Below are 144,179 nucleotides of genomic sequence, written 5' to 3'. Positions count from 1 at the left end.
CAGTTCCCTTTGAGGATGAGCAATCCCTACTACCCCATATTATTTAAATTATTCAAATTATTTATACTGCATACAATTGTTGTAGTATATTCTCAGGACAATGTGCAATATAAATGCAAACTACAATATTTTTCTTAGCAACAGGAGTTTATCGTGTGTATATCATGTGCTTTTTTATTTTGTTTCTTCTGACCCCCTTTTCATTGCTGACTCGAAGAGCTCTGCACAACATGTTCCTGTGTACCTGTACTGTCTGTGCCTGTGCAAATGGCAAATAAAACTCTTGACTTTTACTGTTGTCTTTGGTTAACTTTGGAAGGCTTGTGGTACCTGACCCATCTGAGATTGTATTTGTACTGTTTTTTTTTTATGTATTGTTGAGTTTCATGTATTTCAAGGCCTCCTGCATACTCTACAACATGTCCTATACAAATAAACATTAAATAAAAATCTTTTTACAAATGTCACTTGAATGGACTTGCATTTCTATAGTGCTTTCTCCAGTCTGTTTACTGCTCAAAATGCTTTACAACACTTTTCACATTGACCCATTCACACAATTATAGCAGAGGCTGCCATGCAAACTGCTCATCAGGAGTAAATTGAGTTCAGTATGAGGGGATCTGGGGAATCGTACCAGCAACCATCTGACTATTAGACAACCTGCTCTACCTCCTGAACTACAGCCACAATTCATTTAATGAGCACAATGTTAGTACTTATGATAGGAATGATAGCCCAAACTAAGTTGTAATAAACCAGAATTGTCAGGCTACACTTCAGCAGGTGCTCTAGGGTCAGGACATAACCTCCACGTATCTTATAGAAAACTGTCCCTATGCAGCGGCAATTCAGGCTGGATCAGATATAAGAAAGGTCAAATGTTGATTGTGATACGAGCCAAGGTGGCTAGAAATTTTCTTGAGTATATTCAGAACATAAGACATCAGTCATCAGTTACGTATATAGATACTGTACTGTTTCCATTAAATAGCAATTCCTTACAATTGTGACCCTGACACAAATCAATTACACAGTGAATAGACTTGTAAGTGCAAAAAGTGACAAGTGAATCAATAATTAAGTAGATTTAATTAGATCAAGTGCATGTAAGGATTCATATTAAACTTCATCATGTTACATTATGGTCTGTCAGTCATATCATCGAGCACACTGGCTGCTCTCAGAGGCCACAGAGGATAAAAGTGTTGCTGAAGCACATGAACATCCTCCAATTGACGGCGAAATGAAGTGAGCTCTCAGTGTGACTACCAAACACCCTTCCTGTCTGCAGGGCCGACAGGTCAGTTAGCTCCAGTTAGCCATTGTGTGTGTCTGTGTGTGTGTATGTATGTGTGAGAGAGAGAGAGAGAGAGAGAGAAAGAGAGAGAGAGAGAGAGAGAAGAGAGAGAGAGAGAGAGAGAGGGACACAGCATTAGAGGAGTGCGAAAAGAGAGAGAACAAGGGGTTCTTGCATGCTGTGACTTGTCCTGCTCAGATTCAGACAGCAGTCAGGGACCCTGTGGCCTCCCAGTAGTGCAGCGTGACACAGCTACTAACTCTACACACACACACACACACACACACACACACACACACACAGACACACACACTGACGCGCATGCACACTCATGCACACTTGTCCCCATCCAGCATAGTGCCTTCTAGCCGGAAGTAGGACAGATGAAAGAGAGCGAGAAGGAGAGAAAAGTGAAGAAGAGAGAGGCAGAAACAGGAGATGACAGATGAGAGAGTGAGATAATAAAAGAGTGAAGGAAACAAAAATGCAAATTAACAAAAGCAGACACACACACAGATTTGATCGAGGCAGTACATTGCGTGATCTGTTCTCCAGTGCTCGTGGTGCCGGTGGACTTGTCGAGTGTTTTTTGGAAACTAGGTCATTGTTCCTCCCACTCAGCCTGTCTGATCCGGCACATAGCCCAGCTTTTTTTTTTCCAGTTTTTTTTTTTTATACCAACTAAGCACCTGTCCCGTCTCGTCTTTTTCGGGTGGGGGAAAGCAGAGGAGAGGGATTGTTAAAAATCAAGCACTTTTTAAATGTGGCTGCACACATATACAAACATGTAGACACGCACACATATCTCTCAAACAAATACTGTCATAGTGACTGAAAACGCTCTAACACACTCACACACAGATGGCCATAGCGGCTGACTACATTTGGAGGAGAGTTCTCCTGAGGTGTGTCCAATATGTCCAGCAGTGCTCTCCTCTCCTCCTCCTCTGCTAATGGCTCCGCACTGACAGATGAGCTTAGAGGCTTTTAAATATTCAGCCTCTGCATATTGACCGGGCTCAGATTGAATTATACAGTCATTTATTCATCACTCATTTCACACGAGAAGGCGTGACGCACTGCCCTCGTACCAATCTGTGAGACATGCATGTACACATGGCCACACACACAGAGCGGCAGAGCAGACAGGAAGGGCAGAGAGGCTGAGGCTCTGCTATCCAGGATGAGTAATCATTGCTAACTGTGCCAGCAGAGAAGCAGCATGAGGAGAGAGGAGATGGGAGGAGGCTGGAGGGGGAGAAAGGAGTGGAAGAGGGAGAAAGAGCAAGAGAGAATGTCAAGAGTGGCAGAGGAGAGGAGAGAAAAAGATGGAGGAGGGAGGATAGAGTAAGACAGAGGGAGGAATCTGAACAGGAGTATAAAGACAAAGACATGAGTGGGGCAAGTTGTGTGACTCACATTATAGAGTCATTCAGGCTGACGGGGGTCCAGTCTGTCGACTGCCCAGCCAACACCAGTCTGCACTCTGTATTAAAAGGTTGAGTCAATGTGCGTAGAAGCCAACAACTCAGAGGGCTGAATTGTTTACCCCAGACGCCTCCCAGCAGCTTTTACCCACACTGACAGAACCAGCTCAACCCTGTCTGAGCACACAAAACCATCAGAGACGTCCAGCTCTGTCTCATTAAGCCAGGTTATGTGTCCTGCCTCACAGCTTTAAGGCTCAGTCACAACATTTATTTAATGAGTTAATTTCAAGTGAATTACACCAATCAGTGCATTCACTCGCATAGATGAAGTAAATCTGTATGTCACTTTTCCATAGAGTTTGACTAGGTGAACTTTGGCATGTATTTGACAGTGACCATTTCCAAAACGTCTTGACTGTGCTGACCTTTCATGAAGCTGTGAGATCCAGATAGAACAAAATACAAGCACTTTTGTCTAACCCTGGAAATGAAAAGTAATACCTTTTTCCTTGTTGTATACATTTTTCCATGAACAAAACAATCAATGGTAGCCACTGCACAACTAACCAGTGGTCAATATGTCACCACCTTTTTGCCAGGATTTTTGATCTGCCACTTTATGATGTGAGTTGGTATGATGTGATATGATGTGCCACCTTATGATAGAATTTGTCATTGCTGCATGGTTCCCTTCCACTTCATTTTGATACATTGTGTTGTGATGCAGCCTAGTTGCCAGGATATAATGTTAACAGTTAATATTTCTGCAAACCACAGATAGGTCCAAGTTTGACATGGCAAAGGCTATGTACCATATTGATGTTTGTACAAAATGTGCCATATCACATTCACATTACAGCCATGTTTGTTGCAACTGAAGCCAGATATTTTTTGATGGGAAGTCGGGCCATCTCTACCTGTGTTTGTGGCAACAAAACCAGATATTTTTCAGGGGGAGTAGAGCCATCTCCAGCCCTGTTTATGGCAACAGAGGTGGTTGTTTCGAAGGAGAACTTGAGCCATTTTCAGCTGTGCTTCTGGTGACTAAAGAGTATCTTTTCCTAACTCTAACCAGGTGGTTTTTGTGTCTAAACCTGATCAGAGCATAGGCACAGCGTTGTGACAAAAGGGAAATGAAAAATTTTACCTAAACAAACGTAAAGTTGCAACATAAAAAAACACACAACTTATCTGTGGTTTCGCAGAAACATACTTAGCTAACAATTTTCCTGCAGATTTGGTTGTGTGATGATGGCGTTGTGTAACCTTTTATCCAATTATCAGAAGACAGCTGGAGCCCGAGGTGGGAATAACAGTAAAGAGGACAAGGATAAACACAAGGATACATTTGCAACTATGCATGTATTAAACACATTTATTTAAGTTGTTCAGTGCACAAATTACCAATGAAAATAACAAACTAAAGTGTGCACATGAAATAAACCCCCCTTCAAAGAGTCCAGTCTGTGTGTGTGTGTGTGTGTTTGTGTGTGTGTGTGTGTGTGTGTGTGTGTGTGTGTGTGTGTGTGTGTGTGTGTGTGTGTGTGTGTGTGTGTGTTGAGTCAGCGGATCGATTGTTGGGGCCTGATCCAGGTGTGTGTGTTTCTTTTTATCTGTCCTACTGCATCATGAAGTAGCGAAGGAAGTCCATCTTTAGATGAAACAGTCTTTGTTATCCCTCTCGAGATCCTCTAGGTTGGCTCGCCATCCAGTTAACTGGAATCTCCGTTCCCTTCAGTGGATTTTCTTCTGGATGCCGGATTAGTCCAGAAATCCGCCATTTACCAAAACCTGACCTACAGACAGGTCACACATCCATATACAGTTACACCCACACATAAGTATCAATTCAAGCTATACCTCACATCTAGCACTTAGCATGAAACATCACCAAGCATTAGTATAACCTCCGACTGAATTCACATTTTCAATTGGCTCTGTTGTACAACGAAATTATAATTTCTCAAACTCAAATACATTGCAAAGTTAATCAAAATACCCATGTCTGAACAGTATTAACACTATTCACAACAAAAATTACCTTGTTTTAAGGTAAAAGATTATATTCATGAATTCACTGTTAATATTCCCTCATATAAGGCTCATTATGACATTTTACTTTAATGACTATACTTTGAACCACTTAAGCTCTGTGTGGGAGAGCTTAACTCTACAGCAAGAGAGTACATTTAAGAAAATGGAGTAAACTTATTAAATCCTAAATCCATCCAGCAATACTCACTGTGGCCTTAACAAACTCACATTTATCCTTCAAAGTGTCACATTTACACTCACTATTGACAAAATCATGGGTTGATTACCGCGTATTTCCCACACCCAACGCGGCTAATGCTAGTAGCAAAGGACTACAGCATTTTACATTGCATCTGCTACCATTGCGCCTAGCTTAGCAGCTAGTGAACTTTGAGTACTCATTCCCTATTGGGAATTGGATTGGTGGTGTCCTCTCAACAGTTTTACAGAGTTTTACAGCTTGTTTTATAACTGAGGTCTTGTTGGAAATACTCTTTGGGCTGTCGTGGACGTTTTAGTTGTGGTACCTCAGTTAACCAGTAGGACGAATTTGCTGCAAGGTTGAGCTCAACCAAAGAGCCTCTATAAGAAACGATGACATAAAACATGCTGTCTTTTAATATTTGTGGTAACTAATGTCAGCTATTCAGATGAAAATGCCTTAAAAAGAGAGAAAGAGGGCGAGAGAGAGTTTATTTGATCCCAACCTGGCTACATCTTTTGTTTGTTTGGATTGAGAGACCCCATAGTGGCAGGAACTGAATACAGCATTGAAGTCAACCACATTTGATACTTTTACCAAATAAATTTACCTGGCTGATATGTGATCATGACATACTGACGCCAACCGTAAAGGAACCACAGGAGTTCTGTGGTGATACTGCTTTATGATTTCCCAAACTTATCACAGTTTACTTTATGGCTTTTAAATATATCAAACTTAGAATTGGTATTGAAATCAGACCTGTGATATCATGACCAGAGGAATTTGATTTTAAGTTTTTATTCTGAAATAAAAAATTATTTAATCAGACTTCTTCACTTTAATTTCAGTGTAGTAACCAGTAACCTCTAATTGAAAACAAATAACCTTGTCTGCTTGTTTTAGAATATGATTTGAATATTTCTTAGTGTTAATATCAGGCCATATCGTTCCAGTTCTCCATTTTAATGATTTTTTTCAAGTTTTTATATCTAAATGAAAAATATTAATGTGTCTAGTTAATTGCAGAGTGAGACAAATATTGTACATTTTTAAACATGAGTGAGCATGCTTGTTCACAGAGTTCCCATGTTTAGTTCTGTTTGTTAGAAAACACCCAGAAGTACACACAGCAGCCTTTGATCCGTCCCACATCGTGTCCCAGTCTGCTGTGTGCCAGCTCACATTACAGGCTGATGAAGTGCCTGTATGGTGGTCCCTCCATACTAACCTGGACCTGCACCGACTGATCTCCATCCCACTCTGTCCTGCCCCCACTGAGCTGGGTGATAAAAGAGCTCCATGTCACTGTGCTCCAGAGGGGGGGAGAGATTCATTACCTGACCTGTGCTGCTGACTGGGACACCATTGACTCTGACGGCTCTGTAATGCTCCAACACAGAGAAGTAGATAGATGACTGAGTGAAGACAGAGGCGGGCGGAGGATAAAAGAGGAAAGAAAGGAAAGGGGTGCAAGAGAGGGATAGAAAAGTGAAGAAAGAGGGGAAAGGGATGAAAAGGTGGGCAGATAGATGAGAGGAAAACAGAGAGAAAGCGGGGGACAGAATAGAGGTGAAACAGGGGGGACTAATAGAAAGCAAAAGAGTAATCAGATATGTTTTTATCTGACTGTCAAGCTAATTTTACGGAAACCTTTGAAATGACACAAAAAAATGCGAGTTAGGTGTTTCCATCAACAAGTCTGAAATGGTACTAACAGTATTCCTTAATGTGACAGTCAGGGGCAATTTGTTATTGTCCTTTAGCTTGAGCTAATGCTGGCAATATTTCATGCTTTCGGAGCCTCATAAGCAGGAGTTAAAAGGGGTTCAACAGTTCTGCGAGGATGTGATGGTCAGACATTCCCAGAAACACCTTTAAACTTTTGAACCGTTTGTTGCACCATTAATGGCAAAGTGACATCATTATTTGTTGCACAAATTTGTTTTTTTTTTATTAATATTTATTACAGAATCACATGCTCCAGGGCTCTATTCTTTAATGTAAGAACTAATTTGGTTCTTCAGATGGAAACCTGAATTGACTTGTATCTAACAACAGTGCAGTTTTTTCCATCTATAGGCGACATGAGTGAAAAGGTGAAACTATGATTGCGTCAACACTGGTTCTGTGGTTTGACTCATGATTAGCTAGCGTTGAACCGTGACTATAGATGGTACATTTTTACTTTAGACGTACAACGCAGGACCAAAGTTGATTATTGAGTCTCATCCCCAGGTCGACAAATACTGATTCTTTGGGTTTGCAAACCACAAACAAAAAGCTTTGGTATCTGACGACCTTGGAATGAGACTTAACAACCCGCCACCTTTCTCTAGAGTTGTTGACGTCCATAAACATCCAAAACACTGCAAAATACTAAGAAAATACGAAAAGTAATTGTGATTCATAATATTATGCTGATCAAAATAAGCTTACAACTCTTAAAATGGCACAAAAACACCGAAATCTGAAAAGTCAGTCTTTATTTGTATAGCACCAATTCACAACAAGTAATCTCATGACACTCTCCAAACTGAGCAGGTCTAAACCATACTCCGTGATGAATTAATTTACAGAGACCCAACATTTCCCCCATGAGCAAGCACTTAGCAACAGTGGCGAGAGAAAACTGTCCTTTAACAGGCAGAAACCTCGGAGCAGAGGCGGCCATCTGCCTCGACCGGTTGGGTTGAAAGAGAGACAGAGAGGATGATGGTCAAAGATGTCAGCTAATGTAATGTACAGAGACAGACGTCCACTGGGGGGGCTTGTTGATGAGACCAGCTGCAGGTGAGAATAAAGGGCAGGGTGGTAATTCATCACTGGGGGTGGCTGGACTAGATTTCTGCTCCTAAAAAGACAAAGGTTCAGACACATTGTTTTTATTAGAACATGTTAGGACTGTGTGTATTATAGAGTGTGAACAGTGATGTGATCAGGCTCAGATATACACCGTGTGAACACTGTAGTGTTTGGAAGCATATGATTAGTAGGATGATCAATTCTCATATTACAGACAGGATTTATTCATTATTTCTCTCAGATGATGTCGGCACTCATAATACAAACATCACAGTGCCATCTGCCCTCTTTTACGGAGAAAGTAAGGAACGGTTGTGTACAAAACTAGCGATTTTATATTGTCACATAGCGTAAACACATTGGCTGCAGAGAAAAAGTGTTTCAGCAGACAGCCACATGGTTTCCACAGGACACACAGTTTACAAAGTATGAATAAGTGAGATCTTCAGCTGCTTTAGACTTAGACTGTCCAACGCTTGATAAAGCTTCATTTCTTTATGGGGATAGGAGCTTCTTGTTCATAAATGTTACAAGAATTTCATGATTTACTAACTGTACACAGTATCGGTCTGTGTATTATATATTTTTTCCAAAATCAGAAAATGAAAAAAAAGAATTATTATTGTTATTTCATTATTTGTTCATGAATGTGATGAAAAAACAAATAACGATTAGTTTTTTTGCACTTTTGATTTTGTGCTCAGATCAAAAATAGGGAATGAAAAAATTAGGCCATGGGCTGAATTCGATTTTGATATTTTTATTTTTTTTTCCAATTTGTGCGACCTGGAAGTTATTCATTATAGCTGTACTCACTCACTCAGTAGGTCTGGCTCATAAGCTGCTCTGTTTATGGCGTTTTTTATGAGCTGTAGCTTTGCGGTTAAACATGTTGTTATTATGTTCTAACTGTACGTTCAGTGGTCGTGGTGTTAATAGGTTGTGCTTGTGTTTTCCTCGTGGTGGGTTTGTAAAAACAGCCAGCAGGCGGCAGAGCAGCGGATTCTGAGCCAGTTGCTCAGCCATCGCAGCAGACAGGCCGGGTGGTGGCGGTGGGCTGCCCTGCTGCTGCACCACCATCCACCCTGTCTGCTCTACCTAACGAGCCCAGAGACACTGCAGTGGCAATGAAGAGCGGCTCTGGAGAATGAATGACCCCAAGAAGAGCAGCATGAGTCCGGGAGAAGGGCCCAAGAGATCTGTGTGTTTATCCGCAAAGCTATAGCTCATAAACTGCCATAAACAGAGCAGCTTATGAGCCAGACCTACTGTGTGAGTCAGTAAAGCTATAATATATAACTTCAATAACTTCCGGGTCACACAGAGAAATTAGAGTATAAAATCAAAAGTGTGAAATACAACGCGTTATTTATTTAATTTTTTTTTATCACATTCATAAACAAATAATGATATATCAAAAAAAAAAAAGTTCTGATTTTGTTTTCTCAATTGAATATCAAAAGAACAAATGATACATGGACCGATATCTAACAGTGTCATTGCTACACACTTACCCTTGTCATGTCACACTAACTGTTACAGTCTGTGTTGTCATTAAATACACTAAATATATGTCTTCGGTGAACAGATGTTACTTTGTGAGTTCAGCTTTTTACTTGCCACCAGCTGCCTCCAGTGTCGGAAAGCTCAGGCATTACGTTCTCTTGTTTAGCTTCTTTTTACATCGCTTGTTTTCTCTGCCGCAGACGTGGTTTCTTTCCGGGAGATTTGCGATGATGATGAGACTTATTTTTCTGGAGCTTCTGCATTTACCAAATAATTAACGGAGCTGTAATTAGCTGTAAACTTCTATGTGATAGCTATTCCCTCCAGCCGCCTCAACTTCTTCATCCTCCTCTGCGACAGGCTAGAGGCTGCAGGGACTCACTTTCGCCTCTCATGGTAGACATGGTATTACAAGAAGGGACAGCACGTCCCTGGCTGCTTAGCAGTGGACGTATATGCAATGCAGTGCATAGGCATCGTGGACATAATGCCAGAACTGTCACTTCCTCACACTCTGTTGAAAGGGTTAGTTCATTTTTTGTATGTTTCATGTCCAGATCTGACAAAGTGAACCTTTAACACAAGCTTAACTTTCATGTTTTATTCTATGACATAAAACACATCAGTTAATACTCAATGTTTGAATTCAAAAGCATTTACGTGTCTTAAAAACCGCTGAGACTACGGAAGTTGCCGCAGACATTACACGTTATCACACCGAACGTGGAGACTCTTCTACTTATTAGTCCATCTTTAGACTTTAGACCAACTTGTAGATTGATCAATTTATAGTAAAACATGTATAGTAGGCCTGCTGTATAGTGCAGTGAGATGCTTAGCAGTGGTGATGCAGAAATCATGTGACTGTGAAGCGGTTCGTTATAGCCGAACCTTTTTGACTCTGCCGATTGCATTTACGCTTCAAAACTCATAAAAGTGGTGGCTGTGAAGGCTGTGAACCTTTTGTCACAGAGTTTATTTTCTGCAATCCAATTTGAAAATCCCTTTTGTTGAGGGTACCAGGGCGATGCTATCTTCCGGGTTAGCCTTCACGTCATCCCTGCAGCGTTGTATATTCCTATGAAAATAAGTTTTAGAAATGCAGGGTGCCTGAGGGAAGTTAGCTTACGTTACACACACAAACAGCTCAATCTTCTCTGCTCATGTGTTGAATTATTTTGGTTGATTCACCCATCAGTCCACGTTTAGCTAGGAGGTCCATTTCAACTGTTCATGAACACTGATGCTCCTGGCGCTCTGCGGCTGAAAGAGCGCGGTGCTCTGAAGAACTAAAAATAATTCCAACAGCGCTCCACATTCATGGACCGGACCATTTGTGTACTTTGGCACTCTGATTGAGTTCCAAATGCACCCATTGTTTTGTCAGACTCCGCGTTTATTAATTCATTTCTCCAAGAGACCTGGCAAGTGCGTGTGCATGTGTGTACAAGTGCATAGCCCACAAATTTATTTCAAGGAATCGTTGTTCTGAAACATGGTAGACAGACCCTGAACAGTCAACTCAAACCCACTATACTATCCAGTCATGCAGAAAATCATCTGTTATGTAGTGGTGAAATCATCCAGATTCAACTGTTCAGTACCTCACCATTGGGAAAAATGAATCAATGTATACTGCAGCAGTGAAAGGGTGAGAATGTCGGAATATCAGAGATAGAAAGAAGTACAGAGAGAGACGTACAAGATATTTGTCTACACACTGTGGATTACTGGAAGAGGACAAAAAACGAGGAGAAAATGGAGGAAAGCAGTTCTCCGTAGATGTCACACTCACCTACATAAACACACGCACACACACACGCTAATCTGTCAAAGCAACAAAGGGAGGCAAACCAGGGCCGCATTTGCATGACAAACTGGCCCCGCTAGGTTGATTGAAGAGAAAACAATTTTAGGAGACAGGCTGACTGTGTGGTACGGTGCCTACCACCTCTGGGTGGGCCTCAGGACCCATAATCAGAGTGTGTGTGTGTATGTGTGTGGGGTATGAGGTGGTAGTTAGGGGATGTGGGATTTAGTTAGATGGCAGGAAAACAGAGAAACAGAATTCATCAGGTTATTGTGTGTTGCTGCAGCTGTGTGTGTGTGTGTGTGTGTGTGTGTGTGTGTGTGTGTGTGTATTAGTGCGTTGAAGAGTACTCATGTGTGTTCCTTTGTGTGTGCATGCCCATGCCTGTATGTAATGCCTGGATATGCAGGAGTGTGTGTGTGGTTGTGAAAGAGTGAACCGTGCTGTGTGTCTTGTTTATGTACACAACTTAGTGAAAAAATCAAGTGTGTGTGTGTGTGTGTGTGTGTGTGTGTGTGTGTGTGTGCATGTGTATGTGTCTCTGTTCTACCTTAATCCTCAGATTGCCAGAGTTGAGGATTCAGACATACGCTGGCCTTGTTGCTACTGTCAGCCTAATCTAATCCTATCATCACTCTAAAACCGTGTCTGGGTGAAAACACACTCACACACACACACACTTGCTTTCTCGTGCATATACAGTAGATGCCCATACACTCACCCACAGACTCAAACAAACAAACACACACAAGCAGATGAACAGCCACACAGATGCCTGACACAGCTCGCAGTAGCTCTCTGTACACACAGGGCTTTGGAGTGTGACAGATGTAGGCGGACTGTGATTTCTCTGACTTTCTGTATAGTGTGTAGGTGCTTACAGTGTCACCCACAGTGTGTGTATGACATCACTTCTTTCTCATTGTGCAGACAGTTGCAGCTGAGGCGCATTGCAGACCCCAAGTCGAAGCAGCAAGTGTCGTAGACTCCTATTTGAAATTCCAGAGCAGTCCCCGTCCATGTTTAGGTGCTTTGACTTGAATTGCAACTCGAGGCTGAACACACATTTACCATAAACTTTCAACATTAGCATTATTGGCTCCATTAGTCAATTATGAGGTTTTTTTTTCATAGGTCTTGCAAGAGATTAATGTAGTGACACCAAGATGTGCTCCATTGTCAGCGCTTGGCTCATTTTGTCGATACCTCCTCCAAAGAGATTGTGTTTTCACCTGTGTAAGTGTGTTTGTTTGTTTTTTGGTTGATTGGTTTGGATTACACAAAAACTACTGAACGTATTTCCACAAAACTTAGATGGAGGATGGGTCTTGGCCCAGAATAGACCCCATTAACTTTTGGTGCAGAACCGGATAAAGAGACGGATCTAGGAATTTTTCTGTCTCCATGATGTCGATAGTCATGGCCGGAGGAATTATGTTTTCAGGTTATCCGTCTGTCCCATTCTTGTGAACGCAATATCTCAGAATTGAGGGAATTTCTTCAAATTTGGCTGAAAGTCCACTTAGAGTCAAGGATGAACTGATTTGATGTTGGTGGTCAAAGGTCTGTGACCTCACAAAACACATTTTTTACCATGGATGTGTGTAAAATGTTTCCAAAGACAAACCTGACATCAGTGACACATGGTTTGACAATAATCTTTGTCAGTTTTTGCTGTAACTACCCAGGAAATCTCAATGCTGCCATACAATGGATCTTAATATCATGGAAGGACAATACAGCTCGTCTCACTTGTGTGCCATTCAGATGGCAACAACACTACATGAGCGTGTCTAACCTAGCTAACCAGGCTAAGCTGACTTGCATGCTATAGCTGATGGACAACAACTGGTTCAATGCCAAAACTTTGTGGCTAAAGCTTGAGCTCTAGAATTCCACAAACGTGAGTGGTAGACATGAATAGACTATTTTGGCAGTACTTGTTTATGTCACAGTGATACTGAATATCCTATACTGAACAGTTTAGGACGAATACCGTTACACCCCTATCAAACACTATTAACTAGCATAAATGCTAAACAAAAGTTAGTGCCAGGGTCAACTGTGACATGTGGAGTAATCTTAACACATAAATCAAAATGAATAAATCAACAGAAACTGTGTTTTCAAGTAAATCATGATGATTTTACCCACATTGTTGTTGCAGGTGTGACGCTCATTCATTTAGCATTTTGCATACAATAGGGTAGCCAAGTTTTTAACTGATACCTTTATCTAGAGTGACTAGTGGTCACAGAATAACAGAATAATGAGCGAATCATTGACCTCACAACCTTTTTGTGGTGACAGAATCACCACCCCCTGCCAGAGCAGAGTACTGGGCAAATAAGTCGGTCCTGTTTTTCAGTTTTCAAATTGGCAGTTTGTAACAGGCCTGAAACAATCTTCTGTGCAGCTCGGTTAAATCTCAAAGATTAGGACTGTTAGGATGGACTGGAGATTGTCTGACATTGTAGCATCACACCAGCTTCCAGATCAGCTGCAAGAGGCAAACCCCCATGTCCTGACTTCCACTCCGTGTGTGTGTGTGTGTGCGTGTGTTTGTGTGCGTTGTGGTTGTGGTTGTGTGTCTCATTAGCTCTAGGTTCAGGCAGGGAGTCCTGGCGGTGACAGGTTTATTAAATATCTCAGGGCCCACAGTGGACATGGCAGGGAGGGAAACCCCCACTGCTCATGTAATTAATGTGGTCACTCAATGCTCATGTTTGGAGCCTCTTTGTGTGTGAGATAGTGTGCATGTGTGTAAGCCTGTGTGCTTTTCACTTTGCCAGTATGGGTTCATTTCTTAATGACTGTGTGTTTGGCTGGCAGTGTTGGGTAATGTTACTTTTAAAAGGAACTCATTACGTTACAAGATTACTGCCACTTACTTAAAAAGTAAATTGTGACGTCGGATTATCTACTGAGTAAAGTAGCACAAGAGAGTACTTTGTGTTGATGAAGGTTCTCAGTCATCTAGGTCATGGTAATTCTGAGTGCTGTATCGTAGGCAACTGGACTTCAGTTTCTTGAAACAAGTCCTTTTCAAGAAACTGAAACACGTCCAGTTGCCTACGATACAGCACTCAGAGATTGAGTAAAGTACTCTCTACAACATATCTAGTTACCAAAAATTTGGGTAAAACCCCTTTGCGACTCGTGGCGCATGCTGGTTATATTGTCCAGGCAGCGTGTAGCCAACTGTACATCGTCACCTTCCTAAAATAATGGCCTATGTCATTTTTGACAAAAAATGTTTTTTTTGCCCAAGTCAGCTCTTCGTGATGCTGGCCACCTCTGGTAAAATCACCTACATCCTCAGTTGAACAGATCATGCGATCCTACCCCTGTAAATAGTCATCTATTGTCATAACCTTTTTGTGTGAAATGATTAATAAATATCAGGTAGGTATAGGTATGACAGACGCAATCTAACATTTACAGCTCTTTATCTAGATACATATCTGACAGCAAACTGGGCAGAGGCATACAGTATTAGGCACAGCTGTTTCAATGAAAACAATACACAGGCTCATATAGACTAATAGAGTGCTTACATAGAAACAATAAAAGCACAAATACAATGAAAGTAAAGGGCTTTTTTTCTTCTTCTTTTCTTCTTCTTATAGCTTTCCTGCTGAGACAGAGAAAGAAACAGAGAGATAAATGAGAGATGAAGATGATGATGGAGAGTGAGGAGGAGGATCTGAGATGAAATGTACTTGGAAGACTCAAACACAAACCTCTCGTGACTGATTACTGAAATGGTTTTTCATGACTGACCAGATTGTTTTTTTCACACTGATGGTGAAGTCTGCCTCGCAAACAAACCAGACGACAACTGAGAGAGAAAGAGAGAACATCAAAAAGATTGACAGCTTTCACAGCAAGAGCCCAGGAACCTTTGTGGGAGCTCAGGAACCTCACGTTGACTGTAGGAACCAAGATGTAAATCTTCGCAGTCACATTTATTGATATTAAATCATATGTAGTTCAGGTTCCAGAATATTATGAAAAAAATGAGTTTAAGGAAGAGGTTCGTTATTAGGTCACTACTTTGGAGACACTCTGGAGTGTTCCTGTCTCTTTTGTACCTTGACCTATTTGGTCGAAAAGGGGTAAAGACTCGCGAGACTTCTAAGTAAGGCCTTAATTAAGATATATTTAATTGCTATTTCATTGCAAACATGCATTGTGAGACATTCTGTGGTTGCTAATGCTTCCTGGGTGGTACTGTATCACTCCTGATTGAATATTGGCCTTGCTTTATTTGTGCAAATTAGACTGCTGCTGTTACAAACAACCCATGAATGTGACAAATGGTACACCTGCTGCAGCTAAGGCCAGCTGACAGAGCGAGTGACTGACAGAGAGATAGAGCAGGCTATCAGGAAAACAAAACTTAACAGAGACTAAAACATAACTTTGGTCCTTATATCTTTGTGGTTACTTACCGAAGAATAAACAGCAATACGCAAAATGCTGTCTGGAGTGACATGCTTAACAGCTGCATCTTCCACAGCTCTATAACTGGTAAGGTTCAATCATAAGCCCCTTTCACACATGCACTGTAGTTTACCCGGAACAGCTGTATGTGTGAACACAAATGTCATTATTTGCTCTGGACTTTTTACCCAGCCAGAATCCTAATCCTAAATCTGGGTGAGTTAGGACAGTTGTCAGCTGTAACACATACTCAAATGTATTCCAGGACATGTGAAAATGCCGTTTAAACTGCTCACCGTCCAAGTTCTGCAAAACATCTATTTCCCCGCTCTGTCTCTCTCGTCCGTTCCAGCACTGCTGGATAAAAAATGCTTCAGCTTTCTTTTTACGGTGGGATCTTCGTACACGTTAGTGAGCGTAGCTGCTTCCTACCCTTCTCTGCTTTCTTTCTACTCTTTCATTGATATCTCAGATACATCCAAATACATGTAGTATTGCTATCCACGCAAAAGCAGTCATCACTACAGAGCAGTCTATAGCCTCCTACCCAGGCACCGCCCCTCGCCCAAACCATACAGAGTATTTCCAACATGTGTGAATATGTGTGACAAGGGAAATCTCCAGTTGTGTTCATGTGTGAACAAGCAAATGTGGACAATATCCTGATCTGATTCTCTGGATATTGTCCAGAGTTCATATATGAAAGGGGCTGTGTTCATGCAGGGCACCATCACGGACATTATACCCTGACACAGATGTGAAAATTGTGTAAACTGTGAAACATGTGTTTGTGTAACTTCTGCCACTGGGGGTCTCAAAATCAGAATCAAAACAAAACAAATGATGCTAGCTTACCTTCAGGAGGAAAAACACCCGGAGCCACATCAGATTCTGCACTGATCCAGAGCCATTTACCAACAGGAGCAGAGATCAGAGATTACTTTTAAACTTATGGGATTAAGAGTGTATTTATCTTCACTCCCGTTTATCAACCTGACTGCTGCAGTGATCCACAGAAGTAACCACCATTGTGGGGTCTTTATGTGCTGTAATGTTGACTGCAGCTGAGAGGGGTGTGTACTTTACTTCATGAATGTAATGTTACAGAGAGGAGAGGGAGAAAGAAGTGAAAGAACTGGAGTCTCTGGTGAGTGCTGAGTTAAGTGAGAGGATGACCTCAATTCAAACACACACACACACACACCCTCAGTGTGTACCATTGTACCTCAAGGTTAACGTACAATAATCTGGCTGTTTAGGGTGAATAAAGGCTTGTGCAATTAATGCAAATAAACAGATATGATCCAACTGTCAAACTTGTGAGAGTCTCACTTGTCTAACGATTAAACCATTAAACAACTACCACCGCTGATGAAAATGGATCAACCTGACTTAAATCTTGCTCACGCGTTGACTCTCCCCTAAATATAGTTATAGTTATAGCGACTGGCAGCCAAATGAAACGCACCGTGTGTGTTTGCCTTCTACCTTGAGTAAACTTGTGGATTTCTCTGGGTTTGAACATTTTTGGAAACGTTTGGGATCATTTATGTACAGAACTCAACAAAACATATGACAAAGATCATTTTGAGACATTTTAATGCAGAAATCTGACATCTTATATCTTTAAAGCGAGACTATGTTAGTTAGCTGAACAGTGGCTCACTCTCACTGTAGTGTTTAGTTGGACACAAAGTTGGAATTGTTTGAACTGGAGCACTTTCAGAGTAGGGTAGGACAGAATGAACTGTCAGACAGCATTGGACAGCTGGGTGCTAGAGGTCATCACAGCAGTGCCAGTATCAGTTTAAAACTCCTGCTTGTTATTGCTTCATTAAAAAAGGATTTGTGTTTTTTTCAACACCACATGTCATGATCAATAGACAGTCGGGTTAGGATTACAGTATGCAAAGATTACACTGTGTCCTGAGCCACTTTGGCAACTTTTACATATTACCCATTGCCCTTACTTCTTATGTAAGCACCTATTTATAAGATGTAAGAACATTTATTAGTTGTGTTCAGTGTGGCATGGAGTGAATCTGACTTTTGGTTGTAAATTGTCAATCAATTTGGACACATCTTGTGTTTCATCAAACACATCAAGTGTTTTAAATGGACTTTTCTAAAACCTGAATATGCAAAGTTGAAAGCAGGTTAAACTAAAACAAGAGACATGGATCTGAATGAAAACAAGTAAAACATGAAACCTGGAGGTGACAGAGAGGAGAGCCTGATTAGCTACTTGGAAAATAGTGAATGACAGGAATTGGATGGTAGTGAAAGCAGACAGAAAACTAAATGATGTCATGGGCAGCCCTCCCACCTGCACAGACAGGCTGTCTCGCCAGCAAACCAATCACTCTCTGAGGAAGCAGCCTCTCACTGGGTGTCACTGGGCAGACAACAAGCACACAAGCACACACACACTTACATACAGAGAAATTTGTCGAAATCAGCACTCAAATAATTTTCCACAGCATCGACAAATATCTCCAGCTCTGTGTTACTGACCATCTGAATTGTGTCACTCTTTTATTTTTGCTCAGAGATCAGCTGTGTTTTACACATTCAATATCTGCAGCAGAAACACAGCAGTCAGACGTGATTTCAGCGTGTGCAGCCAACAGGAACAGGGACTGAAATTCTCCAGGGCAGAAAACCAGAGGAAAAACAGAAATTGTGGTATTGACTACATGCTTGATGATTTTGATCCTTAGGCAGGAATTTAGGCTGAAAATAGCACTGGGATGAACAAATGCAAAAGCTGTGTTGGAGTAGGTGTGTTGCCACAGGTGCTGCTGAGGAGATGAGGTACCTTCCCCAAAGCCACATTTGATAACACATCCATGAGTTTAAATTAAACCCTAAGGACAGCACCTGGCTGTAGGGCAGTTTTGGTGTAGTGGCCCCAGTAGGATTTGCAGTCCATGTGATTTTTCCTCAAACACAATCATTTCAAAAGAAAGAAAGGAATAAGAGTGTCACACTCCGAGTACTCACAATTTTAGCCATTGGCTCCAACAAAAATTCATAAATCTTGAGTTGCCTTCTTTAATGAGTAAGTCATGCCATTCATAACTGTGACTCTGGTGTTCACATCTCGAGTCCCCCGAGTGTGGTTAGGGTTAGACCAAGTGTAAACCCACCATGCGTCACCTATTTTATTGTGGACTTCTTTTTTGAAGCTTCAAGCTTGGCAGTAGAGCCATCTTGGTTTTTGAAGTCACACAACACAGAGAGCATGTCACAGATGGAGGCAGAGCCGTGCGTACATCACAGGTATTGATGTAACTAGCCATTGAGACCATAAACCAGGAAAACTGTTCACTGATGTAATAAATCAAGTGGAAAGGAGGATCTTTTTCTCCTAAGCTTACATATGGTCAGACCTAATTTTCAGTGCTGGCCATTAGAAAGGATGCAGGTTTAAGGCACTTTCACATTCACTTAAATGTGAAAGCTTCACTTTTCAGACCAGGAAGCTCCATCCATATTTTATAGTCAGTGGGTGAGACAACAAAAACACTTAACATTGGTTCAGGTAAGTGAAAGATTTAGGGTTCAGTTAGACATGATGTGTCTCATGGTTCAATTCACTGCAGACTTTTTCTACATTTAACCAAAACCACCGTCTTCCCATAACCTCAACCAAGTGCCCAAACATAACCATACAGTGTGTTAGTCATGCTTTAGCTGGTACAAGGGGATGTTGTAGATACTCAAAAGATCAAATAGTTTGGCTTGAAATGAATGAAACATGAACACAACCTGATATGGACAGCTGTATGTTTCCTTCAAAATTAATTTTCTGTTGCAAATCAACTGCATATAAATGCAATTTCTAGAGGACAGGATTGTTGTAATAGTATGTAGAGCACAGTGGACACACATACAGCAGAAGAAGTAGCTAATGTGATAAATGTGCCTCTTTTCTCGAGAGTTGATGCACATTGATGCTGTAAGGTGGACATCCAGATGTCAACCTCCAGTGACATGTCTCACGCCAGTATGTGGTCTAACAGGGAAAACAATGTGTTAGGGTGCTTTGGCGTAATGTCACACAGCCGGTGTGTGTTCCCCTTAAGAAGTGTAGAGCAAGAACATTCTTGGCACCAGAGATTTAAATATTCATATTTTGCTTATTTCTCTCATGACCAATCACTAATAAAGGGTTTAAGCAAATATATATATAAATATGGCAAAGTCATAAAATATTCAGGATATCTGCATATTTTATGCTGTGAATCAGACGGTACAGAATCTTCAGGTTACGGCCCGGCATGGCAGCATCTGTCAGTAATCTTCACATATGGAGATATGGATCAAATGATCACCATTTTTGCTGCTAATTTCACCCTGTCAGACATCCACCACGACTAATACCACTGTTGACTGATGCAGTGTTAATGTTGTTGTGTAGCCCTGTCTTTGGTTTTAGCACCTCAGCAGTGAACACTGCAGTTACAAGCTGTTGTGGGGTGATCCGTTGACTCCCTGTAGTCCTGCTTACTACTACTGTAAAAGGAAGCTGGGGGGGTTCCGCTAGCAATGCAAGCTGTGAGCAGGGACACTCGCTGGCCTGGTACAAGCTGTTATCTCCCCGGTCCTGCTACAGAGCTATAGGGTGGCAGTGAGGCAGACTGTGAGGAATGCTGGCTGGGCTGGTACAAGCTGTCACGGGCCGGGCTGTTTACGAGCTGTATGGTGGGAGTGAGTCAACCTGGGAGCAAACAAAGCTATGCGATGTGATAACGTATAAGTACGTCAAATCCAAGCATTGCAGGCAGGGGTCCACTGGAAGCAGCTGTGTTAGTGTAGGCAGCATTAGCTCGCTGGTCGTGCTAACCTGCATATCACTGAGTTCTGCCAGGGTGGTAGCAGGTCTGGGGTGCTGCAACATGTTCCCACCACCATCCATCTGTCAGCCCCTGCTCCGAGCGCAGCATCTCTCACCTAAAGTAATGTTTTCATTATATTCCTCAATATGGGAGCTACAGCATTTTGTGTGGCGTGGCCAGGCAGGCGGAGAGGAGGAGTGCTTGGAGTGTTTGGATTGCTGCAACTTGTTCATATGAGTGTCCATCTGTTCCAAACATGCTGTCCTCACAGTCAGTAGCTTATGTTTGACATTCTCAAATGTATGTAAGAGATGATATATGAAACTGATGATACCTCAGCCGAGACAGCTGCTCAAGTTGTTTTTCTAGAGATTTCTCAACATTAAAATGATGAACTACCAGAGCATAGATTAAACTTGAAAATATATTTGGTGGATCTTAAACTCAGTTAATAGTGGGAGACTTTGGCTACAAACTACTCCAAAACAAAAGAAAAAAAAAACAGAAACAGGACCAACAATCCTAATTAGTCCTTTCAATCAAAGTTAAATTAGTCTTTTGATCAGGCTGTGTTTCAACAGATATAATGGCATGAAATCTAAAGCCTCCACACAGATAATTCTTTGGTTTTTGGGTGTCACTGTGTTTGGTTTGCTGGAAAACAAAGAGTAATGCATCGCCTACAAAACAAGAGTGTTTTATAGAAAAGCTGGAAATAATTAGCTTTTTTTTTATTAGAGAAATGTGAGAAAAGAGTGGAACTGGAAATCTTAACTAAATACCATTGGTAATGGAGGCACAGGGGTAAAGGGGAAGGGGAAGGGGATCACAGACTGATTAACATGTGACTGATGATTGACATGTAGACAGACAGCGGCATATTGATAGTGATTACTGGTTGTGTAAGCAGTGACGGTGTGACAGTCAGGTGACATGGTTGTTGGCTATGGTTGATAGCAATATGTTCAGTTTGATCTAAGATGGTGAACTGGTGGAAAGTGATCTGGGTCGCAGTGCTAAGTTGAACTTTGACAAGGGTTTTTTATCAAGTCTGGGCCATCAGGATTGCCAATGGTAGCAGATGATTATTATCTAGTGCACAAAAATCTTGAAGAATGGTTGCAGTGTATAATATGCTGGGACTGATCTCACATGTTTTAATAAACCAGTACCATATTTGGAAGAGAAAACAAAAGTGAATGGTAAAATTATTACCCAATCTGTCTGCTGTAAACATCCATCACAGTTTACAGATTCCTGTCGAAAAGGGGTTATTAAAAGGGCTGTCAAGCAATTAAAAAAAACAATCCAATTAATTACAAGCTTCATGATTAGTTAATCGAAATTAATCCCACATACCAATATTTGCCGTAAGCATTTAAAAATATTTCAATGCAAATGTATTTTGGTGGATTAGTGAATTAATGAATAAATGGACATTCAAATAGTATAAAAAATTCTTGCTGCACGAATTGCAGAAATGGTGGTGTCAACAGTTCAACCTGGGCATTTTTTGAAGCCCTACTCCAGTGTGTCTTGGAATTTATATGATCTTTCGAGACAATGTTTTATAATTTTTGACAAATAACAAAATTTTGTTCTTAAAGTTAGAAACATTTAAGCTGTCACTAAAATGGAATGGGCTACAGATGAATCTGGGACTTTTATGTGATCCACCAAGCTTTGCTTCTAGTGTTATAATAAAGGCTGATTTATGGTTGCACATAGGCTCTACACAGAGCCGATGCTGTAATCTGCGCAAGTGGCCTATGCCGTAGTGAGCATTTATACATGTGTGCTGGCATGTCTGTGTTGCTGGTGGTGGTGAGCGGATTGCCAGCTGACAGTTCACAGCTGTGTCTCTGAGCTAGAGAGAGCGGACAGGCAGAGTGTCTGCAGGGAGGACCGCAGCTCCATGTAAACCCAGGCTGCTCGCTGAGGAACAGCCCACCCTTTTGACATTCAGCCTGTCTGCTCTCTCTCGCCAAAGACACTCCAGCAGCGAAGAGAGGCTCTGGAGGAGGAGTATAATCACAATACGAGCAAAGATCACAATCCCCCTTATTAGCACTGCCACTAAGCACTGGAGGAGAAACTGGAAAATGCAAATCCAAGCAAACCAATCACATTCCTTGCAGTCTGCGTCGCTGCAAAGTGCAGTTACATGTCTGCGGAGGTGCTCGTCATGCTATGACGTAGGGCAAGCACTTACGCAGAGGCTATGCCGTAGGTACGCCGTTGATTCAACAACTAACCACATCCCATTCTTGGTTCAAGAATGTTAACAGTTGGACAATGGGACTTTTCCATTCAGTAGGCCTATTCTCAGCAGCGTTTAGTCATCTGCCTCCATCATGTTTACAAAGCTGCTGGTCAAAGGGCATCATAGAGCGCAGTTAATCTGCGTTATTTCTTGAATGCGTTATTTTTTCTGTAATTAATTGATCAATCAATCAAAATTAACAAGTTATATTAACAGCCCTAATTATTACTGACATTTCAGATGCAGCCATTTCATTTTACTTTCAAGTAAATGGTTTTGATGGTCTGAACAAACTGTTGGCTTGTTTATAACCTGTCTGATCATCTGAATGCTCTGAGGATGGTGGGAATGTCAGTTTTACATGTACTTAATAAACCAAAGTAATGGGCAATCATAGTGACATTTTTAAACATCCTTGGGAAGCCATGGATGTCTTAACCAAATGTATTAAAGGCCCTGACATTGTTGGTTGCCTGCTCCTTTAACATGTATGTTCTTTAGGAGCTGACGTATGTAAATCTTTGGTGTGCTGCCTAGTGTGTGGGAGAGTTGGGAGTGCTGCAGTCCTGCGTGGACCACATTACAGTATAGCTTCTTTACCTGTTGACATCCTTATCCTCCTGTGTGATCCAGTGTGTGAGGTTTACAGTATTGAGTTAATGACTGAATGTAAGTGCCTCTTACTCTGATGTTAACTGTTAATAAGGCCGGACGACGTATGCTAATGAGTTCATCGTGACGAGAGCTAATCCCAATTCAGCTCCGTTGCTAACGATGTAACTTACTCATGAAAGTTTAAGCTAACTGGTGTGCTTATTGTTATCCTTTATATGCTCGAGTTGAAGTGGTTTTGTTTACAATGCTGTAACGTGAGAAGAGCTAATAATGGCTCCCTTTTGGGAGGGGATGTCTGTGACATGTGAACGTCATTATGTGATTCTCACATCTAGCCACAAGGGGCGCCACTGTTTTTTGTAACCTGGTTAATAGGTAAAGTCAACTTATTTAGCTCATGATCATGACTATATTTAATTTGAATGTGACTTTAAGTTACTATTTTGGTTAAAATTATTATCGCATTGTAAATGTATTCCTGTCTAAATTGCCTTTGGTGGGTTTGTTATAGTGATACATATCCAAGCATTTTATTTATGTCTGACAGTAGTTGTATGGTGTAACTGTGTAAATTGTGGTGCCTAATGGTGATTTAGTTGTTATTGTTATAGACTGCTGACAATACTGCATGGAAATAAATCTGTCTCGACCACACTCCAGTTCAAAGAAGAAAGTACATCTCTTCATCTCTATTCCTGTGTCCTGACCGATACACCACCCCGTTTACTGTTAAACCCTATATGAGCTATCCCTGATTTATAACGTCACAAACATTGGTCCTTCGAGCCGGATAACAGTACTCGGGATGGATGCGGATGAAGAGATGTACCCTGATGTGAGGCCTAAGTGGCAAACATGTCGACCTGCAAGACTTTAGGACTATGAAGTGGACTATATGGGATATTGCCAAGTTGGCGTGTCGAAGTGGAGCCTACCATCTCCTAACTCGGAGGGGAAAGTGTTTCATCCATGAGGGCCCTGTCCAGATGACCCCCTTCCGAGCATCCCAGACCCACTATGTTAGCACCTAAGAGAATGCTGCTCATCATGATTACTCAGCTAGCCTCAGGCCACATCCAGAGGAGAGAGTGGGATCATAATGTCCTACCTGAACACACCCTCATACCAGAGAGGCCCATACATGGATTCCCACTTCCAGAAGGAACTTAGAGCTATTCAAGTGGATAATGCTAAGCTGCGACAATCACAATGGGTCTTCCAGTCAGGCTTAAAGGAGCTTAATGAGGCCCGATGCAAGATTAAAGAGCTACTTGAGGTAGCTCACTCACTGAAACACGTGGATCAATCTACTCACCCAACTTCAACTTATAGCCCCCACCACCACAAGCTGGAGCTGCAGCCTCTAGGAGTTACCCCTCTCTATATAACAATACCTAAAGAAGAAGAAGAGGAGGCCTGGCCTGATCCTCCACCATGGCCTGAACCTGAGGAGGACCTGCCTAGCAATATGTACAGTCTCAGGCTTGATGCACCAGAGTTCAGCAGCCAAGTCTATTATGCCCCTCACCACACTGCATATCCGCCCGCCATGCCTCCAACACCAACACAACTGCACCCTCATCCTTAAGTCCCTCCTCTTGATAAAGTGATCTCATCCTTCACTCCTGCACGACCCTCTCCACCACTCTCATGCCCTTCTTCAGCTAATACATGTGTAGAGCACCCTGTGCCTGTTAAAGCCTACCCTCCCCTAGCAGCTACTGGGGCAGCGCCTGGCATGCTACCTCCTAACCACAGCGTGCATCCTCCTGTAGCTGAACAAATGTATAGAGGCCCCCAAAACATTTCCGAAGTTCATTCACCCAGTCCCTAGTGAGTTGGTGAGGCTTTGCATCGCTTTAGAGATCCTACTCCCATCCAATGCTATAGAACTGTTCAAGTATCAAATACGTGTGGATCATCTAAAGCTGGAGGAAGCTAAGCTTATAGCTGATGCCTACTTAAACTCATCAACCACTTATACTGACACCATGGCAGCCCTCCAAGATAAATTTGGCCAACCCCACCAACTCGCTTTAAGGGAAATGGCGAATGTCCTAGATGCCCCTTAAGTCCAACATGGAGATACCATGCCGTTCCAGAAGTTCTCCCTCCAGATACAGTTATTAGTGGGCCTGTTGCAGACCTTGGGCCCTGAGGGGGAAATCGGACTTAACTGTGGTCCACATGTGGCTCGACTGCTGAGTAAGCTCCCTGCAGAACAGCGAGCCGACTTCCGCCACAACCAGTTCAAGCAGCCTGGAGCTACCCACACCCTATATGACTTATCAGAATGGCTCTACTATGAGTCATGGTGTCAGGGCTTCGACAAGCAACTGGAAGGCTCAGTATGGAAAGGCAGAGTGCAAAGAGCAATGGTCGCCCTGGCAAACAAACAGTGCAGACTTACATGGTGCCAAAGAGTCTTCTGAAACTTCCACCCTGCCACACAAAGAGAGTTCATTGAAGAAGAAAGTCCTGAGCAAGTGCTACTGCCCCTATTGTGGAAGCACTGAGAATTACCTCAGTCAGTGCAGTGATGTTGCTAAACTTTCTAGGGACCAGCTGAAAGAGTCGATCTAGGTGAATAAACGGTGCTGGTGTTGTGCACGAAATCATCAAGCAGCCCAGTATACATTGAAGAAGCCCTGCAATCTCTGTCAGGGAAAACACCTCTTGGCTCTCCACAAGAGATAAACACAAGATCATAGAAGGGATATAGAGATGTTAACATCAGCAGCTGAGCTTCTGGGTGTGAAGGGCACTCCTGTAGATCTCCCTCTCTATACGGTCTGTCAGGATATCCAGGTACTCCACGGCCACACAGTGTCTTTCCATGTCTCCCCAGCTGCCAGCCCTCAGACCAGCTATAGGACCAACGGTGCCTTTACAGCTAGTCGCGTCAGCCTGGCTCACCATACCTACCCTGTTGACCACCTTCAGAAGAAGTCCAACCACCTAAGTAGCATTCCCATACCTGCTTTAAGCGAAGCCAAGCCCTCCCTCCTTATTGGCTCTGACCTGCCCCATCTCATAACACCTGTTGAGCCAGTCAGACTTGGTCCACCTGGTGGTAGGCCCATAGCCCCAGCCCCAAGTGGATACCATGCCTTACCGGCACGAGAGAGAGGGGATGCAGTCAAAGCAGGATCAGCAGGCTGTAGTATTATTGGATGCACAGACAGTCTGTATAGAGGTAGATGGAATCCTCAGTGCTACACTACTGCAGGCGGCAAAAGAGTCAGTCATGCCTCTGCTGCATAGCACCGAGAGATGTCTCCTTAAGGACCCAAAGCAAGCCGACGGCTACAAAACAGAGATGCAGAAGCTCATTAGAGCAGGTGTGGTGCGGGAAGTCAGTGTGGAGACCCCCTTAAGGAAAGCTGGTACATCCCCCATCACCTCGTCAGCCACAATGGGATAAATCACCTTGTCTTTAACTGCTCTCACCAATACCTTGGGCAGACTCTTAACCAGTAGCTGATACCTACCTACGTCAGTGGGAGTGCAATGATACCAGCATCCTGAGCCACTTGTCTCAAAAAGCTAGATCAGAAATCCTGGACCTGTGGCTAGCACAAGATAAGTCCAGTGTTCTCCAATTGAACCCGGCCTCAGCTGGAATTGGACAGACAAGGAGACAGACTCCTTGGACTACAAACACAGGCAAGTGCAGTTATGACACAACAACCCATAGGAACATTTATTGAGTCCTAGCCTCTCAATATGACCCATTGGGTTACCTGTTACCATTCACCACACAATCGAAGTTCACTATCTGGCAGTTGTGGGATAAGCAGGGAAGTTGGGACGACTCCAACCCACCCAGAGACTCAGAACTCCTGCAAGCCTGGTCCAACTGGGAGGCTGAACTTGAAACCCTACCTCTCCTTACCTTCTCATGCACCTATCTGCCTGTGGATGCCAGCCTAAAGGGTGCTACATGTGAATTGTACATCTTCACAGATGCTTCGGAGCAAGCTTATGGAGCCATGGCCTACCTGAGGACTGAAGATAGTGAAGGCCGAACACACATGTCCTTCATTCTTGCTCATTCCCGAGTGGCTCCAAGATGTGGGCATCTTCTGTGGGTTAACTGTGACCTCACCTGTATCTAGAGGACATGGTGTATAACACCTGGCAGGAGCTCATGGATGCCATTGCTAATTAGCTCCATGGACAGACCCCATTGAGCGCTCCACCCACTACTGAGGATTATCAACAAGCAGAGACAATCGTCGTTCAGCGAGCCCAACAACAGTCATTTCCAGAGTACTACAGGCTCCTTTCAGAAGGGAAATCTTTCTCATCTGGGAGTAGCTTACTTACTTTATCTACTGAAATGGACAACTCCATAAACCTCAGAGTTGGTGACTGGCTCCACTGCTTAGAAGGTCAAGACAACTCAACTTTGCACCCTGTTGTCTTGGATGCCTCACACCCAGTGACCTGCTATCCTGGTCCCGAACCAGTCTTCGCAGAGTTGCTGTGGTAATACTAGATAATCTGTGGGCGGGAGACAGTTCACAGACATCAGTGTGCTTGTGTCGAATGTCAGGGCTGGAGAGCTCAGCCTTCCATCCCCACAATGGCTGATCTCCCCACTGCCCGCCTCCAGTTACACAAACCGGCCCATGCTAGTGAAGGTGGGCAGATGCCAAGAGAAATGCTGGGGGATCAAATTTAAGTGTTTAATGACCAGGGCCGTGCACTTAGATCTCCTCCGAAGTATGAATGCTGAAAATACTGTGTGGAAATAATCTGGCTGAACCATACTCCAGTTCAAAGAAGAAAGTAGAATCTCCTCATCTCTATTCTTGTGTCCTGACCGATACACCACCCTGTTTACTGTTAAACCCTATATGAGTTAGCCACAATTAATTACCTCACAAACAGTTAAGTTAGTTAAATCAAGGTATTTAACTCAGAAGTACATACATCAACTTCATAGTGGCACTAATAAAAAAGGCAGGGGATTACTAACATGAGTAGGAATCATCCTTTGGGGACCATGAATGTCTGTTCATAGCAATTCACACAGTTGAGCTCTTTCAGTCTGGGCCAAAATGGTGGAAAAATACAAGCCATTTTAAACCAGTAAAAAGTAGCTGGCCATAACTGGCATACTGTAGTTGGATTATAATGAATGCATTTCATCACTGTCCAGTCAGTCGCTACTTGTAATTCTGTAGGCTCTGAACACTGACTTTTAAAGAGTGCTAAAGGGGATGCACAGCTTCTTATCTCTTCCTCTCTGTGATTTACTTGCATCTTCGTATTAGATGCAGATTGAATTCAACACAGTTGTGTTGTGAGGCCATGGTTTACACAATGTGTGTAGAGAGCATTGTCTGAGCAGCAAACCTGGGGATAAGAGAGCAATGTATAATGCTTGCTGTGAAACGCCTGCAGTGGGAACAGCCGTCACATTGAGCCAAAGCACTTTTATTGTTGTAACAGTAATGTGTCTGAGCATTTTGAAGAAAAAGAGAGTGAATAAGGCAAATTGCTGAAACACTGTGTTCCAATATATTTACTTTCTGAGTAAGTTAACTCTCTGTGCATTTACATATGAACTTGTGACAGCATATAACACAGTGTGTCATACTTTTTTAAGGTGTGCGGTGTTTAAAGACTAGTAAAGAATGCATGTATGTGTGTATGACATAGGTATGTATATATGTGTGCTTAAGTAATCTGGTATATACAGTATGTAAACACCCTTTGATTTCATGTTTGAGTAATAGCTGTGTTTCACTGTGTCTGTGTGTGTGTGTGTCTCTAACTATACTGTATGTATGGACACTTTACGGCAGGACGCTGTACTGCACCATCCACACACTCTGTTGTCACTGCTGTTTATGACTGCATTAAAAAACACACACTCTTTCTCTCCATTCAATCTCCCCTTCCCTCACTTTTACACACACAACACACACATTTATAGCTGCTGTCCATCTCACTGGCTGTGTGATTGCTGTCTGGTTTGGGGCTCTTATCAGTGTTGTGACGGAAGCGTCCAACGGGACACACGCCCACACGTACAAACACACCTTCGCCCTCACCGACTCTCTCTCTCTCAATGGTCTTTCTCTTTTCCTCGTCTTTCTTTTCCTCCCTCCGCCATGCCCTTTCCTTTCTCTAGCGGCGGTAGAGCGGCAGTGTTGCGGCGTTGTGTCTGTGCTCGCCCCGCCGAGCCGTGTGCCAGTTCAGGAGATTGGCATTAAAGCCAGACATGAGCTCATCGGCCCAGCTGGGCAGACAGCCCATTACAATGCTCAGCAGGGCCCTACCGCAGGGGTGAAAAGAGCTCAATACCTGCTGATTATCTACTCTTTCTCTGTCTGTGTCTCTGGGTCCCTCTCTCTCCCTGACTCATTGGCTTTTGCTTTCGCTCCATTTCTTCTTCTCTTCTCTTCTCTTCTCTTCTCTCTTCTTCTCTTCTCTCTTCTCTCTTCTTCTTCTCTTCTCTCTTCTTCTCTTCTCTTCTCTTCTCTCTCTTCTTCTTCTCTTCTCTCTTCTTCTCTTCTCTTCTCTCTTCTCTCTTCTCTTCTCTTCTCTTCTCTCTTCTCTTCTCTTCTCTCTTCTCTTCTCTTCTCTTCTCTTCTCTTCTTCTCCTCTTCTCTTCTCTTCTCTTCTCTTCTCTTCTCTTCTCTTCTCTTCTCTTCTTCTATTCTCTTCTCCTCTTCTCTCTTCTCTTCTCTTCTCTCTCTTCTCTTCTTCTCTTCTCCTCTTCTCTCTTCTCTCTTCTCTTCTCTCTTCTCTTCTCTTCTCTCTCTCTCTCTTCTCTCTTCTCTTCTCTTCTCCTCTCTCTTCTCTTCTCTCTCTTCTCCTCTCTCTCTTCTCTTCTCTTCTCCTCTTCTCTTCTCTCTCTTCTCCTTCTCTCTCTTCTCTTCTCTTCTCTTCTCTCTTCTCTTCTCCTCTCTTCTCTCTCTCTTCTCTTCTCTTCTAGTCATTTATTCATTCGCTCAGTCAAGTATCCTCCACCTCAGGCTTCGTCCATCTCTTTCCTGATCTGTCGTATCCAATTTGTCTTTCTCTCATTCAAACCCAAATTTAGACACACACACTGCCTATATGTCTGTCTGCCATCCTCCTTTCTCTCCCTCTTTTTCTGTTCGTCTGTTTCCGGCACACACACAACTTTTCGTGAGCGTCATGGTGTCATTGCAGTGGTGCCTGCGGCAGAAAGAGAGGTAGGGAGGGGTGGTTTTTGAAATGACAGGGGTGGAAGCGAGGTGTGTGTCTGTGTGTATAGAAATGACAGGGGTGGGAAACCAGACAGATGGTGCACCTGTGCGGACAGGATATGACACGGCACTGAAGCCAGACAAGGGCAGGAAGCAGCAAATATGATGTGGCATGCCAGACGCTTTTATTGAATGCAACTCTCTACTCTGCAATCCGACTGTCTGGAGTGGCCTTTCTGTTACTTAGCGCTCCGCTGAAGACGCCGAGCTACAGTCGATGCCTAAGCAAACACACACTTTTGCTCGCTCCCTTTCTCTTCTCCTTCTCTCTCTTCCACTCTCCAGCTTTGTCAGCTGGTGAGATGCATTGCGGTTAATTCATGAATCCCATTCAGCCTTGGTATTAAGGCTGAGTCATATCCATCTTTTGTTCTGACATTTGGAATAGCATTCAGTAATACTGACTCCACACAGAAGTCATGGGGTGTTTCGAGTTATTAGTCTGACTGAAAATGTTATGCCAGAGTCAAAATGGATCATCGTCATGCGCAAGTACTTTCATCACACAAGTCCCATGATAGAGGCTGCACCCACAGGAGGATTTTTTTTGGATAAACAGGCATTAGTGATGCAGGATAGAAACTGTTTCACTGGACTTCATACACTGGCTTAAAGTGCATCACTGTAGATTTACAGTCTTGCAGGTTCTTTCTTGTGCTTGGTGTGCATGAAACATCTGTAATCTGTCAGTTTTAGCTAATCTTATCTCCCTTTGTCTTGACCAAAGACATGTGGACACCCAGGCTTTAAAACCATGTGTGGTTCTTGAGCATTTCACTCCTCTGGAAAGCCTGGCTTCAGGGATTTGCTCACATTTAATGGAATATTTTAATCACTAACATGAACAGCGGAAGTTCCCCAACAACATATTATTTTTGGGATATTTTTGTCAAACAGAAGGACATAGGACAAGAACGAAACATAAAAACGGGCTTTCCTACACTGTCAATTGTTTCACCCATTCCACTTTTGGAAGAGGCCTTTCCATCAGCCAAGTTAGCTGAATTCGACAAATATGCAGTAACCAAGCAGACTATGAGAAAAAAAGCAGACACCATGAGAAATAGAATTAACATTATCTGCTCAAACAAATCACTTTGTGGAATCAGTTTGCAGGTGTCTTTTCATCGATGCTGATTTCCAGTTGCACTGCTTCTCTGCTCACTTCTCTGTGATGAGCTTTTAAAGATATAATATGTAATGTTTCTGCATAAAAACAAAAAAAAACGACTTGAACTTTGTTATATATATATAACAACATATTTTATATATTTTTGCTTAGTTGTGTACTTACATTATCCTGAATTTTATTCAAGGGAACAGTGCATTTCATTTGGTCATGTGTCACTATAACTTCCAGTAGAGAGTCAGACAGTGAAGAAGGGAGTCTAAAGCCCCATTCACACTGCCCTTTCAGTGTGGGAATCGTGCCGATATTTCGCCTCGCTGTCTGTGTGAAAGTTTTCAGATGCGGAGAGTTCGGACAGTTTCGCTGCGGCTCTGATCCGCCTCTGGAGGTAGTATCAGAGCCGCAGCAGAAGAAAGACTGCGTCTGTGTGAATGGAAAAGCCAGAGGTGCGGAGCAGGTGTGTATCGGTCTTATGGTGTTCACAGTCTGACAACTAAACAGATCCTTCACTCATCAAATAAAAGAAAAACTTCAACCCACCGAGCAATGTTACAGGACCAAACAACAGTAATGTGGTAGTACGTAGTGTCTTTGGCAACAAAGAAAAATACCGTATTTCATATTTCTGCCGGAAATACAGTGTCTGTCCCCGGCAGCAGAGCCAGGCAGCTCCCACAGATGAATGGCAATGACTACATGACGCGATTCAGAGCAAAAAACTTTGCAAAATGTCTTTGTCACCTTCCGTTATTGTGTTGTTGAAGTTACTGTCTCCGACAACTTGTATTGGAAAAATTACGGCGACTGTGAGCCCTCCCGACTTCGACTTGAATGAACTTTCCCCCAGAAAACAGCATCCCTCCCCAAGAGTGAGAGCCAGACAGTGTCTGTTGTTTACTGATGGTGATTATATAATTATGTTATTTAGAGCAAAAAACATAACGTTGACACTGTCCATGATGCATGGTGGGTCAGGATCTCATCACAACACTTTATAACAGCATCCATGATTATAAACAGTCGGCCAATACATGTTTAGATTAACAGATAGAAACTGAAGGGAACACGTAGAGAAAAACCACACAAATCTCAACGTCATGATGTGTACCATCACGCCTCTTTTGGTTACAAAGAACCGGCATGCTGTATAAATGGACACACTGGAGCGCCTTTACGCCGGCGCTGCTTGGTTCAGTGGGAACAAACAAAGGCGGAATAAAGGCGAGCCGTCCTAGCGGCGATAATGCAGAATCACTGTGTGAAAAGGGTTTAAGTTTGACTTAGAGACCCCCATGGCAGAAATTACATACTGTGCTTTCAACTATGCTACAACAACTGTTTTCATTTTGAGCCTGAGCGATATATTGATTTGCCAATATAACTGGCTGATATTGGCCCAGATATAACAGAGATACTGATATTGGCCCAGATATAACAGAGATATATGGGTATCGATATATATGTGTTCCAATGCGCCAATACGAAAACTTTTTTTTTTACAGAACATAAAGCAAAAACAAGATGCTTTGGGTAATTTATATTTAATATTATCGCAGTTAGGTTTACTGTTCCAGTGCACTGATGCCATTGGACAATTAACTTTATTGTTAAACTGCAATATATTCTGTATTGGTTTGGTTTTAGTCTCATTTGCTCCCATTTTGCCACAAGAGCATTAGTGAGGGGTGCATTGATGTGGGGTGACAAGTCCTAGATTGCAGTTGGTGTCCAGGTCATCCCAGAGGTGTTGGATGGGTTTGAGAGGTTGAGGTCAGGGCTCTGTGCAGGCCAGTCAAGTTCCTCCACACCAAACTAGAAAAATATATTTTTTCATGTGGCCCCCCTTACTCCCATAGTTCGAATCATTTGATCCAAACCAAAAGGAAAAAAAACAATTTACATTTTTGCGTTCACACTGACTTATTACAAATAAATCAGGAGGCGAAAACATGATGTTTTAAGGACTTATTCATTGGACAATTCTGATGATGCCATCCTGAGTCATCGTCAATGCTACACGGTCCCACATGGGGAAATCAGATTCCTGAGTGACAGCAGGGTCAAGCAGCACTTCACTTCTTCTTGTGTGTTCCTCTTTTTATTATAACAAGGGAAGGTCACCAATAAATAACTGATTAGGAACATTATTAGTGGACCTTATATGTAATAAATAATGACTGACAAGAAGAAACAATACATAGGAAACACCAAGCTCAACATACCACTGGTTGAACTTTTCACCTTTGCTAATGTTCATTCATGTTACCATTGTTACTAAATGATCTTGCACAATTTCAATTATTACAATTGCAATTGTGCAAGATTACAGATTACTTCCAGTTTCCATGATCAACAGTAGTTTGATCATGTAGTTTAATTTAGTTAGTTACTGGACCCAGACAGAGACCCTCCTTTTTAGGTGGTCTCAGTCCAGTTGTTTGGTCTTCACCAAACCTGACAGCTTCTATTAATCAGTTGATTGATTGATTGATTGATTGATTGATTGATTGATTGATTGATTGGTTGATTGGTTGGTTGGTTGGTTGATTGATTGATTGATTGATTGATTGATTGATTGATTGATTGATTGATTGATTGATTGATTGATTGATTGGTGGGTGGGTGGGTGGATTGATTGATTGATTGATTGATTGATTGATTGATTGATTGATTGATTGATTGATTGATTGATTGATTGATTGAGTGGTGGGTGGGTGGGTGGGTGGGTGGGTGGATGGACTGACTGACTGACTGACTGACTGGTTGGTTGGTTGGTTGGTTGGTTGGTTGGTTGGTTGGTTGGTTGGTTGGTTGATTTCATCAATCAATCAATCTGCACCAAACAGGCGTAAATGCAACCTTTATGGACGGCTCCTCAGGTTACTGAAAAGATTTAATTTTGCACTTCCATAAGGTTGGGGCACTCACAAAGGACAGATTAATAAAAGATTGGTCAAAACTGAGGCAGTAGAGGCAGAGATATCCTGACTTTAGGTTCAGTATCTGTCAATCTCCAAAACCCCAACATCAGGGGTGCCCAAACTTAAACCTAATAGGTAAAAAAAAACAAACACCTATTGTATTGTGTTTATTGTATTCTATTGTATTGTTAAGATGCAAAATTGTACTTGACTTCCTATGTTAAAGGGATAGTTCGGATTTTTTGACATGAAGTTGTATGACATCCTCACCATCAGTGTCGTGCATCAGCAGTGACTTTTCCCCCACTGCGTCCTGTGAGCCGAGGTCTGTCCCGCTGTTGTTGCTGAAGAAAGTAGTTACGGCTAGTTTGCGGAGTCACGAAGATAAAGCGTTTTGCTTCAAAAAACAATATCCGTTCAAAAGAGTAAAACATTTGCATCACAAAATCGTTTACGACAAAAAAGTCAGACCTCACGATCACCTGGCACTATTTCCCCTCCCTTCGTATCACTGCGCGCTTCCGCCTGTTGACACACGGCACCGCTCCGTCAGCTGTTTCACGGAGTTTACATGCTCGGATGTGCGAGAGAGCTAACGTGAGAGCTAATGTGAGTACTAGCGAGATTATTAGACAAGAGGATATATAAAAATGGTGCGGATTTGCGATTATCCGGGTTGCAACAACAAAGATCACACCAAGTCGCCGTATATATTTCACCGCTTTCCTGTCACGGACATTGCTATTAGGCAACTTTGGCTTCTTGCCATAGGCTTGAACATTGAAGCGAGACTGCCAAGGGTGAAAAAGCTTCGTGTGTGTAGTGCACACTTCAGCAAGGACGATTATGTTCCTACACGCCCAGGAAAGAGGAAGAAACATGTTTTGAAGAGCGCTGCTGTGCCACGACCCCAGGTAAGAACAACTAACTACAAGCTAAAGATGGTGCCTTTTTATATGATGGCTGTTATTATTATTGTCAGCAACTATGTACTGTCTGTACAGGTCCAACTTCAGCTTGGACCGCTTCTCTGTCTCTCTCCTCTCTCTCTGCCCGTTCTAACTCCATTTGACAAAGCTCGGTGTCTGTGTATTCGGGTTCATAAAGACATCCCTTTGGCTCTGTGGTAAAAGGAATGTCTTCATCACTCGTTTCGTAGTCAGACATATTTACGTTTACCATCCGAGCATGTAAACACCGTGAAACAGCTGACGGAGCGGTGCCGTGTGTCAACAGGCGGAAGCGCGCAGTGATACGAAGGGAGGGGAAGTAGTGCCAGTTGATCGTGAGGTCTGACTTTTTTGTCGTAAACGATTTTGTGATGCAAATGTTTTACTCCTTTGAACGGATATTGTTTTTTGAAGCAAAACGCTTTATCTTCGTGACCCCGCAAACTAGCCGTAACTACTTTCTTCAGCAACAACAGCGGGACAGACCTCGGCTCACAGGACGCAGTGGGGGAAAAGTTACTGCTGATGCACGACACTGATGGTGAGGATGTCATACAACTTCATGTCAAAAAATCCGAACTATCCCTTTAAGTGTCACTCTGACCCCTTGGTCAGATTATGAAAAATAAATTAATAATAATGGATCCTACATATTAAAAGAGCATTTTTACTTCACAAAAAACAACTGTATAAACATTTTAATAAAATAAATATATATTTTTTTAAAAAAGGTAAACGTTTTAACGCAGGCCAACTTTTGCCCGCAGGCCCCACTTTGGGCAGCCCTGCTCTGGATCCTACATTTCCCTTAATGCAACTCAATAGCACCTGTCATTAATCTCTCCTTTCTAAATACTAACATCTCTCGAAGCTCACACTTAACAGTTTGTAATGTAGTTTCTGTAAAAACTTTATTTGCAGCCTCCAGCCTAAGCCTTGATAACCCTGATATCATCATCAGGGTTCATTTTTTCAAACTTTGTAAAGCTGCTGTTTAATGCCCCTTTAAAACAAGTAAGGGCCTTTCTCCTAAATGTTTCCACATAGTTGGAGGGACACTATTGTCTAACATATGATTGGATGCTGTAGCATTAAGATCTCCTGACTACACCCAAAACATTAAACCAACCAAAAACACTCAAAAGTATGTGGACAGACTTTTTTGATGTCATTTCTATACAGAAAACAGAAAACATTTATGTGAGTGTTTTTCTTTTCAGACTGCACACTGTGATCCACATCAAACTTGTGATCAGTGTGAATCTAGAATACTCTTACAGCCTTGCAATCTGTGGGCAAGAACAGAGCATGTCTCTTTAAATAAGGCGTAGGATGGGACTTTCATTTTCCGTGTCCTCCTCCTTGCTCCCTTGTGGTTTCTGATGAAGGTGAGTCCTAATAGATTCAAAGCTTAAACCTGTGCCTGGGAGACAGCTTTGGTCTCAGGAGTAATGGAGCTACTGAGAAGAGGCTTGAGGAGTACTGAAGCAGACACCAGAGAAGTGGAACAGTTTTTCCAGTCCATGTTTGGGATGATGCATGAAACAGACCTTTTCTCAGCTGAGCCACAAGATGGCGCTTATGAGGTGGTGTCTGTCGGCACCATAGAAGCTCAGATGGAGAAGTTGCTCTGTATATCATGTTTTTTTGACATGACTACTGTGCTGATTTACCAGATACCAGTCTGATCACATTCCTGATGTGTTGATGGTCTCGCCACAAACATCTCATCTAAACTTCCGAGCATCTGTGGCTGATAAGAGAACACTTGTGAAACTGTCTTTTTTTTAATCTTCTCTGTCATCTATCTGCTGCATATGGTGAAAATGCAGGCATGAAACCCCCTTTTGAAGTTTATCGTCAAATATACTACACACACATGCACAACAAGCTTCAGATGAAGCTGGAGTGGTAATGTCATCAGCAGTGTTGGTTGTATGCAGACACATGGTGGTGGTGTTTCCTTTCCTTCCTGCATTCGCTATAAAAGAAACCGTTTTTTAATATCTTTTAGGCACAACATAAACATGTCATGCTTTGATTCAAACAGTCACAAAACAGAAGCAGCACACAGTTAGCTCCTGAATAAGCATGAAACCCCTGTGTAAGCAGGAAAGCCCCATGCAAAGTTCCTAAAATAGACACATGCACACGTGCCGGGCGTGATAAACCTATCAACCCTAAAGTTAGTATTCCTCAAATATGGGATGAGACAGAGGCTTCCCAGGAGAGACACAGAGAGCCTATGCGTGCAGTGTGTGTGTGTGTGTGTGTGTGTGTGCGTGCGTGTGTGTGTGTGTGCAGACTGCAGTCAGGGGGGATGGGAGGGAAGCTGGTAGACTTGAGTGCATTTGGTATTCAGCAGTGCCTAGTATTTATCTGTCTGCTGGCTGTCTAGTCTGGTCTGGCCTGTTAGTGGTGTCACCCTGCGTGCTCCCCGGGGGACTAAATTGACGCTCCAGACAGACTGCGCGTGTGTGTGTGTGTGTATGTCTGAGTTTGTGTGTTGTTAGGTGGTGGGCTGTTTGTGAGTGTGCTAGAGGTGGGTTGCAGGGGAGAGGATCGATGTGTGTCTGAGTCTGTCTGTATATGAGAGCTTGTCTGGGTTGTGAATGTACGTCTGGAGTGTGTGTTTTTACGTGTGTGTGTGTGTGTGTGTGTGTGTGTGTGTGTGTGTGTGTGTGTGTGTGTGTGTGCTTGTGTGTAAAATGACCTCACATCAAGGCAGAGAAGAACTCTCCTCAGTGTCTCGATTGATATTGAGGCTTGGGCTGACAAGACAGCAGCGCCTCGATTTGTTGCTTCAATAAAATTCTGACAGCTGCCAGGCGTTTGTAAATTGCGTCAGGGTCACGCGTCTATTTTTTCTCCCCTTCCAAAAGTGTCACTTCGCTCATGGAGGAGTGTGGAATTCATTGGAAGCCGTTAAGGAAAATATTTTTGCATACTTGGATATAGAACTTGGCTAGTGATGTGGCACTTAATGCACAACATCTGTTGGAGGTCTTTGCTTTTCCCATTTACTTATTTTCCTTCACAGAGGGCCATAGCCTATTATTGTCATTGGTTTCTGGTGTTTGCAGAATTTAAATGATAAGCTCTTCCAGAGCAGGCATTTCCCAAATAGTTTTCAGTCTATATCTGATGGATCGGGAAAAAAAATAACTTTTAAGATTTGCTGCAGAAGGGGGCTGCAAGAAGCTCTGATCAGAAGAGTATTATTTTGTCTTTGTCCTGAGCACATATGAAGTAAAAATCATACTGTACCTGCTTTGTTGGAGGGCCTCCTAAAAACTCTTTAATGATCTTCTATTGTTCCCTAGACCACAGTTTGGGAACCTGCTGGTCTAGAGCGGCATTCAGAGCTTCTCTCAGATTTGAACAGCCTAGTTTATTTATAGACTGCAGACGGTCCTGTGCTAGTGTGTGTGTGTGTGTGTGTGTGTGTGTGTGTGTGTGTGCTGGGTGGGTGGGTGGGAGGGTTGCACGGTTAGATTCAGAGGGGATGTGTTGGGGTGGATGGGGAGGTGGGGGAAATGCTTCTCTGGTGCACATGTACCACAAGACTGGCGTGGGGGGGTCACCTCAAGGTTGTCCCCTTCAAGGAGCCATCTCCATTGGCTGTGGCCCACTGTAACAAGGGAGTGAAACTCGAAGCGCTCTCCCCACCCTCCCCAAATAACACACCAGACCGACCAGTCCCGGCCCTGCCTCCCTCTCCTCCTCCCCCCTGCCCTGCTCCCCCACAGCCATTGTCAACCACGACCCGGCCGTCTGCTAGCTTTCTGAGTCAGGTCAGCCCCCCCCCATCAACCCAACCATGCGCACCCACCCCACTGTAACCCAGACACACACACAGCCACACACACACAAATACATAAGCCCTGTCCCATCCCTTCTCCATTGCTACCTTCAAGTGGTCCTCATACAGCGCTAAATCCTAGATATGAATATGTATGTCAGTGAACATTCAGGTGCTTTTGGTGATTAATAATGTGGACCATGCAATAACAGTAGTTTTATTTTGAAATGAAGTGCTATAATTTGTTCTGCAGGATACAAATAATAAATCAAGGATATAGCTGATGTGCTGATTCTAACCTGTGGTGTGTTCAGTATTCATTTAAGCATATTTGTTGCTTAAAGTGGGGGCTTCGGACTGAACTAAACAGGCGCAGCACTCTCAGCTGTAAAAATTGCAACATTTATGAAGTCAGGCAGCTCGATAGCCAATTAATGCATTATGTGGCAAATCTATGCAAGGATCTTCATGAATATTAGCTGCTGACACCAGACAGCACCATACCAACGATGACTGAAACAGGGCCCCATAAACAAAATGTATCCTACTTTATTTTACTCCTTTAAAGACAGTAACTTACAGAGACTTTAAACAAGTTTGTTACACTTCATATGACATGGGTCATATGAGCAAATATAAAAAAAAGTGTCATATCTGTCGGATTTGTTTCTTTCATTCTTTTCTTGCTCAAGTTAGCAAGAAAAGAATGAAAGAAACAAATCCGACAGATATGACACTTTTTTTTTAATATTTGCTCGACCCATGTCTGTTTTCATTATTTCATTTTCAGCAGCAACAAATGTGGTTGATTTCTTCCTCGGAGAACTTAAACTTGGCCTGACTCATGTGTTACAGTAAATCCAGACCTTCGCAGTCTGTGTTTTACCGGATGGAGTTAGACTATATGGCGTTTAATTATGTTTTTGGTAAAAGGCAGAATTATTATTATTTCTGTCGGCTCCTGAAGGCAGCACCTCTCTTTCCCTCTGTTTGTCCTTCCTCTAGAGCCCTGTGATTGGCCGCAGCGGCAGTCTGTCAGTTTCTGGGCGGGGCTTGAGCCCGCTGTGGCTGCTCTAGTCCAGTGGAGGAAGGACAGCTGCTCTCAGCGGCGAAGCAAGGAAGGGAAAAAATATACAATGCGTTAGCTCCGGTCACTCGTTTCCCAAATCTCTAATTCACTGACCGAGCCTCCCCGAGACAAACATGGCGTGAGAAGAACCGTGGAAAATAAGTGCGAAACTGTCGGGAGTTACTCGTAGCGGCGGACTCAGCTGCCGCTGCCTGGAAGTTTTTGGTTGTTTACCCGTCGTGGGGCCCCGACGGTGGCGGCGGCGGCTCTCTCCCCGGAGCGGTGTCCCGGTCTGCCCAGCCCCATGCAAAACCTAACGGTCCCTGGCGGCCCCGGCAACTCCAATGTCACCTGCTCCTGCAACTGCACCGCTTCCCAGCCACAGGGAATGGAGATATGTGAGTAACATTAGTTGCGTTTCTCCTGACCTTAAAAATCCTACCAAGAGACTTTAGTGCCTAATCCGTTCTGTGTGCAGTCTCCAGTGTAGCGACAGAAGGACAACACATCAGACTAAGTGTTCATCCAAAGACGGTCCGACACTTCTGCTCTGAACTCGCTGTCGGCTGTTTCCTCCCGCACAGACACTCTTTACAGTTGGCTAGGCTATTCCTTTAATACTTCTATCAGGCTCTTATTGTATGTCTGCGCTGTCTTAAAGAACATTTATGGCGACGTTAAGTTACTGGTATTTATAATTACTGGTATTTATAATCTCTTTTGTTGTCTTTATTTGTCCTAAAGTGTGTCTGTAGCAAGCAATGTTGAGTTAATAGCGGTTTTTTCACACTTAATGTAATGTTTGAGATCTTACAGCAGCCATTAACATTACATAGACATACTGTAAGTTAGCACTCAATAGTTAGCTTACAGTGAAAAATCATAGTCATATAGCATTAGCATTGTAGTGATTTATAGTGTAGCTTTTGAAATGTGTCACCGATTTATTATAGTTCTTTCTTACAAGAACTCCTCTTTTCTGAGTTTTCTTCTCACTTTAACTTTCCTGCTTGACTTTTTAAATTTATTTTTTGGACGTTTTTATCCATAGAGGTTTGGTTTTATATTTAAACTTGGACATGTAGCTTTACAGAGCTGTGCATATGCACGAGAGATCACCACAGAGGGTTAAATAGTTTGCCTGTCAGCACCGACAGGAAATGCTGGAATGGTATGTTATGTCTGTCTGCCTTCTGAGCAGCCCAGAGAGAAACTATCATCATCAGCTCTGCCCTAATGCTGCTGCCTGCTAGATCCACTGCAGATGTTCCTCTTTATGACTAAAGCAGAGACAGACACACAGTGGAGCAGACACATGCAGGCAGGCAGGCAGGCAGGCAGGCAGGCAGACAGGTAGAAATGCAGAGGACAGCCAGACAGTGTATGTATCCAGTCTGACACATCTGCAGAGAGACAGACAGACAGAGACAAATAAACAGGAGACAGGCACATAGCAGACATTCAGACAGCCGGGTAAATTCATAAGCAGGCAGCCAGACAAGTACCGACACAGATATAGACAGACACATCCACGGCTAGACATGCAGACATATTGAGAGACAGACACACAGACAAGCTACAGACAAACGGACAGAGTTACAGTGATGTGTAATTTCCATTTGGGGCCGAGGCCAGGCCTGGGCAACGTGAGGTGAACGCAGGATATTAGATTCAGATTTGGCAGCAGAGTGTGGTTGCGCTGACGCCACATTGTAACCAAGAAGTGTGTGTGTGTGTGTGTGTGTGTGTGTGTGTGTGTGTATGTGTGTTTGTCTGGCAGATGGACTGGTGTTCCACCATTCGTTTTCTGTGGCATCATGGTACTGCTCGCCAGGAAAGACACACATAGTCAGGCATGAACATCCACAGACACACTGATACAGCAGAGAGAGCCTAATTAGATAATCCAGTAGAAGTGGCTCAGACTTCTAAAGTGAGCAGAGCTGCCAGAAAAGTCAAGTAATTGTGTTGATAGTCACTTGCAGTGCATTCGATGTATTTATAGTTATCCATGTGTCTGAGTTTGTGTATTGAATAAATGGCTGGTATTTTCAATGCATTTCTCCTCATTTTAACGTCTCACTAGTTGGAGGGAGCTCCATTCACAAGTGGTTTGAAATAGCTCTGTCCTACTGTAGTGGCCGTCTGGTTTGAAAAGAGCTCTTGTTTGTCGGCTGTGTTGTCATGCAGACTCGACAAGGCTGAATAATGTAGCTCATGCTTTGATGATTCCTCTGGCTGAAGAAAAGAGCTACAGTCTGCCTTTTTTTCCTCCCTTTTTCTTATTTTTTTAAGCGGAGCGGGCGGTCTCGCTGGTGTGTTTCCTCCTTATTCAGACAAGGAGGAAAATTGAAAGGCACTCGGAACATAGAAGGGATCACAGCGCAGACAGTGTGTCACGGCCAGGACTCAAACTTCTGCCTACACACTGGGCTTCACATGTAGGATTTGAAAGGCAGAGACCTTTAACAAGCATTAGTCTCTGGCTGTTGCTGCGCTTGGATTCATTGTGTGGTGCAGTTATCTTGTATTGTAGGTGTGGTATTATAAAGTCCCGAGGTCAAACACCACAGCTGCTTCCTGCTATGTATGTGTGTGTATTCTTTACAGTCTTTTTTTCCACTGACAGTTTGAACCCACAGTGATAAGGGCTATTACCCACACAAATCTCATTTTAGAGAAAGTCTGATTTCTCTGTGAAGGTATAGTCCCTGCAGTGTGACACTTTAGGAAGGTCCTCTGCAAACATTTTTCCACCCTTAAGTCATTTAATCTTGTATTGACTCTTTCTCCTATCAGTCCTGTCTCTCTTCAACAAGTTGGGAAGTACTATGTGCCGACTGCATGAAGTCGTTTAGCTTGTACCCTATGCAAATACTCGTTATTTTTTCAATCAGGATACGTCATCTTGATAACGGTGCAGTGGTTTGTTTTGTAGTATGGATTCCAGAAGAGTCTTGAACAAAGCTAAAGTGCACTGACAGTCAGGGAAATTACCTGGAAAACGAGGATTTAAATTTCAAAGATAGATTAAATGACTTTAGAATGTTTTTTGAGTGTATGGTATTAACGTGAAGTGGTAGACAAACGCAAGCTATGGACAAAGGACGCATTTTTTGTTGTGCTGCATTTTTGCCTGTTTAAATAATGAATAGGGTTAGGTGTCAAACCTCAGTACATTTTTGGTAAGACCAAAATGTGTTCACTTGCAACATAGAAAGTACCCCTGACATTTAAAGACTGGTCCTAGTCCTGTTTACTGATTCTCTGATCAGATAATTGAAGTTTAAAGCATACCTTTACCTATTTCTGACTATTTCTTTCCTTCTCATATGGTTTCTTGTGTTTAGACATCTAACATTTAAAAACATTGGCATTTTTGGAAAAAGAAGTTTGAGTCAAAACATTTACAGTTCTCAGTCCTCATAAAGGTATCTGAAAAAAATATTGTCTTGGTTTTGGTACCAAACTCAAGCATCGTATAGTAGGGGTGGGACAAAATATTGATATGGAAATATATCGCTGTCCTTCCTTACGCTATACGAGTATCGATACACTGGCGCCAAATATCGATATTTTGATTTCAAAAATAAGGAGCTCTAAACAGATTTTGCTGCCAATTTGACTCCCCAGCTTTGCTACTTCGTGGCTCCTCATTGTTGTGCTTATCACATGAATGAGGGAAACTTGAACGGAAGTTAACTGGCCAAAGAAGAAGAAGAAGTTTACAGCAGGATTATGTTGGTTACGTTAAGAGATGCCCCAGCCACGTTTGATGGGACAAACAGAATCGATAAAGTCTACGTGATCTGCAAGAACTGGCAACACCTACCACAAACATAAAAAGCTACTTGCAACACCACCACCCTGATCTCCTTGTTGAGAAAGCGGCTAATGCTCACATTGTGAGTCAACCTGCAGCGGTGAATGCAGTGTTAAAAGTAAAGCTTCCCTTCTCGTCCCTGAGGGCTGCTAGTATTACAAAGTCCATCATTGGGTGTAGTTGCAAAGACCTCCGGCCGTACAGCATGGCCGAAAATGTTTTTTGCCAAATGCTACAAACGCTGGAAAGACTGGAAATACCGAGCAGAAAATATTTAACTGAAAAAGCTATTCCAGCTCTTAATGATGAGACGAGAGGAAAGTTGGAGGATGCACTTCAGGCTACAGAGAGAATTGCGCTCACCTGCGATCGATGGACTTAACGGGCCACGGAGTCCTACGTGACAATCACTTTCCATTTTATTGATGAACAAGTGGGAAATGCACTCCTATGTGCTACGAACAATGGGGATGCACGAGACTCATACTGGTGCTAATCAGAAGTGCACTCACCTGAGCATGCTGATCAGTTGCTGTTCCTCAAGAAGAACATGCATAATTGAGGATAAATTGAAATGTTCTCAGGTTTACATAGTACAAGTTACTTTAAAGCACAGACATGTTCTCAGGTTTATGTAAAGCAAGCAGGTAAATGCTGAAATGTTCCAGGTTAATATAAAACAAGTTGATAAGCACTAACATGCGTACAGGTTTACATACACAAGTTGGTTATGCTTGCAAAGCACTAAAATTGTTATTTTTGCATGTGCCTTTTATAAAGAAATGTGTATATCTTTTACACTTATTTGTTTTAATAGATGTTCTATAGTTACTAAAGAACAACTCGAAAACTGCTGCAGAACTGTGCTGTTTTCTAACAGTTTGGACTTTTGCCAGTTTATGTGATGACATATGTGGACATTGACAAGTTACAGTGTGTTTGTAAAAGAGGCACTATGCTAACACTTAATGCACTTTTTGTTCAGTGTTTCATCTCAGTTTGTGTCAAATTCTGTGAAATGGACTCCAAATTGCAGTGAATAAAAAGAAAAATCCTGCACTTCACCTTTTTACCTTTTTCTTTAGATGCACATATAGCAGTATACATACATTTGCCTCTTGGGAAAGGCCTAGGTCCATGTGTCAGAGACTTTAGTGGCTGTCTGAGTCTCTGTGTATGTAACAGTTAGCCTGCAGCAGGGGCCAGCCAGCCAGACGGATGTAAACGGCCTGATCTGTAATCCTGTGTATGAGCTGTGTTATTGTGTAGGTGGCAGCAGGGTCATCTGTCAACTACCTCAGGCCAAACACGCACAAGGCAACTTGTTGACTCTGCCTCAGACACATACACAGAGATATACACATAGGCACATGCACACACATTTACACCTAGATATATGCACACACGTAGACACACACAGACAGGCACTCTCAGGCTCAGCCAATATTTACCCTGCAGTCTCCCGCCAGACAGCCAATCCAATCTCTCACTAAGCTCTTTGTTGTTTGTTTGGGGTTTGTTTTTTGCCTCTTTTTTGTTTGGTTTGTTTGTGGAGGTGTTGTTTATTTGGAGTTAGTTTGGTTTTTATTTAGTTTTATTATTAATGCATTTTAGTAATGAGCCCTGAAAAGAAAGACTTGAAACTCTGAGTCTGGATAGAAATTTTGAGACCTTGGGGAGGGGAGTGGCAAAGAAAAACCGACAACAGTATTTATGAAAAAAAAAAAAAGAAAGAAAGAAGAAGAAGAAATCTTTCTTTTTCCCTCCCAGACAGATTTCTTTTGCGATCACTGCTCCTGTAATTAATTTCATAGGGAATTTCTGCACTTGGTTAGTGTCTCTCAGCGGAGCCTTATTTAGTCTGCCACCTCTCCTGAGCTGACGGGTTATAGCAGTGAACAGTGGTGCTCAACTTGCAGTCGTTTAGAAAGAGCTCCTTGTTTTATGTAAGTCAGAGGACTCCCCAGACCCTGTTTTTACACAGTGGAGTTGACCTGCAGACGCACTCTGCTGGCCCAGGTAATTTTAGCACACATATCCATGTTGTAAAGTTATTTGGAGAGAATATTGGTCTTTTTTAAGTACATCAATATGTCAGCCTACTACTATTACTCGATGAAATATTTCTCTTAACTCGCCATTTAGTCTATAGCTTTGGGTGTTTTTAACCAGTCCAGTTTTTCTTCTATTCTCTATTCTTTCTGACAGCATCACATACACAGTATATTTGAGCTGCAATAATGAATTGAATGGTTGTCAAACAAAAGAGCAATTCATTTTCACTTGGAAGAACATGGTATCATTGAAGTTTTGCCACTTTTTCTTCAAAAATTACTTAAATGGTTAATCAATGATCAATTTTTAGTAAATTTTCTATCAATTGACTGATTAATCAACAATTTTTTCTGCATTATGTCATATAAAAAAAAGTTTTCATAGTAGCGCATGTTGGGTAACATATAGCGACACACAAGTGACAGACCAATATTGGTCGATAATATCGATCCACCGATATGTTGGTTGGGCTTTACTTTCACAATTAATTGATTAGTTGTTTAGTCTATAAAATGTCAGAAAATGGTGAAATATGTTGGTCAGTGTTTCCCAAGGGCCAAGATGACGTCCTCAGATGTCTTATTCTGTCCACAACCCAAAGATATTCAGTTTACTGTCACAGAGGAGTAAAGAAACCAGAAAATATTCAAATTTAAGACCTTGGAATCAGAGAATTTTCGATAAATTGTTGCAAATCGAACCTCTGCAAGATTTTTATATAAAATGTTGTCATGATACTAGTAGCATCATTCTTTTTGTATTGGAAGAAGGCGGAAGAACTCCAATCTTCTGTCCTTGACTGATTTGAAGTATTTAATGAGAAAGAAAACTTCGCTGGCAGTGTAGGCTAGTCCTGCTGTGGTTTTTAGATGTGTCCACTTTTTGTATTATGATCATATGCATTCATCATGTATGTTAGGTTTGTTGAATACACACTGTATTTTGGTGAGCAACACTGCATGTAAAAATCACAGTTTTTTATTTACAAGAAGAGTCCACAGGGCACCTTTTTAAAAATATTGTTTTTGTACTGCAGAACAGCAGTGTGAAGAGAAGCTGTGTGGTTGATGTATGACGTCCTTGTTTGTCTGGGCTGAATATGTCTTTGTCTCAGTGTTACTGAGCCTCACGCTAGTATCCGGGATGTTTAATGTATATATTTTGTCATGTTAGCACGACAGGGCGGGGAATTGTCATGGATGGTTTGGTATGTTTTCATCTCACCGTTTTATTTTTGCCTTAAATTCAGTGTTTTTTCCTCAGCGTTGTTATCTTGCTGTCCTATAACCCTGTGTTTTGGGAATGAAACTGACAAAGAAGCAACAGTGTGTAAAGTGCAGCTCAGAGAAACTGAGCAGGTCAAGTTCAGGCAGAGACTGCCAAAGTCCAAAGCGGTGAAAAGGTCAATCCTCATGTCCTTCCGCTTGTCCCAGCAGCACCTTTTACTGCTCAGTGTTTCAGCCCCAGCAGCACTCACAACCTCATCACTGGCTGCTGGGACTCCCTTTGTGTCTAGATTCTGCACCCCCAACCTCACGCACACACACCCCAGACCTCCTCCCTTAGTTCCCAATATGCCCTTGGGACCAGGGCAGATTTGTAGTCCTAGTGTGTCTGAAGACAGGCCATCCGTCAAGTGTGTGTGTGTGTGTGTGTGTTTGACAGTGATGCTGGGGGGTGGTTAGTAGTCTGCTGTCTCGGTTAACATCTATTTACACACAGTTGGACTGTCTGAGACGCTAAAGAGTGAATGAATCAGCCCGACTGTCTGCTGCGTGCGTCTCATGACTCCAGCTCTGTGGACATGGTTGGGACATATTACAGTCAATCAAGGCACTGCGCTCCAGCTTTTACCAGGTAGCAGATTTGTTTTTCCCAGCTATCAGACAAATAAAACGGCTGGCATGTTTATGACCCTTTGTGAACCCAGTCTCACTGGATGTCTTGTCTCTTTCCTCACATGAAACAAAGCAGCGATTACTGCTTTGAAATTACAAATGCTTTTGCTCATGAAACAGAACAGGAAAAAAAAAGAATCTTGTAGAAATCCTGTGCTGCTCGCTGTTTGTCAGATTTTGGGTAATCCGTTTGTTTATGTGCACAGGAACACCCAGACAGTGGAATAATGACATGTCTCTTCAAGTGGTTTGCCGGATTTTCCTTGGATTTTCAAGAGGCTTACGTGGTAAAGTTTCCAACGTGGTCTCTCTGGTGCGCGGGTGGTTTTGAGGGCTGTGCAAGATCACTTCGGTCAGGACTTAAAATTCGGTCGGCCTAGGTACTATTTAGATGCCCAACTGCAAGAAAATTACACACGGTCAATAATTTCCATTCCATATACAAATGAAATCTTTTGCATGTCATTCAAATTTAAATTATAATCTGCAAAAGCAGAAGAAAAGATTTTTGACATTACAGCTTGCAGTTACATAAATTGTATACTTCATATTGACAAATAATCAAGCTGAGAACTGTGACAATGGGATTGTTTTTCAGTTTACAATTAAAGTTGTTGCAACACATTATTTATTCTGTCACCTGTGATAATGCACTTGAAGGAAATGATTCAGTAAGCAGCAGTTTACTTGCAATCCCCTATTGTGAGAAGTGAACATATCACCAGGGACTCCTACAGCATGAATCAACAGCAAGTTGGACTTTGATAGAATAGGGTTACATTGTGACGTCGTGAAAGTAAATGTAAGACATGAAGTTGAATATCTTAAACCGATATGGGATATTTTTGTCCATGCATAGGCACCTCCTCATTAAAGGGGAGCTCCACCAATTATTTACACATCAAAGTCTGTTTCCAGGTGTTGGGGAGTACTACAGTCTATGTGATAGAGATTGTCTGAAGCTTTTAGTCTCTCCAGATGGAGCTGTTTAAAGTCCAATAAATGTCCTCAAGTGAAGTCACTTGAGTCAGCAAGGGTTGGGGCTGAAGACTAAATTTTGAAAACTGAAAGTGAGCTGATCAGACCTTTGTAGCTGCTCCTCAATCTCTGCTGCAGGCTAGAGACTTAGGGCTACTTTTGCCATTTCTTTCAAATCTCTGACTGAGACTTGCATTATGGGAAATATAGGTGCTACGTTTTGACAAGGAAGAAGATTGCATGGGCTAAAGGAACCCTCTCTAGTTTAATGCATAATTTTGATCATTTTTTTAAAAACCATCATGAGTGTGACTTCATAGTAATAAGATGTATGCTTGGTGATTAGACTGTAGGTTTATATGGGTAACTGTTTAATCACCAACCATATTTGAAGTTTGCCAGAGCTAAAATGGACGTCATGAGGCTGAAAAAATCTAATGTATAATGTCTCCAGACCACATATAGACATTGCATACAAGTGGATATTACTTGCAGACATCAGGCAAGTCACATAGAAACATACTCACAAAATGATAGCCGTAACATTTGTACATTTGTTCCTTGTTTGTACTTGGGGCTCTATCTGATTGTCTGGGTTTTAAAGTAATATGGACAAATAATAACTACAAACAGATCCTTCATTCGTCTTACTGTTTAAACTAGTCTTTTGGACAAAGTGTATTATGTTCTCATACACCCGAGAGTTGTTCTCTCCATCTGCAAGAAGACCCTGATCGTGTGTGAATGCGTGAACGAACTCCTGTGACACTATGTACTTCTTGTTGCTGTTTTTAATTGCCTGAATATGACTGCTGTTATGTGTTGTGATTGACAAGCAATTGAATGTTGCCTAGCACCAACAAGACGCCTCTCACCACAAAAAAACACCTCTGTTTGACTGGAATCTGAGCTGCAAAAATGAAGAGAGCATTCTCGTCTCAGGTTTTAATATAAAGCATAGTTGTGTTTTATAGTAAGTAGCCACAGAGAGGCTGTTCCTGCAGACCAGTATGCATTCATGTGGACTGTTATCACTCTGCTGGTTGGTGTCAGGGTGTTAATCCACTATTCTGCTGCATTTTTAGATCATTTAATAAGAATAAAATGGCCAATAATTGTAAATGTTTATGTAGCCTTCTGTTGGTTTTTAAGATAGAAAAACTCTCAAGTCAGCAGTTGTCAACTAGTGTGTTGACACATGTCTAAACTGTCATGAAGCATATTATCTAAACTCAACTGTCTAAACTTAACACAAAAACTGGCACTTTTTTGCATAGCTGAGCAAAGCTAACACTTGTACCTTTCCTGTGCCATCTTAGCTCAGTCAGTACTGTACCCCCTGTACCCCAGCACTACCTTGTCAAAAGGGGGATTAATCAACAGCCCGTGCCACTGCCAGCTGGGCCACTAGCCTTGCTCAGGATCTGACCCTATCACAGGAAATTACAAGGATTACAACAGAGGCAGAGAAAAAGAGAAGGAGATAGAGATAAACCTAGAAAGGGATAGAGAGAAGTAGCCTTTGTGTTTTTAAATGAAAACCAACATAAGAACCCTGGATTATTCTCCTTACTTGCATTATTACAGCCATGCACCAGTAGGATTAAATGTAGCTTTCCTTCAGTATGTATATTTTGGAAAAGCTAATGCATGCAACCCTGATGGTAGTTGACATATCCATAGGGAAGACAGCACTCCGCCAAACCTTCCACAGCTGTAGATCCCTGTAAGTGAACACTGTGTAGTGAGCGAGTGATGTCTGTGGGGTATTTTATTATTTTTTTTTTTTTTTACATTTTAACCCAGTTTAACCTCCCAGCCTGGAGTCAAGTAGTAAAGGATGTGCGTGGGAGTCAAAAAAAAAAAGCCTGTGGTTGCCCAGATCTATCCCCTTGTCCTCCTCTCCTCTCCTCCCTCTCTACTCCTTGTTCTGCAGTAGTGACTCAGACGGCTGTCTGATTTTTGGTCCCTCTCCTTTCCCATCCAGACACACAAGTCAGACAGCGGTGTCTGATACCTACCACCCCCAGTTCTCCCCCTATTCCTCCTCCTGCTACTCTACCCCTGGTAGCCACCAGCTGACCCCAATCAGGCACAGGGCCTGCTCTATTGTCTGTCTGGGGAGAGGGGACAACCAACCACACACACACACACACACACACACACGCACACACACAGACATACACTCAGACAGGGGGAGGTGGAGGCTGTCTGGTCTGGCCTGCCTTTTTGACTCCCCACCCCCAACCATAATACAACTCCTCTCCTCTCCTCTCCTCTCCTCTCCTCTCCTCTCCTCTCCTCTCCTCTCCTCTCCTCTCCTCTCCTCTCCTCTCCTCTCCTCTCCTCTTCCTCTTCCTCTTCTCCTCCTCTCCATCTTTCATACAGACTCATTGGAAGTCCCACATGTATTATGACAGTTATTATGCAAAGTGTTTTGGATTGGCATTGTCTTGCTAACTAAGTTACAAAGTGTCATCATCTAAATTAATTGGTCTTCTTATCTGCACAGTCAACTTTCCAAAAATGCATCCCATATGGATGCATTTTTGATTCTGTCCAGAAAGGAGCATCTTTCAACATGAAACAGGAAGATGAACTGGTCTTTAGGGCTGCAACTATTTATTATATTATTATATAACATTGTTACTTTCTTGATTAATTGATTAGTTGTTTGGTCCGTAAAAGAAGAATGCGAATAAAAGGCAAAGAGAATTTGGACTTGTTTTGCTTAATAATTACTCAAACCGTTTAATCAATGATCAAAAATAATTGCTGATTAATTTATTACTTGAGAACTAATTGATTTGTCATTGTTGCTCTACTGGTGTTGAGATATTGGAAAGTGGAGTACTTACTTGGTTTAGCACAAAAGTTGAAAGTAGTCCCCAACAAATACATGATTTACCTTTTATTCGAGTGAAACTACGTTTCCCAGATGTTTCAGGAAATTACTGACTACTCATTTTAAAGATTTATGTCTTTTTATGATTGAGTGCCATAGACAGAATAGGGTCAGGTAAGGGTTGGAAAGTCTAGCAAACATTAACGCAAGCTCTGTCCTCTAATGTGATATGATTTTTTTCATGATGAAGATCTCCACAGACATGATCACAAGATGTTGACTAGTTAACTATGCAGGAATATACATCTATGTTGTTAAATTTGGTCGTTCCATAAGCTTCTAATTCTCCCTCATGGATATCAAAGAAAACTGACATTGTTTAGTGTTATTCACTGATATTAAAGATTGCTCCTCTTGAGGTTTTAAATAATATGGTAAATATGTTGTTGGTGTTCATAGATTGGTTGTCATAATAGATTAAGGTAGAGTAAGAGAAAGCATGTTTCAAAATTGAAAGCATTTGACTCTGCTTTTAAGTGGCCATTTGTGTTAAACTTTTTGAAGTTTGCACACTGACCACACACACAGTCTCTATCATTATATTAAAGGAGTTTTTTATAGTTTTAATTTAGACACATGGAAAATACAGAGGGAGACATACTTTATATCATCTCTGTCTTATCTTCATGCTTGGCTTTTTGCTGGTAGCTAACGTGGCTCCTGGCTAGCGCTGCTAATGATGATTAGGGCTCCTGCTCGTACAGCATGGAGATCCTGTGTTTGAATTATTAATATAGGTCATAGTCACAGCATCCGGCTTGGCCCAGCCCAGTGCCGTCCCAGCACTATCGCAATACACGGCCCCCGCTTACCCACAGCCTGCCCCATCTGTCGGCCAGATTAACCCAGCGGATCACCCACACCGAGGTCTGCACCAGGTTAGGCTTCAAAACAGGGCCCCACGAAGAATCATCCACATCCATGCCATCATATGAAAGATGCTTTCATACATAAATTACAAATCCATGAAATTTACACTCACTAATGTCTTAAATTGTCAAAAAGTCAGTACATTTGCTAATGTAATAATGATTTTTTTCATAAACACTTAGGCCCCTACCAGTTATGCAGCACCCTGGGCTGCTCATTTACAGCAATTATATTTTCATGAGACAGGAATGTTAATGGGAAGAGTTTATGGTTCCACATAAGAAACTTGCTTCCCATGATGAATTGCTTCTGTATATGTGTGTGAGACATTCCCATTTCAAGAGCCAAATTGCTTTCCCTCAGTTAATATGTGACTGTTGCTGCATTGAATGTGTAGTCGTCTGGCTGAATGTCTAGGAGCCAGAGTACAGAGCGTATGTGTGTTTGTGCTTGTGCGTCGGCCCTAAACAGAGACAGACATGCCCTCTCAGCTGGTTTTTGTCAGAGAGAGAGAGATACAGAGACAGAGACAGAGAGAGAGACTGTAGCTCCACACAGTGTTGAATGCAGTGGATCAGCCCCAATCTAATATTGTCTAATTCTGCTTTGAAAAATCCCAATTTGTACCCAGAGTAGACTAATTGTAATAACATCTCTCCAAAACTGTCCAATTAATTGGGCTAGTAGAAAGTCACCGTGAACTCAACCTGACATCTGCCCGCTGAAAAAAAAAAAGAGAGAGCCACTACCATCAGCTCGAGAAGTAATGAAAAGATTGCTAAAAAGATATAAAAGTGTGTGTCTGTGCGTGGGTGTTGCTAAGTTGTTGCTATCTCTGGTTACACTGTCTTTGTGTCACCCAAAAGAGTTTTACCTCATAGAGTCAGGAGCTTCTTTTCATTCGTCGACATTCGCCGTGAGCTGAACTCCCCAAGTGTTGCTTCTACAGAGAGAGGAAAGAAGGTAGGAAGAGGGCGGTGTGGGTGGGAAGAGTGAGAGAGAGAAGGCATGAAAGATATGACAAGATGGAAGAAGAAAAGAGACAGAGGGAAAGAGAGAAGGAAGGAGATGTCACATCTGTGTTGTTCGACTGCTCTCTGTGTCGACTCTTGAAAGTGAATTTCATAAAGATTTTATAAAACACAGAGAAATGCTTCATTTAATATCATCCAGCCACACACACACTAGAACACAGTTAGATTTAGACAGTTGTTTTTTTTAATGGAAAACCCAACAAAATGGTCAGTTCACCCAAAGTGCAAAGATGTGAAAGAAATATTTTATTTATACACCTCTAGAGCCATGCAGAAAGTTTTGGTTTAATGTGCCGAGGGTGGGATTTTAATAACCTTTTATTGAATCAAAATTCATATTCAAGCTGCTTATCAAATCTTTTGTATTGTCTTGCCAAATCTAATTCAGTTTCATTTTTAAAAAATTGCAAATAACTTAACTGGTAAATGACCTGTACAATCTCAAGCTATCATTTAAGTCATCAAATAAAAAAGAACACTGCTTCATTACCCGGCCACTAGCCGTGTTCCATGGGCTAACACTACCAGTCTGCACTGATGCCACCAAAGAGGGGTAATTCAACACTGAAATATGTCAAAATGTGAGACAGCCAATGCTCAAATCAGCAATAACAAGGTAACATTAACTAGCTAGCTTATTAGCTACCAAGACATCAGCAAAATATTAGCTGTAGTTTTATGCTGATTATAAAGTAAAAACCATAATACATTGAAATTACAGAGTTCTCAAGACCCTTGGTTGAAGTGTGCCTCTACAAAACCTCCATTTGGAGGGCCACGTAGCCCAAACACTTGCCCGACCCCTCTAACCCAACAAGAATCATCCTTGTCCTACCTCTAGGGGTGAACGTGCAAAATCTAGGGGTAGGGGCAAGGGGTGTATAGATGAGAGCAGCCAATCCAGGTACTTTGCCCTTGCGTCACATCCCCGCCTTCTTTTGCGTGAAAACAATCCTTCTAATTTGAATGGCAGTCAAGACAAATTCTGAGGCTAATTTAACAGCATAAAATAAGAAAACTGTATATCTTCTTGTTAGGATCCTAAATACTAGGGCCAGTCGGGCAAGCAATAATATTATGTCGTTGCCAATCAACGATCAGCGTCGTTACATAGAAAAAAATGAAAGAATTAGTGGATGATGAGTGTCCTTTCAGTCTTCTGTCATCTATCATCTTTTCTGTCATTAACACAATTTATTTTGCTGTTTTATAATCTGTCCAATGTGACTTTATTGTAAACTAATCACATCGCTGTGATGAAGTGGAGCCGCTGTCTCTGTTTTGACAGCCTTTTGTGCTTAATTCCACGACCGTTTACTCCGAGCTGAGAGGAGGTGAAAACAGCTTGGTTTAGCTCCACTTCCAACAGTACTATGTGCTGTTTACATTTTCATTATTAGAAGGCAGGCCAGCTCAATTTATGTGTATTAACATTGAAAACCCCTCTGCTCCTGATGGTCCATTGAGTGGACAGACTGGTAAATCAAACTCCATTCTAAAAGCAGGTGTTTCATGGTCAGGCCTTATTTGTTCACAGTAAAAACTGTAGTTACAACTTGACAATGGCTCTTTTTTTGATTTGCTTCGATCTACAGACACAGTTGGTACACATGTCATGTACTTAGTAACATCATTAACTAACCTGTGATGAGGTGTTTGACACAGACGGACACGTATTGACTGGCCACCATTTTCATCCTCTCTGACGATGACATAAAGCCACAGCTCTCTTCACTTACCGTCCTTCGTTCTTTGGGGAAGTAAATAAAATCAAACAATTTGGGATTTTTATTGTTTGATGTGAAAAATGCAACACAGTCACTACTAGCTGTTTTCAGTCTGGCGGCAGCACTTTAACAGCGTTTGTTTTCATCCAAAAGGGGTGGGGGGGTCGTTGTGGCAACAGGATTGTGACGTGTGTCTGCTCTCATCTGTTGGGATTGGGCCTTAACTACACAACAGCAACATCTCTTGATTGAATCCACAGAACACTGTAAACAGTTTCCACAGGGATCTTTTCTTTGGTAGAAAGTAGTTCCACTCAAAAAAATGTCCACTTTGAGGTTTACAGGGATGCTGATGTTAGAGAAGGACATCTTGAAACCAGAGCACATAAAACCAAAACTATCTCCATAGCTACATAGCACTGGAGCAGTGGGAGGCAAATCCATCGGCCCTCCAACAATCAAGTTTTATAATTCTGTTTTATTCTTAAAAGAATATAAATTCCTCAAAAAATACTCTTAAGGTGCGTTCACACCGGACCTTTTATTTTTGTCACTGGCGACAAGTTTACATATTAAGTGAGCGATTAATTGCTCAGTCGAAAAATCGCTGGGGCTCCGAGCTACAGCGACTGAGCGACGGAGCTCTCCAAACAAATACAAACGGGAAGAAATGAGCACCTCCGAGCGACATGAAATTCACTGGAATCGCTTGAATGACGTCATCAGAGCGATCTGTTGAATTGTGCCAAACTGACGAGCGCCTGCAGCTGAGCGACAGAGCGATTTTTTTGGAGCGACACGAGCGACAGCGACAAAAATAAAAAGTCCGGTGTGAACGCACCTTTAGAAGAACAATTGACAACATGTAGGGCGGCATCTTCACCATACCTGTGAAACTATGTCGGACCCTTATTGGGCCCACCCTTTAAATTCTTGACTGTACTGCAATGCCACTTGAAGGAAGCAGTCAGTTGTGGGGGTATGGAAGTACTGTAGTACTGCAGCGTCTGGTCTTTTGCCCAGTGGACTTGAATTTTACTTCTTTTTGGTAAGACACGAGCAGCTCTCCACACTTAACTATCCTCCCCTCTGTTTGAACCTCTTCAATCCCCCTCTACCCCCGCCGCCCCTGGTCTATTTATACCTCAGTCCCTCCCTCAGCAAGCCTAAAACATCCTAGACATCTCCAAACCACCACCACTATTACTTAGAGACACACACACACAGACGCACACACACACAGACACGCACACACACACACACACACACACACACACACACACACACCTCGCCTGCCTGCCTGCTTGCTTCTTCTTCTTCTTCTCCTTCTTCGTCTTCAGCAACATCTTTTTTTTGTACTTTCCTCTGTTGTCGGCAGCTGTTGCTCAGCACTGCAACGAAGTTCAGCCTGCGGTCACGGCCAAGTGTTCCAGTGAGGAAAAAAAAAGTTTTTTGATAGGACTTTTTCTTTTTTTTCCTCCACCACACTCACTTCCCTTTATCTTGCATTTTTCTCCTCGTATACACACACATGCACACGCACACACGCACGCACACTTTCACCCCCCCCTTAGCACTGACGTTGCTTCCCTCTCAGTCTCTCACTTCTCTTTATCCCCGTCTCACTTTCACTGTCTTTATCTTTCTTTTTGGTCTCTCTCTCCCTTCCTCTCTTTTCTGTCTCTGTCTCTTCTCTCCTGACTAATCCTGCCTGCCAGGCATTGCTTCATGGTTGTTAAGCATCTCAACCTGAAGGGGGAAAAAGAGCAAAGATGGGGAGGAGGGAGGAGGCGCTAGTCATCTGGTGAAGCCTATTGAGGAACTTAAGCGTGGTTGTTTTGCTCCGTTGGCTCGGCACAATGAGACTGCATGTGGAAGACATGTTTACACCCCTTCATCTGAGAGTCGGAGGGAGTGGGAGAGGAGGAAAAAGTGGGAGGGAAGGTAGGAGACGGAGAGAAGGTGGGATAAGAGAGAGGGAGGCAGAAATGATGACAAAAGTGTATATATAGTTAGGTAGAATACAGAGAGCAGGCTGTAAAAGAGAGGGAAGAGGAGGAGAGCTGTAAAGGATGACAACAAAGGATAGATGGATTAAGAATGAGACAAACAGATGGATAAATACAGACTGAAGGAGAGTGAGAGGAGTGTGACAAAAAGAGTAGAACAGACAGACATGAGAGTGAAAGAAGAGAAACACTGACTAAAATAGAGAGACAGAGACATCTTAGGGGAAAGACAGTGAGTCATAGCAGAATAAAATGCCACGCAAGCATATGCTGCTGTTGAGGAGCCATCTTTTTCCAAAATGGAAACCAGTTATGATTTACAGGCAGAGATGAAAAAACAAAAAGCTGAACAGATTAAAGTGAGTTATTACAAACAGACGGGGTGTAATTACACACTAGAGGAGGAGGCCATTTGTCTTGTGTGCTTTTTGTTTTTTGACACAGACACAGAGCTGTTTCCTCATTATGTGTTTTAGCTGTTTTTGTGCAAAATACGTTTTTTTTTAGTTTACCTCAAAATGTGTGTCTTTTTGAGGTGTGAAACAGGGCTGCAGCTCCTGTTGCTAATTGTCACTTATCAGTGTTTCTGATGAATTGCTCAGTCTTAAAAAGTGAAAAATGGCCAGCACACATTAGATTACAAAATACTGGTTTAATAGATGATTTATAGTAATAGCTTATAATTTCCTGTTCATTCATTTCATGTTGATTGACTAACAGATTAATGAATGTGTATGCGAAAATATTTGAAACAGAAAACATCAGGCACTAAAACTTGAAGCTCATGTAAATCCAATGATTGACCATACAGAACGTGACCAAAACTACACACCTGTATATATGCATGTGTGTATATATGTATGTATATATGTATATATATATATATATATATATATATATATACCAACAGTCCAAAACCAGAAGACTTGAAAAATCACTAAAACCATTAATTGATTATCAAATGAACATTAATCATCAAATCTTTGCAGTTCTACTGTCATAGCAGCAAATTAATATCTCTGGTTTTGGAATGAAATGATCACTAATCATCAGTTGGGGTAATGATCAGATGTCCACACACTTTTGGCCATATAGTGTTTAACTAAAGAGTTTCTTGGAGCCAAACTCTAATAAAACACACACAAACACGCGATCATACTGGAGGTGGGTGAAACAGACATATTCAGTATGAGCCTAGTATGTCTGTGTAACCCCAACAGACCAGGCAGCTCTAGTTTGGATGTGTCCCACGTCTCCCTGAGCTTCCCGTCTTCCACCCACAGTATCCCCTGCTGCCTCTGTTTGGCTGATCAACAGCCACAGATGTCGTTTTTCCACCAGCACTTTCGGCCGCGCTGAGTCAAACCACGCGGCGGCGATTTGCTTTTCCATCACCAGTATTGCTGCGCTGAGTTGAGCCGCGCTGCGCTGGCACTGAACCTGCTCTGGAGTCGGGCCAAGCTGGGCCCGCCCCTCCTCCAAGATAGTCCCGGTGACGACTCACAACTGCGGCCAACCCGTAACAACCACCCATCTCCCCCTCAAATCAATACTCAACTCACGTCTGTACAGGAAACCTGAGAGAAGGATGTTTTTAAAAGTCTGCGTGTTCAGCTCTCAGAACTAACTGAGCTTCTAACTGAATCTCTTTAGTTTCTCTTGTCCTGTTTGTACTTTCAAACATCTGCTGTGTTTTACTATTTCATCATGTTCGCTTTCAGCTGTTTCAGGAGTCATGTTTAGTTGCTGCTGGTGAAAACGCAACATTTCCTGTAATGCTGCTTCATCATAAAAGCTTTTAAATGACTTTAAAGCTTCAAATAACGGGGCCTTTCGTTGTGAAGAAGTTGAGGAAATGAAAGGCGTAACTTAATTAGCAAAGCCCCTTTGTTAGCGGTGATTTTTCATTAGTACTGCGAGGAAGCACGTCATTGGTCAAAGACACACCTTCAAGCAGGTAGCCCAGTTGAGGTGGAAATGCAAATCCGGGCACGCTGGGCTGCTGTGCCGAGTCACACCGAGTAGAGCCGTGCTGGCAGATGTGATAGAAAAACGTCAAGAGAGTTTGCAGCACATACACCATGTAGCCTATGTCTGAGGGGTGTCTGTTACGCCTACTGATGTTGAAAACCCACTGCAGAGTTGCATTGTAAAATCACCTCTCTTGTGGGGGTGAGGTTTGTGGTGGTTGGAGGTAGGGCGGGGGTCGCCTGTTCTATCAAATGAACATGTGCCAGGAAGCATGCACACAGACAGAGAGACAGACAGGCAAAAGCCCACTCTCTTTTTCCTCCTCCCTCTCTCATGTCTTCTGTTTTGTTCTTTTTTACGCCACTCCGCTGTTTTGTTGTTCAGTCTCTGAGATGAGACACAAGACGCCACGCTTTGTTTGTCAGCCTTTAACATCTGTCTGCCCTTACCACAGTCTCCCCACACCTCTATCTCTTCCTCTGCTGACTTTTTCCCCTCGTCTGTCCTTATCTTTGTTCCTGTCTCCTCTGTGTCCATTCTCTGTGTTTCATCAACCTGAGCTGTATTCTCTTTACTTCTTTGTTCTCATCTCTATGCTACTTCTTTCTTTATCTTTTTCTTTTCTTCCCTGTTTTTCTCTCTTGTTCGTTTCGCACTGAACGCAGCATGAGTTTGCCTTTTTCTGCCTTTAGCAGCCAACCTATGATGTTGCCCTGTACAGAAATGAACAATGCAGAATAATTTTTAGAACCTCCCTGCTAAGTTAATAAAGACCTATGTGTCTGGATGGCTGGCTGAGTCGCCTCTGGCAGATAGGAGTCAGCAGGGTAAGAAGGTGTGTGTGCATGTGCAACAAAGGATTATTTTGTTGTTGATTCACATGTTAATTGATTAGTTATCGAAAGGCCGATATAACATTAGTTGGGAGAAGGATATAGCCGATAGCTGATTAAATCTATCTATCTGTCTATCTATCTATCTATCTATGAACTGAACATTAGGGCCCTCTCTCTCTCCCATCCTCTCGTTGATAACTGGATATACTGATATACTGGAAATGTGTGATTTAGTGGATTACATTGTTGGAATCTGTTCTATTTACAGTGGATGATGTGCTGTTCTGTGGCTGAACTGGCCAGGATTATTTCTGTTGCTCATCCTGTTATAAAATGTTAAATGCCGCTCTTACAAACCATTCATGTTTGTGCATATTCCCGGGGTAAGGAGGATCGTAAAGTGTGCGATTTCATGAATGGATGGATAGTTACGTGGCTGGATTATTTGGGAGAGAGAACGCCACATTGGTAAGTGCAGTATTAAGTAACATAACGTTAACAGAATGGTTTCTTTTGTGCCTGCCTGGCTGCCTTCAGTGCCCTGTCCCTATTGTGGACAAGGTGATGATGTTGTGTTATATAGTAGTTCGAGACTAGATAACTTGTGGGGAGAATAAACTGAAAACGGGTCAGATGAGAGAGGTCTGGCTATGTGAGACTACATATGTTCCAACGTTTTTACGTTATGATGGGACCACAAAGATTTAACATTTGCCCATATTTTCTAACCCTATCGCCAAAGTAATGCTTGGAAAGGAATTTCTGTGACGTTAGTCTCTCTTAGTCTACATTGAAATATGTGACATTAATTTTAAAGCCTGTCATGTATGCATATGGTTTTTAATGCTCTTCCAGTCTACAGACTGTGCAAAGCACTTTGCCAAACACATTCACCCATTCACACACGCACATTCATACACTGATGGCAGAGGCTGCCATGCAAGGTGCCACCAGGAGCGGGGATTCGTACCAGCGACCTTCCGATTACTAGACAACCCGCTCCACAGCCGCCCTGCTGCTGCCTGTCTAACTTTAACGTACAGCAGGTTCAGCCGAAAACAATAGTTTGTAAAAGGTCCTGTCGGCCGACCCGATTAAACAGTATATTTTAAATTCTTAAATGGCTCGGCACTGTAGTTTTCTAGCAAACATAACGGAAACAGGAGGAACAAGTGCATTAACTAGGAACTTTTTTCAGTGGCGGATAAATACACACTTATACCACTTTTCCACTGGTCAAAAATCCCACTTAAACCCGCTCAGATCGGACTTTTCCCTTTTTGTGCAATGGGAATGTTTACACTCGGCATTTTCACCCAGGTCAATTGACCCTGCAGTAGACACACGGTTTTATCACCTCGGCTCAGCTCGGCTTCAATCTAAACATAAGACCCAGGTGAACACGCTAAATTCCACTGTCCGAAGTGATGACGAGTTATCAACATCCGGTGGTGGTGCGTAAGTAACTAAGGAATTTGGGATGCGGTCTATTCAAGGACGTTTTTCTTACTGGACACAGTGTTTGAGGCGGAGCCCCGTTCATTCCTATGAAACACAGTTAGCTGGCCAGCTATACTGAGGAAGATAAGCTAAGAAAATGCAAATAGCAACTGCATGATTGAGAGAAATACATTAACAGCAGCCTGATCAAAGAAACATTGACTGCAACAAAGTAATCAAGCGTCTTGTATTAGCCTTACTGGACAGGTTTAATTAGAAATTAATAACATTAGTGCACTGAGCAGCAACAAACTTCCTTTAATATCAATATCAGCTGTATCCATCTGTCTGCCTGTTGGTCATTTTCTGTCATTTTGCCCTTGCGTTGTTTTTGTGCTTGTGTACATCCTGTTTGCTAATTTCCTCTAATAGTGTGACAAAAGCCCAAAGCTGTGTGTCTGTCTCCTCTGACTGTTGTTGACGAGGAGGATGATGATGTTGATGACGTTTATGCGTATGTTAGGGATAATCTAAAGAAGCCTGTCGTTGCCAGACACTGTCAAACTTCTGCTTCCAGGTTGAAACACATCACCAAACACACTGCCCTCGTACCCTCCCGATATGTAGAGGTGTGGACATTTCTCGATTATGAGATGCATCACGTTGCAGACGTGGAAGATTCTGCATCGATGCAGAGATGGTGCATAATCGAGAGTCTGCAGCTTATGCTGATTGTTGATTGTCCGACATCAGCTGGACAATACAGTTATGTCGTGACGTTGCTCCCATGCTTTGAATTGTGGCTGGACATTAGGCCAACGTTACTTATGTAGAAGGTATGTCGGAGGGAGGCAGAGATCATCTGCGAGTGATTAAAAAAAACTTGCAGAGTATTGAGTAGCCATGTGCAGTAATATAGATCACTGAGGATGCCATACACTGAGATGCATCGTGATCCATTGAGAATCGTTTTGTATTAGAATCGTTGACAGCTGAATCATAATCAAATCGAATCGTGAGACCGGTGAAGATTCACACCTCTACTGATATGGTCCAGGTCATTACAGTCTGTCGGACAACACTGTCTGGTGCCCCCAACCTCCCCACCCTGCAGTACCTTTCACTGTCATCGCAGTGTGTCCAATATTGCTTTGCTCCTTTTGCTTGTTGGGATACTTGTAGGGCTTTTTCGGGTCCAGGCTCTATGGCCTATATAGTTGTATGATCAGACTGAAAGCCTTCACTTTCTATCTTTCAGTTATTTGCTACCAGCATGCTTTGAAATAGTTCAGACTGCTCAATGTCCAACATGCTATAGCAGGCTGAGCCCAGTTATACAAAGTGTACCCCTCCCTCCTGCTCCCCGTGCACCCTGACCCTGGATGAACCCGGTCAACGCCGTTCACATGTGTACACACACACACACACACACACACCCTCACTTTAACCCTGACATGAGTCCTACTCTCCAGTCTGGTTCAATCACTCAGAGAGAGTGTAGTCAGTCTGGCTTTATGGTAGGGGGGTTGGGGTTACGGGTGGGGTGTCTAGACGCTATCCTGTCTGCCTGGCTATGATAATGTGCACAAACACCTGAGAGACTGCAGGCTGGCTAGGACTGCAGGGGTGTGTGTGTGTGTGTGTGTGTGTGTGTGTGTGTGTGTGACATGACATGTTGAGCCAGCCGTGCGTCGGCCATCTCACCGACTGAATGAATACTTTAACACTGCTCCCCTCTCTGCTTTACCGCTGTTCATGAATATTACAGCGATGGAATATTGATAATATTAGACTATATTGAAATATTCATTATATGTTTTCACAGAGCCCTGTTTTTTCTATCTTTGTTCATGTTATATTTATGCAGGTGGAGATGATATGGCTACAGTAGTTTTTTTTCAGGAGCCAAACTGGGGATTTATTGCTGTCTCTATGGGGCCAGAACAGTGACAGTGAACAATGGCATTGAAAATAAAATTTGTCACTGAAAACAAAACCTGAACTAACAAAGGAAACATTGACATTGAAATATTTGTATTTGAAAAGTTGTATTGGCACTGAAACTAATATTTGGTATTGAAAAAAATGATATTGAAAATTAAAACACCCACATAAAACATTATTTCATTTTAATTTGACATTTTTTATTTGGATTTTGATGTTTTTTTTAATGACAATGTCTGATGGGAGGGTCGAGGAGAATGTGATTTGCATACATGCATACTAATAAGGAAATGTTACTCATGTGGACTGGATCTTCTCTGACCCTAGCATACAGCAATCGCTTACAGGAGTTTACTTGAAACACCCAAACAGAAATACATTTTTAACTCACGTTATTCTGGTCTGCCAGAGCTCTGCTGGAACAAACTCTGACATTAGCTAATGTCAGCTAGCTATGAGCTATCACAGCTTAAGTTAGCAAACGTCAACTGCAATAGCAAATGTCAGCATTATTATGAATCCCACTCATGTTCTCTCTACCTCTGAGGTCTTCTGCTGCCCCTGTCGGGGTTACTCATCCTCCGGAGCCTCCATTGTGACTGTTGCTGTTGCAGTGTGTCAGGGTTCATTTTGTAGAGTGGACAGGCGGACTGCTGCTGGGCTACCGTGCCACTGCTCCACCACTCGGCCATGTGGCTCTACCTAAAGAGTCCAGAGAAGCTGCAGCTGTGACAGCCACCGTGTCTGTGTGTTTACTGGGGCAACTACATCTCACAGTCCGCAACATCAGCTCCACCGTTGGCTACTTGTTTTAATCAAACACAAGAAAAAAAAACGAAGCACAACCCACTTAGAACTGTGTCTGGTCCGTTACAGCAAAACTCAGCCACTGAAGATCTCCGAAAACTGAAAACTTTGGGTGAAGGAAAAATCTGAACATTGTCACTGGAAAACACATCAAAATCCCCAAAAATATAAAAATAAAATGAAATACTTTTTTACGTCTGTGTTTTATTTTTCATTGTAATTTTTGTCAGTGCCAAATATTCGTTTCAGTGCCAATACAACTTTTCAAATACAACCGCTTCAATGCCAGTGTTTCCTTTTGTTTGTTCAGGTTTTGAATTCAATGACAATTTTTTTTTTTTTCTCCGATGCTGATCCGATCTCCGATTGTTCATTGTCACTGTTCTGGCCCCATACGGCTCAGCATAGGGTCTCATCATTATGGCCTGCCTCAGCAAGAATCAAACTAAGTCTACGGTGAAAGAAAAAGTGGAGAAAACATTTAGCTGTGAAGAAAATGCATGTTGAGTGAATACGAATGTTAAATACATGTGAAAGACGCAACAAGAGAAGGAAACTAGTTGGATACTCGAAAGCAAAAGTGTGTCAGCAACAAGTGTGACTATCACCTTGCCTCTATCAGTCTTTTGTATTATCTTTACATTAAGTCACAGAGCTAAACAATCATTTGGTTATCTCCTTTTAAAAATACAGAAGGTCATACTTCACCATAACAACAGTTTTAAGGCTCTTCTATCCATCTGGATCACGCACACACACACAGCTGCCATTTCATTAGGTACACAGAGTTAAAACTAATACAGTCTAACTAAATCCTTCCTTCATTAAAGGTCTAGTGTTCCGTTTTTGTTGCTTATTTTGTGCCACACAAAAAAACAGGAATGTTTTTAATACTTAAAATATTTTGTGCATGAAAATTTAAAAAATAACATTGCTATAGCATTGCATCTGATATGAAAACTTCACAATTAATTACTGCTTGCCTGTCAACTTTGTTTGAACTTAGAGACTTGAAATAGCGTTTTTGACGATTCTTATAACCCCAGTACCTGCCAGGAATGTATTTTTTATATAAACAGATATGTGGCTCCGTGTCTTGAATGGGATGATAGTAAATGACTGGAACGATCTGGGGATACACTATAACCATGCACTGCTACATGTTTCCCTTCACCTAATATCAGCATTTTCTTTGCTGGCTATGCTGGAATGTAGTAGGGCAGTACTCGATTTATAATTTTCCAAGATGGTCTTTTAGTGAGAAATGATTTTGAGACAAGCCTAGGTTTGTAAAGATTTATAGATTGCAATACTGTTGACCTTGTTGCAGTGTGTACAGTTTCTCAGCAAAAAAAATGAATTCAACTGACAAAATGAAGTTCGACTTTGATGATTAGAATTATCAATATTCAGGCAGCAGGACAATCAAACTTATTTTGGATAGAAAATCAATGCAAATGATAACATTTTTTACAGACTGACTTCCTGCTTCAACTTTGACCTACTGTACTTGCTGTAGCTGTGTACATTTTTCCTGTGTTTATTCACAAAACCTTCTGTTTAACCTGCAAATGAAGTAGTTTAGAAAACTTGGCTAACCTCTTAGCTTGAGAAAAACCAGCCATATCAGACTGAGTCTTACAGTGTTGTCATAACCAATAGAAATGTTGCCATAAGTATTCTAAATAGGACTCAAAATGTAATAAATTATGATTCTAGCTTATTTGCATGTCCTCAAGTTCTCAAGTAGAAACCATTTGTGAATGTAAGCATGGCAGAATATTTCCTGTCCCAGTGCACAACTTAGAAATAGTCATCATGTATGAGTCCTGTCTTTTATTCCCTGTGAGTCTCTATGGAGGAGCATAGACAGGCTGCCTGATTCCCCTGTGCTGTTTGAGCCAGAGAAGAAGGGATAGATACATGGAGAGATAGGGAGAGAGAGAGAGAGAGAGGGAGGGGGGGAGGGAGAGTGGAAAGTGGAGAACAGAGACAGAGCTGTAATTGTTTGTTCTCTGGTTGCCCTCAGTCCCCATAGCATGTCTGGCACCTTTCTCTCTCTGTCTCTCTTTCTGTCTCTCCCTCTCTCTCTCTCTCTCTCTCTCTGCATCTCCCTCCATCTCTGACTCATTACATTTCCTCTTCCCTCTTTCCTCCTTTATCAGTCTCTTCCACTTTCTTCTTTCTTCTTCCTCTCTGCCTCACTGTCTCCATCTCTTTCATGACTCCAAGATACCTGTCTAATGGGCTTTGTATCCTCTGCACACAAGCATGCACATGCACGCACGCAAGCATGCACACACACACACACGCACACACACACACACACCCATAAACAGGCCCCCTCTCCTCAGGGTTAATCAGCACTAAACTAGTTCATTTATTTCCATGGAGAGACTGGCTGACTGTAGTAGAGGAGAGGAGGCTGTAACTAGGCTGATATCTACTACATGCTGTGTCACACACACACACACACTGTAGTTGAAAAGGATGTTGCTGCCAGGCTGATACCAGCCGTCTAGACGTTACAGTGCACGTCTCCCAAGGGAGGTCAAGGGGTGTGTGAGCCTGTGTGTGTTTATGTGCCCACCTCATTTTCTCCCTCCCTCTATCTTTCCTAACTCTTTCTGTCCCTTCATTACTGAACTCTCCTTCCTTCCCTCTAACTGTGCCAGTGTTTTTACGTGTGTGTGTGTGTGTGTGTGTGTGTGTGTGTGTGTGCGTGCATGTGTGTGTGTGTGTGTGCCAGCCAGGTCGCTGCCATGGCACCCCAGCAGCTCCGGGCCTTGTTGATCACGGCACCGTGCCCAAGGGTTACCATAGCAACGGCAGTGGCAGCAGACAGGGCTGTGCGTGTGTGCGTGTGTGCATGTGTGCGTGTGTGTGTGTGTGTGTGCGTGTGTGTATGCGTGTGTGTGTGTGTGTGTGTGTGTGTGTGTGTGTGTGTGTGTGTGTGTGTGTGGGCCCAGTGTGGTGGGCAGCAGGCTGTGAACTCAGCAGGCCTCTAGCTGGGCTGGAGCTCTCTAGGTAGCAAAGAAAGAGTCCTTTATTTTTGGTCTTTCTGTCTCTTTTTTGCTTTATACATGTATTATGATAAAGGTTTATAGTTTATGGATATACATGGTGGTATGAGTCTGTTTATCAATATACACGGGTTCAAAATACTTCTATTTTGCATTTGTTAGGAATGTAATACAATTTTTTTCATTACAAATGATAATATAAGTTCAACAGTGTGAGTGAAAAGTTAAACATTTGAACATGTCTATGACATGTCTATTACTTCTATGTCCCCCTTTTGCTGTAGCAACAGCATGCACTTGAGCTGGCATGGGCTCACACAAGTTTGTGCAAAACCTGATAACTCATGTTATCCCAGCATGATTTGGCAGTTTGATTTGACCTCGAACATACCTAAAAGCTTTGGAGGAACTATTTGAAGACCAAAGAAGACCATAGCTACCTGACTGTCATGGACTTTCCTCCACAGTCACCTGACCTTAACCCCATTGAACATTAATGGGGGCACTTGAAGAAAGCCAAGCATTCTGTGACATCAGAAGAAGCTTTGTGGAACACTGTCAAATCATGCTGGGATAACATGAGTCATCATGTTTTGCACAAACATGCAGAGTCCATGATACGAAAATAGTATTAAATTAGAAACAAATGCAAAATAGAAGTGTTTTGACTAGTGCTCTCAGACTTCATTCTACTGTACATGGTGGTATGACTTAGTTTATGGATATACATGGTGGACTGAGTTCAGCCAGAAAAGTTAAACCCACCGACTGACAGAGTCTGTGGGTTTAACACAGAGTGCTGCATAATTATACAGCACTTGCAGGACTTGCTCTATCAGTCTTTGAGGAAGCTGCATTCACAGTAAAGTGCAGTTTTGATTACCAGGTGTGACTGTGAGACTGGCTGTTTATTCATGACTGAGATGTAGTTCTAGAGTGTAGCAGGAAACAGGAAATAACTGCAGAGGAAAGAAGCCAGCTGGAAGGTTTTTTGCACTCAGCTCAGCTAGGTAAAATTAAAAACACCTCACTTGCTGCTTCCATGTTTTGCCGAGTCGTTTTTAGGGGAATTTGCAATTCCCGATTTTGCTGTCATTCCCGTCTGTTTTCTGCTGTCCTGTCATCTCTTGAGCAGCGCCTCGGCAGGCTGCATTTTTACTGGTGGGTCGCCTGTTGCAATTCCATTAACTGCTGCTTTAGCTCTGGAGCTGTGTGCTGCTTGACTGCAAGATATGATTCATAACAGCTGAAGCTCGGCTGAGAGAGAAGGCATTTTCTTTGCTGGTGGGAGTAGCTCTCCTACTCTGAATTGGCAAGCAGCTAGCGAGCCATTCCCTGCATGCTCAGCCACTGCTGTCAGTATACGTCCACTTTCTGAATCATGGAATACATTCTCGTGCTTTTGTACAAAAGACTGCTCCTTTGTTCAATCTAAACAGAACAGGCCTGGTTTTCTCACGGAAGCGTCTAAGGTCATCTGAGCTTAAATGTTGAGTTTATTGAGCAATAACAATGTTAGAGGCCCCAGATGAGTGTGTGCAGTCTCTATAGATAGCCATTAGCCTGATTTTTATTTCAAGGCCAAACAGGATAAGCCTGTACACCCTCATTAGTCACAGAAGTGAGTTTCCTCCAGCTTTAACTGTTTCTTGTTGCCAGTAGGAATGAATTAGCAACAGATGTACAGTTGAGTGAATTGGTCCAAGTTATAGGGAACAATGCACTGAAACAGACTGTTACTATGCTAACAGGTAATAGTAGGCAGAGGCAGACAGCCCTATGCCTGTCTTAGATGAGAGTGTACTCAATAGTTAACCTGTCATGATCACAGACAGAACAAATTGATTGAGAGAATCGTATTTTACTTATTGTAATATGTGCAGCTTGCATTAATTGATAAATCGTATTTTCATTGTCATTGTGATATGAGCAAATGGGCATAATAAACATATCATAAAGGTGCCTGCATGAAGTGAAACAATAATTTTATTTACATGTCATGCATTCACACTCAGCATGCCAACATTGACCTATCAGATAGAGCCCTGGATACATGGGCCAAGCATGCACACCATTTGGTAAATCAAATGAAGCCCCAGCTAGCAATCGGCTACCCTCAGATTCACTGGGGTCAACTGGGTGGCGACTGTGAGGTTAGCTTGCACAATGGCTTAGGAAAGAGAGAAGAGTTAATATGGGCACTTTAATATTTGTTTGATTATCGCAAGTCATATCATCATCGCAATATTAACCAATGTTGTTACATTTTGCTAACTTGTGTTGCGAAGCTTGTATGTTGTAATGTACCTTAGACTGTGTAGTGTTGACACAGCAGCCAGTATACTGCATGGCCTTGGTCTACTACTTTGAGCTGTCACAAGCCAAGCTGAAAAATAGTAGTAGTTGTTTTGGTTTTGCTTTTCTTTCTCAAGATGTTGCTTAGATTTTCATGTCAGGGACAGTTTAGCTATATTGCAAATGAAACATTTTCTGCTCTTGAGTCATATCTGTTCATGCAGATTTGGTGTTATTTGTTCTGGCTTTAAGAGTTATGCTACCGCCTCAGTAATGGAGGTGCCTGGAATTTAGTTTGTAATGCAAACAAAATTGAAAAACGACATTTAAAAATTATACAATGGCATTTCTTTCCAGCGACTGTGTCCTGGTTAGTGTGGATAATTTACTGTCAGCAGTATTCAGTGGGACTATTTCTTTGTGAGAAGGTAGTTCCAATAAAAAACATCTGCAGCATAATGCCAGAGATAGATATCTCAAGCATACCTGAATGACTGGATACCTGCAGGTGTAAATGACTAAATGTGTTCTTTGTGACCCTTTTAAGGTTCATGTAATAATGATCTATTACAGAATGGTAACATCTCATGTATTTGACATGTGTGAATGTGTCTTCAGACAGTGGTGTGCTCTGACAGCAGCTGCTGTTGTCTGTTTGTTTGCTGTGTGTCTGACAGCTTCTTTTCACTGGCAGGTCAGCTGAACTGTCTGACCTCCAGTCGGCCTCTCTGACTCATACACACATACAAAGGTCAAGGGCTGTCATTGGGTCACTGTGTGTGTGTGTGTGTGTGTGTGTGTGTGTGTGTGTGTGTGTGTGTGTGTGTGTGTGTGTGTGTGTGTGTGTGTGTGTGTGTGTGTGTGTGCGTGTGCTGTGTGTGTGCGCGTGTGTGTGTTGGCACTCTCCATACTGTTAACTCTCTTTTTTAGTGGATACAGGAAAAAGCTGCTGCTGTTGGTCTGACTGCTGTTGAGTGTGATAGGGCTGGGTATCAAACCTCAATATTTGTCAATACTGACCAAAATCTGTCAAAGTGTGAAAACTTTCAGGTAGTAAGAGCTGGTATCATAGAGTCATCCTAAAGTCATCATTTTACAGGGGAAATGGTTATTTTTTGCGTTTAATTTATGACTTAAAAAAAAAAAAATGATGATGATGTGCTCTTTGCTCGGGTCTGTACCAAACAAGCAAGTTCCCTTGCATAGAGAGAATATGATTTGGCAACTCTGTAGCATCCCAATGCATCATTTGTAATGGTTTGCTATGTCGTATTTTACCTAAAAATTGCAGCTCCTGTGATTTAGATATTTCACTTGGCCATAATTTAAATATGGGTTGACCCAGACAGGGTCCGCTTTTTACTGATGGTGATTATGTAATTATGTGATTTCGAGCAAAAAACATAACTCTTACCATGATGCATGGTGGGTCAGGATCTCAGTCACAACACTTTATAACAGTATCCATATGATTATAAATACTCGGCGGATACATGTTTAGATTAACAGGTGGAAGGTGGAGGGAACACACGGATTTCAACGTTATGATGTGTACCATCATGTCTCTTTTGGTTCCACAACACCGGCATGCTGTATGAAATGACACACTGGAGCACCTTTACGTTGGCGTTGCTTGGTTCAGTGTGAACAAGGCGGCGTAAAGGCGAGCCTTCCTTGTGGCGATAATGTAGAATCACTGTGTGAAAAGGGCTGCTGTCTGCATAGATGTTTGCAAGTAATGGTCTTCTGTGGAATGGTCACTTGATTTAAATAAACTCGATGGCCTCTCTCCTCACCGCGGCAGAAAAAAAAGCATTGGACCGGCTGACTTGCAATGCAAATTATTCAGCTTGCTGAAGGAATAAGGGTGCTGCAGATGCCAGGCAGATATTGTTTTGACAAGTGGATTACTGTTGTAATAACATCAGACTAGTGCTGGTAATGCAGACTGCCTGCACACACTGATCTCTGGCCTGTGCGAGGGTCAGTGCTGTACACCATGTTCTGAACTGGGTGGATACTGTGGTTCAGGCAGGATGGGCCTCCCCTCTTCCCAGCCTCTTCGCTCTCTTATTTAATCTCTCCTCCTCCCCATACTTCCTTCCTCCCTTTTCAACTCCTCCTCTGGCTTCCTTTCTCCAGTAAGTGCAGCCGCTTTACTTTTATTTTGCTTCAGCTGTAAAAACATCCCTGCCTGCACTTGAGGAGACAGCTTTGAGTCGGCCATTTGGTTTGTGTGGCTTTAACAACAGCAGAAGGCAGGGTATGTGATGTTTATCCGGCAGGCTTACAGAAGCGCCTGGTTGACTTGGTTTCCCAGAAGGCTGTTCTGTGAATGAAACCCTCCCTCAGTCCCCTCCCTGTGTTCTGTGGTGAGCACACAGGCCCGGGCTGGTAGTGGCTTGAGCTACCAAATGAGACAGTCAGCATAGCAGCATAACATCTTTCCAACGCATTTTGTCTTTTCAAAGAGGGCAGTGGCCACAAAGGGTTGCAACTAGGGATGCAACGATACAGTTACCCCACAGTTCGATGCCTACGGTTTCGGTTCAGTTACAGTACGTATTTTTTGTGTGAGGAGGAAAAAAGCTACAATATTACTAGCCGAAATTCTCTGATTTTTTTTTTTTTTTACATTTTTGATGTATTGTACTGTGTAACTGTGTAAATAAATAAACCTATATAAAATTAAATGTGCCAAAAGTGCCTCCTGGTATAATAAAAAGAAAAAAAATTATCAACTATCTGTGGTGAGTGCAAGGCTCTGTGTTATAGCCAATTTGTCTTCTATGGACCTTTCCATAGAGGTCAGGAATAACTTGGCTGCTGAGAATTGTACGAGAAGGCACAATGTAAAGTGGATCGATTGTTTTCATTAGGGAATGGCATTGTGAGTTAAAGTTTTTGCTCTAAATCACGTCACATAATCACCGCCAGTCATCTGCCGGAGCCACCTGGCTCTTGCTGCCGGGGACAGAAGCTGTTTTTCAGGTGGAAACGTGACAAATAGTCTGTAGGACAGACAGGATGACAGAGGCTTTCCCATGTATAAATTTGGTATTTTTTTCCTCATATAAGTTGCCAAAGACACTACCTGCTACCACATTACTGTTGTTTGGTCTTGTTACGTTGCTTTGTGGGTTGAAGTGTGGGACATTTCTCTTTTATTTGATGAGTGAAGGATCTGTTTAGCTGTCAGACTGTGAACACATCATGTTTGAAGTGTTGCCACTCGTGTAGCGAGTCAAGCAGTGCTTGCAGACCGCAACATTCCCGTCCACTGTTTTTGTGCCTTCAGCATTGCGTTGGACACCAAAACCAAAATGTCCCCTCACCAAAGATTTGAAAGGAGACAGTGCTTCCTTAAACCTCTGGTGCACTCGCCATGCTATCTGCCATGTTCACTGTAATTCTATCCTACTCCAGCGCCACCTCCAGCGTCATTACGTCATTTGCATACTAACAGTGGTAGGCCATTTACTTGTGGGGAGGGGTGTTCTCCTGTTACACACCAACCTGCTCTCACTGCAGGATACACACACACACACACACACACACACACACACACACACACAGCCAATTTGGAGAGAAATGCATGGAAGTAGTAACACAAAATTTAGCTGCAAAACAGAAGATCCACAAGCTGTAAGTGCATATTGAAATGTGGTTGGTGAATCTTACGGTTCTATATCATATCTGGATTCGTGGCACCTCTAGTTGCAATACAAATCACAAAAGTCATGTTTTGATTACCAAAAAAGAAAAGAAAGAAAACTGTGTGTTTTTTGGGCCGTTCTCAAACACTGGACACTGCAGTGGTGTGTGTGTGTGTGTGTGTGTGTGTGTGTGTGTGTGTGTGTGTGTGTGTGTGTGTGTGGACTTGCTGGTGGAGAGAAGAGAGAGCAAGAAAGCGCAGCTGGTATCATTACCAATACTGTGGGAAAAGGGGTAAAGATGAAATACATGTAATATTTTTGCAGCCAGTCCAAGTTTAAACAACAGGAAAATAAGTTGTTAGGAACACCTATAGTGTGTATGGCTAACAGAGATGTTCACAAGTCTTTTTTTGCAAGTCCAAGTCAAGTCTGAAGTCTTTGGTCACGAGTCCAAGTCAAGTCTCAAGTCTTTGTGGGGTGAGACTTGGTCAAGTCTCAAGTCTCTAAAAAATAAAAGTCTTATGTCTCTTCTGGTTGTAATGAGCCTTCTGTCATCTGCTGCTATCCGGTCTACTAAGAATTCTGCACAGCTATATCTAAGAAATTCAAAGCATTTACTGTATTATTATCACTCCTTTATCTATTAGCATATAGTATCAGTACTGATTAGTTGTTTGTTATATGATCACTTTAAACAGGCTATTGCAATGCAATATGAAGAAAACACGCAATGAATGCTTTCCTTTAAAGGAAACTGTATTCTTCCAACATTAACATACAGTTATAGTATATCTTGCCCCCTATTGTGCAGGCTCAGTGGGACCATAATGAGAACAAATATAGATAATGTTACACCTCACCCAGTCAAAGACATTGTAATTAACATCATTCCAATTAGTGCAAAACATCACACTTTAGCTAAATGCAAACAACTTATTATTATTATTATTATACTTATTATTATTATTATTTACATCATATTAGTTTGATTTTATTCATGTTTATCTTATTTATTCTATTTATAAGACCAGTTTAGGAGTAACCAGGAGACATTTCACTGCATGTTACTCTGTGACTTCTGTATGTGACAAATAAAGTAATCTTGTAATCTTGTAAATCTAACATTATTCGTCATGCAATAATAACTAATCATCATCCAGTCTCAGTTATAGTTAGCTACATCTGATGGACACAAAATTAACACCATTCAGATGCTGGTAAATCATGCTAGTGGCTGGTACTGTATGCTGCACTCACCAGCCAAATTAACAATGGTAATCTATTGAGTGGCTGGTAAAATTTCAACATTCACTAGTCTAGCCATTTTGCCAGTGGACAAAAAAGTTAAGTTTGCACTCTGCAACCGTATTGTTTAATTACACTGGGTCTCTAATGACACATTCCTCTATCCTCTCACTCAAACTCAGTGTAATGGTAACCTGGTAAACCTGTAACATTAACGTTACGTGGTCAACAATTAACCTGTAACCTGCCTGTAAGCCCACAGTATAACTATGTATTTTTCTACGGTTAACGTTAGCCAGTGGATGGTGGCAGTGGAACGTAGATGATTAACGTTACCCGACCTTTTTTTTTTTTGCGTCATGTCAACGCCACTCAATGCAAACAAGTGCGACAAGCAAACATTCATTCATCTATTCAAATATTTAGTTACAAAGCTAGTAGCAAGCTAAGTGAACGTTACATAGCTGATGCTGAGCTAACCGTCCATACGAGGCGCGCACCCGATGCGTAATATGGTTACCATGGTTACCATGAAAAAAAGGAAGGAATCACATTAAGCTCGTCAGACGTTTCAGAGTTTCCTCAATATTAATACGCCAAAAAAGAAAACATAATGATTGTTCACAAGTCCCAAAACACGAGTCCGAGTCAAGTCTGAAGTCTTTTGAGCACGAGTCCAAGTCAAGTCTGAAGTCTCTGTAAGTGCGACTCGAGTCCGAGTCGCAAACTCAAGTCCCCATCTCTGATGGCTAATAACACATGTTAGTGAGCTCACACGCTAAACTAAGATGGTGAACATGCTGAACATTATACCTGCTTAGTATCAGCAAGTAAGCATTGTCACTGTGAGAGTGTTAGAGTGCTGATATTTAATTTTGCTTAAAGCACCATTGTCCCTAAGTACAGCCTCGCAAAGCTGCTAACATGGCTGTAGACTCTTAGTCTTCTTCTTAGGAAATATTGGAGAGTTTTACCCTGTCAGGAAAATTAAGCAATGTACTGTTGGAACTTCCTTTTTCAGTTGAACTGCTCACAGCTCATACACATGAGCAATGTCAGACAGGGGTTCCTGTGAGGGGAACCAGTGAGGGGAACCAGTGACAGTGGTTCATCAGACCTGAAGAAACCAGATGTAAGGGTTTATACTGGTTCCTTGAATGTACCTTTACCTCAGACCCCTCTCCCTCGTGGCTTGTTAGGTGAATTTGGCTCTACAAGCACGAGATTTTTCCAGAACACTCCACTTCTTCCCTCTTGTGTGTGGTTGATGACGTTACCAGAGGTTCATTCGGTGCAGAGTTGGTTCTTCATCTTTCAGCTTAGCACTTTGTTCCCTCAGTCCTAGCTGTTCCACATTTGGTGACTCGTATTGTGACAAATGGCTTAAAAACTCTTTCAAATGAGAGGGAAATGTGTCGGGTTCGGCCATCATTCCCACCTCAGATAAAAATGCTGAATTGAATGTGAGTTAAATTGTTGTAACAGGCAGTTTAGTGCGTTGTTTCTGTTTCGGTTACATTATTAATTTCCTTCAAAAGTTGTCGAGCCTGTCTGTTGTCTGGCACTGGGCGCCTCATACCTCGGCTTTTTGGTGGTTGGCGTTGGTTGGTTTTACTGGCTTAGGTTTCATTCCTCTTTTTTTTTCCTCCTTCCATGTGGTTTGTGCTTGTTGGCCGTCTTCCCCCTTCCCCTCCCCTGTGGCTGCTGTGGTGGAGCAGAGGCAGGTTTGGATGGGTTTACGTTTCAGCTCAGGCTCGGCACTAACCCACCCTAATGCAGACAAATAAGCCAGGGCCTGAGGCTGGGAAGACTGGGATAGGTTGGGTTTTACTGGATTGCGCTGGTTCATGTTTTGTGTGTTTCTTGCACATTTTCACACTTTTGATATAAAAACATGTGTCATTTTGTGAATTAAATTATTTCAGCTCTAACAGTTTCTTCTTGTTTTTGCATTTCACATACTGTTTTCTTTTCTTTACTTGATCTCACCAGTATTGTGTCAAAATTGCCCAGGTGGATTGTGGGTAATATACAAAATTGTACAGAGCTTTGTGGAGAAACTGTCCACCATAATCGAGGCATTGTAACTCAAATAGCTGAGTGTACATTGTGTCATTGTTCTTCCAGAGCTGCACGCACACACAAGGACACAAACAGTATAAACACACACAGAAACTACACACATACATAAAGTGAGTGAGTGTCTAGCAGTGAGTAAGAGTGTGAGTCAGAGGTCAGACTGTTTGCCAAGACCAGACAAGGTCAAGACTTCTGCTCAGAACAAACCGACAAGGCACAACAAAAGAGTCTCAGACTGCAGAGAGAGGCAGCGGAGAGGAGGAGAGAGGGAAAGGAGGGATGGACAGAGGAAGAGATGCTGGAAGTACGGGACACGGAAGAATAGAAAGCATAGAGAAAGGTCAATGGTGGGGGAGAGAGGGATGCTAAAAGACATAAAGGAGGAAAAGTTGGGAGAATACAAGAAGAGACTTGTGGGAGAGAAAGAGGACGAGGGAGGGATTGGGTTGGAGGAAAGATGGATGGAGTGATTGGGGGGAGTGGAGACACAGGAAGGGTTCAATGTGACAGAGTGGGAAGAGAAGAAAAAAAGCACGAAACAATGAACAAGAGATGCGAGGCAGATGTGACTGTACGGCAGCGATCATTGTGTCTCCCAGTGGTGCCCTGATCTGGGAGGTCATCCCAGTTCAGCTCTGATGCCGGTGTGTCTGTGTTGGTGTGTGTGTCACTGACTGTTGTTTACTGAGGACAGAGACACTGCAGTTATTCAGCGTCTCCACAAAGAAACCTCTGTACACTGGGACAGACACTCATCGTTTCTGTGATTTGAAGCTTTTCTGCGTCCAATCCTCAGGCTCAGAGTCAAACGTATGAACCATACATACACTATACTCTATGTGAGAGTTATGCATAGAGTTTAACCTGTGCTACCCCCTACTGGTTAATGCACGTTATAACAGTCAGTCAGAACCATGCTCAATCTCTGTGGCTCATTAAAAAGTGTCCACCAAAGATTACTTCTGGAGCTTTTGATCATATGACAAGGTCTTCCACACCTCAGATGCCCAGTTGTCATGGATTTGTAGATGTTCACATTTTAACTTTCTGAACACTTCAAGGACTTCTTGTTGTAAGGATTACTGTGGACTTCATACACTGCATGTCAACGCTCACATGAAGACAGAAAAGAAAAATGACTACGATTTCAATAATGACCTTGTTTTCTCATGATTATTCTGTACCTCGAATGTAATACGATACAGATTGCCTCAGATTAGGCTTTCTGAAGTTGTGTTTTAGGTAAGAAATTAACTTGTCAGTCTTGTTTGAATGAATTTATCTGTTGATTACTTTCTCATTTAAGCGATTTGTATTTTGGTCCATGAAATGAAAATCAGTGTTTCCTGAAGACCGAGATGACCTCCTCAAATATCTTGTATTGTCTAGAACCCAAAGATATTCAGGAGGGGTCGACCAATGTGTCTTCTTCATGGCCGATGCCGATTATTAAAAATCAAAGAGACTGAAAACCTATATTTGGGACCGATACTCATTTGCAGTAAAATTTAAAATCTGTGTGTCAAACCTTTTAACAACCACTGATGGAATGAACCCAAGTACAGTTTGAAAATTGTACTAAAGGACAGTACTTGATAGTTACTTTACTAGAGTAATTTAATTTTCTCCTACTTTGTGCTTCCTTTCCACTACATTTATTTGATACATTTAGGTACTAGTTACTTCGTAGATTGGCCCTGATATATTTCTCGTAAATGTTTGATCCTAACCCCCTTTCTCTCCTTCTGTGTGTTTGTGCAGCTGAACTGGAGTTTGTTCAGATCGTCATCATCATTGTGGTGATGACAGTGATGGTGGTGGTGATCATCTGCCTGCTCAACCACTACAAGCTCTCCACTTGGTCCTTCATAACAAGGCAGAGCCAGGCCCGTGGACACGACCATGCCCTGCAGCAGGTCAGTAACACTGTGTGTGTGTGTGTGTGTGTGTGTGTGTGTGTGTGTGTGTGTGTGTGTGTGTGTGTGTGTTTGTGTTTGAGACAAAAAGATACAGTTTGTATCGGGTTGTGTTTGGTTGCTCTGGCAGTACTGTTCTTTCAGCAACCATGCCAATAACATTTTGATCTAAACTGATAGTGAGTGAAAAGCTGTCTGCCTGTTCATCTGTTCTCACTGAGTGTCCCTGCGTACTCATTGTGAAAGTACATTTCTTTATTTTTGAAGCAGGACAAACATAGCTTACCAGTTTGTTCCCAGTAAAGCTGCGCTGAGCTAAATGAATCCTTTTATCCCAGTCGGAGTCTCTGTCCCAGTTTCACTGAGGTAACAGCTTTGCTCCAGTCTGTTAGGTGAACTTGCAGAATTGGTTTCTTCAGAGCCAGACTCTGTCAGGCCTTGATGTTTAATTCACTACAGCGCCGTCTAGACAGCATCGGCTCTGCCCCCATACTCACATGTCGTCGCTGTGGGATAAACACACACACACACACACACACACACACACACACACACAAATGCAAACTTGCATATACGCATAGTACAAAATTGCATCCACTGACAAATGCTCAGATACTGAATATGATCCATGATGCAGAATTATTGGTCCATTGATATATTCGGCTTCTAGACCAGTATCCAACAAACAGATAAAAGCTTTTATAAGCTCTGTTGTCCCATTACAGATCATTTAAATTCAGCTAATAACCTCTCATCTCATCTTTTTCATCTCTCCTCTCCCTCTCTGCCCCATACCATCGAATCAAAACAGATATTATGCAAACCGGAGCAGACACACGAGCAAAAAAAAACGCCATAAATGCAACATCAGAAAGCAACAAGCCAACAAACCCACGTAGCAGAGAAAGTGCAATCTGAAAGAATAGCCCATGGCATTTGCCCAAAACATACACATAAACAACCAGGATTTATGCATGTTTGTCCCCCTTTTTATGTTTCTTTTTTCTCGCTAAATACTGTTGACTGAGCCATCTTAGGAAAGAACCTCAAGTCAAATAGACGAAGGGAAACTGCAGTTATTTGATAGTTGTGTCTCTTTGTTGTCGCTTTCATCCTGCCTATTTTTTAAGATGGGAGCCGTCTGCCTTTTGTTGTCCTCGCTTCCAAACAGGGCAGGATTTTGGGTTTGAAGCCATCAGGCAATTCTCAGCATTGTTGTTTCATCTTTTGTGTCCTCATTACAGTTGTTACTGTTTGGATGTTTTTTTACTTCTTTTATCCTTTTTTGTCAAGGAAGTTTTTTTTCATCGTCGGCTTAATGGTCTCACTTCAAAAACCATCCCAGACAAAACAAACAACAAAGCATTAATGATTGTTGATTTCCAAAAGCTTTATCAGGCAGATATCTAACATGGATTTAACACATTGTTAAAAACATGTTAACTGTTCAAGAGTTGATCATTTCTTTGTCAACATTATAAACAGATAAAGATACAGTTACTAATACTTGTTAGTAACATGGGAAAATCACACCAAAGCTAAAGCAAACATAAACTTGCTTACAAGCACTTTTAAGAACATCTTTCTTGTTTTTGTTGTGTCTATTCTGATATGTAGGATGGGTGCCTGTGGCCTTCAGACAGCGGCTCTCGACAAGGTGCCTCGGAGGTAAGACCACCACCACACTAATCCCTATTAAACTAAGCCTGTTCACTGAAAGAAGGCAGAGCAAGCAGAGCTATGGCTAGGCTTGATATTTAAAATCATGCAGACGTTGAGGACCCTGAACTGTTAAAAATATGTATCTAGATATATTGAGATATTTACAGCATCTTTTTGTTTTTGGCAAAGGTTGCTGGGTTAGCCTCCAGGGATGCCTTCATCTTCTTGTCAGCGTCCTATAGTCACTCCACCATTCTCAACTTCAGACTCCATAATATCAGGAAAGACGACTTTCTTTCAACCAATTTCTTTACAGCATCTTTAATCCAGGCTGGATAAATTTAGGGAGCCAGAAGTAAACAATACGATTGCAATTTGTTATACATTGTTCTGCAAGGGTTCAGAGAGGAGGGGAAAAGTCTACGACACAACAAATATTATTAGCACTAACACCTAGCCTTTCTTACCCTCAGGCGTGAACAAAATACAGGTTATGGACCTCTTTTCTAAATATAAAAATATGAAATGATCGGTTAATTTATTGGTATCAGCCATGGCAAGCAGGTAATTATTGGTTATCGCATCGGCTGAAATCCATATCATGCATCCCCATTTCTAACTGCAAAGTGTCTGACTGTTGTTGACTACAAAAGCAGGAAAAGTTTAACAATGCTAACTGGAGCTTCTTGCTCAGGCAGGCATCACCACCAATGTGACTCACACTAAAGTCCATCATGTGATTAACAATCTTTAAAAGATCTTGTATTTAACATTAACCACTTTTAATAAATCACTGTTAAATAATTGTGTAGTCTTGGGATAACTAGCATAAACAAATGATAGTATAGGCAAGACTTTTGGTAGTCCATTTTATGCTAATGGTGTTGTTAGCATGACTCTCATTTATCACAACCCCAGTGTTACCATTACCTCATACCAAATCCAATATTTTTCCCTTCATCAGTTCAACTTGTCAGATTTTGCCATTGCAAGAAATCCTGAGGACCATATGTGCCCAAAATGGAACTCCCTGATGTGTTGTCGGGAAGGGATGGTGTAACCGGGCTCCAGTGTTGTCATCATATTACAAAATCCCTCATTCTCCACAACACTCAGAGGGCGCATGTCTTTGCAAATAAAAGAAAGTACTGACTGTGTTATCTTGGTTGCGCGAGTTGAGGTCGCTGGTAGTTTCGAAAAGTTAACTTCTTGAATAGTTCTTTGAGCAGGATCCACTCGTTTCACGTTAGCCTGTAATGCTACGTTGTCATGGTGTCTCGCCACATGTGATCGCAAATTTGTAGTATTGCCCGAGTACTTGACTCTGGCGTTGCAGATTTTACAGACCGCAGGGCTCTTGTCGAAGTTGTAACTGCCTTCCTTTGCTTTGAAACCAAAATATGCCCAAACATCAGCTTTAAAAGCTGCTGGAGCCAGCTGTATCCTCTCGTCCTCAGTCATCGGTGAATTGTGCTAAGTTAGCGGTCAGCATGCAATTTGCCACAGACTGGTGCTCTCGCGGGATCTATGCGCAAGATTTCATTGTTCTTTTGGCGCGGAGGACGTAATGACTGCTGCCAACTAGCGGTCGGAGGTTTAATTGCAACACAAAAATGAACAAACGCCGTGAATATTTGCATGTTAATTGTTAATAAAAATATCGATATAGTGCTGTTGAATATCGATACGTTATCGTGAAAAAAAATATCGCGATATTTCAGTGTATCGATATTTTCTTACACCCCTACTGTTTTGTGCCATAAAACCTGCTGCCTCTGTACTGTAAAAGCGGCCAGCAGAGTTACTACATTTCTATGGCCTTGTTTCTGTGTGGGAAAAAGAAATATTACCATACAAAAGACATATAGATGATAACTTGCTCTAAGTGGAACATTTAACAGTGTTTGAGCCAGTGTAGAGGAAAAGTATAGGCTATAAAAATGGCAACTAAAATGAATTAAAGTGAGAGAAAAAAGGCCTGAACCCACTCATTGATCTCTTTTGTCTAATCTGCTTGCTGTGTTACTCTTTGTGTCTCAGTCAAATTATTTTCCAGGTACTTGCCCTTGTATTATTCTTCTGTGGTTTCAGGAATACCGTCACGGCACAAAGATCCTGACATTTGCATTTCGCTTGCTTGTAAATATTTGATCATTCAGGAATTGTAGCTTGCAAGTCTGGCACTATACTCCAAACAAAATAAAATTTGGCATCTTCTCAAAGACTCATTAAAACAGAGCTGAAAAAAATGCCAGTATATTCACTGTGTCTGGTGATCTGTTTGCTTAATGGTGTCCATGCCAGATGGAGGAGCTTTCAAGTCACGGTGGGAAGAGAAGCATTGGCAAAACTAGAAACAGAGTTCAGAGTACACTCAAAAACACAACCAAGCGCGTAATATAATTAATAACTTGCAGACAATAGTATTTCAAAGTTGTGTGAGAAGTTTAGCTGGTCAGTCTGTGCAAACTTTGGCGATCAAAGCCAAATTTTGCATTTTGTGTTGGCAAAATGGCAAGTTTGCACCAAAACAAACACACCAGATTTGCTTTGATTTGGACCACCCTGCCAGCTAAAAGTCTTGTAGAAATAAAAGTAAAATATAAGTAGATTGAGAAACAGGCATGTAAGGTAGATAGAGTGATAAGCGTAGAAGGCAGTTGAAGGGACTCAGAGAAGAAGAGAGGGTGCTGGAGGATGCAGGGAGGTAAAAACAGTGTCAACGTTACAGCACCCAGAGAGACCCGGAAAAAAAGGGAAAGGCCGTCGGGAGACAAGCACGGAGAAAGACGCAGCCAATGAATGTGGGTGGCTGATAGATGCGGGGAAGGGGTGTGTGTGTGTGTGTGTGTGTGTGTGTGTGTGTGTGTGTGTGTGTATGTGCGTGTGTTTGTTTGTGTGCGTGTGCGTGCGTGTGTGTGTGTGTGTGTGCGTGTGTGTCAGTGTGGGGGGGTTGGTTTTTGGTGCGTCATTAATCAGCAACACCTCCCCTGACACTGTCTAGACAGCCGTCTGAGAGCTTCCCTGCTCTGCTGCGCTCTGCTCTCTCTATCAACTATACACCTTTCTCTCCCTCCCTCCCTCTCTGTCTATCTGTCTATCTGTCTGGTTCTTACTTTTTCTTTTTTTCCCTCTCTTCTGTTTCTTTCTGCCTTTATCGTTTTAGCTCTCCTTTCCTCTCTTTATCTCCATGGCTCTTTCTTCCTCTCTGCTTTCTGTATTCCCTCCTTATCTCAGTAGCCTTTCTTTTTAATCCTTTCTGTTCCACTGTTTCTCTCTCTGTCTCTCCATTTCAATCGCCCTGATCCTCTATCCCCCCCCTGTTTTTTCCCAGTCTCTTGTTCTCTCCATCCAGACTGCCTTGTCAGTGGGGGTTGACCTTTAAAGCCACAGTCACTAATTGAAATGGGTTCCCTCTGATAATGACTCGACACAGTAGAAATGTGTTGAATTGGACAGAAATGTGAGAAATTAAGAAATGGACCATGCAGACACAGCCTGAAGAGCTAATTGAGGTGAAGATGTCTGACAAAAGCTGAAGATGAAGCGACATGTCAGAAGATGGAGAAGGCACTTTGGATCTTTTCTCCACATTACTCCAATTACAATGTTGTGTCTTTAATAACTAATTGGTGATACATTGATGGGTGCTGTTGCTGCAACACGATCATCATTAATTGGATTGTTTATTCCAGTAAGTTAGAACTGAAGACTCTCTTTGATGAGAGGTGAAACGTCTTCAAGAAACTGAAACGTCCATTTGCCTACGATATAGCACTTAGAATTACCATGACCTGGATGACTGAGAACCTTCATCAACATTTATTTAGTATAGTGTTTACATTGAATTCAGGTGTACTTGCAGGGAAATGTATTTTCTAAACAGTTAAAACTAATTCCACTGTAACAAACGTCATGAGGGCTGGTTTTGATATGCAGTTTAATGGGGGGTCAACACCATTGATGTACTGAGCAACTTGAGATACTGTGTTTGAAGATATTGCCCCATTCATCCCAGTGATGGTGGCTTACTGGGCATATATGGTGTAGAAGTTTTTCAGGCTCCTACATATTTGAGCTGTAGAGCATGCCCATACCTCTCTAGTTGAACCTACTGAGGTAGGTGAGTATCAATACTGTGTTACTGATACTTTTTCGATACCATGTGTTCAAAAGTGTATGTTGCATTTGATAGTGTCAAAAGTACCAAAGCTGTATAAAAAACTGATCTACGATCAGATTTCCAACCTAAGGCTGCACAGATAACAACATTATAAATTTATTGCCATGTGTTCAGTGACTTTTTCTGTACCAGCACTGTGTGCAAGTTGTTAATTAAAGACAAATAAATACAAAAATTACTCTACATTCTCTGCCAGGGCCACTGGAAGTAATTTTGAACAGGGGGTGCTGTGAAAAAAAAACCTATGAGCCTATAGGCCTATTTAAAATACATTTTAAAAATAAATAAATAGATTGAGATTCACTACTTTATTGTCATATACACTTCAGTGCACACAGCCAGCCATCATCAGTTCTCAGATGAATATATGCGCTATTAATTAAACTTCACAATAACGCTATAACAGTGCAATAGATTTGGTCAGCTGACATGAACCTGAGTCACTGCACCATCTACGTTTGTGTCACACACGACTCTATTAGCTCCAAAATCCTTTTACGCGCACCACAAGGAAATAATCTCTGACTATTTAAGCACGTTATTGAACAGCTCTCCACATCCATTACGCACAGAACACACGATCAAAATAACACTCTCCATCTCCATCCCCGCCACCTTGCAAAAATACTATAGTGTGACGTTAAACTGCATGAATAGATATGAAAGTGCAGGGCGGCACCATGCTCTTACTTTGAGCTGCAGGCAGGGTGCCCTGGTTACAGGTGTCCAAATGTCGAGGTGCGCTCTGGGGTCGTGGAGATAAAGTCTCTCATGAGGGGACGAATGTCCAGGGAGAATGTCTGTGTGGGCATGCATCAGCGATCATCATAACTCGATCAGTTTTTCTGCCTCTGAAAACATGGCTCTTGTTTGTGGCTGGAGCTTTGTCATACATGACGCTACATCTTGGACTGTGACACACTTAGACCCTCTGTCTTTTGTGACATCGGCAAGCTGCTTGGTGATACTTGGCCCAAGCATTGGGCGAGCGGGAAACCTCTTTACTCGGCGACCACTAGCCTGCCTGATGTTGACAACGTAACTTCCGTGAACCTGTGTTGATAAGGCCTAAAAATAATTAAATTAAACTACAAAATACATGTAACGTGTGTCAAAATCATTTCCCAAAATATTCATAAGGAATTTATAAATTGTGCAAAATATTTTTAATACATTTTTAAAAAATCTCCCTCTCGCCACTAGGGGGTGCTGCAGCACCCCCACTTCCCGCGGCCATGTTCTCTGCCCAGGACCTTTTTTCCGTGGTATCGAAAGAGGTACTGTTTGTTTATACTAGTACTGCATCGAAGTTTAAAATTCTGGTATCGTGACCTGACCCAGGGGGTCACAAGTTAATTTTGAGGGGTCATAATTAAGATAAAAAAAGAAGAAAAACATATCTACTACATAATATGAAGTTTTTTAATATAACACTTGGTTTTCAAATAACAGTTAATTTGACCTCTTCAGGACTCTTTTTAGATCAAACTATCTGAGAAGCAAATACAGTATCACTCTTGCATTGAATTGCTCACAGGCATATACAACCTGGGTCGAGGGTTGCATGTAAAGGCAAGCTAAAAAGGTTGGGAGTGTGACTGCGGGCCAGGGCAAGATTCTGAACTTCACCATTGCTCCTGATGCCAGTGCCATAAGTGTGTGAGTGTTAACGGGTGAATGTTGAATGTGTTGTTGAGTACTCTGAGTGGTCGGTGGATTAACATTTTCATTGATTTGTCACTTGTCACTTCTTCATGTTGTGTTTTCCATTTTACTAAATTCTTCTTTTTTCAAATGTAATACATTACAGTGGGACACAGTGCACTGCATTAAACATTAGCTTGTTTTGTATTTATACATTTACCATATTGTGGTATATATCAGAAAAATATTGCTTAAACTGTGTTGCCTGTCGATGCTAGTTAGCTGTCATAACTGTACTGACATTCTATATTCTTCTTTTTTTTCCTGTCCTTCTTCCCCTACTTCCTACCTTCCTTCATCCTCCTCTTCATTCACTCACTCGTCTTCTTTTCCCTGCCTTCTTCTTCTTCCTCTCCTCCTTCTGTCTCTGTCTTCCTCTCAGGTATTATATGCTCCCCAGGCAAGGGATCGCTTCACCGCTCCCTCCTTCATGCAGCGCGACCGCTTCAGCCGCTTCCAGCCCACCTACCCCTACCTGCAGCATCAGATCGACCTGCCACCCACCATCTCGCTGTCGGACGGTGAGGAGCCCCCGCCATACCAGGGGCCCTGCACCCTGCAGCTCCGCGACCCCGAACAGCAGATGGAGCTCAACCGCGAGTCGGTGAGGGCGCCACCCAACCGGACCATCTACGACAGTGACTTGATTGACATGGGAGGAGGTGGGAGCCTGGGAGGGGTGGGGGTGGTAGGGGGTGGAATGGGAGGAGGCGGCCCGAGGCCGCCGAGCAGTAACTCGGGCATCAGTGCAGCCAACTCCAGCAGCCACGGGCGCATGGAGGGCCCCCCGCCAGCGTACAGCGAGGTGATGGGTCACTACCCCGGCTCAGCATTCTTTCTACACCAGCACAGCAATAACCAGAGGGTGGGGGGGCCGGGGAGCAGGACGATCCAGCAGCAGAGCCAATCAGAAAGCACAATAGTACCTGCCAAGGCCAAGGATGGCCAGCCAGAGGACCTGGTGTGAAGAAAAGGTTAGGGGGGCAGGTGGGGCCACCCACCCCGGACTGAAAACTGTCTCTCCTCTTCAACCCCAATCACCTGTAAGCAGTGGACTCAATCGCTCTCTCTCTCTCTGTCTCTCATGTCCTCTCTCCACACTCCCATGCACAAATAAATATCAACCTTAGCTACAACAAAACAAGGAAAGAGAGGAAGCAAGAGTTGATTTCATTTCAGTTTCTTTGCGATGTTAGAAATTTAAACAGCTAGCACTGCTGGCAGGATGTATGCACTGCGTGGAGAGTTTTTATTTCCTCTTCATGAGGAAGAAACGCACTGCTAGCACAGATTGAAACGATTTGCTTTTTTTGTCCCCTCGGGCGACGGTTCTGTCCCTGGGAACTAAGGATAATGTTTTTCTTTTCTTTTTTTCGGACCAGGATCTGTGCACAAAGAGAGACCTGAGAATCAAAGACTTACAGAGAACACAACAAAACAAGATACTCACAAACCCAAATCTTAGTGCCAAGGTTCACGAGGAAGCAAAGCAAAGGGGGGGAATGACTTGTACTAACATTCACAAAAAACAAACACAAAAAAGAAAAGTTATCTAAAAGTTGCACTATCTTTTTGTTGTAAAAGAAAAGAGGGATTATGCTATGTGATGATAATAATTATGATGATGTGTTTGTTTTTCTTTCTTTTTTTTCTTCCTTTTCATGAATGGACTGACTGACTGAACTTTGGCTCCAAAGTTGTTCTAACAGTTGGGAGCAAAAAAAAAACAAGTATTATAAGCTTATGTCCCTCCTTTTTTTGAGAACCACAAGAAATACTCGTACCCAGCCTACAACATCTGTCTGCTTACACCACAGGCACAGTGAGACTTAGTAAGAGAGTAACCTTGCCTACGTTTGTGTACACTTCAGTGAGGAAGATATCAGCCTCATGACCGGCCGCTGGGTGGACGAAACATGTCTTACTTCCTCTGGTTTGTTTGTTACAAGATTTGAAGATGGCTTTCCCAAACCAGAGCTATTCCTAAACTTGTAGAAAGATGAGAGCTGCTTGGCAAGATCCGACATGCTCCATTCGAACATTTTCTGGGAAATCTGGCCAGCTGGTTGGATATCAAGTTAACCAAGAATAACACAACTCCATTAAAAAAAAAACATATCGAACAGTCCATCCATCAGCCTGGTCACAGCAGATACTTCACTTTTCACCTCTGTCCCGACCTCTGAGTAACTGACACTTCCTCTTTCCTGTTTCCTGCGTGTCCCCCCTCCCTCCTCTTACCGCTCATCTCGACATGCACAGTGCATTCTGCCAACAGCCACACTGAACACGAACCCCCGCCGCCATGACAACGAAAACACAAAACAAAAAAAAGAAGGCTCGGCTCTACATCTTCATGTCTCTAAAGCCACAAAAAAACACAAAAAAAATACAACAAGACAACACAAAGTGAAGATTCCTGTCTGCATCCGCCAGCACAGCGATCAGGTTTTAAATGAGAACTGTCTGTGGTCGAAGTCAAAGGGCTATGGGAGGGTCCTTTTTGTAAAAGAAAACCTTTTTGAAAAATCAAGCCTTTTTCTCTGCTCATCGTTGCCTTCTCCTCTGCTCTTGCGCTTTCTCTGTCTCTCTATCTTGTTTGCATTCAACACCAGTGCCCCCCACCCCGACCCTAACCCAGCTTTTTAACAATGTTTCTGGTAAACACTGTACATCATCCCTCCTTCCATCTGCGTGCAGAAAAAGTGTGTTCAAATGATGCAGAGTCCGCCAAGCCCTTTAAAGTGGAGACTGGAGTGGAGCCCTTGTTTGGCAGTGTGCTAGTGCAGTCCTCTCCTCCCTGCGTGTGTGTGTTTGTGTTGGTTAGACCTTTTAACAACACAGAAAGTACTTAATGCTCCATTGCGTGTGTGTCTGCATGTCTGTGTTTGTCTGAATGATTTATTAACCAACTGCTTTGTCTGAACTTAGAGATTCAAGGACATATTATTTGGCACTGTCTTTATTAGCACATCGTCAATGAAGCTTTCATAAAAGCTAGAGATGCTTATTATCACGATGAAGAAGCTCAAGGAAAGTGCATGCTACAGTCCCGCCCCACAGGTTCCATTAAAGTTGCACAAGGAAAACTCCACCTTTCTTGATAATCGTGATACAGCAGATTCACACACTATGTCCCAGTTTTATACTGCTCACTGATGCTCAGCAGGTTTTGAGTATGTTGTGTGTGCATACTGAAAAAGTGTTGTGAGAGAGGCGAAGTCCCTCCCCTTCTGATGGACCACCATGGGACTGTATTTCAGAAAAAAATCTGTATGGCAGTGAAGAGCGAGAGACGCATACATATACAAAATACATTTTTGGTCCCATTTGAATTGTGAATTACACATATGATGTTTGTTAATTTCAAAGATGAGATGCAGAAAGATGCAGTTTGTCTGAAAACTGTTGAAGTATAAGACTGAATATACATAATTAGAAAGACTATACTCCCAACAGTCACTCACAAAAACCCATGACTGAAACTTTGTAGAGCTGGTCCCATATATCAGCCAACTTACACAACTGACTAACTCTCCTTTTACATAACTGCAGTTTCCAATATGGCCAGATTTATGGTGATTTTCACCTTTTTTAATACTTTCTCTGTGGCGAGGCAACGGCCATGTTGGTGTTACATGTTGATGTATATTAAGCGGACAGTGTAGTTCACCAAGCTATGTTGCATAAAACTAAATGGTATTTATCATCGTTATGACAAACTGTGACTTTTCTGACTTGCAAAATGATCTTTTAACTTGTCAAACATCATGTTCATGGCACAATTTAATCAAGATCAAATGAGATTTTGTCTCTCGCCTCTGACCATAGTACAAGTTTTTTCTGAAATAAGGTCTCATGGGGCACATCAAAAGGGGTGGGACCTCGGCTCTCCATGCCATGCACACAGGAAATAGGGAAGCTGCTCACAGCTGAAAATATAAGCCAAATGGATGGATGGTGGTGAGACAGCTCGAGGTAGAACTGAGCAAATAAAATATAAAGTGCTAAATCTTTGGAAAACAAATTTGCTTTCTGTTTGAGGACTTAAACGTAATTTGTTTTGTCTTTTCTAGTTTTCAATGTCAAGAACTTTCATCTCACAAAATAGTGAGTTTTATTTTTAAGAAGTACTCAAAACATCTCCTCAAACAACTATGAAATTGAGACACGTGTATCTTTTATGCTCTAATTAAATGGTTTGAATCGCTGAAGTCCCTTACACTTAAAAACATTCGGTTATCTACTGATCACTACCAGATGCAGCCAGAGTGTGAAGTGAATTTGAAGGCATCATGTAAGACAAATCCAGCCTTATGCTGAGCTGGATTCCAGTCGAAACGTTAAACTTGGAACCTGGACTTACTCCTGGAGACGAAGGAGGATTTCATTCCCCTCCTTGTGCATGTAGAGCTCACCTTTTGATTTCACAGCGTTCAGATGTCATGAAGGTGGAGGTGAAGCCTTCTGCTTTCTGTTAGCATCAGTGTGTTTGAATGTATGCATGTGTCCCAGTGTGTCCATCTGGCTCTACAGTTGTGTATGTGTGTGTTACTACATCGCTGCTGCTATTGCTGTTGCTGCTGCTGCTACTATTGTTGCTACTGCTGCTTCTCATGCCCCACAAAAAGCCCAGCCCCCCACCCCCAAACTGTCCCCTCAGCTCATGCACAACTAGAAGGAGAGAAATCTGACCCTCTGCAGTCAAAAGCACAAGTGTTGAGACAAAGCGTGGTCTTCTTTCCTGCAAGACTGCATATAAAGACATTTTGTTACGCAGAAACCCAGTGAGTCCATTGTCCCAACACTTCTGCCTGTGGCTGCACAGACCTGCTTCAAAACCCGCTTTTCTTTCCTCCTTTTCTTCCTTCTTTTCGTTTTTCTTTTTTCTTGCCTTGCTCTGTCTGCGCAGTCATAGCTTGTAAATTGAGGATATAAAGATGAATTTTATGTTTTCTACAAGGAGGTTTGCATGTTACTATTATGTGAGTAAATAAGGTGCCTAATGTTCATGTTTGAGCAGACCACACCTCAGTCAAACTGCTGCTTGGAATCCTTACAGGGGCCTTATCTGGGACCCGACCGCCTGTCTGACAGAATGGAACAGAAATATGTGAGAAAAGAAAAGAGAAAAGATCAGTTCTGTCTTTTTGTAAAGTTGGGGACAGATGTTACAGTGGTGACTGAATCTAATCCTAGAGTAGATAAGAAATTGGATTCAAGATCCACGTGAAACTATACATTTGGTGTAGCAAAACACCTGCTGCCTCTCCAAACTGCAGCTCAACCTTGACCGTGTTTTTCGCTCCTGAGGTCCGGTCACGACCGGTGCACGGGCATTGTTTGTGAGCGTTCCGTCTTCCATTCTGCCAGACAGAAGCAGTCTCTCCCGGCGAAGCACCCGTAGCCATCTCAACCAGCAATTTGACCAGCGTGTGGAGCAGACATAGGAACCCACTTGCACTCAAAAAGCTCCCACCTTCGTTGTGCCTCACTTCCAACGGTGCTTTTTTCAGTAGTCTGTCTTTCTTTATGTTTGTTTGTAAGGTGCTGTATATAACTTGAATATATTATGCACATATCCTACCCAATGGGTAGAAACCACAAAAAAATGTTGTGAATAATGTAATATAATGTATAGACAATATAAGAATTTTAAGAAGGCAGCATCAAATTTGTAAATGCCTACAGTTAAAAATGTGCTTTGTCTTTTTTTATGAGAAAACATGGTTTGCAAAGTATGCTTAGAATATGGTTTTGCAACACAAATACAAATTACTACTTATAATATTTTGCTATAAATAATAGTTATGATAAGGATGAGATAACCTCTGGATTAAGGAAAGTGTTGAGAAAGGATATTATTCACTTGTTTATTGGATCATCATAAACCAAGCTTTCACACACTGCTATCATTTGGGTACCGGCTGGTGGTTTTTATTTTCACCACAATCAACAAGCTAATGTAAAGTTCTATTACACAGATTTTTAAAGAAAACATCAGTTTGTGTTAACGCCACGACTTCAGCCGAGCCCCGGCTGAAAATAAACTTGCTCTGTAAATTGTTGGAGAGAAAAAAAAGCCGAAGCTGTCTAGTTTGGGAGACCTGTCACATGACCACTGCACACGAGAGCCGTCAGCACTTCCAAATAAGGAACAATATGTTTCTGTATTCATAGATCTTAATAATATTTTAGTTAATTTCAGCTGTAATTTTGTATATCTGCCAAAGTATAAATCTGTGGAGCACACTCAGCACTGCTGGGGCTCTGGTTAAAGCATTTCAACTCCAGTGCAGGAGGATCATTTGAATATATGATCACATTAACTGTAAAACATTCAAGGAAAAAATGCTCATTCCCTTTTTGTTGGTCAAGATTGGAAAGTTGCACCAGCGTGAAACGAGTGAAAAATGCCGTTAAAACTGTCATTTAACGTTTCTCTCTTTTATTATTATGATTTATTTTTGACATTACAGTGTAACATGTGGCACAGTATATTGCAACAAAAGTCATGTTAAATCTGCAGTCATTTATTTACAGTATGTACTGAAAGATAACTCGTAACACTGTACAATAACCGCAGAGCATGTTCATTCTTATCTATAGACGATGTACATAGCAACACGCCATTTTCTCTTCAAAGCACCAAATAAGTGGCAGTTGTGTAGTTTTAATTTGGAAAAAGTCTCTATTGTAACTTTGACTGGAGCGCCGCTCGGCTCTCCTTCTTAATACACCTTTTTTTTTTTCGTTTCCTGCACTAGCTTGAAGAACTAACTTGGGCTCAGACTGATTTTTATTTGATTTCTGCCCCCTGCAGCGCGCTCCCTCTTTCCAGAAGTCTGTACTCAACTGCTGACAACAAGTAGCTGTTTTTATCGTTCCAGATTTTAATAATAATAATGATGATAATAATAACAATGATAACGTCTCAACAGTTTGGTATTCTCTCTGTCTTGACAGTTACCATAGGACTGCTTCCATCATGGGTTTTGTAACATTGGTTTGCTTTATTTACAAAATGAATCCTTCTCGTTCCCCCCTTCCCCCCTCTGTGCTCAAGTCTTGATATATATATGACTGTAGTCAGTACAGTATACATATATCCAGACACGGAGGTAAAATTGTTGTGTATTTTTGCCTCTTTTTATTTAAGCAATTGTGATGTAATAGGTTTTAGGCCTAAGGTCTGTTATTGCAATACTTTTACAGAAAAGAAGAAAAAAATCAAAAAATGTTGCTCTAAGTGCTGTTGTAGTCAAAGATTTTATGCTTGTACTTATGCTGTAGTCAAACTGCAGCGTAATGAATAAAACTTTAAAAGTGATTACTCTGGTGTTTTCCCTGAGTGTTATAATGAGCTTCTGTAATGTTATTACTGTAGTCAGAGTGAGCAGCTTTTTATCCGTCCTCACTGATGCTGCCAGATAACTTGAGCAGGAGTAAAGACGCATCAGCAGCTCGTCAGCCTGGTTTAAAGCCCGGTTGGTCGGTGATGAAGGTTGAGGCTAGATACACTGACGCACCACAGAATGCTGCTGTGATGTTATTAGGCGAGGCAATATTATTTATAACACATTTCAGCACAGGTAGGTGCATTACAAGTGAGTTCTGCTCCATGTTAGGCATGTTGACACCAGGTTGTATATTATCTGCACATGTTTAGTAGCTGTATCGATGTGTTGCCTGTTTTGTGAGGGGTTATTGATAACTTTGTTGCCTGAGGTAGAAGTCAGTTTCAGCTGGCATCTTGGGCCTCCAGGACATGGGTCACAACAGCAATAATGTCGTCATCACTGTCAAAATGGGAACCACCGAGCTCCGAAATTATCCGAAACAGAAACACCACAAAAGTTATTCACTTTGAACTTTCTGTGCAATCACTCACAGAGTTAAACTGCACCTGCATGAATCTAAATCAGATAATCTAAATGAATCTCCTTCTACCATGAGCCACAAACTTATCAATCACCCCTCTTCTATAAACAACGTGTGACATTTGGCAATTTAGGATATGGCCTGTAGAAAGATGGCCACTTTTACTGCTGTAAGTGCTGAACATGAGGGCGAAATTGGTCCAGACATCTGAGGGTTGGATTACATACAGCAACAGTTACAGCAAACAGAATAATATTATAAAGTGACAAATACAACAAAGTGGAAAAAGACACCAAAACAAAAGAAACGGACAGACCCTGTATCAAGCCCATCAGACACATCTCACAATAACACAGTAACCAGTCAGGCCTGAAAAATACAGAGGTTCAGACAGTTCATTGGCATGTTTCCAGTGAACAGGACCACGAGGTCTCACAGACAGTTCAGGCACCACAGTCCTTTGTGCTAAATGCTAAAATCAGGATGCTAACATCTTCTTAATGACGCCTTGTTATGCATCCCACTAGACCCCTCTAAGACTCGTGGTGGAGTTCATAACAATGCCACAATGACAATGCTGATGTTTAGAATGTATTATCTTTAACGTATTAGGTTAGCCTGTTTAGCACTAAACACAAAGTACAGCTGGAGCTGATTGGAAGTCCATTAGTTTAGCATGTATACGATGTTTTAATCTGGTGACGGAGCTGGAGGAAAAGTCAGAGGATCCTCACAGTGTGCATCCGATCATCGTTGAGGTATCTCAAAGCAGCAGAGATGTCCAGTTAGATATGCTAAGTTACTCTGTGGTCATTATTTTGGAAAGATTCACTTTTTTCTAACTTGAAACTGTTCATGTCACTGAACATCTTAACTGTGTGAGGTTAACAAGCACTGTGCAACCACAATGTAGCACATGAGTCCCATTATCTCTGAGTTTCTACTGGATGACTTGAATGTTGACATGAAGACTATTTAGAAGTTGGGAACTTCTAATAATTACAGACTGTTTTGACCCTGTTTTCAAGGTAGCAGGTTTTTGTGTGTAAAATATGCGGGGTGCACCTCAGTCCAGTTGAACAGTGTTGTTTGAAGAGCTCACTGGCTCCCTCGAAGGACAAAATCAGGTACTAACCAGAAAAATAAGAGCTGACCTGTCCTGTGGGTTCATGCAGAGCACAGATAAAAGGTTGGCTCTGCAAAACATACTTCACTACTTCCTTTCTTTCATGTGTTGGAGGAAGTACAGTCTCTGGTGAGCTTCACGTGAGGTTTTAACCCCCATCATCCAAATCTCCTGAATCTTTCTCACTTCAAAGCAGCACAGTACAGGTCAGATTGAGGTCAGGTTCGTCTCCCTCTTCCTCCGTAGCTGTTTTCTGTTGAAGAGTTGTTGGCAAAGATTCTCTTAAGCCAGGAGCGACTGACTGATTCAGCCCCGCCGTGAAGTGATGAAATGCATAAAACATAAGTTGCTGTATTTTTCAGCGGCGAGGCCGGTTTATTTATAGACAGGCCCCATCTGGTAACTTGTCATAACATTTTGCAGGAGTGAAACAAAGCTAACGTTCAAGGCACTTAGCCTCACTTACAAGTGCAGAGGGAGGGTGCCCCTGCCTCCTGTCCTCTCTGTGACCCTCCTGCTGCAAAACGCTGCGAGGAGCACCGCCGTCCTGACACTGTTCATATCGCCTCCTGACTCACTCTCCTCAGACTAAACTCACACACATCTCCGGAGCTGGCAGACTGGTAAAGGCCGTGCAGAGGAAACCATGCATACATCAGCTGCAGTTTGTTCAGATATGAGACGTGATGCACCTCCAGAGTCTGAACCCCTCGCAGGCATCCGACAGAAACGGAGGAGGAGGAGGAAACTGCTTTCTAGTACCAAGTATTACACTTCTATATTTCATCAAGTAGCAGGACCTAAATGTTCATGCTCTTGTTTGGAAACGTTTGAAATAAATACTAACATAGTGAGCTTAAACTGAAGCGATACTGCTTACATTGAAATCTCTGCAGACACCTCACCAAGTCACAGAGTAAGTGAGCTAATTAAAGATATAATATGCAACATTTGTGATAAAAATGTCTAAAAACAGGCGAAGATGGTGGAGAGAGTAGGAGCGTAGTCAGGGAGCTCTCACAAGTCGGTGTAAATGATATAATGATATAAAAGAGATCAAACAAGAATTGCGACAGGAATTAACCACATTTAAAGACAAACTGAAGAGAGAGCTGAAGGAAGAAATCACCAGCCTCCGACAAGAAATAGACAGTAAGCTCACAGAAAACAACAGAGGTACAGACTCAGGAACAAGAAGGTGATCTACAAAGCCCAGACACAAAGAACAGAACTGGAGGAGTGGCACACAGAGGCCAACGATGCACTGTCACTGATGTGGGAGCAGACAAGTCAAATGCAAAGGAAAATAACTGATCTTGAAGGGAGATCAAGGAGAAATAATATCCGGATATTTGGACATCCAGAGGACACTGAAGGGAGCTCCATGATTAAATATGTGGAGCAACTCCTAAACAGTGAAATGGAGCTGCCGGGAGAAACTAACCTCCAGATCCAACGAGCTCGCAGATCTCTCGCTCAGAAATGAGCTGCTGCCCCAGGATCAATCGTGGTCAGTTTCCTACAGTTTGAGATGAAGGACATGATTTTGAATAAAGCATGTCAGAAGAAATTTTTAAGAAAATATTGGGGCAAACGAACTTTCTTTGACCATGATTATCCCATCAAAATTGTCCAGAAAAGAAAGACTTCTGCGGGCAACACCCTACACGGTGGACATACCTGGTGGAGGGGAGGGTGTGGTGTGGCAGAGAGTGAAGGGGCCAGAAGGGAGACTGAGTGCAGTGCACCACGCGAGGGAAACACTACAAGACCATTGTGGCGATCTTAAAAGAAAGTCCTGCTTAAAGAAGGAGGTAACGCTGTGGTTCAGAAGAAGAAGGGATGAGGAAAAGATTTAAAGGGACTCTTCTGCAAAGAATATTGCTGAATCGGTGAATTAAACTTCATCTACATAACCTTCCATTCAATAATAGATTATTTCTTCATGAATGCAGAGGATAGCCATAAAGTTAAGGAATATATAACTGGAAGTGCAGATGTGCAGATCGGACCATGATCCACTCTACTTTAATATGCCTACAGAGACCCTATGTAGGAATATTGAATAATGAGCAAAGAAAAGAGAAATAAAAACATACTTAGAGGAAAATGAGGATGGAGCAGTAGACCTGACAGTACTATGGGACACCACGGAGGCCGTCATTAGAGGAATATTGATAGCTGAAACTGCACAAAGAGTTAAACTGGAATCATATAGAAAATTCACTGAAAGGTTGAGGGAACTGGAGCGGGGGAGAAGAAATTCAATGGTGTATCAACAAATCAAATATAAATGACGTACTGTTAGATGAAGAACAGGTTCCTCAAACAAAGCTATTATGAAGCAGGCTCGAGGGCCTCTAAACTGCCCCCACACAAATGAGTTAACATATACACCGGTCATTCGGTCATTCCAAAACAAGGAAAGGATAAAGAGCATTGTGGGAACTAAAGACATATCTCAATATTAAATATAGATTACAAGATATATACAACAAGTATTTCTAAAAGACTAATTGACTTTATAACAGCCATTATAGAGGAAGATCAACAGGTTTTATAACAGGACGCCAAACACAATATCAGAAGAAGACACTCTACCAACAACCTGCTGCTAGAGTTAAAATAAATGGACACCTGATAGACAGATTTAATTTACAGAGATCAACTAGGCCAGGGTGTGTTGCCTCAGAGTGCAGCTTTTGTACACCTTAAGGTCAAACAGGTGCGTAGGAGAAGACCGAAGGCCGACAAAATCAGGAAACAGACTCCTGCACACTGTCCACTTCACCTGCAATTAAGTTTAATGACAACAACGTTTCGGTACTTAGACCTTCATCAGGTTATCTTACAGGACAATGGGGGAGGCTGTCTTAAGTAGGGTTGTGGACTCGTGTGGCCCAATCAGACAGACATCCCTCAAAATCCCATCAAAACACAGATACTAACACAGAACATCAAAAGTGATGCAGGAATCATTTAATTTCAGTTGGAACCTAAAGAAAATAAAATATCTCGGGGTTTACATCACTGAGGATTAACTGAACAATACAAAGCAAACTATAACAAGATAACTCAAGAGATACAAAAAGACAGTGACAGATGGGCCTACCTCTAGATATTAACTGAAAACTGAGACAATTAAAATGAATTTGCTGCCGAGGCTTCTTTATTTAGATAAATCTGTATAGCATTTGACAGTAATTTCAAACAGGCCAAGTGTGAGAAGGGATTCAAACAGTGGGTAACTAAGGGGATCACAGCATGGTGCACTTTAGAGAAGAAGGGGGAATAACATCCACATACCTACTTAATTGTAAATGCCATTTACTTCGTTTGTCCTCTACAATTTTGCTTTGTTTTTTTTTGTTTTTTTGTCAAAGCACTTTGTAAAACTCTGTTTTTAAAAAGTGCTATATAAATAAAGTTTATTATTATTTTTATTATTATTATTACTTTAACATGAAAAATGGTTGTATCATTTCCTTGGTGGCTGCCAGGTCTGTGTAAACGGCCATGATGACGAGGTCTTCAGGGTTTGGATGACAGTAGTTTAAATAGAAAGCCTGTGTTAACAAAATCATCAGGATTTTACCTGGCTTAGTTTTGAGGTACAGTCATGGTCAAAAGTTTCCATTCAGTCATATAGAACATGTACATCATGTACATGTATCAGTGTGTTTAGCTTTTTGTGGCTCCAGACGAAGCTGCACGTCTGATAAATTGCCTCCAATGATATTACGGCTAAGTTGCATTGTGGGTAATGTAGACCCCAGGTTTTGAAAAGTAAGAATGAAAAGGTGATGTCTGTGGTTCGGCTTCGTTGATTTTGATCATTTGGTTTTTGTTTTTTTTTAATAATGAGGCTAGACTGCTTTTAAAACCTGGTGCCTACATTACCCACAATGCAACTTAGCCACTACATGACATCACTGGAGGCAGTTTGTCGGATTAGAAGCTTCCTCTGTTCCACAAAAGGCTTTACACTACTTCTTCACACATGTAGCAGTATTCCCCAGGACACTTTAATGTGTAAAACTGTTGGAGTTACCCTTTAAATAAAGATTTTATTTGTTACATCCTTATCATGTTTTGTCCAGAGGAGCTGCCAACATCAACAACAAAAAAGTTACTAAAAAGAAATGTTTCTAACTATTGCAGATTCCAACATCAACCTTGAGATTTATAACAGTGAACTTATCCCACTCAAACGTCCTCATGCACATGCAGTCTGTTACCTACATCTAAACTGACTCCACTGACCTTTGTAAGAAAAGACGCAAAATACGGAAAATCACAGACAGACAGCTTGAACAGTTTTTTGGTTTTCTTCATCCTCCTGACCTGTGATTCACCTCAGGCTTCCCAGAGGCATCTTGACACTTGAGTCATGTTTAGCGACTGACTCACACCTGAGGAACACAGATTGTCTTTACACTTAAATGATTTCAGGCGTCGCAGCGCCGCTCTGTCTCCTGTGTCACACTCCCTGTGGGAGAACAGACAGGTGCTCCTGTGAGGTGCTGTGGACTGCATAAACAGTTGTTCATTAGTTTGGACAGCAGCGGTCATTGTAACTCACACACACTTCCCATCAGCACCGAGCAGCACTGTATTTACATATAGATAAGATTCATAATGAAGGAGGCAGGCTGGAGCACGTCCAGGCTCTGACAGCGTGATGTTTAAATCTGTTTAGCGTTTCTGGACACTGACAGCTAAGAAAACAAAGTGTCACACTGTACGGACTCTTCACTAAGTGGTGTGGACCTTGACCATAACCCACTGAGCTCTGAGCCTGTTGTCTCCCAGTGTGTACATGTGCCTTTATCTCTGGGGAACAAATACCCAGCCCTGTGAAACAGAAGCAGAGGGGGATAAAAGTACATTTACTCAACTACTGTTCCTAAAGCTGCACTAACAAAGTTTTATACTAACAATGATTCAAATCCAGGCTTGGGGAGTAACAGAATATATGTATGTAACATAATTAAGATGCCGAAAAAGGCAACTGTATTCCTGTGTACATTACTTTCATATTGTGATACTTGGATTAGGTAACTGACTGCATTTTTTAACAGGTACTTGAAGCTTACAGGTAAACAAAGTGGAGCACAGATATTTTTCTTAAGTTTGTGACAACCATAACAGAGCTAAAAGGAGAGTTGATGTTGGGCTTATATATTCAACAAGGTTACACACACGTGTAAATAGGTCAAATAAATACAGTAATCAAGTATTTATAAGGCGAGAGATGTCGTGTTGTCTGTACAGTTTGCCAAACTCTCCCTAAGTAGCAAAAATCTAGTTATGCTGCTGTAAAGTACAATTTCAAGGTTTTACAGATTTTAAAATGTGGTTTGTGATTAAGGGGCCATATATAGTTGTAGAACATGTATATCATGGCAGTCTTGAGTTCCAGTGATTTCTACAGCTCTCATGTTTCTGTGATGAATGAGTGGAACACACACTACTTTGTCACAAAAACATTCATGAAGTTTGGTTCAATAATTGATTGATTATAGGTCTTCTGAAAATGTGACCAAATCTGCTGGAAAATTAGTTCACTGTCCGTAAAATTAAGCTTCCTGTTCTTCAACTGCTTCTTTAAAATTAAAATGATTAACTATTAAACTAAATTCTGGCCCTTTATATGCAAACCAGGTAATTGGGGGTGTGTTTAGAGCCATTTATATTTATATTATTGTAGGGATGGTCAGACAGCTCGAGCATGTGTGTAAAATTTCGGATGATTGAAATGTCTGAGGAAAATACATGTGGGAACAGACGTACTAGGGTTTTATAAATCTGACGAAAAGACTGTATGCATGTTTTGTGTGTACACAGATGTCTACACCTGAATACACAGTGTTATACGTTTGGCCCGTGGTGTACAGTGGGTTAATCACAACTTTTTTTCACTAAAAACAGCTAATGCTGGAAATTATACTGATGATGGTGGTCAGAACTAACCAAAAATAACCGGATTGTGAAGCCAATAAGCTGAAAGGTGCTAAAAATGTTGATACTGTACAGCTGACCTGCAGCAGCTGCTGATAACTTCCCTCAGTAAGTACTACACCCCATTTATGTAGCTCATGTAATCATCTGACTAGCATTTTACTGGTGAAGTCTCACACACCCTTTAAATGCACCATACAAATGTTGATAATTAGCATTTCATTTTATTCAGTTGTGGTTTCAATCAGACATCTGTTTGAACTGCTCACAAGAACAATTGTACCCAAGACATTTCAGATGGCACACTATGTATTACACACTATGTATTACACACTGTGTCTACTGTTAATACACTCTGAAGCCTCTGCATGTTTACATGTATAACTCACAACTCATCACATGTAAACTGATAGGATACAGCTTTCAAACAATCATCTCACTTGGTCATTTCAAACACAACTTTCCATCAGTGCATTAAGTGGTACAATATATTAGCTTGGGCTATTGGATAAAAATTCAATAGAAATAATGATTTTCATTCACACACACTAGAAAAGACACAAGGTGATACCAAGCCTTCAGAAAGGCTGTGATTGACTTGCACACACAGGTAACTCAAGAGCTTCAAGTTTTATTTTCCTATCAAGCACAAGGACAACCACTGCTCTCTTTCTCTCTGGATGAGTTTTTATGCAGGCAGATTGATTTTTTGTTTTTTATGTAGTGAAGATAAATGAGAACACAGCTTCTCTTCAAACAGTCAACCAAGAGTTAAAGTCATTTATGCCTGTGTAAATCCAGTCTGAGATGACTGAGCCAGGATGTAGCATTGCCAGGAGTCTGCTAAGCTGCTGTCTAGTCTAAACTTGCAGTGCATCGTAGCAGTTTGGACAATTAGGGACTGAAGTTTGACACTTAAATTGACAACAGTTGATATCTGAGATTTGTGAGGTGAAACTTTAGGACAAGGATAGTACAACGTCTGTCTCTTCTTTCCAAACAGTCTTACAAGTGTCACCTGTTTCTTGCTCCTACCTCACTGATTACTAAATAGGATCATGTATTCAGAGGGCCCGTCTGTGAACGAGATTCTCTAATCATTTTTCCTTTCTGAAAAAAGCTTTTCCCTCGGAGACTCTGTCTTTGGTTTCCTGCAGTTTCTCTGAAAACTTGTCCTTAGTCTCTTCCATTTTCTCAGAGAAACGTTCTTTTGTTTCCTCCATTTTCTCTGAAAATCTCTCCTTTGTCTCCTCCATCTTTTCTGACAGTTTCTCCTTTGTCTCCTCCATTTTGTCCTGAAAGTATTCTTTAACTGGTGGTGGTGTGGACAAGTAGCCGTGCTTGCGGAGATACTGAACAGATAGTGACGTACCGCCAAGAGTCACTGTGTATCTAGCAGGGGTTGCAATCTGTAGGGAGACAAAGACAAACATTCTGACTGGTCAGCAGAGGAAATTAAAACCCGAATCCATTAAGAGTTGGGCAATATATTGATATTACAGGTGCATCTCAAATAATTAGAATATCATGGAAAAGTTTTTTTTTTTTTCCATAATTTAATTTTAAAAAAATGGGTTGGGTGGGATCAGCCTGTGGCACTGCTGAGGTGTTATGGAAGCATATACAGAATGTATGAAAGTTTCACTTTTTTAATTAAATTACAGAAAAAAATTAACTTTTCCATGATATTCAAATTTTTTGAGATGTACCTGTATATTGTTGCATGATATGGCAAAATAAGGCGTTATCATTTTAGGGCCATATCTCCCAACTGGAGCATTACTCATAAATCACTTATTATAAATACTGTATCTGCTTTTCAAATGTACAGTGACTAAGTAAATTACACACACTCTAAGCTAAGTTGTGTAAAGTTGAATATTTTAACAACAGTGTGTTCTGATGCTGATCAGTGAGCAGTAATGTTAAATGTTTTCTTCAATAAAAACCCAGAGATCCTGGATGAAACTACCTTGTACATGGCGTACGCAGTCAGAGCGTAGCCACTCGAGGAATCTCTCAGAAGGCCAACTAGTGACTCTGGAAGACCAATCATCTCCAAGAATGGCACTACATTCACACCTCTGAGGGGAGAAAATCATGAAGAGGGGGAAAATGTTATAGTAGCATCCAAAAACTGTGGAATGACTGTTAATAACATGATTTGTAAACTTTAAGAATCAATAGAAGTAAGAATACCAGAGTAAAGACCATACAGAAGATGTTATAGTTCATCATTCTTCAATTAGACATAAAATAAATAAAACAAATGTCAATCTGACCTATAATGGGGCCATAAACTCAAAACACAACACTCACTTCATAGCAGCGTAATAGAAGGTTCCAAACCAGACAGAGGACGTCACGAGATGTACAGGGATCATCACCTTCCCGTACTGTTTGAACGTCCTCTTAAACCTCTGGACCAGACCAATGGACTTGTCCTGCAGGGGGTCCACCTCTGCAGCATCCAGTCCAGTTTCCACTTTTTCCTCTGTTTGAGACACGGAGCTGGACTTTGGTTCCTCCTGTCCTGGCAGGGGTTTTGGCTGATGTGCTTCCTTGCTGGAGGTGGAGGTGGACAGCCAGCGCTGGCCTGTGGGTGGTGACAGTGACAGGCGGAGGACGCAGCAACAATACGCTGTAGGCGGCTCGGGGACAGGGACGCCAGCCAGCAACGGGTGCACTGCTGCCACCCGCCGCAGTATCCCATGGCTTAGGACGCGCTGCATGATCATCCTCTTCCTCTCCTCCTCTCTGCTGCTGTGACGTTTAACCACAGACTAGGGTAGGACAAACAAAGGACACTGAATAAACTCCAAATATAGGTAGTGAAGTCTTCTGATGATTACGTGATTGTTTAGTGCAATCTCTTGATTAATTGATCATTTTGTGTAGAATGTCATAAATAATATTAAACATTGATTACAAATGTTATGAGTCCAAGGTAATGTCTTTGAGCTGCCTAATATAATTAAATCATCATAGACTTATCATATTATCAATACTGACATGAGAAAACTTTCTTCTTTCCACTTTTGCCTGAAACATGTTACATTACATAGTTGCCAAAGGATTTCTGTTGATAGACTTGATTAACTGACTAAAAGTTTCATTTGTTCATATTGTTCCAGTCTTTCCCTTTAATTACCTATACTGTGGCAGCCCAGTCTAATTTGTCCCGCCAGTTTCATAAAGAACTTAAAATATTTTTTGTACTTCTCATAATAGTATTAAAGATCTCTGAAGTTGTACAAGCTCTCTCACACAGCCCTAGATGGTCTGAGACCACCCACCATAGTCTCACGAATCCCAGTGGCAAACACTGTGTTCCTAACTTAAGTCTAAAACAGACCAAATGGGCAGTGGGGGGATATCTGCATGCCATGATGAGTATGCAGCAAAGACATGATACAGGAAAAATAATGGCTAAATTCTTTACACGAGTAGTTTTTAAGTTTTAATGTTTGGACCAAAATTTCACATAACATTTTATCAGAAGCACCCAAATGTACGATTGAAATAAATGGAACAGGCCTTTACATTGAACAGCTGAAATTCTAACTGAACTGTCCTCCATCAATTGGTAGATTGCAACTGATCAATTTCTCTTCTTACGAGAACATGTATTGTATATCAAATATTCTCAATCATTCTGTAAAAATCAAATAAAAAACCTGTCGTCTATTCTGTTTGTCTACATTCCACTGATTACTGGGTAACACCATAAATGCTGTATGACCTGTGGAGCAGCGATATGCAGGGACGCCAAGTTCAAGTTCAGACATTGACTAATAGTAACCAGGAATCATAAAAAGTGTTATCTATGCCTGCTGTTGACTTTATATTCTTGTAATGTTTACCGAACATACTTCAACCATGCCCCCTTATGCCAATAGTAACATTACTTTGTAGGGTTGGGCTGATGAACAATGTCATTGTCCATCATGATGTTTCACTGTAGACACCGTCATATGGCAATTCGGCAGACATTGCCCAACCCTATTACTTTGTTCAGCTAGAAGCGTGACCTCTGGTTACTCCTAAATCTGGACTGCAGACCAAAGGAAACTGGACCTTCACCAACACAACATATTACTTTTAAAAAAGTATGTTGCATATATTTAAGAAAAACACTAGCTACATACATGTTTTACTTTTATTAAGAAAGGTTTCTGCATTATATAAGATAAATAGCAGTAAAACTACCGAGCCATCTAATCTTTAACTGTTCACTGGGAAAAGCAACCATGGCCTCATTCCTTCCTGCATTAACTACAACATTACCTGCTTTGCATCGACTGATCACACAGGTTATATGGCAGATTAAAAGGTCCGAACATACCTTGTGTTATGACCGCACAATCATCAGCACCTGAAGCAAAACAAACAGTAGGATGAGTGTTACAATGAAAGTTCAAGAATGTTCAAACACATAACATTAACTCAAATTATGCTTAAAAAACATAGCATACACAGGCTATTATTCAAAAGGCTATTACTCAAAACTACGCATATTTGGGTTGTGTTACCAAACTTCTGACAAACCTACTAGCAGCCAGCACCATTGAATATGAGAGTTGTGTCACTCCCACAGACTCCTGTGGGTATCAGAGAATGCAGAGTGAAGCATGTCATGGGGCAGCTGATAGTTCCAGCAGTGAACCCCATTCATGTTCAGTGTTTATGAAGCATGCTGGCTGTTAGGATGATGAAATGACTGCATTTTTTTTTTTTTTTTACAATTTTAACAATTTTAATGGCATTTTACATAGCCACCTTTAATTAAGGTTTGTCGTAAGATAATAGCTAATTATATAATAACTGCAATTAGCTAGTTAGTTAATATCAACAACAGTTCATGAGCTTACTTTACCATACTTAGATGTTAGCTGGACTACATTTACCTGAAATTAATTGCAGTTATTGGTGTCCGGCTGGCATGCAAAGTTTATCTTCCTTTATCAGATTTAAGCTCAGAGTCTGTTTAACAGGCTCCAGATCTCCTTTTCATCATACTGCTGTGGTGGAAGACTGCAATGGCCATTTTAAATCCTTGTATCCCTTTCCTGGCCTGGTCCCTGACATATGTCTCTCCCTGTATGAGTGAGTTTCTTTGAAAAACATATCTTGTCCTAGTCCTAGTCAAGTCCTGAGCACTTTGCACCTTTGCTGCAGCTGGCAAAGGTGGAGCAATTTACTATATATACTGCTCGCTGTCTCGTGAATCATCTGTCAGTCATTGTAATCATATTAAATGTGATTGTGTATATATATTTATATACACACACACACACACACACACACACATATATATAAAGTACATAATTTATTTGATTATATTTCAATCCGAATATGTAATGTAAGTTGTCAAAAATGTATTAACAGTGTGATAAAAAGTACAATAGCCTATATGCCTCTGAAATGTAATGGAAAGGAGCAGAAAATGGACATACCCAAGCAAAGTGTAAGTCCAGACCCTACGTGAATGCGCAGTTACCTTACTGCTGCACAGTGCTAAGCTTCGTGGGAACAGCCCTCCTCAATCCGAAAACAAACAGAACAGTGATCAATGTGACTCTGAAAACTGTTATCTGGGAGGCGAGGCAGCAAGTTTAAGTTATTATGATTCCATCAGATGACTAAAAAACATTCAATCAAACATAAAATCTGCAAATAAATAGTATTAAAACTATGCCCATGTCATCGGGCAACGGCGCTGATGGAACTATTGAGCACTACATGAAGTACGTGACGGCAGATCACAGTGTCGCAACTCTCATGCTCAACGGTGCAGCTAGCAGCTAGCCAAACTGCTACAAGAGCTGGCACGTCACTACATTTAACTTAGAAATAAACGTACTCAAACAGACTCTAGGAAAAACAGACTGTACGAATATGTCCTGGCTCATTTCAGAAGTTGCAGCCTGTATAAGGCTACATAAATACTACCTTTTCACATGCACTATTTTAGGCTAGATGACATTAGTCAATTATGTCTGGAGGACAAGGAGGAAGCAGCTTTTCGTTGTGAGGTTAGACCAGGGCACTGTCCTGCGGCAGGTGAGGTAAACAGGCTTTTATCTTATTACAGTAGACTGTTGTTCTACTTTAAGCACAGACTAGCAGACGGTCTTGTGAAGGCCAGTCTCTGAACTACTGCCAACTTTGGCTTCTGACGCCTGACGTAAGCTAGTTAGCTGCTAGCTAGCTAGCTGCACTGCTGACCCTGACAAGCAGGGAATTAAGATGTCATTATGAAAGTAAAACATGCCAAAGCAGAGGACAGAAAGCAGACAACACTTACGTTGGACGTTATGTTTTGTGGTCAAGACAAAACTGCACCCCTTAATCCTGAGGGCCATACGAAGGTACCTGGGCTATGTGTCGTTCAAGGACCACATTTATCGTTGCGGCAGCACGGAGTGCGTGGAGAGCAGCATGCGAACCCAAGCGCGCAGAGAGCCATGGGAAACGTAGTTCGCATTGGCCCGGCTGTAAAACGCGACGAGACGTGCAAGAAATACATTTCCCACTTTGCCTAGCGCAAAGTGAACTTCTTGGACTGGGACAGGTTTGTTTTTCACTCGGTCTGGTACTACGCCACTGACCTTCAAGTGTATCTGTACACTTAAATCATTGTCTAAGTGTCTGCAGGCCACAGGCACGCACTTATCAATATGTCTGGTTTTAACCGTTAAATATAATTGTCCGTTTCACTCAAAGACATAAAAGACGGCAAACTTCACTATGCCCATACCCTGGCTTTTATTAACACAACTTATAATATCAGTTGTTTTAGTGTTTTTTCAAAAAACATAAACGAGCCTAAAATAATCTTTATGTGCATCAATCATCACACAATTATAAAAACACATACACATGGGTAACATACTATCTATGCCCCCTTCACATGCAGTACATGAGTTCCATCAGCAGAGGGCGATATGCCCACATTCTTGGGGCAAGACTACTTTGTTTATCTGGACCAGAGCCCTTGAGCAGGGCCCGGATCTGGATATGCGCACACAAAGTTGCTAACCACAACAGTGTGTCTCAGCTCTATTTAAAAGAGTTGGCTGGCTGGTAGTGAGGTCAGTGATGTTTGCAGCTGTAACAAGCAGTTGTTTTCAGTAACTCTAAAATCAGGTTAGATCTCCAAGAAATATGTTTTATTTGATATTGGGTTAGGCTTGATTGAATTTAAGGGGACTGTTGGGCCTTAGTGGACGTATGCGCTCTACTGAGTGCCATTCTACTTTAAACTAAATTTGAAATCACCGCAGGACTCTTCTTCCTTTTGACGTTTTGATCCAGCAAACTTTTTATAAAATGCTGAACTCATTTTTTATTTTAAGACTTTGTCTACTCTCTTATCTAACTTTCATATATTTGTGGATATAGGTCATTTTAGATCTTGATTTATGAGATAACATTTATATACATATTATATATAATGTGTGTTTGATGTTTTGACATGTGACTTTGTATTATTGTTCCAGTTTTTCAGACACCAATTAAGTGAGAAAGAATAGCCTCTTGACTTTCTATAGATTTACTCTGATTCCCAGTGTTGTATAAAGTACCCACAAGTTATACTTGTAGAGTAAAGTAAAGATATCGTTTTAAAATATTATTTTGGTCAAAGCAAAGGTCACTCATGCAAATGGTACTTGAGTAAAAGTCTTAAAGTATCTGATATTAAATGAACTTAAGTATCAATTATAGGCTACATATATTTACATGTATGCATATACCATGACTATGGGTAGATCGATTTTCGACCTGGCAAATAATCAGATCCGATATGTACTCATTTGGCTCTAATGCACTATGAAATCTGAAAAGTAAGTTATTAAAGTAATGTAGTGAGTAAAAAGTCCAATGTTCGCCTCCAAAAAGTAGTGGAGTGGAAGTATAAAGTACCAGAAAATGGAAATACTTGAGTAAAATTGTACCTAAGCACAATACTTGAGTAAATGTATGTACTTTACTGATTATCTAATTGTTTTTATGTTTATTACTCAGGACAGTTTGAATTGTTAACCTCCCCTGCCATCATAGAGCTTATCATGTTATCGGTGTGCATGATGTATAAATATGGGTGGGGTTTTCCATTCTTCAAACAGCCTGACCTGATGAAGATCTGATTGGGATTCAAACATTGCTTTCATTTAACTTCTGTGGCATTACTGTGGCAGGTATTAGCCTCTTTTTATTCACACAATTTCCTGATTGCCTTGCACCTACGTGATGTACATATAACCAAAGCAGACAGAGTTAGCGGCTAGCTCAGGAACATAATGGAACATTTAGCAGCTACAAAACCGGACGTTTTTCTAAGTAGTTAGTGGAGATAAAACATTTTTTAAAAAAGTGGAGTGAACATTAGGCTTACATTAATCAAATGGACAGAAAGCATCCACTTAATGTTAAAGTAGCTGCTGGTCTATAGAGTGGTGCAGTAATGAGTCCTAAAACCTGGAAATCAGTTTGCGTGTTTGCACTTTCGGTTCCCTCGTCTCAGAGTCGATGAGTTTTTTGAATGGTTTTTCGGTTAAATGCCTGAAATAAAGTCTGTGGTTACCACAGGCTTTAGCTGTTCATAAGTTTTGTTCTACGACATAAAAGACATCATTAATTGTCCCTTAACTTAATTCTGAAGTGCTTGTGTGTCTTAAAAATGACAGGAAATAACAAGTGGCTAAATGAGACTACAGAAGTTGTCAGGGACATTAAACGTCATCATGCTGAACACTCGTCTTTTTAAACTATTCTAACTGTAGTGGCCACTTTTCAAATAATCTAAATCAAACGTTTAACGTTCCTTTGGTGTTCATGATTTATTTTCCAAGAAACAAGCAAGCGAACAAAGAACAAATGGATCCTGCGTGCCTCTTTTGCTCTGTTAAAAAGACATAGGCCCACCCAGGTGCATCCTGGTCCTACACCTATCCTTCTGCCTATATAATCTTGGGTGCCCACAGTGTTATCTAAATTCCTGATTTAAAAAAACAAACAAAAACAAAATACTAACTAGACAACTAAACATGATAAAGAAAGAAAGAAAGAAAAAAAAACATTTAATACCGTACACCACTTTATTGGATGTGTGAATAAGGAAATGTTTGCTAACAAGTTCACAACATCAGTAATATGTCAGAGCTGTGTTTACTGCTTGCTGTGAAAAAGTGGGAAAAAACAACTACTAATAATAATGACAATAATAATAATAACTTTATTTGTATAGCACTTTTCTAAAAGAATAAGTGATTCACATGCAAAACAAAAGCCACAACAAATCTAGAACAGACCACCAAACAGATCAAATTAAGAACAGATCAAAGCTTTAATATGAGTGTGTGTTGATCAGATTTAAAAAAGGATTTTTTATTTATTTATCATTGCTATCTGTTAATACCAAACTCTGATGTCGTGTTCTTCAGTGAAACAAATCCAAAGTCAGCTTTTCCTCATCTCTGTTATACATTCAGTCTCCCCTGCACAGTAAGCTGACTTATTGAGAGCTGTCAGTTTATGCACAGACAGTTGGGGAAGAGGTGGGTACAGTAGCCAAAAAAAACTGTACTCAAGTACACTGCAAGTAGTGTTACTTTGCAAAAACAAGAAGGCATACTCAAGTAGAAGTAAATGTAGTGATGAAAATAACTGCATAAAGTATATTATGAAAGTATTGAAAGAACGACTTGAGTCATACGTTACTTCAGAAATAAAAAGAAGAAACACCGAGCACACTACTTTCTTTTATTTGATCACCAATGAGCATGACTCATTAAATGCACACGATGGCTTGAATGTTTCGCTACATTACAGCAGCAAGCAGGATTAATAGTATTTATAAAGCATGAACGGTGTAGAATAACAGCCTATTAATGTAATGTGCACCAATTTCTAAAATAATCAGTGCCCACTCAAGACTAGACTAGTATGATATGTTGTTCTGCAGCCGAGACTATACTGTCAGAACTGGATGTTATCCAGGCCCGAGCTCTGAGGATCTGTTTAGGGGCAGTGAGAACGTCACCAGTGTGTGCTCTTCAAGTTGAGGCAGGAGAAATGCCACAGTGGATCTGCAGGAAACAAATTACCAATTACTGGGTTAATCTAAAGGGTCATAAAGAAAGTCACACAGCTAAGAGGGACTTGGAAGAAAGTTGGGAAAGAGGAAAAGCACATAAACCAAGCTCTGGATGGGTAGGAAAGAACAGAGCAGACGAAGATGACAAGATAAACTTCGGACCAACTGTGTTGTGGCCCATGAAACCAGTCTGGACTCCTTAAAAGACAAATGTGGATATGGAAATACTACCGAGCATGCAGGTCAGGAGCAGCAAGCTGCCGTTAGAGCCTCTGCTAGCAGCAAAGAGCTTGTTGTCACCAATACTGCAGCCAACTGCGACGTTAACAATAACCTTGTTCAGGAGATGGCCCGACTGTTGGTCAAAGGATCAAATACGACATTTTCCTCCCAGAACACACTGGTGCCATTTCTGTAAGTATATGAACATCTTATTCATTATAAGTAGCAGTGTTGTTGGTCCTCCCAGAAATGTGTAGTGCTTCCTGAATTTATGCTACCATTAAATATTTAATGAGGTATAAATAATAAGTAATTATTACGTACTGTTTTGTTAGAATCGCCAATTAAGTTAATCATACACAGCAGATGTCTCTTGATTGATTTCATTGCCAACTGCATAGCTAATTTCTCTCATTTTCTTAGCGTCTGACTCCTCTCCTGTCCATGTCTGTCTCTGTTGTGTGTCTCCACAGGAGATACTGATTGCCAGTTTGACAGCAAGAGACAACAACGTGCCTTCTCCGATGGAAGTCGAGTCACCTTGTTCTCATCACCCTCCAGTAGAAGATTCCTCCAGTACCAGACTGATGACTTCATTTCACCTCACACCAAAGCTAGTTTATATAAGTTATACAGCCTGAGGGAAAACTGGACATTGAGCATGGTGATGCATAGGTTCTTCATTTATGTGACACACTAAAAGTACTTTGTTGAATACATTAATGTTGTGAAAATCAGTGTTATCCTCTAGTATCTTTTATTCACTGTAGAAATTCAGAATGTAATATGTAATGATTTGCCAATCGGGCTGCCTGATACACATGCCAACAGGTGAATAAGGGGAGTACTGGCACTTTTTCCACTTAATGCACTGAAAATAATAGAGGAAAAAAAGAAGTGCTGCAAAATGGACACTTTACAGATTGACCAGACCTTTCAACTCTTAAATATATTTATAGAGCGCTGATTTTTTAAATTTGAATTTTATATTTAGCTATAAGAAAATATAGGCCTATTCTTTTAGGGAATAATTACCAAGGTCTGGACCTCATAGCTGGCTGCAGCCATGATAGGCAAAATATAGAAAACTGTTGAAACAGCAATGCATGTACGTATTGCTTCACATAAAAGCCTGTTTATAAAAGAGTTTTTTCAAGTGATTTAAAAGATGAATGCTATTCCAAAGCACTGCGCTCTAACTAAGTAAACACAATCACCTTTGGTCTTGAGCCTCGACTGAAGGACAACCTCGAGGGCCTCGCCTGGCTGCGTTCCAGTGGACAACTTGCAGCAGACAAGTTTGCAGACTGTTTGTGTTCAGACAGGCTTGTATAACAAATGTACTGTATGTTGTCATGAGGTGTACAATTCATACAGTGTGCATTTTTCTGCAAGCTTAAAGTAATAATTGTGTGTTAATTAGAGCAGAAGACAGAGCAGTAGTGCCATATACAACCCCAGAAAGACTGAAGTACCCCAGAGTCAGAACTGTTTTGTGAACTTGTGAATGAACTGGAAAATCTGTAGCAGGCGTGCTGAATGTGAAACAGACAGGCCAGCCCAGACTTAGCTTCTGTGTAATCCAAGGACCTCATGATATAAGGACGATCGCATGTTTGCGTTTAAAGACTGCATACACGTACATTTTATGTATATTGCATTCCAAAAGCATCTTTAAATGAACTATTGTTTTCTAGTATAATCACAAGCAGGAAAAAACCTGGTGCCGCCAGCATGAATCTTCAGACCAACTGGAGAGGAAGCGATAGGTGGGATTAGAGTTGAGGTGCAGAGTTGTCAGTAATAGAACAAGTCTGTGATGAGAGTTCTGTCAACCACTCTAAAGCAATTCAAGCTTTACAGAGGGATTTTTTGATTTCCCAACCAGTCTCTGTATTATAGTTACTTAATCCAGGGAGGCCTTTCTATTGACAGAGAATATATTTTTCTTTCTGAAACAGACAAAGACCCCACCTGCAGGAGACAAGAGGTCACTGGACGGTGTAGGACATTAATATGAGTCATATGTTATGGACTTCACAGTCACCATAGTGACCTCAGAGATCTAGGACCAGTTACACATTACAGGGAAATGCTGTTCTTTGCTCCAGTAGAGTTCCAGTGACTTAGAAAGTCATGTGTATGTGTAGCAGTCAATGAGAAAACTAATGCTGAAATAATTCGTATTGGCCACAGCGTTTATGTATGTTATGTCCCTAAGTAACACTACAGTAAATCACATTAAGCAGGCTTCCAATGGGGGATTGTGCTGAAATTGAAAAACAGAACATTTCTCCAACCCTCAGAATCTTTTATAGAGGAGAAAAATAAATATTTTATTTCTTTTCAAAGTCATTAAATCTTGCAATAACTCATTTATTTTATCACTGTTAAGACAACATTAACATTGTAGTACCCTTTAAACTTGTAAAGGCAAACAGTTGCCTATTCACATACACAGAGCAACATTATCTCTCATTTGGAGTTATGTTACGATTCTGTTCATCTGATGAATGTACGTGACATGTATGTAAATCTCTTTTCAGCTCTATTTGGTCTCCTCTAGCTCTGTCTGGCTATCTGACTACCCACTACTACTGGGCAGTCTTCAGTAGATTTATCAGAGCCTTTTTTTCTGTGAACTGATGCCTGCCACAGCTGGAAACCAGTTGGCTAGAGTGAAAACATAAAACCAAATCAATGAGCTAAAAGAAGCTAAAAAGCTGAAGGGTAACTGAAAAGTTTGGTGATAATTCTCTGTGGGCACCAATTCTCTTTTCTGATACGAACAGGTAATTTAACATAACACATAGTCATTTAATCCAGTGCTAATATAAAAATACTGATAACTGCATATCTGTCAGTATTGTAAAAGCTAATTTGCAAAACAAAAGGGACGAAACAAAGGTGGCTTTCAAGTTATACCACACTCCTCAGTTCACAGTCATCTGAGGCAATTACTGAAACTAGAAAATCCTATTTCAGTCAAGGCAGATAAAGCTGGGGTAAAGTTGAGGTGCAGCAAGCAAATTATTCTAGCTAACTGGTTTATACCTGAATTTAGGAAACATACGTCAAAATAGAGTTTTACGTCCTAGCTTAAAGGGGAACTGCATCAATTTTACATATAAGAGTCAGTTAAGTGGTAATTGTGACTGCTACTCTGTTGGGTAATGTCTTCAGTGACTCAGCAGGAGCTTTGTCAAGTCTGAGGGGGGAAAAAATGACTTCACATTTCTAAGAGAAAGCCTGCATTACAAATTGGGGCCAGAGTTTGAAAGAGCTGGGTATTTTGGAGTGGAGGGTTCAGAAGACAGAGGCTCCAGGGACCGGAAGGACTAAAAGTAAGTGGTGCTGACCATTCGTTTTTAAATCTGCCTCTCGAAACTTGACACTTTGTGAAAATGTAACACTAAATCACTTTAGTGCCCCCTCAGTGTCCGACTACTGTATAGAACAATCTCAAAATGACCATCAAGATATGATTTGGTTGTTTTTTCGTATTGCTCTTAGTAGATGGAGTAGAACCCCTGCTCCATCATGTTGAGTCAGTTTTGGCATCTGATTAGATGATTGAGAAAATGAATGGCTGGATGGATGAACAGAAATTGTGGATTTGTGGAAGGTGCTGTATATTTAGTGTTTGCTTTGGCTTTCTGATCAGTAGCCAGTGAAGCTCAGACTGTTGGCACTTGCTAACAAACTTCTACTAACACTTTGCTTTCCATTATTGCACTTTTTCAGTTCGCACTGATTAAAAAGGAAGGTGTTGCACAAATGATTATTTTCATTTAGTTGTCAGCCGGGCAAGGTGATGGCTGAGGAACTTAATGCACGATCTAAAAAGTAAAAAATGACAGTCAACAGTCTCAGACTACTTGATCACAGAGTTTGAGGCAACCTTTTGTGTGCAGATGTGATATTATTGTCAGGCTTGTTCAGTGAGCAGCACGCAGAGAGCGACGCACAATAGGATCGAAATGAGATTGTGACACTTGTGTCACCTCCTGTAAAACACACTCTGAAACAGGCTTTAGAGTCTGCCTCTCGGGTTAACCATTTGCGAAAAGTGTTTTATTCAGCAGTCGAGATGGATTGTTGCTGATATGAACCTTCAGTGTGTTCACAGCATTTTCTGCAGCACCAAACAGCAGCGTGTGAAGAGGATGGTAACCTTGCTGGTTTGTTCAGTTTGCTGAACATGCAGTGCACATCTTCATGTGCGCCAGACTACTGCCTTCAGCCAGTTCACATTTATTAGTAACCACTATGTCATACCAACAAGATGTTCTGTGGTGCAGTGAGACACAAGCTGCTACTGTGGAAATACGAAAACCTTAGGGGCTGACTCGATGTGTTAATTGAGGTATTTTTGAGGTTTTGGGGGGCAAGTCGAACGAGAAGCTTTAAACACAACACTGACTGAGATATTATAGCAGACGCATGAGAAACATGAAGAGCACATTAATGTATCATAAATAATTAACCAATCATTAAACATATAACATTCTCAAACAATCTCCCCCATTAAACTGATTGGAAAACTGAACAGTCTGGGCTGGAGCACCACTCTTCACACATGGATATTGGATTTCTTCACAAACAGATAGCAGACAGTTCACATTGGCAGTCACCCCTCCTCTACTCGAGTACTTAATTCTGGAGCACCCCAGTGTTCAGCCCCCTCCTGTTCACATTGTACACCCATGACTGCACTCCCAACACCTTTTTAAATCCCAACTCATCAAATGCGTCAGTGGCCTTCCAACTATGACAGTCAACTTGTCCCTCAAGTGTCAGTTTTGCATGTGATGGGCTCCACAATCAAGTCAGGCACAAAAATGATTTTCAATATACAAAACTTGCATATATATTATGAAATATTTTGAGTTTTGGATTGTTATCAGCAAAGTTAGTCAAATGGTTGTGGTTTGGTTAGGTTTAGGCACAAAAACTACTACTAGGTGTAGGGAAACATTTTACTTTGTGCTAGCCAGTCAGTCACATCACTTTAGTAACTTGCGTTATGTAATTTACGAAAGTTAACCTACTTCCGCAACAACACTTTAACTCATGGTTGAAGAGAACAATCTACTGTCAAACGTCAGCAAAACCAAGGAGCTGATTGTGGATTTGAGAAAAGAGGATACATCTACATCAGCTGAGCTGAGGTGGAGCATGTGAACAGTTTTAGGTTCCTGGGAATCAACATCACAAAGAACCTATCATGTCAACTAATACAAAGGAGCAATAGAAAGCATCCTGACTGAAAACACCACAAGCATAGGCTCTACAGCGAGTAATTAAAACTTCCTAGAGCATCAATGGAACCCATTTACAGAGCATCAGTAATATCAGAGTGAAGTGAGATGTCTGTACAGAGCCCAAAGGATACTAAAAGACAGCAGCCACCCAGCCACAGTCTGTTCACCCTGCTGCCATCTGACAAAAGATACAGAAGTACCTGCTGCCGTACCACCAGACCATAGAGCAGCTTTTTAAAGAGCTGCTTTAATTCGATCATTGGATGCAGGCTCATAAGTTTAAAAATAACAGTTATTTGACATATCACTTGTAATGTTAATATCATGCCAAATTACACAGTCAGCAGACACAGAGCAACATTAGCATTATTTGGAGTCATGTTCCTGTCCACCTGATGAATTTTAAGTTCAATATTGACACTGAGACTCAGTGTCCAAGTCTTAACCCTTTAACAGCCCTTTAAAGGCATAAAGCTCAAATTGGTTCTCACAAAGATAGCTTTACAAGTACACACACACATACACAATGTATTACAAGTGTACATAGATCAAGTCTAAAGAAAGCATGCACAAAATGAAAAGCCATATCAGAAGCCTCGTGATATAAGGGTGACCTCTGTTTTTTTCACGCCTTAGAATAGGCTGAGCATCATGGGAGCATAGTTTTCATTTCATGTTTATTAGTTTCTCATGTCAGCTAAAGACGGATGAGGCATTTCCCTGAAGAACATGATGTTCTGTGAATACTACACTCAATGCCTCCTTGTTTCAGATCTGGTCTCTATTTAGTCTCTGAGTGAATAATCATAGTTTTCTCTGCTTCTGATGTAAGTTATGAAATTGGCTCCTTACTCTGTTGTGTTGCAATGTGAAGGTACCATCATTTTCATTCATTCAAACCTTTATTTAAAGCTCAGGGAATCAATTCAGTAAGGCTCTCATTTTCAATAATGCTGAGCAAAAACAGAGACATAAAAGCAAGCAAACAAAAAGCAAACCAGATTAAAATAGAAATACATATATACAAAAAAATAATTTACTTGTCTCTGGTTGTTGGTCTCTGCTTCACCATGAGTTTATTGACAACCCATTAATAACAGTAAGATAGATAGACCAAATTAGTTTATCTTTGAGGTTGTCATGCCTTGCTGGTCAAATTGGCACCAAGCTCTTTCTAAGATGTCTTGCCTGTATTGATTTTCACCCACTGCTTTGTTTTTGCCTTATCTCTTGCTGATAGCTTATTTTGTTGATAGTAGAACTTTTCAATACAATGTGGAATGCAGTTGTAATGTTGAAACACAAATATCATTAAACAAATTATATGTTTATTTCACTGAAAAAAGAGAAACAATGCAGGGTTCAGTAATAGATGGCCAAAGGTGCCATGCCTCAGGTAAGGCACAAACAATGACTCAGGTACACTTTAAAGTTAGGGCAAAACAGTCTGGAACAAATCACATGCACCTTAAAACCCCTCTGCTGTGTCCTCATAGGCTGTGTGTAGGAAATATTAACAGCCCATTAAATTACCGGATGCACCAGTCCACTACATGAAGGATCAGTGTCCCTTTAAGCTAGTCAGTACATGAAACATAACATAAAAAGATTAATGTTGTGTCACGCTAGAGCACGTAAGGTGGACACAAATGCATAAGATGCCAGGTCGTAAGTGCAATGGATGAAGAACAGTAGGATCACGGGAACACAGCAGATGACTCGACAATGACTGAACAAAAGACTGGGCTTAAATACAAACTATATAAACGAGGGGGTGAGGTGCAGGTGGAGTGAGGCGCAGAAACACAGGTGAGGCTAATGAATGGAAAAACACTAGAAACATGGACGGGGCTGATAGGCTGGGGAGGGGGAAGGCTAATGAGGTAGATGGAGTGCAGGTGCAGAGGGAAAGCAGACTGGGGAAGAACTCAGGCCCTGTGTTCCAATACCCATACTACACTGCTCACTTCAATCACACATTAGATCTTGATGAACGAATTATTCAAGCTGAAAATCTTTACTGATGTACATTGTATAATTTGTTGAGAACAAAATTATGTTCAATGGAAACCAAAAATCATCATCTAAAAAAATTGAAATCACAGGCTGATTCAACTTGAATGAATTTTATCACGGCAACTCATAATGTGACTCAGTAGTGTGTATGGCCCTGACAGCACTCCTGACAACGTCTGGGTATGTTCCTGATGAGTCGGCGGATGGTGTCCTGTGGGATCTCCTCCCAGACCTGGATCAGGGCATCAGCGAGCTCCTGGACAGTCTGTGGCAGTACTTGCAGCGTTGGATGCACCAATGCATAACGTCATCCAGGAACTGTCTACACGCTCTCGCCACATTAGGCCGGGCATTGTCCTGCACCAGGCGGAACCCAGGGCCCACTGCACCAGCATAACGTCTGACAGTCGCTCTGAAGATTTCATCCCGGTACCTAACAGCAGTCAGGGTACTATTGACTATGACATGGAGCTCTGTGCGACCCTGTAAGGATATGCCTCCCAGACCATCACTGACCCATCGCCCATGTGTTCAGTATGAACCTGCTCTCATCTGTGAAGAGAGCGGGGTGCCAATGGCAGACCTGCAATCCTGGTGTTCTCTTGGGAATGCCAATCCAGCTGCACGGTGCTGGGCTGTGAGCACAGGTCCCAGTAGAGGATGTCCGGCCCTCATGTCACACTCACGGTCACTTTGGTCAGAAACATGCACACCAGTAGCCTGCTGGAGGTCATTTTGTAGGGCTCTGGCAGTGCTCCTCCTGGTCCTCCTCACACAAAGGAGCAGATACCGGTCCTGCTGCTGGGTTTATGCTGTCCTACGGCCCTGTCCAGCTCTCCTCGAGTAATGACCAGTCTCCTGGTTTCTCCTCCATGTTCTTGAGACTGTGCTGAGAGACACAGCAACCCTTCTTGCAACTGCACGTATGGACGTGCCATCCTGGAGGAGCTGGACTACCTGTGCAATCTGATTGGGCTGCAGGTACTGCCTCATGCTCCCAGTAGTGACAAGGACACTAGCAGAAAACAAAACTAGTGAAGAATCAGTCAGGAAGGACAAGGAGAGAGCAATTGTCTGCAGCCACTACATGCAAAGCCATTCCCTTTTTGGGGTTTGTCTTGCTTTTGCCATTCCATTGCACCTGTTGTCACTTTCATTTGCACCAAAGCAGGTGCAAATGATTCACAATCACTTGCGCTTCCTAAATGGACAGATTGACATCCCTGAAGTTCAACTGACTTGGTGTTCGACTGTGACGATTAAATGTTCCCTTAATATTTTTGAGCAGTGTATTTAGTATGCCAGATTTAGTATGTCCCAATATGAAGTATGTGAAACGCAGTATGCCAAAAATACCAGGATGTCCGACTGCATCTGGTCGCATTTTGCAGTATGCAAGCCAGCATGCTTTTCTGGCTATTCCGACCCACCTCTGCACAGCGGATGATACGTCGCATACGTCACAGTGCTGACAATAAATTAGAATATCGTGGAAAAGCTACTTTATTTCAGTCATTCAATTTAAAAAGTGAAACTCGTATATATATTGTGGATTAATTACACACAAAGTGAAATATTTCAAGCCTTTATTTGTTTAAATCTTAATGATGATGGCTTACAGCTCATGAAAACCAAAATTCAGTATCTCAGAAAATTAGATTACATAAGACCAGTAAAAAAAGGATTTTTAATACAGAAATGTCGGCCTTCTGAAAAGTATTTTCTTGCACATGCACTCAGAACTTGGTCAGGGCTCCTTTTGCATGAATTACTGCATCAATGCGGCGTGGCATGGAGTCGATCAGCCTGTGGCACTGCTGAGGTGTTATGGAAGCCCAGGTTGCTTCGATAGCGGCCTTCAGCTCGTCTGCATTGTTGGGTCTCGTGTCTCTCATCTTCCTCTTGACAATACCCCATACATTTTCTATGGGGTTCAGGTCAGGCGAGTTTGCTGGCCAATCAAGCACAGTAATCCCATGGTCATTAAACCAGGTATTGGTACTTTTGGCAGTGTGGGCAGGTGCCAAGTCCTGCTGGAAAATGAAATCAGCATCTCCATAAAGCTTGTCAGCAGAAGGAAGCATGAAGTGCTCTAAAATTTCCTGGTAGACGGCTGCGTTGACTTTGGACTTTGGACTTTGGATTAAATTACATTAATGATAAAACACAGTGGACCAACACCAGAAGATGACACGGCTCCCCAAATCATCACTGACTGTGGAAACTTCACACTGGACTTCAAGCAACTTGGATTCTGTGCCTCTCCACTCTTCCTCCAGACTCCAGACCTTTTCCTACCACACTTTTTCCTTCCACTCAACTTTCTATGAATATGCTTGGATACAGCACTCTTTGAACAGCCAGCTTCTTTAGCAATGACCTTTTGAGGCTTACCCTCCTTGTGGAGGGTGTCAATGACTGTCAAGTCAGCAGTGTACCCCGTGATTGTGAAGCCTACTGAACCAGACTGAGACCATTTAAAGGCTCAGGAAACCTTTGCAGTTGTTGAGTTAATTAGCTGATTAGAGTGTGACACCTTGAGTCTACAATATTGAACTTTTTCACAATATTCAAATTTTCTGGGATACTGAATTTTGGGTTTTCATGAGCTGTAATCAAAATTAAAACAAATAAAGGCTGAAATATTTCACTGTGTAATGAATCTATATATGAGTTTCACTTTTTAAAATTGAGTTAATGAAATAAATGAACTTTTCCACAATATTTTAATTTATTGAGATGCACCTGTATATGATGTTTTAGAGAAACTTAATTTTATCAGGAATGGAGAGATTTTTCATCTTATTTGATTTTTAAGGTTATTAGGCTATTCTGTTAACAGAAGACATACTGTGTGGCCGATGTGGAGACTAAATAGCCCACATTCATATTATAAACATGCAATAAATTTATATTAACACTGGACTAATTAAAATCGGCCTGTTAAATATTAAACAACACAAAAACTTGTGGGAAGTAGTATGTTAGGATTCAGATGTGAAGCCCTGACCATATAAATATGTGACAGATCAACACTGGAAACTATTGTCTTTGTATTTCTTTCCTTGTGTTTGACTATTAATCCATATGGATCCAATCCACTATTGATCCATGAACAGAAATCATAGATCGCCTGTGCAGAGTTTTAATAGGCTGTGGTGTCATAGCAACAACTGAAGGCTGCCAGAAAATGGTCCAACTTGATTGCAGCTTTTTGGCTCTTCCCCCTGCTGCTGCCACCTGGTCTCGTCCACTTTCCAGTCAAGACGCAGTTCAGTTCATACGGCAGGCAACAGTATGTACTTTGTAAAGGCAGCTGCAGTACGTAGTAAAAAAGTAAAACAATTTGAAACTCAGCCAAGCAACAGGGCAGTGCTAATTAAACAGATACAAGACAGCTGTGGAGGGAAGATTAGGCTGGTGAGGAACACAAGAAACAGGAGGAAAACAGAACACTGGAACACACAAAGAACACAATAATACAACCACACTGATACACATTAGTTCTATTTAGCAAAATATGTATTAAAATTGTTCAGGCATAAGATATTATTTGTTTTAAGATGTTTTGAAATTGAATCATGAATGTGAGCAGGCGACGGAATGAAATCCATGGACGTTTTAAGTTACATTTTTATTATAGAAAACTACTTCTGCATTACATGGACCATCATTATTTGGTGTTCTGTGCTTGCAAAGCCTGTGCTGCCTACTGATCAGTAGCCACTGTGGCCTCAGGTGACAATTACAGGTTAATGGGAAATGGTCAAGCAAACTGCTACCGAAGTAGAAAATAGTCATAAAGATGTCGGTCATGTTGTATAAAAGCAGTATCTGTTAAGGTTTGGCAAACAAAGTGACGACCCAAATGCAGACAACACACAGGAGGCAGAATTAAGAAACTAAGGGCGAGCTTTATTAAACCAAAGCTGATATACAGTACACACAAAAAACAAAAGTCCAGGCAAACCAAAACTCCAGTCCAAAAGACAAAGTAGCAACAAAAAAGGGCTTCAACAAAGTGCAAACAAAAGCAGAGTTCAAATCAATGAAAAACAGAAACATACCACAGGGAGACACTCAGAGACGAGACTGGAAATGACACAGCTGAGAAACACAAAACGAACTGACAAATACATGAGGGAGAACAAAGACTATATACAGACACACTAACAAGGGGATGAGGTACAGGTGGAGTGGGGCAGGAAAAGGACAGGTGAGGGAGAGGAACGGAAAAACACTGGAAGGAGGGAAAAACACACAGAGGGAGGAACTGAAAAGCAAGACGTGACACATGAGGGCACAATTTCACAATAAAACAGGAAATAAGACAACATAAAAAGCTGGGATCATAACAGTATCTAGCTTTCTAAAGTTTGGTAACATAAGCCACCATACTGGCCATACCAGACCAAGTATGGCTGTATAGTGGCAAAAAACCTAATAGTATTAGGTACGTTAAGTACATTTTTTGTGGGGATGTGTTACCACTTCTTCCTGTTTTGATTTAATATGATAGCCTTAAATCAAGTTATATCATCATCAAACAGTCATCAACTGTATGATATACAGGTAGCAGTAAAAAGTTTCCATTCTTCACCAGCATGTGGCCATCTTAATTTATATCAGTAATAATGGATTCCAAGTTTGTAATGTAGGAAATATTTAGCAGAAATGTCCAGCCAAAAAATGGCGGGTGCTCTAATGATGCATCACCCTGCCTGCTCATGAGTAATCTCTGGGCTCTGTGCAGACATCTCACTTCCAGTGATGTTCTGGGCAGTTTTAATCACCCGCTGTAGAGCCTTCCTGTCCTTGGCCGTGATGAACCATGACAGTTTGTGATGTTTCCAGTCAGGATCTTTTCTATTGCTCCTCTGTAAAAATTGCCTAAAACTTAGCTGCGTAATTTAGCCTCCTGATGCTAAATTTTCATACTTTTTTTTTTTTTTTTAACTTTTTCTGGTCTGAAATTGTGTCATTATTAGAATACGCTAACTACCAAAAATCAAACAATAGCTGCTGTTCTCCTTGAAAAGTCAAACTTCAGACATTTCAAAGCCACCTTTCACATTTACTAGGAGTGATGTTTCTGATTGTATTGACACACTGTCACACTGAACTTGTCCAGCAGCTGCTTGTTTAACCACTGAAAGAACCAGATTTATGTAACTCTTCCAAGCCACATTTAAGATAATCAAAACTTACCTACCAGCTGCTGATACAGAAGTATCCGCTGCCCGACCACCAGACTGGGGCCGTGAGACTGGAAATTTCATCTTGTTTTGCATGACAAATAAATTAATCTGAATCTTGAATCTTAAGGCTGCATTCATAAAAACAGAAGGTCAAAACTGAAAAATCCTAATGAGCATCAAGCTCTAAATATCTACATCCCAACAATTGATTTGACAAGGATAACTGAATGACTTCAATGACATCACAAAAGTTATTCATGCATGATCACTCTGAATTGTTTCAGTCAGGCCTGAGGGGCGAAGCATTGCTTTAATTAGTGTGAGAGGTGCTGTCATGTGCAGACACACCAAATTACTTTTCTGTTTCCTACACACTGTCCTCTCCACTCCTCTTTTTGATTAAAGTGCAGAACATAGAGAGGCTACAGTTGTTAGGGCTTTTGATCTTATAATAAAATTCAATGTGAATGCAAAGGTGAACTTTTTCTAGTCTTAAAACAGTGTGGAATACTGATACTGAGCACCAATTGATGTTTCTCATGGTTATTTTGCATACTCAGTGACATGCAATAAATGAAAAATGTATTTAAATGACTAAGAGGATTTTTGCCACTGAATGCCTCTTGGATGTGGACGTGACATGCAACAATCTAGTTGCCACGGCTGAGTCTCCTGCTTCCAGCTGCTTCCTCTGTCCTTCTCTTTCTCACTAGTCTCCTGGTGTTTTGTAGCCTCATAGAGATTGTAACAAGTGATGAGTTCAAGTCATCCATGTTTGATTGCCTGTCTGTCTGGTCCTGACTGCCTGGTTTTCCATTACCTAAGTCATGCTTTGGCTTTCTCAGTGTCTCAGTTCATGTGATGTACTTAGTACTTATCAGTAACTCATGATCACCTGAAGGCAAATAGGCCTATCTGGTAATTACCATGTAGTCATAAGCAAGGACTGCTCAATGCACCATCATGTTACTGACAATCAGTGGATTGTTGGCTGATGAGGGCTGTAAATGATGCGCTGGTTGAAATGTTGACTTTGAAGATTGGAGCCCACAGTTTTTTACTGAACTGATTACCTAAAGTGAACACGTGCTTGGTGTCTTCACCCTCATCCTCCTGAACTTTGACTTTAGTAAATGATGCTCTGGAGCGTTCAAGCCCTGAATACAGTCTTGGAGACACAAAGCACTGTTGCTGACTCCTACTCAGGGACAGACTGGCCATCTGGAGTGGCTATATATTCTGAGCCATAAAATGAAAATATGCACACGGTTGTACATTGGCTCAGTGTGGTCGTGGGTGGCTGCCATCTCCCCAAGATCTATCTCTGTGTCTCTTCCTACAGGCGATCACATTTGGTTACCTAGCTGGGTCCCGTGGCCCACGACTTTACATTTCTATTGAAGCATCTTACAACATCATTTCATCACTTACCCTGCTAGCAGTTGGCTGTTGCAGACTCACTCTACATGAAATTTCAAGGAATGTCGAAGCATCTGAATAGGGCATCTGTCCCCTGGTTTCTCAATTCTCTGTCTGTGCTTGACATGATCATATGCACCTTTTGCAGTGTTAAATATCCCACAGTGTAGCAAGTGTTAGCAGGTCCAGGTGCTATATAAATGCTTAGTCCACAGAGAAATGCACACAGCCCGTATTCAGAAACTGTTCCTTTAATGAGCCATTAGGACTTCTGTAAGGTTGTGATGTCACAACTGTGCAGTCACCAGACTCAGCCACGCCCTCAGCACAGTCATGGTTACTGAAATGGACAGGAGCTAAAACCAACCGTTTAGACAGGGGGTGAATAGAGGTGGTGCAGTATAAGAAAAATAAATATGTTTCATGAACATTAACACATCTAAGCCTATTCTAGTAGACACCCAAAATAAACTCATAGCTGTGTGTGTAAGTGTGTGAGAGAGAGAGGGTGATAAAATGGCCAATAAAAAGTTTGGCCAATGATCTACCAGACATTGATATTAGACTGACACTAAATAGTACTTTGTAGTACTCATTTACTACCAAATACCTACTTAGTACTGACAAAGATGGGGAACATTAATATTCAAAAGGAGTTTTGGGCTTGGACAATGACTGAGGTTCATATGTGCTGAGTGTGCCAGCAAGAGAGAGAGAGAGGGAGGGACAAAATGGCTGACAAAAAGATGGATTAATGACTGCCAGCAATGGATATTACACTGACGCTTAGTACTTATTTACTACAAAATACTTAGTAATAGTAGTAGTCGTTTATAGTAATAGAAGTACTAAAATATGTAGTAGTAACATAAACAGCAGTAGTACTAGTGTCAGCTGTAGAAGTAGTGATAGTAGAATAAAGTATACATAAAGTAAGTATAAATAGAGATAGCTGTGTCTGTCAGTGAGAAAGAGACACACAGATGTCTCAATGAGTTGGCAGCCATGGAAATAAGACAGACACTAAGTAGTTTCTGGCTTGAATAATGACTCAGCAGATAATAATTAAATATTCAATAAATTGTTGGCAAAGTGGTAAAGAAATAAGCAATACAAAATATAGTGTGTGTGTGTGTGTGTGTGTGTGTGTGTGTGCGTGTGTGTGTGTGTGGTGTGTGTGTGTGTGTGTGTGTGTGTCTGTCTGTCTGTCTGTCTGTCTGTCTGTCTGTCTGTCTGTCTTGGCTCATGTGGGTGGATTTCCTATTATTTTGAATGGAAAATGTCTTATGGGAAATGTCTCCTAAACACCTGGTTGCATAACTGCTATTGCCAAGGGTAGGAGAAAGGACACTGTGACGCACGCCTGGATCAAAAGTAGTTTTAGAGTCAAAAATGAGAAAATGACAGTGATTTTGAAAATGGGGACTGTCTGCTTTTGACCAGAAATGTTGGCTCCAAATTAACATTGACCTTATGGCAGCATTGGTGGTTTTCTTGTTGCTTGAAAGCCTGTACAGCCAAAAGTGTAAGTCTGTATGCTTCCATTATTATATGCCTGTGTAGAGCACAACATGTCCTACATTTTGATGTATTTGATGTGTGTGGAGTGAAAATAGTGGGATTTTAATCAACATTGAGAGAAAAGTTGTAGCAACTCTAGCAATGATGTCATCCACTCAAGCTTACATAATACACACCCATTATAACATGTGAAGCAGGCCGAAGATTTTCCGAAATGTAAACTGTGATGACTCCAATACCATTCAAGCTATGAAACTGTGCCTTTACAGAAGTAAAGATAAAACAGGCAAAATCACAGAAAAAGAAGAGAGAGAGAAGAAAAAATAAGTAAATAAATAAATAATTACAAAATTAAATAAATGAAAAAATAGAAATAAATAAAAGAATAAAAACAATAATGGACGATTAGAAGACGACATCACCTCAGAGGAATTAAGAACAGATAAAAAGATTATAAGCAGTAAAAGCAATAAAGGACAATAAATAGATTAAGGACAACAAATAAAAGCAGTAAAGGATGGTAAGAAAAAAGACATCACAGGGGAGGATTAAAAACAGATAAACAGCCTAAGAGCAGTAAAAGGAATGAAAGATGGAAATTCAGTTTAAAAAGGGTGATTTCACAAAAAAGCAAGTCTATAAAAGTAGGTTTTAAGAAGTGATTTAAAAGAAGTTACTGATTCTGCGAATTGGGTATGACAATGTGTAAATATATATAAATAATAAATATATATCATATATGATTATATTATTGTATCATGTAATCCTACATAATTGATAATTATAGTTATACAATACAGTCAGGATATTGTTATAATTATTAAATATAACATTATACAACATTGCAGAGAGGTGGTTTCTATGTCAGATATTGTTCTACAAATTCTAACAGTTCATTTAAAGCAAACACTGACGCTGTGATGCCTGCCCACAGCTTCAGTGTCTGGCAAGATGAACTATCTTTCTCCAGGAAGTTACATTTTAATGCTTTAAGTGATTGCATCTCTTTTTATGAGACAGAGGTTTATCTGAGACAAAAGTCCGGAAGCAATTTCTATTCCCAGTCCACCCCTGCTCCCAGAGGGAGATGGAGACTCATGGGCTCTGCAACCCATCTTCTGATCTTCATCTTCTGACTTTAATTGGCTGACACACATCCCATACATCAACATGGAGAGTGTTTGAAGAACACTATCACAGCATACTTAGCATACAAATCATCATAATTACATGTTCACTTCATTGCTATACTGGCGCATTCATTTTATAGGAATTCATCAGAAAAAGTGAAAGTGTTCAAAGTGTTCGCTTATGCTCCTCTTCTCTCCTCTGCAGTGCTGGTGTTTGCCTCTGGGTCTGCATATTTATAGCAACATTTAGAGTAACATGTTGCTTCTCCCCCGTCTCTTGATTTGCCTGATAATGAAAAACTAAATGTTACAAAGAAGGTTCCTAAAGTGTCGGATAAACAGCACTGTTTACAAGTCAAACCAAGTGTCGCTGCAGATGATATCAAGTGAGTTCCACCATATTTAATTAGACTGCAATGAGGCATACATGGGAAAAGCAGTCCAAGTTATTGAGCTTTGCTGGTTGTGATTATGGCATCTGATTTCTGAAAGTTTTCCATATTTATCAGTGTTTAGAATTGTATTTCTTCTTCTCAAAATAAACGCCATGTCAGTGTGATCATTTACAGCCAAATACCAGAGGAAAAAGTGCCAAAGTAAATCCTGGCGGCAGTAAGATTCACACGGAATCACCTGAAAAGTGAGCGGGCGAGACATGAGACCACTTAAATACCAACCAAGAGAAGGTGAAGTTTGGCCTCAAGTGGACAAGGCTGGCAACTGACAAAGCAGCTCCTGGCTCCATACCATTACTGAGCAGTCCTGTGAAGTGGACTTAGAGAGGGCTTTTGCAGGTCCTCAGGAACATCTGTGTTCATTCACCTGCTGCTCTGGAGAGGCCAGATTTTTAAGCACCACTTGCTGATCCATATTTATGACCGTACAATGGGCACATTGGGCTTGAGGGAGAGATACTGATGAAGAGCTTCCTGTTTTTAACCTTACACTTACACTTCGCCTACCCCTTTGTCCCAACAAAAATCAGGACACCCAAAGAACTATCACGCAAAACAGAGAGTTGGGGCTAAGGGGCAAGGGGTGTATTGGCATTGAGCCTTTATCTCACACTTACTTCTCACTGTCCTCACCAACTAGTGTGGCAGTGTCTATATCTGCCCACTGTCTGTACTTTCTTATTTTTTTCAGCATTCCTGCTGCGTTGGCAACCTTTCTGGGCATCAACCTTTGGGGAGTGGTGTGTAACACCCAGTGTGTGTAGCTCCCAGCCAGTATCAGCTTGCAGAATGGGCGTTCTGATCTGATATCTTCAAAGCCGACATGGCTATCCTGATACAACAATCAACAGAATCCCCGAAGCAGTCGGTTGATTCACCGGGGCAACAGGTGACATCATTTAAGAACTGTTTCACTACCAATGAGGTTTTGGTGGGTTGAAATTTCGAAAAACTCACTGAGATGGAAGGCGTTGTTAAGTAGTCTACAGTCCCAAACCACGGTACTCCTGGAACGGGTGGATTGACCTGGAAAACATGTCCAGGCATTCTAATCTGAGGTTAATCAAAATACTTGAGGGAAGTGAGAAGGACCAGGATCCCACAAAGTTCTGGTCCGATTTGCTGCTGGCGGTGACAGGTCCTGGTGTTTTCAACAACTCTCTGTAGATAAAGCGAGCCCACCGCTCCCTCACTCCGAGATTCCACTGGATACGTGTCCGCTGCGTTACGGCTCCGGTACGATTTTGCTCCGTCGCTGAATTGCTGCGTTGTGCTGCGGCATCCGCCAGAATAGAAGTCCTGCATATCTGCTCCGCAGGGCTGCGGACTGCCGGAGCTGGGACGCAGCAGACACACAGCGCAGCGGAACTGGTGGAAGTTAACACATAGACTAGAGTGAAACCGATCAGCCGTAACGCAGCCGTAACGTATCCGGTGGAATCTGCGGGTCAGTCCCAGCCCGGGAGATGCCGGTGAGGTGAAAACGAGGGCCTTTATCGTTAAAATACTCCGTTTCCATGAGACAGAGAAAGTTTTAAGATGAGCCAGAGAACACAAACTGCATTACCGCAGCTCCGAGTTGAGCGTATACCCAGACATCAGGGCTCTGGCTAAAAAACGAGCTGCGTTCAACGTTGTCAAAAACTCTCTTTACTTGAAAGGAATAAATTTCCGTCTGCGGCATCCGGCCCGCCTCCAGGTTACGGTCCAGAATGACAACCACTACTTCGACTCTTGAAGCTCCCACCTGTTAGCTCATTAGCAATCTGAAAGACAATGGTCCTTGACGTCTCTCCAAGTTTAAAGATTAAATAACCCGGTGTGAAACCATCTTGAGTATGGATATTTTTGACAGTCAGCAGTTGCATTGCAATTTCTTCTTTTTTTGAAGTTACTATTGTATTTTTCTGCTTGGTATTGTTTAAGTATGGTTGCCACAGGTTACATCTTTTGTAAGAAGTTGTTTGTTGCACTACTTATTTTACATTTTAGACATATTTACATACTCAGGAGCCCTGTCAGCTCAGGATTGTTAGGAAGGTTACAGGTTTTATGTCATTCAGAAGTGACACGGTTTAAAGGGTCCTGCTGCTAGTTCTAGTTCTTAGAACAAGCTTAGGAATGTTTAAGTGTGTTTATTTGCTCTCTGTTCTGACAGTATTCGTTTTGCAGGATTGGGTGTTAGGTCCTACAGGTCTGGGGTTTTCTTTTTTTTTTTTCCTTTGTTTTCGTCTAGTCTCCTTTCCTTCTTTCAACAGGGTGTTATGTTACCTCTCCACATACCTTTATGTTTGATTATAGCTAATGTAACAAAAAACTAAGGAGCATGTCAAAGATTTGTCTCTTGGAATGTTAAAGGGATCAGTGAGGTCGAATATTTTCCCACAGAAAACATCTTAAAAGGGAAATTGCCTTCTTACAAGAGACTCATCTGACCACCAAGGATCATCATAGGTTAAAGGCATCATGGGTTGGCTAAACCTTTCATTCCAAATTTAGTAGTAGAGCTATTTTAAGACATAAAAAAATACAGTTTAGCCCAACTAATGTCATAGCTGACCCTCAAGGCCATTTGTAATAGTTTCAGGTTCCCTCCATTATGTCACTGTTGTTCTTGTCAATTTTTTTTGCACCCAACTGGAATGATGAAGCATTCATTGGGAAGGTAATCTGATTACCTGATTACCTGTTAAGTGATGAAAGATTCTGTGAAACAATTTCCAAAGTGATTTCCTTATTACTAATGACTCTGACCTCATATCCCCATCTCTACTTTGGGAGACATTAAAGATGGTAGTCCGAGGAGAGATTATATCTTACTCTGCAAGGCAAAACAAATTGAAAAAAAAGAACAGGAACAGCTTATGGAAAGTAAAATGGTTTTGGAAAGGAAGCTGTCCGTGTCTCCATCCCCTGAATTAGACAAAGAAAGGCAAAATCTCCAGATGAATTACAATTTACTCTCAACGCAAGAGACTGAGAAGTTATTTTTACAATCGTGTGTATTCCTTTATGAGCACGGTGTAAAGGCAGGTCGACTTTTGGAGTATTTCCAGGTCACCAAATAATAATAAAAGAGGAAAACAAAGGGCAGTATTGCCTTTGCATCCTTATAAGCACGTAGAAGAATATTATTAGAGTGGAAGTCACCATTTGCCCCCAAAGCATCTCTGTGCATCAAATACTTCATAATGTTCTTAAATCTAGAGAAAATGTACTTATTTAGTAAGGTATTTACTTGGTGGTTATAATGACCACATTATTGCTTATGAGTGGGTCAAAGTGTGTGTGTGTGTGTGTGTGTGTGTGTGTGTGTGAGCTATATGTTAAAACTGCTTGGCAACAAACTGTCATTTTGACATTATGCTTGTGAATGAATAAAGAAATGAGATACGAGTTGTTAATGAACAAGCTTTAAGAAGTGCTGGTAGGTGCATTTTTGAAGGCTAGCTGTTTTCCCATAATCCCAGTGTGGGAGCTAAATTAAGCCAACTGTCTCCTGGCTTTACCTTCATATCTAAAGCAAATGTTTGATATTTTGGAAATAACTATTTTGTGTTGAGAATTATATGAGAAGATTGATACTACTCTTATATTTGTGCCCTGGCAAAGACAAATTAACATGTTGCAAAAAATGCAAACTGTTGCAAACTACTTGTTTAAAGTCTTATTCTGTCTCATCAATCCACCATAAGGATGAAAGATGCCATTATGAATGTTTGTTAATTGCTTCTTTGCAGATGACTGTGAGCTCTGATTCCAATAGTGATGAATTTTCACAACAGAAAGAGGACATTGTTCATAGTCCTAGCAGCATGAACATAATCTGTGCATATTACAAAATAACCTGACACACAGAACCATCTGTGAAGCCGCCACTAGAAACAGTTTGGAAAAGGGCAGGCTAACTTCAACCAATCAGAACAGTGGGAGAGTGCTACCACCAGCAAGGTCAGTTTTTAAAACAAACTTTTACCGAAGTCGGTCAGGAGAAGAGTGAAAACATCTCTCTGAAGAAACTTCAGTACCATTCTTTGCTTTTTTCAATGAAATATACTCTCCAGTTCTGATATAACTGATGCTATAGTAGTAGCTATGCTCACCTCATGAGGACTCACCATTGTTGTTTTCAAACCAACAGTCACTTCTTTCGCTGGTCATCACACCTAAACCATACCCATAGCTGCAGTCTCTAGCTGCCAGTAGTTCCTCATAGGACGCCGATTGGTTCCACATCTGTGTGTAGAAGCCTAGCATCATGGATTTGCAAGATCGAATGATCACCTCTTGTGAATCCAGCTACCTCGCAAGATATATTACAAACAGCCAACACATGCACTGCTTTCACCTGTGCTTTTTGAGCTGAGAAAGAGCAACATGATGTCAAACAAGCAAAGCAGTTAGAGTTTAAAACATACTGAGCGTGCAAAGTGGATTAAATGAGAAAGATCAATACGGACATTTCTATGAATGTTTGATACAAATTTTCTCCTCCATTGAAGCCTGTCACCATTTCCTACAGTGTTAACGATCAGTTCAAACTCCCACAGCCACCGTTTAAGTTTGTGACTTCATCATAAAGTTTTCTTTTGTGGAGTTACACTTTAATGTACCCTCAAATTATACTCTACATTTTCTATTGCCTGCAATCATGATGAAAGGCTGTCCTGATTTTGTTTTGCCATAGTTAATTAGTAGAAGAGAGGCAAAACAAGGCATTTCAAGGACCAAACGCGAGCAAAGAAGAAAGCTCACGATAAGATTGAGCTATTCATTACTGGTGAACTGCAACATATTGCAGAGATGCTGGCCTTCGCTTTGTTGCTGTGATACAAAATGCAAAGAGAAGATTAGATTTGATGACTCACTAACTGAAAAGCTGGAGAAAATAAAAAAACATGAACATGTCTCCACCATTTTTAGGTAATTAAATTGCTCCAGTGATTCTTTGGAGATTAGTTGTTTAAAAGATAAACATCCGCTCAATGTAATTGCCATTGAGGATGCTCAGACGTGGTTAATGTAGCCTCCCATGAGAGTCCCTTGAATGCATCATTCATTTGCTGCAATGAATTTGGTGGTATTTGAGTAGGGAACACACACATAAACTGGATTATTCACATATCTCTTAAGAAACAGAATTTCTGCTCATTATGTCACCAGAGGATCCTTATTTGAAGCCTAACCCACTGAGGACATTCACTTTACAATAGCACAGTCTTAATGAGCCTGCTAATATAGTTTATAATGTAAATGAATGAGAAAGGAGCGTGTGGGTGCAGCTGCTACTTTACCACAAGATAACAAATAAACCAGTAAACAATGTCTTTACATTAATAACATAAAGTAACATTATAAGAGGGAAAACTGGACCCTTGACTCAACCTTTAAAAAGATTCCTGCTAGATGTGTTAGATACAAATAAACTTGTGCACACAATTGAGCAATTGAGTAAAATGTGAGAGTTCACTTAAATAGAATAGAACATATAAGAACAATGTTTTTACTCAGTAAACATAATGGAATGATTCGGGTATCAGGAGTCTCTACAGACAATGTGAGGGAAGTAATTCTGAAGAAAACACTTAATAGATCACAGTAATTAAGCAACACATGACACACAATGACAGTGACAGTGAATGTCATCCTTTGTCATCCAGAGTCCTAACAATAGACAATGCCAGTAGGAAATTCTGCTCTTGGTATTTTCTGTTGTGACATTTCTGTATCTTCAGCCTCTTTTGTTGGACGATATAAGGCAGTGTACTGAAAGACAACCGCAGGCAGTGATAGCAATGCTTTTTAAAGATGTGTGCGTGCCAGAACTGTATTCAGTATGAACACAGATTGCATTTTCATCTCTCTATAATGTTTGCACTGTGTCAATCCCCTGGGAAATTCACACAGTCTCTTGAGAAACAGTGTGCCATGTAGCAAATATAGCTAGTACAAAGAGCACCAACAAAAATGAAATGAAGAAGGAGGACAAAAGCCATATATGTACTGTATATTAAGGTTCTGGAGGAATCAATCAAGTGTGCTGGATTGATATAGAGCAAACAATAAAACAACACACAAACCAGCAAAGAGACAGAAAACAGTTGTTGTCTCTTATATTTTGCTTATAGTAACAAAGCTATAGAATTGTGCACAATATATGCAGACAAATACACACACAGCATGCTTGTGTACTTTAATCCACATCCTTGTCTCTTTGTGCCTATACTTAAAGCACAAAGAGCCATGTAGAGCAGTGTCATTTGCTGCATGAGGAGATAGAAAATAGGCAGCCTGTTTGGTCGATGTGCAGGGTTCAAACAAAGACAATCAAGTCAGTTGCCTTTGAGACGTCATTTTAAACTGTCAGTGTGTATGTTCATAGTTATTCTTTTACATGTATAAAATATTTTGGGTTTAAGTACTGACTGTGCCAGCAGGTGATGATCCTGTATAATTATTTTGCAAGTGAATGAATCTATTATATCCTGTGCATTACAACTTGTATAGAGTTGGTTCTCATTGGTCCACCATCTAAAAGATGAACATGTCTGGCATATTGTGTAATTACTTGAGGAACATGTGTTATGGAACATAGAGACCACCACCATATTGAAGGTGGAGTGTTCCTGTTGATCAGGAGAGATAGCTGGTTATGTAAAGGCAACCTGTGAAAAAAGCGGCATAATGTAACTGTGGGTGTGAAGTAGCTTGCCATTACTGAGAAAATAAACTGAGTGATGTCAAAGTGATGTAATTATAGTGATCTCTGCTTGGGCACAGCAAATACAAATTTATAAAGGAAAACATGCATTACAAAGTGAGGGTGTGGAGTTAGACAGGGTGGTTACATCAGAGGGAAGGTTGGATGAAAAGATGCTATCATAATGAATTATAACCATTAGGCTAGGATTCTATGGAGTAAAAGTCAGGAGACAGTATCTTGGCTTGATCTTGATCACCCACACTTACTTTTGGCTTTGTCTTGATCTGGGGGTGTGACTCTGTCCAGTTGGTGATTTTAAGCTCATTGTTTTTGTTTGTCAGCTTAGGTCCACCAGGTGTGACCTGTCATGGTCCTGTCATTTCAGTCTCATTGTACTTGTGTTTCACATGTTTTTTGGGTTTTCTGGTGTCTTTTGCTCGGTTTCCCTCCTGCGCTCTCCTGCCTGCTTCCCTCCACACCTGCACTACATCAGCCTCATCAGCCCTCCCCTGTGTTTCTCCCTGCCTATCAGCTTCTTCCCTGCTCTGTCTCCTCCACTCATTCACCTCACCTTTGTTTCTCCGCCTCTTTTCACCTGCGCCTCATCACCTCAGAGAGCAAGCTACTGCTCAACGTCAGCAAAACTAAGAAGCTAATTTTTGATTTTAGAAAAAAGGAGGCAAAGACACACAATCCTGTCTACATCAGTGGAGCTGAGGTGCAGGTGAACAGTTATAGGTTCTTTGTAATTACCATCACTGAGAACCGTTTTTAGTCATCACACATCACTCTGATTAAAAAAAGCACAGAAATACTTCCTATGGAAACTTAGGAAGGTTAAATTCCAGAGCAAGATCCTGGTCAGCTTTTACAGAGGAGCAATAGAAAGCATCCTGACTGGGAACATCACAAACAGCATTTATCTGGTCTGCTCTTCAAGAACAATCTAAGATTTATATCCTGCTGTGGATAATTGGAAGAGCTGAGGTCTCTGTCACCAATTCTTGGAATAATGACGCGTCACTGTGTGCTTTTGCACTGTGGAGCATGTCACCAATAAGAATTTTTTTATTATGTCCTCCTACTTAATTTAATCCAAATGAAATGTAACACTTTGGTCCAAATCTAAAATGAAAAGTTTAAGACTACACTGCTGTTTACAAAATACAGTCAACATGTAATGAACAAAAGTATTGTTGTACTTTTTTCAGCGTAACTTTAACTAATAGCATTATTTGACAAAGATACCTGTAGTAGCTTTCGCCTCATCAAAGCTACTACATAGACTTTCATTTTGATTGATTCTGAACAAAAGATGACGATGGTGAATCAAAGTAAACTTTGTGCTTGTGCCTTACCAACAGACTACAAAGCAGCCTTTGTCCTCAGGCTGTGACACTCCTCAATTCATCCTCAGCACTCCGCCATAAAAAATAGCTTTAATTTGATAAATTATCCAACCCAGATAGTCAGAATCTGACCCAAACTGACAGGGAATGGGATTAACTATAATAGTTTGGCAGAAATAGACAACCTTCTTGCTGATGGTCTTCTCTTATTTAGGTCACATAAAGGAATTATTATAAAACTGAGACTGTTTCATAACAAGTAAAAATCTCCTTGAAGCCCATTTAATCTCTTCAGAATCGGACTTTGATAACAATGCTGCAAAATAATGTGGAGGATCATGATATCTTCAGTCATGTAGCTGCAGTGTTGTTTGTTACTGCAGGGCGTCAGAAGAAGGGAGCTGTGTGTACGCTTTCAAGTCAGCCAGTCCATTAAATGTCTATTTCCAAATGTTTTAGTGTGGAATCACTGAGTTGTGGAGTGTAACCCAACAAAACAACACGACTATAGTCAAAGTATGTGTTCTTCCTCTTGCTATACTGCAGGATAGAATTCTGCATAAGTAAGAGCTAAATTCTTCTGGGAGGAAGCTCCTCATAGATTTAATATTTTAACATGGTGGAATCTCTGCACCTCCTGCTGCTGATTCCGTCAACACACTGCGAGGGAGATGGGCAGAAATTGCTGCCAGTGTAGCTGCATGTCGTGTCCACGCTGTCGTATCTGAAGGGGGAGTTCCTCTCCCTTTTTGTCTCTCTTTCTCTCTCTCTCTCTCTCTCTCCCTTTTTCTCTCTCCCTCCCTTTCTCTCCCTCTCTGTCTTCAGTCTAACGATGTGTGAATCCACTGGTCGGATGTTGCACAGAGGCACCATCCAGTCCGTCTGAGCTGTTCGTGAAGAGGATTTGAGTCACAGCTTTGAGAGGTGAGTCATTCTTTATCTCTGTCTCCCCCACTCATGATGGATTTTTCTCACCACCTCGGGAGACGTCTTTTTGCATTTTTAACTCTCATTTTTTTGTCGAATCTGTCACTTGTAGAATAGTTGGTACACTGGACATCATCATCACACTCATTATTATCATTATTATTGTCCTTTGAGGCGTCACTATGACATTTGTATGGAAACTTCATGTTTGTCTGTGGTACTAAGTGCAGAGTTTGGAGTGATTCACAAGGTTTTAAGAGTTACATGACTGAACAGCTTGTGCAGCTGCATGATTTTTTTTCCTTTTTTGTGATATTTGGATATAATATTTTCTACTTTTTCTTGGGCACATCTGGTTGACAGTAATGTGTCAAGATTAACATCTAATACCTTCATATAAAACTATAACTCGTATTATAATTAAAGGAACTTTGTAATAAACCTATAAATCCCCAAATCATCTGTTATATGGATAAACTTAACCCTTCTGGGCATTCACCTGTATTTTGCTCATCTTGAACTGTACATCCTAACCCACACTGTCCACCACACACAGTGCTTGGCATATAAATCCGTTTTATTAGCTTCTGTGTTTAATGGACTTAAAGCTGTTTAGCATGTGGATTCGAAGCGGAAAACTGATGGAGATTTATTTATATTTATTTATATTGTCATTGAAGCAACTTTCTCAACAGCACACTGTTGAGAAGTAAGTACACCCTGGTAATATGGTTTGATTCTATTTGCTTTGGCTCTAATTTGTGATGAAATGTGTGGGATTGATTTCACTGCTGGGATAGCACCTCAGTCAGATGAACCTCTCTCTGAGCTGCCCTGCTACTTCCTCTGGAAAAACAAACAGAAAGGTTCATGCTGCACAGTCTCACGGCATCTTGCCAGATGCCAATTGCTTTAGCTGAAGCAACTGCAGCCTTGTATTAATCAGAATGACACATCACTTATATATGGCGGAGAAATACTGTTAGTTATCTGTCTGTTAGCGGCGCGGTGACAGCATATTTTGTGTCAGCCAAGTGTCACACTGTGAGGCAAAACAACAGAGCAAATGAGGAACACTAAGTGAGAGCTGAGAGACTGCTGTTTCATTAGCATTAAGAAAACTTAATATATGCCACCCCCATGTGCAGGAAAGCTATGCCTTTGCAATCTAATTGATACTGTAATAATTGTCTGGAGAAAATATGCTTTTCTCACAAAAATGAGTCACCACAGCAGCAAAGCAGCAGCGGTGAGCATCAATCAGTGTGAGACAAGAAGCTTTATACCGACTGACCTGAATCTGGTGCCTGGTAAACACATCTCCTGCTGGGAGAACAAAAACGCGCCTCCATACACAAGTTATTTTCAGTTCTGCTTTTTGGTTTGCATAATAACTAGTTCACATCATCTCATCTATATGTTTCTCTCTGACGGAGGGAGAAATGTGGGGAAAGCCACTTTATTAAAGCTCGTGCGAACAGTAACTCAACTGGCTCGGCTGGTTTTACAGTTTTACACACATGTAGCACACAGAAAGGCATTGGTTCTCCCTCCAGTATTTCTGGGTGCGCTACTGCCAGCTAGGGTTGGGCACTGTATTCTGAATTGGCATTTGATGATGTCCACACTTAAACATCATGGTGGACAATGACGTTGTTGTTGTGGGGGGGGGGGGGGGGGGGGGGGGGAATGTGACAAAGAGTCTGAAGGATGACAGACACTTTTCCACATATACATTCATATTTTTTTGTTTATATATGATGCTGAAGAGTCGACCTGCTACCACATTACTTTTGTGTGGTCTTTTAACTTTGCTTTGTGGATTGAAGTGGGACATTCCGCCTCTGTAACTTTCACACAGAAAGTGGAATATTGGCGCAACATTCCCACCTGAAAAAGGCAGTGTGAATGGGGCTACAGAGACGGAATGGGGGGACAGTTTCGCTCCGCCTCTAATCCGCCAGCAGAGGCAGTAACTGTCTGTGTGAATGGAAATGGACATCACATAATTGCCATCAGTAAATAGATACATTTCCTCATATAAGATGCCAAATACAATACCTGCCACAGCATCACTGTTGTTTGGTCTTGTAACTTTGCTTTGCGGGCTGAATTGTGGGACGTTTTCTTTTTTATTTCATCAGTGAAGTATTTGTGAACGCCATTAGAATGTCACACCCCTGTCCCGTGCTACCAGGTTACCCTTACACACAGACGTCTCGCCTCTGTCGCAGCTCTGTTAGTACCTCCGCTGGCGGATCAGAGGTGGAACAAAACTGTCCCCCCATTCCGCCTTCTGTAACTTTCACACAGGAAGCGAATATTGCAGCAAGATTCCCACCTTGGACAGGCAGTGTGAATGGGGCTAAAGCTAGCAGGCTAGCTATACTGAGGAAGCAAAGTTAAGAAAAGGAGAAAACCAACGTTTCTTTTAAAAGTAACTAGTTATGTTACAAGATTACTGCCATTAAAAAGTAACACATTACGTTACTGTGTTATCTACTGAGAATAGTAACACGTTATAGTACTTTGGCATTACAAAAAATGATGATAAAACCCCCTTGCGACTCGATGCGCATGTCGGTTATATTGTCCAGAAGGCTAGTAGCCAACTGCTTCTCACATATCTCTGTGTGTCTCTGTAAATAAATGAATCAAGGATATGGTTTAGACCTGATAACAGTGTTATGAGATGACTTTTGTTGTGAATTGGTGCTATACAAATAAAGATTCATTCATTCATTATCTAGGGTGCGGACTTTGTTTGCGTATTTTCAAAAAACAGACATTACCATTTGATTTTTCAATTGGTTTTCGAGAAAAGTTACTATATCTCAATATATCTCAATATTGTGATATAATATTGCATCAGTTGTGTCCATATAGTGCACTCCTGGTCCACAGTAGATATATTTTTGGGATATTTTTGTGGAACTTTTGATCAATATATTATATTCACCACTAGATTATCTATTTTTATTTCTGTCGTTGATCAAGTTTTTTCATTTTGGTAATTTAACTGCATCATAATCTGACTTGAAATGATGAACTTGATTCTATGAGACAGAATTCATGTCAAAGAAGAATGAATGTTATGATCATGTAGCTTACATCATATACCTTCACGTATATGAATCATTAAATAGAATCTAGATTAAAAAAACTATTTCTGTTAATGCATGATTCCCCAATGTTTTCTGTTTAAATTTACTTTTGAGTATCTAACATAATGCAAGTCAGAACCATTTCTTAGGCCGGTATGATCAACTATCTTGCTACCTAATTTAAATAATCCTCCAAGTCAATCAGTGACAAAGACCAACAGCTGTTTAGCATTAGGCTTGCTGTGACAACAAGACAAGCAAGTCTTGATCATGACATGAATGTGATTCTGCTGTTATATTTAGTGAATGCCATCTAACACTATGTTTGAAATAGTGTAGCCATGGCAACCTTTGAAGAAGTGCTCATGACCACCATGTTGTGCTACTGTCCGTGTCACTGTCATTGGAATCGGACATGATATCAGTTGAAGATTGAACTCTGATTTCTGTGCTCAGTTAGAGAATCAGCCTCGCTGGTGCTGTCCATGCAGAGCAGAGTGAGGGGACGCTCTGCAGGAGCAGCTCTCTGCCTTACTGTGAGCTTTCAAATCCTGACAGAAGAAAGGCATTCAGTTCGACTGTCATTTTCAATTTGTGCATATCAGGGAACAGAATGTTGCAATTAAATAATTCAGAAATCATACAGGTTTAGTTGTGGCACATCGAAAACTGACAAATGTAGTGAAAGGCAAATCATGTGTGTCATTAAACATATCAATACATAATACCATTTTTTAAATAAGTGAAAAGAAAAACAAAGATGTCCCTTTAGCACCAATCAGTTATGAAATTCAAATCTGCGTAGGCCTATGTGTTGGTAATATCAGTGGAGCATTTGAGAAGACTATGTGGCTCAGTAGCTCATGTAAAAACATTTATATCATGGTCAATCTGTTCAGCAAGCTCCCCAGCTGAAACTAACTTTCTTTATAAAAACGAAACCAGCTAGTGCACATAAAGCAATGTTCATCATCAACATACTGTACACCGATCAGCCACAACACTAAGAATTAGTAGGCAGAATAAGCAGAGAAATCTGACCTGGAATGCAAAAGTGAGGATGTGGGAGGGCTTTGTAGCTGCCAGAAATATTTGTATATGTGTACATGTGTAATAGGGCGATCACAGCGCTTTCGGGGATGTTTTGTCCCGCTGGTCAGGCTGGCAGTTTGGCAGATGCCACTGTTGGAAATCCTCTTGCGGTCTGCTGCACAAAAGTAGATTAGAAAATCGAAAATCTAGCAAGGATTGAAAGAGCTACTGACTGCAACAACTTTTTACTTTAGCTGCTGTTAAAGGGGTTTATAGCCTACATTGATGCCACAGTAGTCGGCTATGTGGATGATACATACTAAGTGCACTGGCTGGTTTCGCTTTATAACAAATGTTAGCTTCGGTATGTAAAATAGGTGAAAAGGCTGGTGCTCAGTGTCTGTGTGTGTTTTCTACCTAAAACAGTGAGTTCTTTCAATTTCTCCACTAATGTTAAGTAGATAAACACAAATACTCCAATCCTGGACGGATCATTGCCCAAGCCAGACTGGAAATAATTGGTGGTTATGAATTAAAGGTTGCTGTTTCTTTACCAACTGATTCAACTTTTGACTTGTCTGATAACCTTTTAATACATCTAGTCAATTTTTGGTCTCTATAGTAGCACATCCTAATGTCATCATATACTGTAACAATGTCATAAGAAGGAGTACTTATGCGTATGGAACAGTGGTTCACCAACATCACCCTGATGACTGCCGATCACACTGATACCTGCTAGATGTAACTGTTTCATCGGAGACGACTACATATGTAAACAGTACAGCCTCTCAGGTTGCTGTTTTGGTGCGATTAATATATCCACGTGATTAGATTGAATTACATTTTGTTGCCCTGTGTATAATTGATTTTGGCCTGAATATGAATGAATAATGCAGAAAACATCTAAAGGTACACAAAATCCTGCTTAAGAGAAGGCTGATGTCCGTTTTTTTTACTTTGATATCATTTCATGAATATTAAAAACAGCCTCAAAATATGCTCCAAATTTTAATGGTTGTTTATGTATTCTTTGTTATCCCAATGATGTGCTATTTACATGTGTGGGCTGAGAAAGTGTTTACAGTGTATAAGCTCTTACATTTTAGCAGTTAGGAACTAAAAAGCTGTGTCCTCATGTTCCTACCATTCACTGTGTGCGTCCACGGTGGGATTTTAAGAAGGCGATCATTAGCTGTGAGCAAAGAGCCGTCAAAATGTCTCTGTTGCTGTTGTGATAAAGGCACTCTGGGTCTTGCTTTCTGTTTGTGATTATGGCACGGGATCACTGACAATAACTGACCCCCTGGGACTGTCGCCACAGAGAGGAGATGAGGTTCAGAAAAGATTGAGTTGGCCTAATACACTGAGTCAGAGACAGAAGCACAAACAGGGAGAGACAGACAAGAAGCAACTGATCAGAGCGGCTGAATTCACAGGGGAGGTGTGATTCCGGCAGGAGGTGTGTTGACATGAACACAGCCGCAGAGATTACAGCTTAAAACACAAGACGCTGTGAATGAAGGGGGGTGACATGCACCGTGGTTAGTTATATAATTCTGCACTGATCAGAGTTCATAATTTCCACACTTCAATGACTTAAACATCATGTCACGTGCTGCAGACGCCTTCATCTCTTACATCACTTAAAATAGCAACATAAGTCAGCAAGATAGAGATCTGCATGTACAGAGTACGGTGACTGCATGCATCGAATATAGTCTTTCATAATGTGTTTTTGGTTTAACAGATGAAAGGCTTTTTTTCCCCCTAATTAATGAGTCACTCTGGGCCGTGGCTGTTGATTCCTTGGATTAAACAAAAATGCCTGCTGATAGATTTTCAAGTAGTTTGAGGTTTTCATTAAAACTGGGAGCTCTTTTTTATGTAGAGTGATGCCACATTTGAGACGAGACATTAAGAAAATCAGACATTGATTTGTCAAAGATGTTTTCTTGTGTACCCCCAAAATGAAAATTTTAAATACAAAAACAGTTGACAGTATGCTTTATGAAGTATGAAATGTTACTGAATGGGATACAAAAACATAACTGTCCATTTAAGAAAAAAGTGAACCTCATCTATCTTCATTTTAGCTGTGATCCCCACAGTTTGCCACAGTTAGTTCTTCAAAGAGTGGGCGTCATGGTGTTTTCACTTGCAGCTACTGCTCCCATACTTTGCATTTGCTAAAGCAGATCTACAGTGATTCTTTCTTTCAAAGATATAATATACAGTAAAATGCTATAGCACATTAGTACCTGACAGCTCTATCAGTTGATGAAAATGTAAATGAAAGATGAGCTCATGTGTCCCTTCACTGACACCACATCCATTCA

At 41.4% G+C, this 144,179-nt stretch overlaps 2 protein-coding genes across 2 annotated transcripts; one reads left to right on the top strand and one right to left on the bottom strand.

Moving 5' to 3' along the window:
- Positions 1-40,434: 40,434 nt before the first annotated feature.
- Positions 40,435-93,763, top strand: LOC141012280 (protein TMEPAI-like). Its single transcript, XM_073485719.1, has 4 exons — positions 40,435-40,771; positions 78,730-78,884; positions 80,502-80,552; positions 86,816-93,763. The coding sequence occupies exons 1-4, from the start codon at positions 40,678-40,680 to the stop codon at positions 87,398-87,400; spliced, it is 885 nt and encodes a 294-aa protein (XP_073341820.1). The 5' UTR covers positions 40,435-40,677; the 3' UTR covers positions 87,401-93,763.
- A 7,842-nt stretch (positions 93,764-101,605) lies between these two features.
- On the bottom strand, positions 101,606-107,844 carry LOC141012089 (uncharacterized protein C18orf19 homolog A-like). The gene is made up of 5 exons (XM_073485478.1): positions 107,709-107,844; positions 105,747-105,776; positions 103,721-104,184; positions 103,374-103,485; positions 101,606-102,810 (listed from the first exon to the last, which is right to left on the bottom strand). Exons 3-5 carry the CDS (start codon positions 104,137-104,139, stop codon positions 102,499-102,501), a joined length of 843 nt encoding a protein of 280 aa, XP_073341579.1. The 5' UTR covers positions 104,140-104,184; positions 105,747-105,776; positions 107,709-107,844; the 3' UTR covers positions 101,606-102,498.
- Positions 107,845-144,179: the final 36,335 nt, after the last annotated feature.

This window comes from Pagrus major, chromosome 17 (assembly GCF_040436345.1).
Source record: "Pagrus major chromosome 17, Pma_NU_1.0".
In the NCBI taxonomy this organism is placed as follows: domain Eukaryota; kingdom Metazoa; phylum Chordata; class Actinopteri; order Spariformes; family Sparidae; genus Pagrus; species Pagrus major.
The sequence above is the reverse complement of the archived record's forward strand: the minus strand, read 5'-3'. Positions and strand labels throughout refer to the sequence as shown.

Bases quoted from the DNA above. Each gene is read 5' to 3' on its own strand.
- LOC141012280 (XM_073485719.1), top strand. From the start codon at position 40,678: ATGCAAAACCTAACGGTCCCTGGCGGCCCCGGCAACTCCAATGTCACC. The intron at 40,772-78,729 runs GTGAGTAACATT...GTGTTTGTGCAG, and splicing joins GCCACAGGGAATGGAGATAT to CTGAACTGGAGTTTGTTCAG. The intron at 80,553-86,815 runs GTAAGACCACCA...TCTTCCTCTCAG, and splicing joins CTCGACAAGGTGCCTCGGAG to GTATTATATGCTCCCCAGGC.
- LOC141012089 (XM_073485478.1), bottom strand. From the start codon at position 104,139: ATGATCATGCAGCGCGTCCTAAGCCATGGGATACTGCGGCGGGTGGCA. The intron at 103,486-103,720 runs GTGAGTGTTGTG...TTCTCCCCTCAG, and splicing joins TTCTATTACGCTGCTATGAA to AGGTGTGAATGTAGTGCCAT. The intron at 102,811-103,373 runs GTAGTTTCATCC...GTCTCCCTACAG, and splicing joins CTGCGTACGCCATGTACAAG to ATTGCAACCCCTGCTAGATA.